Source organism: Arvicanthis niloticus, chromosome 8 (assembly GCF_011762505.2).
Source record: "Arvicanthis niloticus isolate mArvNil1 chromosome 8, mArvNil1.pat.X, whole genome shotgun sequence".
Lineage (NCBI taxonomy): Eukaryota > Metazoa > Chordata > Mammalia > Rodentia > Muridae > Arvicanthis > Arvicanthis niloticus.
This window is the reverse complement of record NC_047665.1, coordinates 85641797-85785975: the sequence shown is the minus strand read 5'-3', so window position 1 is coordinate 85785975 and position 144179 is coordinate 85641797. Positions and strand designations below refer to the sequence as shown.

The 144179-nt window shown below is 42.7% G+C and overlaps 4 protein-coding genes and 1 pseudogene across 9 annotated transcripts in view; 2 read left to right on the top strand and 3 right to left on the bottom strand.

The window, feature by feature from the left end:
- Positions 1-48580, bottom strand: part of Anln (anillin, actin binding protein) — a 56487-nt gene extending 7907 nt beyond the window's left edge. The window contains exons 1-22 of one of the 2 annotated variants that reach the window (XM_076939726.1): positions 48352-48580; positions 42075-42231; positions 40708-41013; positions 37464-37849; positions 35710-35923; positions 32583-32773; positions 31794-31901; positions 25820-25946; positions 21748-21858; positions 20560-20795; positions 18700-18845; positions 18217-18361; positions 16371-16506; positions 15893-16075; positions 13993-14119; positions 11538-11586; positions 11391-11447; positions 9558-9596; positions 9192-9213; positions 8282-8394; positions 6603-6656; positions 963-1049 (exon numbers count right to left, since the gene is read on the bottom strand). In XM_076939726.1, coding sequence (XP_076795841.1) covers positions 963-1049; positions 6603-6656; positions 8282-8394; positions 9192-9213; positions 9558-9596; positions 11391-11447; positions 11538-11586; positions 13993-14119; positions 15893-16075; positions 16371-16506; positions 18217-18361; positions 18700-18845; positions 20560-20795; positions 21748-21858; positions 25820-25946; positions 31794-31901; positions 32583-32773; positions 35710-35923; positions 37464-37849; positions 40708-41013; positions 42075-42231; positions 48352-48369 — 3012 coding nt within the window. In that variant the 5' untranslated portion in view covers positions 48370-48580. The remainder of the gene's footprint in view (positions 1-962; positions 1050-6602; positions 6657-8281; positions 8395-9191; positions 9214-9557; positions 9597-11390; positions 11448-11537; positions 11587-13992; positions 14120-15892; positions 16076-16370; positions 16507-18216; positions 18362-18699; positions 18846-20559; positions 20796-21747; positions 21859-25819; positions 25947-31793; positions 31902-32582; positions 32774-35709; positions 35924-37463; positions 37850-40707; positions 41014-42074; positions 42232-48351) is intronic. The other variant, XM_034509845.2, reaches the window with a different exon arrangement.
- On the top strand, positions 42617-43422 carry LOC117713574 (large ribosomal subunit protein eL8 pseudogene; annotated as a pseudogene).
- Positions 48581-67900: 19320 nt separating the features above from the next.
- Positions 67901-90060, bottom strand: LOC143443396 (uncharacterized). 2 transcript variants are annotated; one of them, XM_076939724.1, is made up of 4 exons: positions 89986-90060; positions 88360-88488; positions 80885-80907; positions 67901-68663 (listed from the first exon to the last, which is right to left on the bottom strand). In XM_076939724.1, the coding sequence occupies exons 1-4, from the start codon at positions 90037-90039 to the stop codon at positions 68555-68557; spliced, it is 315 nt and encodes a 104-aa protein (XP_076795839.1). In that variant the 5' UTR covers positions 90040-90060; the 3' UTR covers positions 67901-68554. The 2 variants fall into 2 exon arrangements, 1 of the variants encoding a protein (XP_076795839.1); XR_013112351.1 differs by lacking the exons at positions 88360-88488; positions 89986-90060 and adding an exon at positions 81748-81900.
- On the top strand, positions 78785-116593 carry Matcap2 (microtubule associated tyrosine carboxypeptidase 2). Of its 4 annotated transcripts, XM_076939721.1 has the most exons (9): positions 78800-79332; positions 81841-82145; positions 93298-93603; positions 93697-93992; positions 99311-99454; positions 100725-100857; positions 106281-106586; positions 111628-111725; positions 115975-116593. In XM_076939721.1, exons 1-9 carry the CDS (start codon positions 79286-79288, stop codon positions 116131-116133), a joined length of 1794 nt encoding a protein of 597 aa, XP_076795836.1. In that variant the 5' UTR covers positions 78800-79285; the 3' UTR covers positions 116134-116593. The 4 variants fall into 4 exon arrangements, with proteins under 4 accessions (XP_034365734.2, XP_076795836.1, XP_076795837.1 ...); XM_034509843.2 differs by lacking the exon at positions 93298-93603 and having other exon boundaries at positions 78785-79332; XM_076939722.1 differs by lacking the exons at positions 78800-79332; positions 81841-82145 and adding an exon at positions 87279-90836 and having other exon boundaries at positions 93298-93992.
- An 8105-nt stretch (positions 116594-124698) lies between these two features.
- On the bottom strand, positions 124699-140333 carry Rp9 (RP9 pre-mRNA splicing factor). The gene is given in 6 exon segments (XM_034509623.2): positions 124699-125231; positions 126050-126111; positions 130721-130743; positions 130746-130811; positions 138274-138403; positions 139677-140333. Coding segments are annotated over 6 exon segments (543 nt in total). The 5' UTR covers positions 139740-140333; the 3' UTR covers positions 124699-125032.
- Positions 140334-144179: the final 3846 nt, after the last annotated feature.

Sequence of the window (144179 nt, the reverse complement as noted above, 5' to 3'; positions counted from 1 at the left end):
TCCGTCCATCCATCATCTATCTATCTATCTCTCTATCTATCTATCTATCTATCTATCTATCTATCTATCAGCTATTTGAGACAGGGTGATTCTGTGTAACATCCCTGGCTATTCCTGGAACTTACTAGGTAAATAAGGCTGGCCTGGCCTTGAACTCACAGAGATCCTCAAGCCTCTGCCTTCCTAACACTGGGATTAAAGGTGTGCACCACCCAGCCAACATTAGAAACTTTCTAAAAAAAAGATTTATTTATTTATTTATTTATTTATTTATTTAATGTATGTGAGCATACTGTAGCTGTCTTCAGACACACTATAAGAATGCATCGGATTCCATTACAGATGGCTGTGAGCCACCATGTGGTTGCTGGCAACATTAGAAACTTAAGAAAAAGTTTCCATATGCTATGATATTTTTATGTGAAAATATATTTGCATGACTTTATCATGTCTTTCAGTTTAGTAATAAAAGTTTGATTGTCCCTATCAAAAATGCATTGAAGAATATCTAGATCAAGTTGGGCACAGTGCCACATGCCTTTAAGTGGGAGGCAGAGGCAGGGGATCAAGGTCAGCCAGAGCTACATAGAGAGTTCTAGGATGGCTAAAGCTAAGTAAGAGAGTCTCAAAAACAAACAAACAAACAAACAAACAAGCAAACAAACTGGAGTAGTGACAAAGTTGAGAGAGCCAATGTCTATGCTCTGTAAAATGATGCCAGCATCATTAGGCAGCTGCTATTTTTCACAATAAAATGTTGAAAGAAACCCACCACTTCTATTTCAAGTGTAAGAGAAAGACGGAGGTTTAATCCTCTGCAGGACCAATCTGAGCATGTTCCTGCTCCTTTCTCACTACCCCTGTGAAAGGATTGTTTGACCTCCCAAGTGACAAGACCCACATGTTGAAGAACCCTTTAGGAAAACAAGAAAGGGTCGCAAAGAACAGGAGGTGGCACTCACAAGAAAACCTTTCTCCTCAACAGCTGAATTCACTTGACAGCTCATTTTTAAACAGATGTGACCTTCCAGTGGAGATAAAAAAGGTACCTGTGAAGAAAAGCAGAAAATTAGTTGTAAAATTATTTCGAAGAGTGTTCTTGATAAATAATGGAACAGAGAATACTATACCTTGAAAAAAAAAATCACGTTACAGCTGAAGTATAAAAGATCCACCAGTTCGTTAGCACCAGCTAATTCTAAAGTATACTTATAAAGATACTTCTCAGTCGATTCACAGTAGGCGTCTCCAGAGAATGACCACTCACATGCTACAATGCAGCAATACACAGCAGTACAGAACACAGAAAGATTGCAAAGGCAATCCTTCATCTAATGAAACTGCAAGTCATCAAAACAATCAAAAAGACCACCTGGATGAACTGTCCTTCCCGTTTCAGGAACTAACTCAGAGCTTACAAAACAGCAGGACAGAAGCATCGGGTCAGACTCAGGAAATGGAGCAGAGCTGAGAGCCAGGAAAGAACTCAACAGCAAAAGAGCCAAAAGACAAAACTGAATGCAAATCAAACTCACAAGGCAGGTAGTTGTGCTGGCTCAAACGCTAACATAAAGCCACTTCAAGCCACTGCACAGCAACTAGGACAGTTATGTCTTAAAAAGAGAAGAGGGAAGTGGAACCTCATGTCATCATCGGTAGGAATATCCAGTGTTCTGGGTTCTGTGAAAATTGTTTGTGGCTCTTTATAAGGATAAGCCAAACTGTCCATATGAGTCAGTCATGTTCCTGGAGATAAGTCCAAAAAAGCACACACAGGCACTCGGACAATCACACGTACACATATCCACAGAAGCAAGCCAAGAAGTCAGAAGCAACTCAAATGTCGCTGAAGAGGTTTACCCACTTTTGGAGACATGGTTGACTTGGAGACAGAGTCAATGGCTTTATAATACCATGAATGGCTAAGAATCACCAGACTATTCATGTCAAAACTTCTGTTTCTGTTGAATGAGTTTTATCTCAGTGAGTCATTGTTTATTTATGTGTGTACCAGTGTGAAGGGTTGTTTTGTTTTTCCTTTTTTTTTCTTTTTCATTTTTTGGAGACAAGGCCTCAGTACATAGCCCCCAGGCTGACTTTAAACTCAGAGATCTATCTGCAGCTTTCTCAAGTACTGGAATTAAAAATGTGAACTACACCCAGCCGATCATTTTACAGTTTTTGTTGTTGTTGTTGTTGTTGTTGTTTTGTCTTTTGAGACAGGGTTTCTCTGTGTAGCCCTGGCTGTCCTGGAACTTACTCTGTAGACCAGGCTGGCCTCAAACTCAGAAATCTGCCTGCCTCTGCCTCCCAAGTGCCATCATTAGAAGCAATGAACTCCTAATATATAACATGAATAAATTTCAAAATGCATCATGCTGAACAAAGCTGGTTAGACTTAGAAGCCCACGTATGTGGTTCCATTTACAGAAAGTTGAATAACAAGCAAAACTCATGTAGGAGGACAGGAGTGAGAAGAGCTGTGTGTCGTTGGGACTGAGTATAAGTGAGTGACAGAAATGCTGTTGGCCGTGCTTGGTGTTTACTAAACAAGAACAGATATCAAAACCCATTCAACTGTGCCTTAAGGGCTTTACACGTACTTATATTTAAAAACTGTTCTTTTCTTTACCACTTGACACGTGTGTGTGTGTGTGTGTGTGTGTGTGTGTGTGTGTGTGTGTGTGTGTGACTTGATGGAGTTTGTTCCAGTCAAACTCAGGCTTGTGTAGCCAGTGCTTAATGCTAAGCCCTCTTGTCTACTTGAATACAGTGTTTCTACATGGCATGACCACAGTCAGTTGCAAACATTCTTATGGCCTCCAGGTGTCCTCCCGTGTCAATCTCCAGGGAAATGGGGGGACTTTCTACTGCTGTACATTAGCTTTTGAGTACATTATTTTCATAAGGAAAACAAGTTTGTTTTAAAGAGAAGAAATTTAAACACATAAGAAATACTCTTTTTTTTTTTTGGTTTTTCCAGACAGGGTTTCTTTGTGTAGCCCTGGCTGTCCTAGAACTCACTATGTAGACCAGGCTGGCCTTGAAGTCAGAAATCCGCCTGCCTCTGCCTCCCAAGTGCTGGGATTAAAGGTGTGTACCACCACTGCCCGGCATAAATATTCTTAACAAGTTACAGTGACTCAGTTTATGGTACTTGATACTTACAACTGTGCTGTGCAGTAAGTAAAAGACTATACTTTGAATTTTTCTCTTTCCCAGGCTAACGGGATGAGTCTCTTGGTGCTGGGCAGCACTGCCCACCACAGTTCCATATAGGCCACAGATAGGCAGCTGTTACTTTTCAGCATCTCATGCCCTTAGCAAGTTTTTACTATTAAAAGATTAAACAAAGTCCAGGAGCTAACCATTACTTTCCTATACAATAGGATTTATGTTAGATGAATCTGTCCAAACACAGGCTAATGTAAGTGTTCTGACTGTGTTTATGGGAGGGATAGGCCATGTTCAATAGCTTTCAGTATCTTACGTGAATTTCCAATTTATAATGAGATGATCAGAATATGAACTCATTTCAAGTTAAAAAGTATCTATATACAACACACACAAACACACCACTAAAACAGGGACCCAGAAGCAATGGACTCAGAATTTCCCCAGGACTCTCTGGCTGGTGGAGGTAAAGGCTGACGGTTGGCTGACACTAAGCGGCGCTGCCTCCTCACAGGGGATTTCAGAAAATTTATCTACAAATGGACATACACATATTTCCTGGTTTTAGTTACATCTCTTTTCTATAAACTCTGCCACATGCACACAAAAAGACTATCTTCCTCAGATAGGCCAAGCTTTAAACAAACCCATTTTTCCCTTGGTAAATTCCTGTTCCTAATAGTTCTTGGAATAGACGGAAGGTAAAGCTTATGAACCTACATGCCACTAACAACACTTCCCTTAAACACGTCATTCATTTTTATCCCGAGAGACCACGGGACCTGACAATAACTACCCTGGAGGTCACATGCTCATTTACAAACAGCCTGAAACACACCTGACACAAAACTCAGTTCTTGTGCCACTTTACTAGAGGGAGGGGTGGTGTCCTAGTCCTGTAATTCCAGCACTCAGGAGGCCAAGGCACAGGATCATAACAAACCTGTGGTCACCTTGGACTACACAAAGAGACCTCAAAAAAGAGAATCAAGTCTGTAACAATAGAGATCAGAGATAAATTCAGCAGAAAGTTTAATATATACTGCAAAATTGACAAGATCAGTGAGGGTACCCACTGTGCATGAGCCCCTCAGTTTGAATCCTAAGACCCCATATGTAAGCCGCCGACCTGAGGCGGACTAAAGGGAGCCGCAGCCGCAGACCTGACGGCTAAAGGAGCTGCAGGTCTGTTGGCTTAGTAAAGCGGCCGACGACTCAAAAGCGGCTGACAGCGCTGCTGCTTTGACTGACATTCGCGCGTCAGCCACTCTGATGCGCAATCCAAGATGGCAGCTGCTTAGGCTCAGGTAGTGACTACCAGTGGAATTTGACTCCAGCTCCTCCCGAATGGGGAATGCAAATGAGGTGCCACTAGGGTACCACGAACCTGGCCAATCACCCCCTCCCGGGCAGGGTATGCTGAGGTGTATGCATATGAGGCACTGCAAATTGACCAATCGAGCACCTCCATGCGCTTTGCCCTGCCCAGGGCTGAGGGTATATAAACAGCCCGTTCTGGGGATTCGAGGTCTCTCCCAGAAATCTAAAAGAGCACTTCCAATAAAGGCTGTTGAGAAGGATCCGGTTTGTTGCATCTTCCTTGATGATCTAGCGGGGGCGCGACACCCATACACAACACATCTCTAGCTCAGAAAAAAAAAAAAAAAAAAAAAAAAAACTAAAATGAAACTGCATTGTTCCTACTAATTAAGTTTAGGGGTTAATATTTTCTTCGAAATTAAAGCATGGTGACTATCTAGCATGGAACTATTTATATATGATTTAAAAAATTAAAAAATAGCCAGGCAGTGGTGGCACCTGCCTTTAATTCCAACACTGGGGAGGCAGAGGCAGGTAGATCTCTATGAGTTGGAGGCCAGCCTGGTCTACAGAGTCAGTCCAGGGCAGTCAGGGCTACACACAGAGTCCCTGTTATGAAAAACAAAAACAAGAAACAGTGCATGTCACATCTTCCTTACTAACATGACACACAGGATAAAAGGTTATGCTTGTCTGTTGTGCATGAGTCTTTCTAAGGCATCTACACTTCACTGACTACTATTAAGAGATATGAACTGCAACCCATATGCAGGATGAATGAACAATGTAACTCATCACACCCTGGCACAGTTTAGCATAAAAAGGCAGAGATAATTACAACCAACAAGGCACAAACTAGATTTCTTTACAGATAGGAATGCGCAAGCCACGTCTACAGAGAATCCCCAGCCAGCCAGAGCTACACAATAAGAACCTGTCTAAGGAAAACAAGTGCCTGCTCCCTCTAGCTCTAGCTCCCAAATCCTGTAAGTCCACAGTTGTTTTACTTCATTACTGTTTGCCCTAAAAATATCTTAAGGGACATTTCCGTTTCCTAAAGCACACCTCTCTACCCACACCCCAGCAGTTCTTTCAAGCCAGCTGAGCTTCTCCCACCAGAGTAGAAAGCTGAGTATTCTGGATGTCATATTGACATAAAATGTTTAAAGTCTGCAACTGACTGAGGCTCATTATTTAGGTTCCAGGACTCAGCTTTTACTTTAGGTATCAGCTCACACAACAGAGAAACCTCCTGCCTGTGCTTCTAGGGCATCCAACTCCCTCCTTCTGGCCTCTGCAGGAACCAGGTACACACGGTGCATATGCATACATGCAGTCAAAACACTCATAAGAACCATCTTAAAACATCATGCCAATAGCTCTTTTAGTATATCAGAAGTCAAATATGGAACAATTTTAGCCTTAAACTAGTTATTAATTTCCTATTCTAATTAGTACTGATAAAAAATAACTACGAAAGTGAATATAGACGTTAAGACATTATGAAGTGTGGTCTGGGAATGCAGCTCAGCTGGTAGTCCTTGTCTGCCACGCATGAAACCCTGAACCTGATCTCCAGCAGCCAGGACTCAGCCACGAAGGTCAATGGCTGTCATCAGAGCACTTGGAAGGTAAAGAGGATCCCAAGTTGAAGGTCACCTTTGCTTACACAGTAAGTTTGAAGCCAGCCAAGAATAAATGAAACCATCTTAAAAAAAAAAGAAGAAAAATCATAAAATGGAAGAAAATATACAAAGAAAATTCCAAAGCAATGAAAAATTATCAAGAAATTAAAAAAAAACTTTTGAAGAATTGTGAAAGTAGAGAAAAAGATGCCCATACCTAAGAACCCAAAGAATAACCTTTTTGTCTCTACATATATATTGTTAATTATTCAAGCACAAGAGTGTTTAGTGAAACAAACACACATGGACTAGAAATCAAGGTTTGGTTAGTTGTTTTTTTAAATAGATTTTTAAAAATTAATTTATTCATTAGAACATATACTTAATCAGAAGCATTAATATAATGATGATTATTAAGAAATAACATAGGCACAAAATGTTTTCTTAAGCATGTTAATTTTAAGTAAAGAAAAATAAAGCAACCTTTTCCTGGAACAAATAGCCCAGAAGCTCCTGCTCTCTTACATCAAAATTTATCTAAAATAAAAAAAAAGAAAAAAAAAAAAGAAAAAGATCCAGAATCACTCAATGTGTTAAGACTACTTGAAATATTAAATAAGTTACAATTTTAGATTTTAGCATGCTAAAATACATATTTTGTGTTAATAGTAGTTAGAAATTATACACAGTCAGCACTTTTGTCTATCAATCAAAGCAAAAAAAATTTTTTTTCATAGTTTAAAGTCAGGCTGGCTTGTATTGATCTAATATTTCCTACGAGAAAAATAAGATCCTAGAGAGATGAAGTGACTGCTCAAAATTCAGAAGTAAATTGCTGGCTTACAGGCTGAGCATGTACAAGCACTGTGTTCACAGTGTGGCTGAGGAAGAGACAAGGTAAGAAACAACAGAAACCAAGCCTCAGCTTCACCTCTGTGTTCTGACTGCAGAATTCTCTAAGACTGACAGGAAATGCCAAAGACTGCAAGCTCTATCCACATGTGGAAGGCCTTTTACAAGTCAGTAGGAATGCCAGCAGTGACTTTTAGAGACAAAGAAGAAAAACAGGAAGAGGGATGGAATAGGGGGTAAAGGTCAAGGCAAGTACTAAGATACAGTCAAGCTGGGCTCGATAACTACTGTTATCACGTTAGTGCTCCCACAATCTACACGTGGACCAGCAGGTCAGCAGACCTAGGCCAGCTCCAGCTACACATTGATAACACCACCGAGGGTAGTCTGCGCTATATAAGACCTCAACTCAAAAAGAAAAGAAAAAACAGGAAAAAACAACCCATAATTAGTTAGAAGGAATAAATTCTAGTATTTACACCACAGTGAGAGGATTATAGTTCACAACAAACTATTACACATTTTAGGAAAAACTCAGACAGGTTCTTTTAGTTGTAAAATGTTAAGAACTAAAGAGACACAAAGTCTAATGATCCTGACTGAATCAGTTCACACTGTGTACATGTGTTATAATACATATGCAAATTACGATATGCTAATACAAATTTACAAATTTTTAAATTAAGATGTAAAAAACTGTATTAAAAAAACAACACAATGCTGTGTATGAGGAGTCAACCTAAGGTTGTTGGCCTCCAGTTCTCTCATACCCTACCGTGGGCTCATTGGCTATTTAAACACGTATTTATTTCACACAGGGTAAAAAGCACTCCGTAGCAATAAAATAGAGATCTGAAGTTTGAAGCGTTAAATTTGGGAAGGAATATGGGAAAGAGATTTCTGAAAAGATGTGGTTAGTACACACCTACAATCCCAGTACTGAGAGGCTGAGGCAGGAGGACCAAGACAGCTTCAGGCTAATGTTAGTGACACAGTTAAGACTCTGGCCTATAAAATAGAAAAGCGCAAATCTATAATGTATTAAATTGTTCTAAAATATAAAGAGCATCTAACTGGAAGACAACACGGAAGTGGCACAGAAAGCAGTATAAACCGGAAGATCTAACTAGCTGTGGTATTAAAATACAAAACACTCCAAACATCATCACTCATGTGTACCCATATCTCTTAAAATGTACAATTTGAAGAATGTATATCTTACACAAAGGTTTTAAACAATTGAAAGTACTCTGGAATGTCTATAGGCTAATGTTTTTCAGTGTAACACAACATAAGTACAGCTGAGTTACCTTGTCCAAAGCAAACTTAGTGTCTCCAACAGAAGATAGCGACAGTGTGTGAGATCCAACGAGGGTAAAGTTGCTGGTGCGCACAGCACTGAGACCTCCTGGACTAGCCATAACTGTAGAGAAACAGGGAGTGACATTTAGTTCAGATTGGCTTTCCTAAGTGTGGTAGTTCAAACGGGAATAGCCTCACAGGTTTGTATATTTGAATGATCAGTCCTCAGTTGATAAACCATTGAGGAAGAATTAGGAGGTGTGTGTGGCCTGCTGGTGGAGACATGGCCTCATTGGAGATGTGTCACTAGGAGTGGGGTTTGAGGTCTCAAAAGCCCATGCCAAGCCAGTCTCAATCTCTCCCTCTCCACCCTCTCCCTCACCCCTGGATGCTGCCTGTCTGGTTCCCACCATGAAAGTCATGGACTCACCCTCGAAAACTGTAAGCAAGCCTCTAAGTAAATGCTTCCTTTTCTAAGAGTTGCTTTGGTCTTGGTGTCTCTTCACAGCAATAGAACAGTGGCTAAGACACTAAGTAATACCTCTCATCCTCCACATGAATGAAATCAAACTGCCACAGAGAATCTGCCTCATTGTCTTTTATTTCTTCTCATTGTTTCTCATTTGCTTCTGTCTTCTGTCATCCCTTCAACCGGGCAGGCCTAGAACTCACCATAGCCTAGAATAGCCTTCAAAGGACAGCAATCCTCTTGCTTCAGCCTTTCAAGTATCTCAACCCCAACTATGAGGCACCATGCCCAATGTCTTCCAGTTTTACTGTGTGTGTGTGTGTGTAAACCAAGCAAAGCAAACCAAGAAGGTATGTGTATGTATGAGTGTACAGATAACTATATTTATAAAGATACGGAACTGCTAAATTTAATTATTCTAAAGCTTCAAATGGTTTAGGTCCACTCACCTGAAGAATGAAGGCTGCTTTTCTAACAAAGAAAGGATAAAGAAGATACATTAATTATTTCTTTTATTTAGATTTAAATGTTAAGTATGAAATTAACACTACAAGGACTACATTTGAGAAAATATTTCTCCCCATATAAGTATCAACAATTAAAATATTTTAACTTATTTTGAAAGTCTTACTATGTAGTCCAGAGTGGACTTCAACCTGTAATCCCCTTGCTTCTTCCTCTCAAGTACTGGGACCCATTAGTGGATGTTAAAGACTTCTATAATATTCAAGGTTTAAAGCTAGTCAGTCAATGTGTAGTTTCATTCAAAATGTAGATTTATCAAAGGATTCAATTTTTAGAAAAATTCTACTTACTGAAGTTATAGATGTGAGGAGTCTCTTTGGAGTAATAGCCTGGAAAACAAGAGAACTTGGCATATTTTCTACTAAATATTGCAATTTGAAGCTTAAAACTAAAGTTATCACATAGAAAATAACTGTTGAATATAAACAGACCATACTTAATTACTTTATCAAGGCTTTTCAAATACTGGTATCCTATTTTAAAGTAGAGCAAAGGAATTTTTAAAAAAGTTTTCTTCCTTTTCACCCAACAAAAAGACTAAAGAAAGATTTAAAAACTGAGGGCAGCTGGTCATGGTGGTATACTTCTTTAATCCCAGCCCTCGGAGGCAGAGGCAAGAGATTTCTGAATTCAAGGCTACATGGGTCTACAACGTGAGTTCCAGGTCAGGCAGAGATATACAGAGAAACTGTATTGAAAAACCAAGTTGAAAGAAATAAAGGAAGAAAGAAGGAAGGAAGAAAAGAAGGAAGGAAGGAAGGAAGGAAGGAAGGAAGGAAGGAAGGAAGGAAGGAAAAACAAAACAAGAAACTGATTGCTGGGAGCCATTTGTCACTTCTCTGAAGCAGAGAAAGGGGTGGGGGGAGGGGAGAGGGAGTCTGCTGCCTGTCAGGCCTAGGCAGAGTCAAGGTAGGTCAGGGTCTGTAGGCAGATCTCCCAGCTTGCAGAGGTATGGGACAATAAGAGGAGGTACACTTGAGGTTCAAGGCAAGAGGTTGAGGATGGTATTGACCTTGGTAGAAGGAACAGGAAGGCCCAGGATAAGAACAGAAGTCTTATGTGTCTGTTTCAGCAATTGTTAGCTTGTGGCTTTGTTTCCTACGGTACTGAAGCTAAAAGGGGCTAAGAAAAATAAACTGGAGTCTGGTGTGGTATTGACCTGTAGGCCTCTCATATCTGTCTCTTGCATCTTCTTTCTGCCTTTCCTATAATCATCCTCACTCCTCCCTCAGAGGCTATTCGACTTGGTGCCAGCAGGGCTGGTACAACTGAGGACAGAAAAATTTCTAATGACTTAGGAAGTGAAGAAAAGATCAGAGATTAGACAGGCAGACACCAATACCCTCCAGCAGATCACTGAGCAGAGGAAAACTGAAGCAACTCTTTTTAAGCAATTCTCAGAAGATAAAATCTACTTTGCATGTACTAGAAGGATGCTGCTTACACTGACCATGGTCACTCATACACACTTACACTCGGCAGTCACACCCACCTACAGTAGGAAATACAAATGCTGAGCCTATAACTGATTTAAAACTAACCATTGTACTAGGGAGGGAGAGGCAGGCAGATCTCCGAGTTCGAGGCCAACCTGGTCTACAGATTCCCAGTTCCAGGACAGCCAGGGCTACACAGAGAAACCCTCTCTCAAACAAACACACACAAAAACAACACCCCCCCCAACCCCCTAAGATGACTATGGTGGTTTAAACAGAAATGGCCCCCATAGGCTCAAAGATCTGAATGCGTAGTCACCGTGAGTGGCAGTAGTAGGGGGTGTGTCTTGTTGTAGGAAAATGTGTGTGGGTGTGTGGGTGGGGGTGGGGGCTTTGAGATTTCAAATACTCAGGCCAAGGCCCAGTGCTTCTTGCTCTTTCTGTTGCCTACTGATCCTGATGTAGAACTCTCAGCTCTGTCTCCAACACTGTGTCTTCCTGCATGTTGCCATACTTTCTGCCACGATAATAATGGATAATAATGGACTACATTTCTGAAACTGCAAGCTGGTCCCAATAAAATGCTTTCCTTTATAAAAGTTGCTGGTCACAGTTCATAGTAACAGCAACCCTAACTAAGATGATAAACAAACTGTAGTGTTTTTACTAGGTCTATGTGATTCTCACCTTGGACTTCGATGCTTTCTTCTTCTTATCGGGGCCTGAGGAATCTTTCTTTTGTACCTACACACAAATCCAAAACATAATACCTTAAAATATGATATCACTAAGGAAATACATTATTGTTCATTTCAGAAAGTTTTAACTGCTTACCAGGCTGTAAACTTCAACATTTATTTCAAAGTCATTGGAAACATCATGCCTGTGGGGGGAAAAAAGGATTAAATAAAATTGCAATAAAAACCTAAAGCTATGCCTTTAAAAATAATGTGCAAACAGTATTACAGGACTCAAAGTAAAAGACTCCATTGAATTTTAAAGAAATACAAGAAAAACTGTCAAGAATAATAAAATGATTTTTAAGAATGGTAAAAGCACATTTTTTTCTTAAAACACAACCCAGAAATATCTGTTGTAAAAATCAAGTCTTTGTAAAAATCTCTAGGGCTGGAGAGATGGCTCAGCAGTTAGAACTGATTGCTCTTTCAGATGTCCTGAGTTCTATTCCCAGCAACCACATGTCTGCAATGGTGTGCTTCTGGTGTGCTTGAAGACAGCGACAGTGTGCTCATGTACTAAGGCTGGTAAGGTAGGAGCACTTGGAACCAGGCCTGCATAACTGCTTCAGCTCTCTCCCACGAGCTACGGGGTGGAAGAGTGGTGATCCCCCCAGCTGTCCTCCTCTGATCCTCATGCCTGTGCTGCTGCCTGCAGCCAATTGGAGGTGTTTCTAAAATACATAATAGTAATATTTGTTTCCAACCCTGGGACAAGGGACTAAGGTACATATCTTACATGCCAAAGCAGACCTGGCCTCCAGGTTTGCCCAACATCCCTCAGTCCCTACCTGGCATACCCTGCCCCAAACACCAAGTTTTCCAGCCTAACACCTAGGAATCAGTCTCTCTCTCTCCCTCCTTTCCCTTCTCTTCTCCCTGCACTAACACCCTTTCTCCCTCTGCTACACCCACCTTTCTCCTTGGAGACTTCCCTGGCCTCAGTCCTTGGGACCAATGAACTTGCCCATCTGAGAGCAGCTTCCCAATAAACCTGCTTTTAATATAACCTAATCTGTCTTGAATTGGCTCATTTTACCAGTAAAGAAACTTTCTTCCCCTGTCCCCGGGTCTGCCTTGGTATGTAAAATATGCACCTCAGTCCCTTCAGCCAGGGTCTGAAATCAAATAAGTAATAATAAAGGCAGAAATATTTTTCAAATTAGATTTTGACTATAGTTTTAACAATATGTATTTGGTACCAATTATCTTTTTGTTGATACTAAAATATTGTTACAGCTGGGAGAGGTGGTGCACACCTTTGACCCCAGCACTTGGGAGGCAAAGGCAGGCAGATCTCTTGAGTTCTAGGCCAGCATGGTCTACAAAGGTACTTCTAGGACAGCCAGGGCTACACAGAGAAACACTCTCAAAAAACCAAAAAGAATTATTTAAGCACTATATATACTGGGTATCTATAGTCACAAAAAATATAAATAAAAAAATAATTCAGAAACAAACAACAAACAACTGAAAATTGGATTATCTGATCATATTTAAAAAATAAGCAGGAGCACAGGAGATGGCTCAGCAGCTAAGTGGGGCCTGCCACACAAGCTTACCAACCTAAGTTCAACACCGAGTATGCACATAAAGGCAGAAGGAGAGAACAGAGTCTACAGATATCCTCTAACTTCTACACATGAGCTTTTGACCACAAACCCACACACTATCTCATGCATGTCTACCATGCACACAATGATAATAACCATACGTAATTTTTTTAAGATTTACTAATTTTTACTTTTATGTGTGTGGGTGCCTTGCCTATATGTATGTCTGTGTACCACATGCATGCAGTGGTTGCAGAAGCCAGAAGAGAGCACTGGATCCTCTGGAATGAGGATACTGGGAACTGAACCTGGTCCTCTGCAAAAACAGCCTGTGCTATTAACCATTGTGCCACTTCTCCAGTGCCTCATAAATTAATTTAATAATAATAATAATAATAAGTTATTATTATTATTTGGGAGCGGTGCTCACAAGGGCTCGATTCTTCTGAGGAGACATTGGCAGATGTTTACAGGCGGGGAGACATTTGTTTTAGTGGGGTGATCACTGATAGGCAGTCCACGCTCCTATAAGCAATCCTAGAGGAAACTCGCTGGCTAGCACATGAGGCCCTGGGTGTGATTTCCAACACTACCAAAAAGAAAGAAAGGGCTGAAAGTAGGAGACAGCTGAGGAGAAAGAAGGGAATCAGCAGGAGTGAGATGGGACAAGAAGGGGCAGTGGGGACTACATAGATCCAAAAGAACGCTGCATACAGAGATGAGAATGTCATGAGATTATGTATGCTAACAAGATGCTGCATTAGCTATGATAAGTTAGCAAACAAATGTAAATATATTTTAAATACATATAAATATATATCTCTATATATTTAATATAGCTTGCTGGTAGAACGCATGTTTAGCATAAAAAAGCCCCCAGTTCCATCTCATGCACTACAACAGAGAAAACAAGATTATAAATGCCACTCAGATGCTGAGACTGTCATAGCTCTATTAAAAGAAAAATGTGTCTGCACCACGGCTGCTCAGTGTACTTACAGAGTAAACGTAGTGGGAAACGTCAGCGCATCACCACTGAGAGAGTTTGTGGTACTTGCTAACGGTGTGGCAACCATCTGTTGAGCCCCAGCTTTTAGCATAATTAAGTAGTAGTAATTTGATGCATCTGTAAGAACAAATCACAGAGGAACATCACACTTAGCAGCAGCACTCTGGAAGACCAGAGGCATACTGCGATCAACTCACATAAAATTTTAATTTCTCAAAACAAAAAGCTAAGAAAGATGCAATCACAACGGTTAATAGCACAGGCTGTTTCTGCAGAGGACCAGGTTCAGTTCCCAGTATCCTCATTCCAGAGGATCCAGTGCTCTCTTCTGGCTTCTGCAGCCACTGCATGTATGTGGTACACAGACATACATATAGGCAAGGCACCCACACACATAAAAGTAAAAATTAGTAAATCTTAAAAAAAAAAAAAAAAACACATACAGCCCTGGATAAGCATCAAGGTCTGCTAACAACCCAAAGCAAAGGGCACCTCCATTCTCACGCCCCTCGCTCTGCTACAACCCACTCAGCAGTAGTTAGCATATATCTCCAAAGGATAAATTATATGATTTATTGTTTCAAACTTGAGATTTAAGACTCACTGAAGATATATCTAGGGATAATATTTAATAAAAACATGAACTATTTCTTCACTATTTATTACTACATAAATATATCTAGAAGACTAAATCACCAAGTTTTTTGAATTATACTAAAATCAGGCAACAGCAAAAATTATAAGCTAAATTAAATTAGCTCATTCCTACAATAATACCCAAACTTTCTCTTCATTTGTTTGATAACAGAAACTTATTCTCTAACTGAGGCTGGTCTTAAATTTGATTTGAGAAATATACTTTTGCAATCTTCCCAAACTCTGGGATTATAGACATGAGTCACCACATCCACTGAATATTTAAAAAAATGTTTTCTTAAACTCCTAGAAACTGAATTGAGTGACTCATGCATGTATAGCAACACTGTATCACCAACTATAGCCCTACCCCTTTTTAATTTTGTTTTGAGACACAGGGTGTCACTAAGTTGTCGGTCTGGCCTTGAGCTGACAACCTTCTAATCAGCTGCCCAAGTAACTGGGATTACATGTTGTTGCACCAGTTCCCACTGAAGGCTCAAACATTTACAGGGCTCTTCTTATTTTCCCTAAAACTCAAAAGGTTCTCACTTTTTTGAGACTTCTTCACCTGTAGAGATAAAGTTCTGATCAAATAAAAATGCAAAAAAAAAAAAAAATCTTAATTTTCATCCAAGGTTTCACACACTTTTAATTTTGTTGAGTTTTCTAGAAATTATCCTGTTTTCAGAGCTTGCTGCCACACTCCACTGTTTTCAGAGCCTGTTGCCATACATACTCCTCTGTGCCCACTTGACTCCTATATGGTTTTTAGCAGACTAGACAATTGAAAGCATTGCTGTGGTCATCTAATTCAGCAAAGGAAAGACAACTTCAATAGAAGCATTCACTGAGCAACCATCACTCATACAACCAATAATTCAAAACTTCTAGAAGGAACGTCTATAATTTGTTGAATTTTTACTAAAGTAAAATAACTTCTTTCAAGTGATCTGGCACATTTTCATAACAAAACTAATTAATGAAAGTCAAACGGCATTTCCTGTTAAGATAACTCAGCTTCGGAGAATATTATCTGTCATAATTACGTTTAGGCTTATTTTGAGACAGTAATGTCATACTCGCATGCGTTGGTAACCATATCTGTAAAATTTCCCCAATGATCTTCTACTTTAATATGAGGAAGGAAGACATAAGATGGAAGCTTTGTATTGTAAAGCATGCTTTCCTTATGTCTTTCTCAAGCAAATCTGTCTCGGTAAACTCAATTTACCATGAGATCCAGACTCATACCTGGTTTCTGTGCAGTGCTGCAGACAAAATCTGCCTTCAGAGGCAAGCAGATTTCTGACAAAGTGACTGACCCTTTAGATGGGGCAAATTCACTCTGGGATATGACACCGGCCTTGTTTCTCCTCTGAGGTCCTTCACTCTTCAGCTTATTCAGTTCATCAATCAGAAGTGCTCTTTTCTCAGCTGTGAATATAAAATATGCAGCCAAGTATTGCAAATATTAAAGCTATAACTGTTTCTGAGAAAGAGCCAAATCAGGAAAATTCACTGACAAGGGAATTGAACAATAGAACAGACAAAACCAATTGCCGTCTCTGATGGAGCTATTGGATAGAGTCTCATTTCCTAGTCTGTTTCCAAACGGCTTATGATGCTCCAGGCTTTCATCAGCTTTCTTATATGGTATCACCTTCCCACCTTAGCATGTTCCACGTTCACGTTAAATGAAGGCACAGACAGGAACGGGCATCACACATACTTGCAATCAGAAGGAGTCTTTCTGCTTCAGCTTCTTCCAGAGATCCTTTCCCATGTTCTTCATCAACGCAGCAGTTGAGAGCCTGACTGGCCTGATAGATCACTGTCTGCTGCAAATTTATGTCATTATTGAGCTCCTAGTGAAATCACAAAAAGAAGAAAATTTATGTCTTTAATCGCCATTACTACATTATTTAATCTGACTGCATAATTTCCAACATTTTTAGAAAAGTCAGAATCTGTTTTCCTGTGTGAGTTTTTGGATCACAGATTCTTAAACTGTGGGTCACAGAACTTTGAGCATCACAAAAGCTATATAACACCAGTAAAAGGTTCTGAACACAATCAAACATTGATTCAAGCCGGGTGGTGGTAGTATGTGCCTTTAATCTCAGCACTAGGGAGGTAGAGACAGGTGGATCTCTGTGGGTTCAAGGCCAGCCTGGTCTACAGAGCAAGTTCCAGGACAACCAGGGTTATACAGAGAAATCCTGTCTAGAAAAAATTAAAATAAAAAATTTACTGAAAATCAAATTATGTGATGAATCCAAGATGTTTCTAGTGTGCACTGCAACCTTCACTGTGGCAATCTTTTGGAATCCCAGTGTTTATAGCAGCAAATATAACCCACAGTGTGATGACTGAATTATGATGGCATGGAGGTGTTTGTGCTCAAACATTTACTAGAGGAACCTGGACTGTTAAGCACATGGAGTTGTCCCTCAAGGGAAAGAGTGAAAAACCTTCTTATTGGACCAGAAGGCTGGGGCAAGCACTCTTTCTAACCTGGTGACCTTTGCACTATCTGTTCGACTACAGATTTTTCAGCATCAGGCCCTCCCTAGACCCTTATGGTAAAATTTGTTTTGCTCAGTCAATCCCTAGAACCTATCTTTATGGATGTTACAACATAGCTATGATGAAGTCATGTCATTTGTCCTTGGGCGGATTTATGTATACTTTGTTATGCATGTGGGACTGAGTTAAATTATCCCCAGAATAACTTTCAACAAACTGTGCTGTGCTTAAATACGCTTAAAATAAACTCCTGACACTTGAACAAACACCAGGCCACTGAGTTGGGTTAAGCCAAACTTATCTTTTTACCTCCCTCAGCTGGGATGAAGGTCACACCTTATGTTATGAAATGAAATTTTATTATATATGCAGAACTTTGTACTCCTATAAAGCATAAAGACCTTTAATCTCAGTGCTTGGGAGGCAGAAATAGGCAGGTCTTTATGAAGTTGAGGCCTGCCTGGTCTATGTAACAAGCTCTAGAACAGCTAAGATTACATCATGAGACCCCCGTCTCAAAATAACCAAACACATAAAAAACATAATGACCTAATATTTTCCTATTACTGTCCATTAGTAATTAATAATAACTTAAAATATAGTGCATATATGGATTTAAAAATTGCTATTGTACTGACTTAAGCATTCAGTGAGGGGCTGGAGATAGGTAAGTTAGCAAAGTGTCTGCAGCACAAGTCTTGGTATCTGAGTTCAGATCCCCAGTTCCCATACAGAAAGCACCACCAAACAGAAAAAGATGGTTTTTTAGCAAAACCCCTTGAAGACCACAGTTAAGTCTCACACATTCTATCATCCAACTAATAGTTATACTCATGTTGGAAGGGGAGGAGGTGCTGGGGATTGAAAGCAGGGCTTCACATGTGCTAGGGCATCACTACACTACATATTCTACTCCATGGTGAATCCAGGAGTAGCTTGGCTCCCATGTGTCAGTCCCCACTGCAGTCACTCAGGCTGATATTGGTAGAGCTGCAAGCTCACACTCGAGTTCCAAACAGTCCAAAATGCCTTCCCATGCCAGAGCATACCTGCATTTTTTGTTTGATATTAACTTGACCAGAAAAGACATTCTTTTCACCCAATTTTGAAGTGACATCTTCCTTTCGAACAATCACTTGCTTTATGGAAGGGCGTTCTGTTTCCTTGAATCTTTGAGACCTATATGCATCAATGCTTCAGGGAAAAAAATGTTACTGTTAGAAATCCAGGAACAATACTCTATGAAACATGTCAACAAAAACTGATTTCATACTTAAAACATATGCACAATGTTCCCCCACGTAGAAGTATCGTTTGGGAAAGTAAAACTGATAGAAATGACCCCAGGCTGCACATTGCACTCGGCGGCTGACTTCCTGCTTGGCATGCCTGAAGCCTTGGTTCAATCCCCAGGGCCACAGAAAGTTATCCCAACCTTACCCAGAGATGCTATAAACAACACCTAAGTTTAACACTCCTCCTGTCAACCTAAAACAACTCAGTGAGGGGAGGCCTTCCCCAAACAGCCATACCTATAAAGAAGGTCCCGGTCCTCAGAACTGAGGCTATCACCAGATTCGGCTCGAGGGACACGGGTTCTCTGGAATTTTCCTGGTTTAGGACTTGCAGCACTTAGGCTAGTGTCTCTCAATTCCGATTTAGGTGAAGAAATTACATTCTACAGAAAAGTAAGACAGTAAATGAGATATTAGGCCTGTTTTCAACTTTGCTTTGATATATTTTGTTTTCCTTTAGGAGACATGATCTTCACTATGTCATCTAGGCTAGCCTCCAGCTCTCAGTCTTCCTGTCACTACCTCCTGACACCTGGGGCTACAGACATGTCACCTCACTCAGGATTTACATACCACAAGTTATGGATGGACAACATGGATCCTAAATAATACTTCATTTAATTCTGAAACATAATTCATTATTTTCTGCTATTAGGAAATTCACATCTAACAAGTCAACTGATTTATAATAAAAACAAAAGAGATTAAGCTGCTACAAAGGAACTGGATAAAATGCACAAATTAGCAAAGCGATGAGAAGCAGCGAGTCTGCAGGCCTGCTCTGGCCCAAAGAAAAGGCCCAGTTCTTCACAAAGCCAGACTGAATCGAACTTCAAAAGCTAAACTAGGGGCTGGAGGGATGACTCAGTGGTTATGAGCAATGGCTGTTTTTCTAGAGGACCAGGGTTCAATTCCCAGCACCCATGTGGTGGCTCACGACCACCATGTCCAGTCACACTGCACACACATGAAAAATAAAATAAAACATGTAAAATAAAAATGAAGAAACAGATCTTTTTTCGGGTGAACTAACTGACCCACAGCCCCGCCTCATGCACCACATTCAGCTGACCTCTAGTCGAGCAGCCACTGCTGACACGAGCATCGCAGCTCGGTTTGCAGAAGCAATGCATCTACAACCCAGCAAGACACAGAAAATGCTTTCAAAATTTGTTAAATCCTAATGCACAGGTGCTTGTCAACAGGATTAAATAAATTTATTTCTCACTGTCAAAAATGTATTAATTATAATAGTTCCTATATTAACTAATAAAGATGTACTTGACCCTGTTATAAAGACTTAGAAAGTTCACGAATTGAAGCTGCAATTCTTGCTACACTGACCTAACAGCCAATACAAGGATACCCTGGGCCCTTCATGACATCCTGTCTCACACAAAACAAACAAACAAACCAAATCACACACGGAAAAGACAACCAAATGAAATATTTTAAAGAAAAGTATCTCTAATTGCCTATATGTGGGTTATGTTCTTCTAGCTGGGCTGCCTTGTCTGGCTTTAATGGGAAAGGAACTGCCAGGGTGGAGGGAATCCCAGGGGGGACACGCCTGCTCAGGAGAGAAGGGAGGGGAGGAGGGAAAAGGATTGCGGGAGGGGGTAACCAGGACAGGGGTAGTGAGTAGGATGTAAAATGAATAGCAGGAAAAAAAAAAAAGTTACCTCTAATTGAGGCCATCCCCAGAGCTAGTTCCTAAGTTTAGGATGATGCCATTAATATAAGTTAGGACTCAGTAAATGTCAGTTGAGTTTCTGGTCCTAAATATAATTGTGAATTAATAATTACATCAGCCCTAGAATGTAGGTATTGTTATTGACCTGGTTCATGAGCTGAGAGAGCCATGTCATAGAAAAATCAGTTATAAAATGCTATAACCAGGATTTGAGGGCACGCTTGTTATGTTAATGTTTACCTAGGTCATAGGAAATTACTAGTTTTATGTTGTAAACAAATTCTATCAGATTTAGAAAACCACTGGCTACACTGCCAAATTTGTAATGACCAAAAGTGGAGGAGATATGTAGTCTTATTGGGTTTCCTGTCCCGTGAGCCTGAGTAAGGACAGCCTTTTCTTACCTCTAGATTCACCACACCAACAGTCTGAGCTAGTGGAGCAAGTAAAGACATTGAGGAGATATTCAGTGCATCTTCCTGCTCCTCACTGTTCTCTGCTCCCACTTGGTCCATCTCCTCTTGGCTCTTTTCCACATCCAGTTCCCCTTCCTCCAGGACATCACTGAAGATGTCGTTAATGACTCTGGAGCTATTAATATCTTCATCGTCCACACTCATCTCAACTTCACGTACTACTTCTGAAAAAGAATTCAGTGGGGAGATACTAAGATCCAAGGTGGCAGAGGAGGCCGAGTTTTCATGCTTCCTAAAATACAGTTACCCTAAGAAAAGTCACTTAACAACAAAGTAGAGAGGACAACCTCTAATATATATAAAATCAAACTAAAGCTCAACTCTCCTCAGATTTAAAAAGTTCCAAGATATTTTCCAAGATACAAAGATTAGATCTTTAAAAGAAAAAAAAATGAACTTAATGCTTTGGGTTTTGGTGAAAGTTTTAAGCAGGAACACAAGATTCTAACTTTCAAAAAAATACTTTTTCAAGGACTAGATACATAGCTTGGTTTGTACTATACTAGGACTCAAATTTGATTCCTAGCACCCATAATGGGCAGCTCGCAATGACCTGTAAATCCAGATCAAGAGGATAGGACAGTCTCTTCAGGCTTCTGCAGGCACTTACAGTCATGTGAACACACCCACACACAGACAAACACACACTTTAAAAAGAAATCTCTCCCAGGGGTGGTGGAGCACATCTTTGATCCCAGGACTTAAAGGAGGCAGAGGAAGGCAGATCTCTGAGTTCAAGGCTAGCCTGGTCTATAGAGAGAGTTCCAGGACAGGCAAGGTTACAGAGAAACCCTGTGTTGAATAAATAAATAAGTAAATAAACAAATAAATAACCTCAAAAAGCACTTTCAAAATAAGTCTCTTCTATAGTAAGGAGAAATACACAACAGTCGGTACAGGAAAACATTTAACACCACTGGGTATTTTGGACAGAGTAAACTAACAGTAACTGTTAACAGTACCACAACTTAATGGAAGCTACAGTATTTCTTAGCTTGAAAACAAAGGTTATTTTGAAATCATAGAACATTTAAAACCACAACATTATTCTTATATTACTGCATTATTTCTTATAATGTATCTAGAGCCAAAAAGAAATAAAGACTATAAACTGACCAGTCTTCTGTTCAGCCTCTGGGTCTGACGCTACTTTTAAGGACTTTTCCTCTTCTAAAAACAATGTTATTTTCAAAGGGCTGGATTTTGTCATTTCGCTTTCAGTGGAGCCTTAAAAAAATGTTTGAGAAAAAACAAATTAATGTGTGCATGTGTATATGCCCGAGTGTGTACATATGCCAGAAATAACCTGAAATATAAAATTATGGAGTCACAAATCTTTATTACCAAGCTGTGTCTTCATTTTTGAATATTTAAATGAAGAAATAGAGAAGTACTACATCTGCTTTCTCCTAACTTCCTGTTTTCTCTCCACCAAAAAAGAAAAAGGACATCAATATTATGAGCGATTTTTTTTATTACGGCTGTTTCATAATTAGTTTTTTGTCTTTAGTAAAACTATCAACAAAATCAAAGTCTGAGACTAGAAGAGAACCTCCTCATGTGATAGACCAGGTGTGGAAAGCCCTCAGCTGACACACTGATGGGAGACTGAGAACGTTCCTCCAAGAATGTAAAGCATGCCTGCTCTCCCTACTGAAGCTAACACATGCTTTAAAGTCTCATCAAAGCAACTAAAAAACATTATAAAAGTCATCCTAATTAGAACAGAATCACAACTACTTCCACTCAGACAGCATCATCTGATGTTGATAATCCTAAAAATGCCACCAAAAAAAGAAAAGAATTAAAGAGAGAAAGAGAGAGAGCGAGCAAGCAAAACACGACCTGTAACAAGTAATAAATTAGTAAATTCATCCAAGTTAAAGCGGACAACATCAACAAAGTATGATGGCTCACCCCTGACATCCTACACTTCATGAGGCTGTAGCAGGATTACAGTGAATTCAAGGATACTCCGGGCTACACAGTAACTTCTAGGCAGCGCGGGCTATAGAGCATAACAGTCTGAAGATACCCAAACCACACACATACATCTACACAAACATCTGAAAGGAAATTCTCAAAGCCAATTCTATGATAATAACACCAACAAAGAGGAGCGAGGCTGCCGCTCAGTTGGCAGAGTGCCTGTCTGGCATTCATGAAGCCAGAGCGCTCTAAATCAGCACCATGAAACCTGTTTCATGGTGGAGGGAGAAGGATCAGAAGCTCAAGGGGATCACTGACTACAACTTTGGCTAGATGAGAAGGCATCAAAAAGAAGAAAATATTTGGGAATAAACTCCATCAAAGAGCCAAACAAATTTTATCCTAAAAGCAACAAAATTCTGCTAAAGAGATGTAGCTGCTTGTATTCTAATGCTAATTATCCCTCTAAAACCGTTTGCATGAGAGAGTCTGCACATAGCTTCTGGGAACCTGCCCCCAATTAACTCTAATTAGTAAATAAAGATGCCAGAAGCCAATACCTGGGGAGGAAGGGGAGGAAGTAGGGGGGGTGTTAGGGTTCCTGGGCTTGGGACTCCAAGGAAGCAGGAGGACAGAGATGCCATTCCTGAGGTGTGTGCAGCAGGAAGAGCTGCCATGTAAGGGGGCTGAGAGACACAGCTCAGAGGACTGCTCGATGGGGTCACGAGCAGCCAAGATGGAACATAGAAATTAGTAAGTAAGAACTCAGAATTATGGGTGGGAGGTAGATTCTAGCAGCATGGAGGTTAAGCAGTTGCCCAGCTATTGAGCTGCTTAGGGCATATTAAAATATTGAGGCTGTGTGTGAGTCTTTCATTCTGGAACATAAGACCCCATGCTGGAATTTATTGGTAAATATTAATACTACAAAAGGAAATAAAGACACAAACAGAAGGAAAGATTTAGTAAAAGGCCAGCATGCCACACAGATCTGGACACTCAATGCAACCTCTATCAAAATCTCTTTTCAGGAACAGAAAAGCACCTACAAATATATAAAGAATTTAAGGTCTCCTGATTATTGGAGACATTTCTGAAAGAGCACAAAGTTAAAGGATTCCAATTTCCTGTTAAAACTTATTTACACAGTTGGGCTCAGCTCAGGGGTACTTTCTCTGCCATACACAAAGCATTGAAGATAGACTCTCACATATTTAAAAAAAATAGCAAAAAGGGTTAAATACTTAAATGTAAGATTTAACTGTAAATCATATTTTAAACAAAAAGGACAGGGAAAAGGCTTCATGTTGAATTTTTCCATAATTTCCTATATTTAAAACAAACAAGAAGTAACAAAAGAAAATAGAAACATGAAACTAGAAGCTTAACTTTTTTTTTTTTTTTTTTTTTTTAGCAAAGCATACACTCAACAGTGAGGACAGAAAAGCAATCTATGAAACAAGGTAAGACATTTGTAAATCATGTGCATGTCTAGAACGCATCAGTAACTCAACCCATTAAGAATTAAGTAATTTTCCCAAAGATAAAATACAAATGACCACAAGAATATGAAAATGTTCACTATCACTATTGAGAAATACAAATAACACAATGAGATTTTTTTCTTACACATATTAAGATAGCTACTACCCAAAATTAAAAGATCTACAAAAAAACCCACTCAAAACCGAAGACAATGCTGGTAAGAAGCAGAAAATCTTAGAGTTTTGTGCATTGTTGGTGAAAACATAAAATCCTGAAAGCGCTACCACAATATGATGCAATGATTCCATTTCCAGGCACTTCTCCAGAGACTGCAACAGGGAAACCCACATGCAGCAGCTGCAGGAAGTGTACCCACAGAGAATGGGTAAGCGGTGTGCCGTGCGCACACCATGTCCAGATGTTACAGTGGTGCTCCTCCACACAGAGCCTTACTTTCCTAGTTTCAGTTATCTGTTGTCAACCAAAGCCAGGAAATCCACAAATCCACAGCATGCTGTACAATTCTGTTCCTGTGAAAGCACCGCAGGGTATGCAGGAAGAAACCTGAGGTCTTAGGGAATTCAGGTGAAGTCCTAAGTTAAGCTTCACCCACAGGATCTTGGACTGCATCCCTGAAGATAAAGAGGGATGACTGCATGTTTCTATTCATGGCGTATTTAAAGAAGACAAATTCACAGTAACAAAGTGAAACAGGATGATATAGGAAAGAAGTTTTGTTTAATAAGTACAATTTCAATTTTTGCAAGATAACAAATTTCTAAAGATCAATGACAAATGAATATACGTAACACTACTGAAATATGGGCCTAAAAGCAATTAAACTGGTTAAAATGGTTTGGTGTGAGAGGTCTTTATTGAGACAGTGTCTCACTATGAAGCTCAGGCTTAGTTTAAAAGTCAGCAATCCTTTCTTTCCCCAGAGTTCTGGGATTACAGACATGTGTAACCATGTTTAGCTAAAGCTGGTCAAATTTATATGATTCTTTTTTTTTTTTATCTTATATTAAAATAAAACTTGCCAGTTGCAGTGGTGTACACTTTAATTGCAACACTCAGGAAGCAAAGGGAGAAGAATTTCTATGAGTTTAAGGCCAGGTTGGTATAAGAGTTCCAGGACTTCAGGGCCACATAGTGAGACTGTGTCCTGGGGGGGATGCAGGGTGGGGGTGGGGGGGTGGAGAAAGGAAGGGAAAAAATTGAAAGTGTTGATAATCCCATCCCAGCCTCAAGAGGCAGAAGCAAGTAGATCTATGTAAATTTGAGCCTAGCATTGTCTACAGAGTTGAGTTCCAGGACAGCCAGGGTTACAAAGAGAAACTCTGTCTTGAAAAACAAACAAACTTCTAGGCTAGTCTGGGTTACACAATAAGATTGTATCTCCTAAATGAAAGAGGGGGCAGGGAAATGAGAGCAGGATAAAGAGGAAGGAAGAAATAGGGGGAGAAGAGAAGAGAGGGGCTGAGAGGAGCAGAAGGGGAGGGGAATGGAGAGAAGTGGAGGGAAGTAGAGGGGAGGAGTAGAAGGGAGGAAGGGGAGCTGAGCTCTGCTGCCTCTGCCATGATGGAGTGTATTTCTCCAGAGTTGTGAGGGAGAACAAAGCCCCTGTCTCTTTGGGAAGAGGACAATGCATGAGCCAAGAGGGAGTTCGTACTGGGGAAGACCTGAGTGGTAGAAGTGAAGAGCTGGGTGAGGAGGCACAACACAGTGGCATTCGCTCTCTGAGCCATGGCAGCCATGGCACGGGAGCACTGACCTGCAGGCTCTGCACTAGAAACTGTCACTGCTGTTCCATTGTCAGCCACCTTATCTGTCACAGAAATCGGCAGGGTGCTTGAGACAATTTGATGTTTCTTGAGGGGAGTGCTCTGACAGTGAACTTCCTGTAAAAAGCAAACGGAGAGGCAAATTCTATTCTCAGAATGACAAATCTTAACTATATTGTTATTAAGTGAAATAAGACTATTATTAAATTAATTTTCTATATGGTTTTTGAGAATAAAAAATGTATATTAAAAACACTCAGGCCATTTTTAATAATTTCCAGTGTACAAGACTCTAAGTATATAAAATCTTTAAAAGACTAGAAAGTGAAAAAGAATGAAAATTCATTTCAGAGTTCAGTTTTATACAAACCAAAGTAAAAAGCCACACAAAACCAATTTCTCCTGTTATCTTTAATCAGCCCTTGCCTATACAGTCTAGAGACAGCTCTGACATGAAGATTTTATTTAATTATCATTTACTCAAAGGATAAAATTCAAAGAAAACAAGAAGGATAAAACAAATTCAATAATAAGGAAGAAAGTAAGAGGAAAATCATGCATTGCTTTCCATGTTTAAAGCTTCCTGACTGACAGGCCTAGTTACTGTCCAGCCCACCACTAACGTGCAGTGGACTCACTACGCTGTTCTCACCCCGGATGGGGAGACAGTCTGTGATGGCCAGGCGTGGTGGCACACATCTCTATTCCCAACACTCTGGAGGCAGGTGTAAAAAAAAGCACTGCAAGTTTGAAGCCTGCCTGGCCTATACAAGGAGTTCTGGAGCAGGCTGTGCTGCCAGCAAAACCCTGTCTCAAAAGCCAAGCATGTCACTGTCTCACCCAACCCTCCCAGTCCTCCAGATTAGAACATATTATTTTTGTTTGTCAGTGAGAAATCAGGCACAGAGGAGCTTAGGCACTGTACACATGGTTAGTAATTGGCAGCCAGGATACAAACATACAAACCCCTCATCTAGTTCCAGATTAGAATGTCTCCCAAATGAGAGGCTTCTGATGCTATATGACTCTGTGTATATAAGTATATACGTAACTATAACTCTATAATTCTCTCTCTCTCTCTCTCTCTCTCTCTCTCTCTCTCTCTCTCTCTCTCTGTGTGTGTGTGTGTGTGTGTGTGTGTGTGACTCTGCATAAAATATAGAGTAAACCCTTAAATGTTGTAGACATGATATTTTTAAAGTGAGCAAGACATTTGGGGAAAGGAAATTAAGACAGGACAAGTATACTATAGAAAAGCGAAAAGTGTGCTTCTGTTGAGAGAAGAGACTCCATGCTTCTCAGCTTGTTTACTCAAATGTTTGTTAAGTGATAACTTTGAGAATGGAAAACAACTACCTTCTTTCTCAAAGCTTTGGGGAAAAAGAAAAAAAAACCACAACAGAATCCCTGCACTCTTCTTCCATTGGCTGTGATTACTACCTAGAGTAAGACCTGCATACAAAAGCAGGGCTGTAGGAGCAGATGGGGCCTGCTGAGAAGTCCTAGTTCCATGCTTACCAGACAGCAAAGAAAAAAAAATTGCTTACCATTATTAGAAAGATTTAGTGATATTTTAAAAGTCACCACCAGAGCAACATTGCAAACAACCAATATGTAGGTACTCTTCTACTGACGTACCTCCCCCATATTCTTCTGCCCACTAGTCCAACCTAAACAATGTTGCTTGGTAAACAAATACCCTCCACTTTCAGCCCTAATACAGCCCAGCTCATACAGAAACCACAAAGCTCTGAAACAGGTTCCCATGTGAGCCTCACAGCATGAGCACAGCACCCTCTTCAGTGTCTTACTAATCTGTCTTTAAAGCTCTTACTCCAAGACCCAGCTACTAGAATTTAGTGTACTCCATGACCAAAGGTTCCATGGAAACTTATTAGTATCAACAACTCACAAGTCTCTTCTCTCAACTCCCCAAGGATTTCTCTAGTTCAAAACCCACATCATCAAGGTGACACCAAGCAATGCCTTGGCCTGCCAGCTGATGAACAAGTCACCTCCAAAATCCTTCACCATCACTCCAACTTAGCCTCCCCAGAAACAGTTTGTGCTTCTTCATACACCCCATCCTAAGCATGCCTCTGACTTCTCCCTGCCCCCACACTTCTTGCCCAAGGATCCCACTAGTGGTCAGTCTTGCCTCTTGGTCATTTGATGCTTTTCTTCCTTGTTTCTATTTACTTACCCCTCTGTCCAAGGTGGACTTCATAATTCTTCATTGCAACCACTTCCCAATGACTTTAGTTTGTTCATTTCACTCAAACATTTAGACCTTATCTGAGAAAACCCTACCCAGAACCAACCAAAGTTCTTCAGATCTACACCTAGACTCCGGCTGGACCTGTGCAATTTGGTTTTAATATAAATGCATGGTCTCATGGCCTGTGGTGATTTGAATGAGAACACCCCCACAGGCTTGTGTATTTGACATGGCTCCTAGCTGCATGTACTATTTGGGGGTTTTGGAACCGTTAGGATATGGAGCCTTGGTGAGGAAGTATGTCACTGGGAACAGCCTCACCTACTTGCTGTTCTGTTTCCTGTTTGTGAATGGAGTGTGACTGGAGCTCCTGCCTCCATCTACTTTGACTACTGCCATGACTTCCACCACAACCAACCTTGTCCAGTGGAACTGTTTCGAAGCAACTCTTTCTTCTTAAGCTGCTTTCCGTCATGGTTTTATCACAGCAACAGAGAACTAACTAATGCAGAACCCGACTGAATCTCTCTAGTCTACCATCTGATCCCTTGTTTCCAGGTTAGCCCTGTCTTCTTCCAAGTATCTCAGCTGCCATGTTCCATGCAGAAGTGAGTACCTCCCGTTCCCAGCAGTGGTCACCAGATGTTGACAGACAACATTCTGCCTCCAGAGCTGCCAGGACCTGCAGTTTCCACCCTGCTTTCTCACAAAGGACTCTCCCTCCTTTCTCCTATCAATCAAAGACGGCTTTTCCTTTATCTTAGCATCTTACTTCCTAACTCCTTTCCACCAACACTAAAATTTACCTCAATCTACAAAGCAATTCAAACAGCTTTGCCTTTTCATGCTTTCCGGCACCATCATCTCCTTTCTTCCTTCCCTTTAGACAAGGTCCATCCAGTCTCTGCACTACCTGGCTCTGCTCTCTTCAACCTGCCATCCCTCCTCTCCCTGCATTCCTCATCTGACACATCACAGCACACTCCATACTGGAAACCTTAGCATGCACAAACACCAGATAAACAAACCTCAGGCAACTTATTTCAACCCTCAGTGCACAAAAGCATCCGATGTTTCTCAAAAACATTCCACCTCTGTAGATTCTGATGACTGCAGTACTTTAAACAAAAATGGCCCCATAGTACTATGGGAGTGTGACCTTCCTAGAGGAGACGGGACTATGTTGGAGGAGGTGTGTCACTACCGAGTAGGCTTTGAGGTTTCAGAAGCTCACACCTAGGCACAGTGGCTCTGTCTTCCTGCTACCTGCTGATCCAGATGTAGAACTCTCAGCTCCTTCTCCAGCACCATGTCTGCCTGGATGCTGCCATGTTTCCGGCCAGGATGATAAGGGACTAAACCTGTAAACTGTAAGCGAGCCCGAGTCTCTCTCCTCACAGTAATAGACATCCTAGCAAAGACAGTGGTGCTCGTGGATTTTCCAATCTGTCTTAGCACTCCTTCCCCTTTTGTAGTAAACAAAGAGTTTCTAGGGAAGGAGATGCCTGAACTCCCTGCTAGTATCACGTTCAGAAGTTTGTTCACATGCATAAGAATTGCAGGAACTACTTAGTACAAAATAATCTAAAGACTCCTGTCTCCAGGGACACAGGAGAAAAACAGTAAGAATCTAGTTCTGTGGTAGCCAAATGATGGTGGTCTTCAAACAAAAAACTCACTGGTAATGTCAAATACTACTAATATGTCATTCAATGCATTTTCATTAATCTGAAACTGGTCAATGAAAATCATGGATGAATTTGAGAAGAAAGGGAGAGGGAGGAGAAAGAAAAGGGAGTAAACCTATGGCAGTGACTAGCATACTGGGAGTGGGTTTAGAAAATACTGAGGTATGTACGTATATATCTGAGTGTGCCTGCATTTATGTGTAAGTAGGGATGTGTTGAAGACTAACTAGAGTAAAGAAACAACCAGGAGGCATATGGGTACTCAGAGGACTGCAGGCACTGAAGGCATGGTATATGGGTGCCCTGGTTAGTTTTTGTCAAATTGAGACAAGCCTGGGTTATCTGGGAAGAGGAAACCTCAACTGAGCAAACACTTTATGGTGGTTTGGATGAGCATGGTCCCCACCGGCTCATGTCTGCATGTAGGGTTCCTAGTTGGTGGATTACTGAGGAAGGCTGAGGAGTACGGAGTGTGCTGGAGGCATGTCACTGGTGGTGGGCTTTGAGGTTTCAAATCTCACTGAAGCTACATCAGTCTTGCACGTTCTCTACCTACATCTTGCAGATCAGATGTAAACTCTCAAGTCACTGCTCTCGCACCTGCCTGGCAGCAATCAACTCGCTTGATCATCACAGACACACCCTCCGAAGCTGTGAACAAACCCCAACTAAATGTTTTCTTCTCTAAGTTGCCTTCGACACAGCAGGAGAAGAGGAACAAAGACACCCTCCATCAGATAGGATACAGGCAAGTCTGAGGGATCTTCTTGATTAGTGACTGATGTGAAAGGCCTAGCCCACTGTGAATGGTAGCATTCCTGGGCAGGTGGTCCTGGATAATATAGGAAAGCAGGCTGAGCTAGCCACAGAGAGGAAGCTAGTAAGCAGCACCCCTCCATGTTGTCTGCTTTAGTTTCTGCTTCCAATGTTTGCCAGACTTTCTTTTATGATGGGCTTTAAGATATAAGCTCAAATAACCCACCCGTTTCCTCCCCAAGTTTTGTTGTGAAAGTTGTGAAAGTCAGGGCTTTCACAAGAGAGGAGCAAACTCCAACAGTAGAAAAGCTGAACAGTCACCAACAAGAAACGTAGCTTCTAAGAAGTATTTTAGGACCAGCATCTAGTTGAGTACTAAGAATCTGAAAGTGGGTAGATAATAAGAATTGACTGTAAGGTCATCAGAGAAGAGCTGCAGAGTGTGATGGGAATGGGAGAATAGCACAAAGAAAGTGTTGCGGACTTGGCCTAAAACTTGAATTGTGTTATTTGGGTTCCCAAATGCATGAAAATCCCTCATGTAAGGCACTGAGGGTCTCTGAACTCAGTTGGTTTTGATTGGTAAATAAAGTTGCCAGTGGCCAATGGCTGGGAAGAGAGACAGAGGCAGGACTTCCGGACTCACGAGCAAGGGGACAGAGAGGAAGGAGGATGCAGAATCTCCATGCCAGAGAAGGAATAAGGTCCGGGCCAGAGAGCTGCAGGAGAGAGGCATGCCAATCATCTAAGAGCCAGGGAAGAGCAGCCCCAGCCCCCAACACCACATGGGTCTAGGAGCAAAGATGGAATATAGATTTTAGTAAGTAATAACTCAGGAGTATCAGAGGGGAGGCGTTAGCAGTGTGGAAGTCTGGGAGTTTTTTAAGGCATATTCAATATAAGGCTCTGTGTGTGTTTCTGTGTGTGTTCCTGTGTGTGTGTGTGTGTGTGTGTGTGTGTGTGTGTGTTTACTTTGGGAAGGGCAGGTAGTGAGGAACTCGAGGAGGGGAGATTAGAGCAGATTAATCAACTATAGCAACAAAGAAGAAGTATTAAGCACATTCAAGGACTGAGGAGTGGAAAGAGTAGCTCGTTAGGAAAGGAAGGTTTTCACAATCTACCTTACAAAGCTGGGCATGGTGAGTCACACCTATAAGCCAAGAACTTGGGAGGCTGACACATGGGGATTATGTCAAATCTGTAGCCAGCCTCTGCTAGATTGAGACCCTGTCCTCTCAAAACAAAAATTAAAATCCACTGTTACTTTACCTCAGCGACTTTTATATTTATTGCTCACATTACCTGTTTGGTTTCTAGCTGTTTGCTTCTTGACTTTTCATCCTTTTCTGCACTCCATAAGTTGCCCTTGTCAAATCGACCACGAAGACATGCCAATTCTTTTTCACGTTCCTAAACATATTAAATATGACAGTATTTTACTCAAGAACCAACAGCATTTAAGAGTATCCAAATATTAGTAAACATTTTTTAAAAGCTAGATGTGATAGCACACAATTCTAATCCTAGCACTTGGCTATAAAATATGTTTTATTAACTATCACATGTTCCCCAAAGTCAAAAAGACTCATATTTTGGCTGGAAGGATGGCTCAGTAGGTAAGAGCCCTGTGTCTTGCAGAGCCCTGTGTCTTGCAGAGAACCCAGGCTCAGTTCCAAGAACCCAATGGCAGCTTGCCACCTACTGTATCACCAGTTCAAGGAAATCTAATGCCCTCTTCTAGTGTCTGCAGGCACTGCATGCTTGTGGTGCACATAGGCAAGCAAAGCACACATACACTTAAAATAAAAATACATCTTGTGCTGGGAAGATGGCTCAGCAGTTAAGAGCACTGACTACTCTTCCAGGGGTCCTGAGTTCGATTCTCAACAACCACATGGTGGCTCACAACTAATTGGATCTGATGCCCTCTTCTGGTGTGTCTGAAGACAGCTACAGTGTACTCACATATGTAAAATAAATAAATCTTTAAAAAAATAAGAATACAACTTTTTAAAAAAGGAGGGACTCTTATTTATTTCTTAGGTTCTACACTGAGGCCATGTAGTAAGTACTAAATGCAGACAGCCTTACCTGTTTGAGCTGCTGGGCTAAATGGGTAGTGGATGAGCATGCATTTTGCTTGAATAATCTTTCCTGGATGGCTTTTGTATTTGGAGTGATATTTGGGGTTCTATGAGATGCTCTGTAAGTTGGACTTTCTTTACTGTGTTCTTGACAACGCTCTCCAAAGCGTTCCAGAAAAGGCTTAATTCCTTTTCCTCCTGCAGAAAACACAATTTTGAAATCTATTCAAAATAACTAGCAATTATCATTTCCAAGAAAAAAAATTCTAAATCCATTAGTTACAAAGTACTTTGTTTCTAGGAATAGCCATTTACAAAAAGAATATTAAAATTGTTCACCCTAAATGCACATTTAAAATTTTTAATTTTATTTTTATTATTTTTAATCATATGCATGTATATATGTGGGGGTAATTCTGACTACAGGTACCCAAGTAGGCCAGGTGTCAATCCCCCTGGAGCTGGAGTTACAGGCAGTTGTCAGCTGTGTGACATGGATGCTGGGAATAGAACTTGTATCCAGACAGCTATCCTCCGACTCCACGCAGGCCATAGCATGCGCGTGAGCATCTAAGTTATTTTTTTCTTCTACAAATTATAAAATACACACTTCATCAAAAAGATGTCATGATTTTATATAGTCTTAAAAGAGTGCTATTTATAAGAGTAAGAAGTACTTTTGTATTAGGGCAAATGGAAGATAGATAGATAGATAGATAGATAGATAGATAGATAGATAGATGTATATAGACACGCACACACATACTCTCTCTCTATATCACCCCTTTTACCAAAAGGCTGTATTACTTAAAACAGGGCTGATATATCAGAGGTTGGGAACACTTTCCTTTGACAGACAAAACAGTAAGGACTTAGGGCTTTGTAGGCCCTGGAGTCTCTCACGACTCTTCAACTCTGCGTTAGAGACTGAAAGGAGCCACGGGAAATACATATATAGATGGATGTGGCTATTACAGCATACTTTATCTGAAGAGGGAAGGAAAAGCAAGCAGCAGAATTCAACATATGGCCACACTTGGAACACTTCACATATGATTTATTACAACTTCAGATCACATATGAAACTAGAATTCAATAAAGAAACATCTAAATTGAGTATCTCTGAGGTGCTCGTAATATAATTCTAATTATATTAACTAATGAAGAAAGATACAAAGAGTGCTTCATACCTAAGTCTTACATCTTTAGAAACCTAGGAAAAAAGAACTAGTCTGTGGGGCTGAAGAGATGGCTCAGCAGTTAGGAGCATTTGATGCTCTTGTAGAGGACCTGGGTTCAATACACAGCACTGACATGGTGGCTCTCAACCATCCATTACTCCACTTCCTGGGGATCTGAAGCCCTCTCTGACTTTGTTGGGCATCAGGCACACAAGTAATTGATTCAAACCAAACAACATACATATTCAGACAAAACAACACACACATAGCACAAAAACCATATATATATTTTAAAGAACCAGTCTGATTCCATCAAAAGGTCTTTTGTTTTGTTTTTTGTTTGTTTGTTTTTTTCAGAGACAGGGTTTCTCTGGGTAGCCCTGGCTGTCCTGGAACTCACACTGTAGACTAGGCTGGCCTTGAACTCAGAAATCCGCCTGCCTCTGCCTCCTAAGCGCTGGGATTAAAGGCGTGCGCCAGCCACCACTGCCTGGCTCCATCAAAGGATCTTATAATTATTTCTTTTATGGTTCTGTTGTCATTGTCATCCTCATCCACCTCCAGCCTGCAAGAGTGGTAGAGATTTGAACCCAGGGCCTGTGCATGCTAGAAAAATGCTCCACACTGAGCTCCACCTCTTGTTTCCAGTCCTCACTTGAGAGCATCTAGAAATTGACTGTGGCACTCTACGTGGCCTACTCCTATCTCCACTTATAATGTGTGGACTGTAATCTCTAGAAAGACTGTTTGCAGGAAGTTGACACAGGCTGCGGATGTAGCAGTTGGTAGATTATATGCAGGAAATGTGTGAATCCCTTAGGATTTATTTCCAGCACAGCCTAACTGTGTGTGGTGCATGCCTGTAATCCTAACACTGGGGAAATGAAGGCAGGAAGATCCAAACTCCAGTCATCCTTACCCACAGAGTGAGCTCAGGGGAAGCCTGGGGCACATGAGATCCTGTTCAAAAAGGGGACACACACACACACACACACACACACACACACACACACACACACACACAGAGAGAGAGAGAGAGAGAGAGAGAGAGAGAGAGAGAGAGAGAGAGAACAAGCATATGGAGATGGCTCTGCAAGCATGAAGACCTGAGTTTGAATCCCCAGGACCCGTGTAAAAACCCAGGTATGGCTACATGTGCTTGTAACCCTAGCCTCAGAAAGTAGACATATGGCTCCCAGGCAATCACTGGCTAGCTAGCCAGTTTGGCGAGAGATTCTGTCTCAAGAGAACAAGAAAGGAAGACTGCAGCCTCCTCCTGCTTTAATGTGTCCATAAAGGCGTACCCGCCCACATGCTCAGATGTATGCACACACATAAAGTTAAACACAGCTCACAGTAAAATCTGTCACCATATGTTTTTGCTAACTTTTTTTAGTCTTGTGTTTCTCAGTTAATGATATGTGCAGCACACCAGAAGATGAGTCACAAGATAAATACAGCATTTTATAGAACATAAGCTTACTACTCTAAGAAATACAAACCTTTATTTATCTACAAAAGCATACATATATGTAAATATAATGGAAGTGCAGTACTCTATATGCACATTAGCTTCTCTCTGCTGTTGGGGTGGGGCAGAGACAAGTGGATCCTAGGAGCTCGATGGCTATGTTAGTCACAGTAAAATTAGATTTACTCTAGTCAGTAAAGACTGGAAAGCAGTGTTCCACACAAAGTTGTAAGACTGGTTCTCTGACAGTCCCCTAAAATGTAGTTTCTAATTCTGTGTGCTTTTATACACCAAAAACAGAAAAAGAAAAAAAAAAGTAGGTTGATAATAAATGCCTACGAACCCCAGCCCCCTGGAGACTATTGAGATCACAAGATTGAGAGCAACAGACCAGCCTGATATACAAAAACCAACAAATTAACAGTAAATAAAATGTTGACAACAAGTATCGTGAATCTGCTCAACAGTTTCAAATACCTAACCTGGTGTTGCAAGTTTGTCCTGGGATTGTGACTGTAGACAAACTTCTCTGTTAGCTTCCTCTTTGGGCTGAACTGCCTGGGATAAACTTGGCTTCTCACATGGTTTCAATGACTCTGTTTTCAGAGGACTAACAGTTTTGTGAAGTAGCTCAGGATTTTGTACCTCACAGTTTTTAGTGATGAATGCACCAGATTTCACAGGGGAAGATGCTTTCTGAAACATGACAACACATAGCAGAGTAAACAGTAATTATTATAGCACAGATGCACAAAACTATTTAAGTTCCACTTCCTTTGTAGCCATTATGCAAAAATTACCAAAAATATTATTTCCTTTGCTCTCTAACATATCATACTAAGTTAAACAGCTTTTAAAAAATCAACTTATAAAATGTTATTATTTAGATTAATAGGCAATGTAGTCTCTTATTGATAGCTTAGTAGTTATCAAGGGTAGGGTCATTCCTAGTTTTATTAAAAAAAGTTCTCAAATTATTGGGCTAGTATTTTACTAAACTATACTATATTGAATTATTTTTATTTGTATTTTTAAGTAAGTTAATATCAATTCAATAAGATATCAGTTGAGTATTCCTTACTCAAAGTACTTTGGATTTCTTTTGAAATGAGGTATCATTGGGATGGGACCCAAGTTTAAACACAGATTCAATTCTGTTTTATATATACCTTAGACACAGCCTGAAAGCAATTTTGTATTATCTTAAAAAAATAATTTCATGCGATAAGGATGGGGATACAGTTTAGTGACACAGCATTTGCCTAGTATGCAGGAAGTCTGGGGTTAAATTCTCAGTACCACAAATAATATAATGCATGAAGCAAAGCTCCTTGTGGAACTTTCCTCTTGTAGTATTACGGGTGAGCACTCAGAGGCTTCATTCAGACTTTAAAGCATTTCAGACTTCAAATTTTCAGATTAGGAATGTTCAACCACCCTAAGTATCATGGACTTGAAAGTTGATTATAAAAAATAACTAAGTTTCAGCTAGGAATTATGTTAAGTACTTTATGCATATTAGCTTATATTTCTAATAACCTTGTTCCATGATTTTACATATGGAAAAACAAGCCTTTACAATGTTCAGGAACTTGTACAGAGTCACATTTCTCACTGCTTCAGAGCTGGGACTCGAGGCAAGTCTAACTCCAAAGCTCCTGTCTACACTGCCGGGCAATCCCCAGGAGGACAACGTACAGTCTTTTTCCTTTTTTAAAAACCTAGTGCATACATAAGGTAAAATTTTCAAACACTTCAAGGTTTACACAGTGAAAAGTGTTATCCCCGATACTCCTGTTTGTCAGTGTGCTTTCCTTAGAGGCAACTAGAGACACAGGTTTATACTATCTCTCCAGAAATAGTCAGTATCTTATATTTATAGATATCCATAAAAGTGTTGTAATAAAGGGATTAATTTTAGTTATTCCCACAATGACAAAAAAAGGCTCCACTGTATTCCATTATTATATACTCTGGATTTTTATTTACTTATTTATTTATTTTTATTTATTTATTTATACTTTAGATTTTCAAAATTTAATTAAAATTAACATTATTTCAGTCACAAAATGTTAATTTATCTTAGAAAAATTACCAGATTTATAGTTTTCACTTTTATGAGACATATAAATATGTTGCACACGCACTATATAATACATGGTTATATACAGAGACTATATATAGTCATTACCATTTATAAGAGAAGTTTCAAATGACCAAAATGGTACTGACTCACCACAGAGCTGGACACTGAGGCTTTAAGCAAAGATCCATCAGCAGCATTTGAAGATGGGTCTTTCCTGACAGAGGCATTGCCATCCCTTTGGGAACAGCATGTAGCTTCCTGCTGAACACTGCTACTATTGATACTAGCAGATGCTGCACTTGCAGAGGAAGATTTGGATAAACAAGTGGTACCAGGCTGTTCTTGTACACTATTTTGCTTTGCAGATGAGTGGCTTACATCATCTTCCCAAGAGCAAATCGTTGCAGCAAGGTTGGCCAGACGGCCCCTTCTCCCAACTGGGGTAGCTAAGGCATTTGAAATGGGTGGCTTGGAAGGTGAGGCAGCCTTTTCCTCAAATGGCATTGGTGAGAAGTGTGAGCTTCCTGATACATCATCTGAAAATGTTTTCAGAAAAATCAAAAGCTACATTCATCAGTTATTCTTATAATCATATAATCACTTAATATAAAATTTAAAAATTTTAAAGTTAAAATTTTAAATTTGCATTCATTGTAAATTTAGTACATTACTTAAATGTAACATCTTTTCAAATTAAATGGTACTTAATCCAAATTTAAACACCCTTAACACGTACTTCTACAGTTTCTTTGTTTTTTGAGATAGGGATTCAGGGCGTAGCCCTGGCTCTCCTGGAAGTCCCTCTGCACAGAGATCCTCCTGCCTCTGCCTCCTAAGTGCTGGGATTAAAGATGTGTGCTGGCTTGTAAGGTAGTTTTTTTTGGTTTTTGGTTTGGATAGGTTATGGATGCTGTAAGATGCCATTGTAGGGCTGGGGTGATAGTTCAGGAGTTGGCCAATGATGGATAACATAAAGCTCTAGGAGAACAGAGAAGAGGTACCCTACACTTACACATACAATATAGCAAGCACTGCCACATGTGATTAGGGCACTGAAATCCCTATTTTAATTAATTTAAATAAAAGCTAATCTCAACTAGTGATAGCCAATGAAGGATCTAGGCCAAGGTTTGGGCCAAATCATACTCTATATACACAATCAAGAGAAGAGACCCCCCTTACCCTCCTTCTGCCCAAGCTACAACCCTGGCCTGAAAATTTAATTTTACCCTTCTAATACCTCAGGAATGTTGCTCCAAAAGATTCTTCCTCCCTGCAAACACTTTTCAGCACACACACATATATGCTGAAATAAGTTCATTTTACTTAAAAATAAAAGTAAGGCACTAGTAAAATGGCTCAGTGGGCAGAAATCAGCACTTTTCAATTTATGGGTCACAACCCCTTTGGGGTCAAAGACCTTTTCATGGGGCTCACCTAAGACCATCGGTATATTACATATTTACATTACCAGTCATAACAGGAACAAAATTACAGTTATAAAGCAGCAACAAGAATAATTTTATGGTTGGGGCCAGAGCATTAGGAAGGTTGAGAAACACTGGTATAGATGTTTGCTGCCAAGCCTGATTATCTGGGTTCCCACACAGTGACAGGAGACAAGTGAATCCTGCAAGTTGGCCTCTGACATCCACATGAACACCAGGCACATGCACAATAATACCTTTAAAATAAATGAATGAATGAATGAATGAATGAATAAATAAATAAAATAAAGAGAGGGCTGAAGAGATGGCTCATTAATTAAGAGCACTGACTGCTCTTCCAGAGGTCCTGAGTTCAATTCCCTGCAACCACATAGCTCACAACCATCTGTAATGGGAACTGATGCCCTCTTCTAGTGTGTCTGAAGACAGCAAAGGTTCACTCATACATAAAATAAATAAAATCTTCAAAATAAATAAATAAATAAATAAATAGAAGAAGGAAGAAATCTCAAACTTTCTGCTGCCCAGTATTAACAAGGTTCACTCATACATAAAATAAATAAAATCTTCAAAATAAATAAATAAATAAATAAATAAATAGAAGAAGGAAGAAATCTCAAACTTTCTGCTGCCCAGTATTAACAAACTTCAGTTAAAATGCATAGTAATGAGGGGCTGGAGAAATGGCTCAGTGCTTAAAAGTACTTACTGTACACACAAACACACACATACACAAGTACTCCTACTAAATAAATAAATAAACAAATAAATAAGTGTTTTAAAAATTCAGTGTACAGGCTGCAGAGACGGCTCACAAGAGTACTTGTTGTTCTCCTAGAGGACCAGGGTTCAATACCCAGCACCTACATGACAGCTTGCAGCAGTCCTTAACTCCAGACCCAGGGGATCTGACAACCTCTTCTGGGCTCGACAGATGCCAGGAATGCATGTGATGTGTATACGTCCATGCAGGCAAAATTAATATACACAATGCAGTCTATCAATTCATTCAGACTGCTTCATCCTAGTTCTGGCTATGCATCCAAATTAAAGGCTTTCTAATACAGAGACAAAGGTACATCTTTGGCTACTCAGACTTCAGAGATGCTCATCTAAAACATTTCCTGTCTACATTTCCTCTGAACCTGGGTTCCTTTGTAATATAATATGGGTAGTTCAGGAAGCTGATTCAAGGGTTTTATTTTTTTTTTTTTTTATTGGATATTTTATTTATTTACAGTGTAGATGTCATCCCCTATCCCCATTTCCCCTCCCTAGAACCCCCTTATCCTATACCCTCTTTTCCTTTAGGCTTTTATACCATTTTGATTACATGCCTGTATTAAGGTCAGTTTGTTTCAAGATTTTTATATAACAAGTCAGAAGATCAGTAAAGTTAGCTACAACAAAAATAGCACTGGAGCATAACCATTAGTTTGCTTGCAGCTAAGGTCCAGTCATGTATCTGTGTCCAGAACTGTAGTGTAAGAATATGCTTTACAGCTCAATATACTGGGGTGGGGAGTATTTTGTTTTGACATCTTTTCCCTACCAAACAGCAGTGTACACCTTAGTGTCTGTCCTTAGTGATGAGTGAACATATGACAGGTCTTCCTGAATACAGAGCTGAGGTCAGGACTTTTTCTCTGCAAACAGGAAGTAATTCAGTTCTAGGTAAAGTTTGTCCTCATTATCTACCTAAGCAAAAATGTCTCTTCTCACTCACTGTTTTTGTGGATACACTCCTGGTACACTAATCATCTTCAAGCAAAGAACACAGACACAGATAAAACAAAAGCACTTGCTACTCCAGGCAGGCCACAAACCTATAATCCTCCTGCATCAGCCTCCCAGGTGCTGGGATTTCAAGCATGTATCCCCACATTCAGCTCCACGCTGAATCTTGCCAAAAGCGATTCAGGGAGCACCACCCACATCCTTCATACCTGTGATGTCACTATCCCAATGGCGCCGCTGCTCAGCAAGCTTCTGCATTCGAGTTTTAACTGAGGAGGCTGCGGATGCTTCTGGTCTTGAATTCAGCCCTCTGCCCAGGCTGAGGAGTGATGCTGGGGCAGCCACAGAGTCACTGGCAGGGGCTGGTGTGGGGGGCTTCGTCTGTCGGGGTGCAGGCCTTGGAGAACAAGGCTTTGCGGCATCAGCAGGCTCTTTATTTTCTAAGTCTGGAGCTTCCACTTCAATTTTGTCAGAACAACGTTTTTTTGATGGTGATGGTTTTGTACAAGACTTTTCTAGATCCAAAAGAACAACAAAAGCCCACAGTGAGACCTCTGCAGTTTTCATAGCCTAAAAAACTAGAGGTGGGTGCTTAACAATTAATAAGGTATCAAATCTCTCTAGTGCTTTAGCTACTTATAAGAAAAACGCAAAACTCTTTCTTCCATTAACTTCAAAATATGACAGAAAAACAAACTTTTTTAGGTGAACATGTCATTTTTCTGTTAAAAACTCAATGAAAATAAGTTTAAATATTTTCAAGATATATGTAGCAACTCTGTCTCCTACTTCCTGTGTCCTTGTGAAGCCCCAGCTTTAACATGGATGCTAGGAACACACACTTCAGTCCTTGCATTTGTGCAGCAAGTACTTTGTCCACTGAACCATCTCCCCAGCTCAGGAAATTAATATTTTAAATAAGAATGAAAGGCCAGTAAGATGGTTCAATGATAAGATGCTTACTAAACATTCCTGGGAACCTGAGTTTGACCCCAGAACCTACTTGGAGGTGAAATGAGACTCCTCTATAGAGCTCCATACATGGTGCATCTATGGCCTCCATACATGTACCGTGGCACACTGGCCCCCACACAACAATAGATTCTTTTAAACAAACAAAAAATTAGGAGGTGCCCATCAGAAAGACGGCTCAGTGGCTAAGAGCACTGTGCTCTTCCAGGACCCAGAACCAGGGCAGCTAACAACTATATACAACTCCAGCTCCAGGGGATTCAATGCCCTCTTCTGACCTCCCACAGATATGTACATGTGCTGCAGAGACATGCTGGCAGGTAAAACATCCATACACATAAGATAAAAATAAACGTATTTCAGAAAAGGTTTAAAAAGTATTTAAGATAGTAGTGTGAAATTCATAGAAAGTCACTTTCCCTGGCTATCTAAACAAGTTCTCTCTCTGGCCTGATGTAGCAACCTTGAAATACAACAGACGGCTGCCCTTGACCAAGTCTGTTGCATTTGTCTCCCAAAGACTGGTTCTTCTACATGCATAATGAAAGGTTTGGGATGACGTACTCTGAAACACATGCCACTTTTACTTTTCCGAGGTCTTTACCTTCGCCCCCTGCTAGGGGCTGTTGCTGATTACTTGCTTCTGAAAGTGGCTCTCTGCCTCGCTTCGCATGCGGTGCAGACCTTGCTGCTGCCGTAGGCCTCTCAGCCATTTTTCTCTGAAGATTCTCTCGTCTGGCACGTGTTCGTTCTAGCAACTTCTATATTATACCAGGGTTAAAGAAACAATGTTAGCTGAAGGTTCACAAAACCTCAGATGACTTCTAAAATCAACAATTGTTATGTAAGATAATAGTCAAACACATTTCAAAGATAAAATCTTAAATAACTGAACCAAGATTTACCAAGCACCCACATCAAAATTACTACAGTCCATATAAATAGGAAGCATATAAAGATACTTATTAAGATTTTAAATGCTGTGTGTTTTCTGTTCCAATCAAAAGGTATAACCAGGGACTAAGTGATAGCTTAGTTGGACCCCCAGTACTCACAAAAAGCCAAACATGGCAGCATCCATCAAGGACCAGTAGGAGTGGAAGGGACAAGAGCCTTCCTGAAACTCACTGGCTAGCCAGTCAAGCCAATCAGATGCCCAACAGAAAGAAGGCCAAGGGGAAGAAGGTGGCCCCGGCCCCCGCCGTCGTCAAGAAACAGGAGGCCAAAAAGGTGGTCAATCCTGTGTTCGAGAAAAGGCCCAAGAACTTCGGCACTGGGCAGAACATCCAGCCCAAAAGAGATCTAACACGCTTCATTAAGTGGCCCCGATACATCAGGCTGCAGCGGCAAAGAGCCATCCTCTATAAGCAGCTCAAAGTACCTCCTGCCATTAACCAGTTCACCCAGGCCCTGGACAGGCAAACAGCTACTCAGCTGCTTAAGCTTGCCCACAAGTACAGGCCAGAGACAAAGCAAGAGAAGCAGCAAAAGCTACCGGCCCGTGCTGAGAAGAAAGCCGCTGACAAAGGGGACGTCCCAACTAAGAGACCACCTGTCCTCTGAGCAGGAGTCAATACAGTCACCACCTTGGTGGAGAACAAGAAGGCTCAGCTGGTGGTGATTGTCCATGATGTAGACCCCATTGAGCTGGTAGTTTTCCTGTCTGCCCTGTGTTGAAAGATGGGGGTGCCTTACTGCATCATCAAGGGAAAGGCCAGGCTGGGGCACCTGGTCTACAGGAAGACTTGCACCACTGTTGCCTTCACACAAATTAACTCAGAAGACAAGGGTACTCTAGTTAAGCTGGTGGAAGCTATTAGGACCAATTATAATGACAGATGTGATGAGATCCGCCGCCACTGAAGAGGCAATGCCTGGGTCCTAAGTCTGTGACTCGCATTGCCAAGCTGGAAAAGGCAAAGGCTAAAGAACTTGCCACTAAACTGGGTTAAAAATGTACACTTGAGTTTTCTGTACATAAATATAATTACAAAATTATCTGCTATCTTAAAAAAAAGAATCTTGACATGTAAACATTATCCTGGGTTATCTGAGTAGACCCAAAAAAATCACAATGGTTCCTACAGGGTAATACAGTGGTATACAATGGGGAAAGGGAGGAAGAATGACCAGTCAGGGAAGATGATGACAGAGGCAAGTGTAGCATGATGAGAGCTGAAGCGCTGAGCAGGGATGAAGGTGCCAGAAGACAAGGCTTGCAGAAAGATCTACAAGTTGCAAGCAACTAGGAAATGGATTTTTAATTAGAGCTTCACACCAGGAGTCAAGTCCTACCCACACTTTTACTGACTTGATAAAATCCATTTCAGACTCATGACCTACAAAACTAAGAAATATTAAGTCTTTAAGTCACTAATTTGTTTGTTTTTGGAGACAGGGTCTCTGTAGCCCTGGTTTTCCTGGAATCCAACATGTAGACCAGGCTGGTCTCAAATTCACAAGAGATCCCCTTGCTTCTGCCTCCTGAGTACTCGGATTAAAGGTGTGCAATACAATGCCCAGTGTAAGTCCCTAAATTTATAATAATTTGTAATAGCTTCAAAACTAATACACTCGGATATAAATCTGTGACAAACAGCAAAAAATAACTGTAATTAGTCTTTTATAACAGACTTCCCAAGAAGAAAATGCTAATCTTACACTTTATTAAATAAATACTAACATATAGTAAGATAGTTGTAAGTCTAAATCCTAGCCACAGTATAAAATCACAAATACTCTTTTTTTCTCACTCTGAATCAAGACATTCCTATTTGAATCAAAATGTTATAAAACAATTTATTCTCACTTAAAATGTGCACAGTTAAAGAACACAGACAATCACTACCATGCACATATCGAGCATTAATTACTTAATTAACACAGACTTGGGGATCAAGCTATATTTGACCCATTGAATTCTTTAATTAAAATGTAATTCTTAAGAAACTCTTAGAAGGAACATGAGTTCTATCAAGATAGTAGCCACTCTTGTAGGTCTTAAAAGGCTGAGGAGGGAGGGAGAAAGCTCACGAGGGGGAGACAACATGGGATACAAAGCTAGTTCAAGCTAGCTTGGTCTCTGGAACAAGACTCTGCTTACAACAACACAAAACGTGAACTGCTGCAGGATATTTGATCACAGTGTAAACTCTGAGATTGTGTTATTTACTGGAAAAAAAAAAACTGTTTCTAGTTGTTTCTGTTTGAATATTGTAAACAGGATTAAATAAAGTCAACCATAGGTCAAGAGCCAGAGTAGCAACCAGTTGACAGGGAAAAAATGTAATAAAAAAAAAAAAAAAAAACAGAAAGAAAGAGGGAGTCAGGAGAACAGAGAAGCTAACAGGAAGTAGAAAGGAGGAACATTCAGTCTGAGGGGTTTTTGAGATGGTGTGAAGAACTTCCTTTTAGGATGCTGGCTATGGAGGAAGGTCATCTGGGTGCCTTCTCTGTCTCTCTGAGCTAGCAGGCTTTCACCCCAGCATCTGGCTCCTGAGTGGTAAAATCAAACAGTTGAAATTTTGTTAAAAACAACAATGAACTAAACTTGGGTTAAGCACAACTCTCTGCACTTAGAAATATCTTCTAACTTAAGGGTCACTAAAGAAGTGACAATCAAAAGGCTGTGAAATTAAAATATTGTGAGTGCACAAGAGCTTCACCCCTAAAACAGTCTCCTTCTGCCGTTCAAAAGCGATCAGACTGCTATACAGAGTCATACGGTTTGAGATCTCTTTCATGATAAAATATAATCACTCTGAAAAACCAAAGCTGCCCTCATGATCCCCATGGATGGCATGCCCAGCATTCCATTCTCCACAGTCAGGTACTTGAGTCAGTACAGCTTCCACTGCTAGGAGCAATGGTTCACAACGGAAAGTGTGGCTTTTCCATTCAAACACACACAGTGCTCTACTGTTTGCAATGAATTCAAAACTCACAGATGTAAAAATAAACATTTAAATAGTCTAAACAACAAAATCAGGTTAATAAGCACCAAAGAGTTTTTTTTACTGAAGAAATGTCTAAATTACATAAAGGTACGTGCTTAGTATTTTAAGTACACTTTTCTTATATTGTATCATGAATTTAAAAATTCTTTTAAATAAAAAGTATGTTTGATGTTGGAGAAAATATGACTGAAAAGGAAAAACAGAGTCGATTGGAACACACCCATTCTGGAAGGAACTGCATTTTACATGAAGTGCCCTCAAGTGAGTACTGTGGAAAGTGGCTCAGAATGAAGGTTGACGGCCTGCAAATGGTAGTGTGCTTCATAAGTGTGCACTTATAGATAAGTGAGGACACACTGCACACCAGGGCAGCAGGGAGGAGGGGCCTAAGGAAAAGAGTGTTTACCAGATCTGTAGCATTTGAAATAGGAGTTATTAAGAGAATAAGGTCCTAATGTCCTGGCATTGATGGAACACGATAATTTCTTTTCTGTTTTATGATGGCATTGGTAAATAATCACCCTGGGAGGATTTAAAAAAAATAATCTCTCAAATAATTTTTCTGTGCTGCATGGTTTTGAGTAAGACCCTTGCTGAGAAAGTTATTTTATACTGACATTCAGTCCCTTTTAGACAGACAAAAACAAAACTATTAGAAATTCATTTCACATTACAAAAATGTTATGAATGCTATCACTGAGCACCTAGTCAGTGGAACTCTGTGTTCTCATTACCAACTAAGGAAAAGACTTCAAAGCTGTTATTCTAACTGTAACTGACCCAGCTTTTATAATATAAACTACACATTAAGGCATGTACATTTTCAAACACGTTTTAAAAAGACTTAAACAAGAAGGTTTTTTGTCTGAGTTTTGTACTACTTTTAAAAGGTTATTTTTAAGTTAAAGTACAAATTCAACCAACTTTCCAAAGTGTTTTTGTTCCTGTATACAGCACTATTTAAAGTAATTTTATTCTTTTAGTAACAAAATATATCTTTAAAGTCACTATTATCTAGAATTATGGTAATTTTACTGCATGCAAGTTTTAAGAATAAATGCTTTTGCCGGGCGGTGGTGGCGCACACCTTTAATCCCAGCACTTGGGAGGCAGGGGCAGGCGGGTTTCTAAGTTTGAGGCCAGCCTTGTCTACAGAGTGAGTTCCAGGACAGCCAGGGCTATACAGGGAAACCCTGTCTCAAAAACAAAACAATCAAAAAGAATAAATGCTTTCAATAAAAATTCAAACTCATAAGCAAATGTGTAAACACACACATATACATACACACACATATACATACACACACATAAACTTTGTCTCAGAAAATGATTATATATATTAGTTGCATTTGGAATAACGAGCTGGCTTGAACTCAAGAGATCCTTGGGCCTCTCCCTTCTGAGGTATAGGATCAAAGCCTGGCTCACATAAATGAAATTTTTAAAGAGTCAATGTAAGTGACAGATAATTTGGTGAATAATTGTCCCTATTCTCTATAGCTGCTACAAAATATGTCGTGGATATTTCTATTAGAATTTTTTTTTCAAATTCGTTTATGTGTATGGGTGTTAGCCTTCAAGTATGTCTTGGTACCACATATGTATCTGGTATCCCTGGAGGCCAGAAGAAGACATTAGATACCCTGACACTGGAGTTACAGGCTTTTATGAGAGTCAAATGGATGCTGGGAATTGAACCTAGGTTCTCTGAAAGAGAAGGCAGTGCTCTTGGCTACTGAGCCATGTCTCCAGCCCTCTATTAGAAATTCTAAAGTTAACAAAGTGTTGTTTCCCATAAGATAACCAAAAACTTCAAACGGAGCGCAGGGTGGGGCAGGCAGTTTAATTGTCATGCTGAAATCTTTAACTGTTGAAACCCATAACTAATATCTTGGGTTTAGCTTATTTAATTGTTAACTACACTACCCAAAAGAATTATTATCTTCTACAACATTTTTCAACGTAGTACAGAAACACTGTATGCCCACTTTACAAAACTGACAACAGTCTTGAAATTTAAACAGCTTAAAGCAAAAGAAAAGAGGAACTGTCCTGCAGTAAAATGGGCAAACAGTAACGCGCAATCCTGAATGTCAGCGCACAGTTGCGGAATGAAGCTGAAACTAGAGATAAATAATAAGATTAACACGGAATCTAGACCCTAATTCCAAGGAAGAGATGAGGAAGGTATTGTTGAAATGATATACTACATAAACACCGGGGTTTACTAGCCTTACATCACACAGCCCTGTTTTCCTTCAGTTAGTACCAACCCTGTGCGTGAGACTTTCTAAAGTTATCAGAGCCGTGACTTAAGAAGAAACTCGAGGCTAAAGCAGCTGCCCATTCGGACTTCGGTGATTTCATCACAGGATTCTTAAGTGCTCGGCTCCTCTGGGCCTGTGAAAGTCCTTTATCACTTCCATCAGATTCCGGGCACACAGTACGAGTCACTCGGCCGACTCCACCCTGTCAACTATTCCAGCTTTGGGGCAGGGCCCGTTCCACTAGGCCCCAAGCCGCCCTCTCCCGGGAGACTGCAAGACGGATGGATAAAGGAGGAAGGCGTGCATTTAAGTCCCACGCACCGGAGAGCATGGTCAAGCCAGAGCGGCCCGGCACTCACACCCTGTGCCAGCACTTGGGGGAGGGGAGAAAGGCTAAACGACTCCAGAGCTCGGGGTTAGCGTGGGATTTTCTGGAGGCCCTGTCTTCCCTGCCTTCCCCGAGTCCTGAAACAGCCAGAGGCACAGGCGGAGCAGCGAAGCCGGGGCGACTGCGACCCCGCGGCTTCCGCCCGGCTGCACGCTCGCTGTGCGCACGCGCCACGCTGCCCGCCGGTGGGCCGCAGGCTGACAGCTAGCGCGGGCGGGGGTCCGGGAGTCCGCAGGGGTCATGGTTCACAGCGCCCGCAGAGTCTCTCACCTCGGTGAACGGGTCCATCGCCCCAGGCCTCACGAGTGGACTGCTAGACGGTGGGTCCGACGGTTCAAATTCAGAAACAGGAAAGAAGTGAGTGCAGGCTCGGCGCAGCTACTGGAGGAAGACTGGAGTCAAGGCGGCGGGCGCTCCCACACCCAGTCGGCTCTGCCCTCCGCACCGGAGTCGGTAGGCTACCACGGCCGTTCAAATTTTGAATTTCAGCGCCCCGGACGACGCGCATGCGCACGGGTGGGCGGGGCCGGACGGGCCGCGCCTGTCCCCGCCCCCGCCCCTGGTCACGTGACGCTGCCAAGTTCGGGCTGGTCCGGAGCTGTGAGCCTCCCCTCTCCTTGGCTTGGGTGGAGACGCTTCTGCCTTAGGAACTGCCTAAGGAGAGCGCCCTGCTGTCACGCACGCACCCACGCGTGCCCCAGCAGGTCCTTCCCTGGTTCTGTCAGCTCCCGCCGCCCTGCCTTCTTCTCGCTGGGCCTTACGAACACCGTCCGGCCCTCTGGCCTTTGGGTCTCATGTAGTTTGTCTCTTGCCACCGGAAAAGGGACTAGACTGCCAGCTTGACCTCCTGAGAGCACTCTGGTGGGTCCCCACGCTCTCAGCCAGTGGTTAATTCTTTGTTTTGGTGGAAAAGAGATGACAGTAACAGACCGTGCGACCAGTTCGTTCACAGGCCCTTCGGTTTTAAATCCCAGCCCAGCTACCCAAAGCCAGCAGTGAGAACACTTGAGAGAAGGGACAATCGAAAAGTCCATATTTAATAAAAGTTCCCGTTTACCAGGCAGTAAGCAGGGCATAAACTATTTCACCAATAACTTTTAATCTGACTTAACTTCTCCTCTTCCCGAGAGGGTCTTTTGGAGATGCTCACAGTGTCTTACCATTTGACATTCGGCTAGGCTTTCCAAGAATGCAGCATCTAAAAAAAAAAAATGGGCAGTCAAACCTCTGGTAGTAAAACTGTTGGCTTTTAGACTTCGAAAGGTCGAGAAAGCACCAAAATCTCTGCCCGGGTTGGTGCTGTAAGACCTAAAGTCCTTAGGAGATTGTGTAAAACAGATAGATGGTAGCAAGGCCACGGTTGAGTCTATGTGTGCTGAATGAGTCCATTACACGATCAACTGTGCTTATTGAACAGAAAAACTGAAAGTGTTGAAGGGTCAAGTCCAGAGTCATAAAGCTAAGTAAAAATAGGAAGCTTGGAGCCAGCGACAGGGCATATGCTGTAAGGGTGCTTGCTGCCAAGCCTTGGGACCTGAATTCTAGACCCAGAACCAGTTCCAGCAAATTGTCCTTTGACCTGCACACACAGTAAATAAATAAATGTAAAAACAAGAAAGTTAATGATGTTTTTCTAAGTAATAAAGGATTTTTAAAATCTATAGATTGTAATAAACTGAAGTTTGAGCATGGAATAAGAGCAACTTCTTTAAGAGTAACTTCTAAGAATTCAGATCCTTAGGACCACAGTATAACAAGAATAATAAACTTCCTTGGTGCCTTGGAGCTGTGGCATGAGGGAAAATGGGACGAGCTTTGTTTACGTGTGTGGTGTGGGGGGTTGTTAGAAGTTGCTACCTATAAACCAAAGAGAAAGAAAGGATGCCTGAATATTTTTTCAAGCACTGAACAGGAAAGGGGGTGTGTGTATGTGGGGTGTGGCTGTGTATGTCGGTCTTGGGAATGAGTCATTGGAAATATATGTAACCGTTGTGCCTTCAGGCTGTTGCCTCTGTAATCCTTGGTTTCGTTGTAAACAATTTGATTCTAGCTAGCATAGATACAGCAATATAGCTACTCTAAACTTGTAGGGTTTTTGTCTACTCCCACACCCTGTAGTGTTGGCCTTTCACAAATGTCTTGATCATAACGGTACTAGGGATAGCAGCACCCACCAGCACAATAGTTCCCATGTGTGAAGCTGGTATATCCCAGAAGCCATGCTACAGATTCAGGACCACACCCCTAGACGACTGCAGTTGTCTCCTAACATTTCTGTGTGAGTTTCTGACCCAAAGCAGTTCATTCTTAAGTTTATAACCTGGAATAACTTTTCTCATTTAAAAAAAAACCATTGCTGGGTATGGTGGTAATGCATACAATCCCAGATTATCATCATCCAGCCAAGGGGCTGGAGAGATGGCTCAGCAATCAAGAGTACTGGCTGCTCTTCCAGAGGAGCCAAGTTCAATTCCCAGCATCCACATGGTGGCTCGCAACCATCTGTAACTCCAGCCCCAGCTATCCAGTTCCCCCTTCAGCCTCTGTGTATACTAAGTACACACATGATACACAGACATACATGTAGACAGAACATCCATATACATAAAAATATTCTTATAAAGACAAGGATCTCAAGCAGAGATCGAACCCTAGAAAAATGAGAGTATTTACTCTTTGGAAGATCTGTTCTTTTAAACAAATAATTATGTCTCTTATAGATAAAATAAACTTCAAAAATGTGGTAGCATTAACTTTATCAAGAACACTCCAAAATATATATTTCCAGTTAATGTTTTCAAAAATCACATACATTCTCACGATTGACAAAGTAATACAATAACATAAATATTTGTATTTTTACAGAAAGAAAAAAGGCCAAGACCTGACCAGAAGGCAGTGGCAAAAAGGATCAGACAAAGGTTCTCCGCGTCAGGTTATCTGGCTAATGGGCGTCTCCTTTTATGCATGTGTTGTAATGAAGAATTAGAACCAACAAAAATTAAGTGGGGCATGGTGGCACCAGGCTGAGGCAGGATGATTTCAGCTCAAGGCTAGCCTTGGCTACATAGTCAGTTCCATGCCAGCTTGGGCTACCTAGTAAGATCATTCTAAAACAGGGTTATGTGTAGATAGATAGATAGATGGGCCATGGTGGTGCATACTTGTAATCCCGGGTACTTTAGGTTGACTAAGTGAGAGGATCACAAATTTGTAGGCAACCTGGGCCAGTCAGTGAGAGTCTGTCTTGAAATAATTTACTGATAAGCTTGTGTGTGGCTCCATGATAGAGTGCTGGTAGAGCATGTAGGAGAGACCCTGTGCACAACCACTATAACGGGAGGGGAGGAGGATTACCAATGTGTTACCCAGTGTGCACCATGTCCTCAATTGGTTTTAGCATTGTGCAAATGCTTCCATTTCCTAATTTAATCAATGAAAGTGTTTGAGTTTCTTCTTTGAAATTGGGGATTTTTTTTTTTTTTAAAGAAAGGGTAGCATGTATCCCAGAATAGCCTCAAATGTCCTATGCAGTGGAAGATAATCTTGAAGTCCTGATCGTCCGTCCTACTTCTACCTCCTAAGGACTGAGATTACAGGTGTGCACCACTGTCAGCCTGCGTTCGGGTCCCAACGGTACAGCTGCATCAACAGGACACAGGGTACACTGTTGGGGTTCACACTAGCCCCATGTTGGGGCGGCCAAAAAACGTCACAGCCCAGGCAAAATGTTGAGGCCTGGGCCGACCCACGTTTGGGCGGCCACTGTATCCCAGCCCAAGCTGCCGCTCCGGTCTGCAGGTCGGGGTTCAGCAAGAGCAAGGGTGAGGACAGACTCTACCTAATGTCTGATGTGTCTGATTCGTCTGATTTCAGTCTTTGCCTTTTATATGTCTTACTTCTAAGCCATGTCTCTAAGTTACACCTTTAATCATGCCCTTAGGTCTTGTCTCTAACTCTGATCTCTATACTTCTAAGTCACTCTTAAGTCACACACCTTTAATCTCACACACCTTTAATCTCACACACCTTTAATCTCAAGGTATCTAAACTAAGATTATCAGAGTGTGCTCAGCTGTTGTAGGCTATTGTAATCCAAGTCTCATGTCAGGGTATATGGCTCAAGATGGCTGCAAAGCTGATAGCCGCTTTCTGCTAAAAGTCGGCCCCCAACAGTACACTGCCACCTCAGCCAATGCAGTTTATTCAAAGTTTCAGCTTCTTTTAAAAGCAAAGAAGAATAAAGATTTCCCAGTTTCTAGTTCTCACCAGCTGCTGTTTCCTTGGCAATAGCTTATCTTGGTTCAAATTGACCCAAACCTCCTTACAGACTGAAAAAAAAAATCTGTCTGCAATACAACTCTTTGATATGTTACTTAATTAAGCTATAAACAAAGTTACTTTTCATGAGAAAAGGATGGTGAAGAACACTTCCTCAGACATCACTTACTAGAGAGAACACCACCATGCCCATCATGTAAGGTATACACTGAATTACTTTTCTGTACCCATATTTATTTCATAAGATTATTTTCACAAAACTTAATTTATTGTCTTATTTATTTTTGGTGTTTTGAGAGAGGGTCTCATTATGACCTCAAAACCCAGAGCCTGTCTCCTGGCTCAGTACTCACACCCTTTAGTTAAGCATCAAAGATAAAGTTTCTTTACATTTATTTACAATTTAAATGTTTACTTTACTTAAATATTTAAATTATTGTACTTCATGGTCTTCTATCATGTCAAAATTCATCTCCTCTATCATAACCAGTCCAAATGTCAGCAACCATAGAACCCACTTCACTTTCCTTTCTCTGCTTTCCAGTCTGACATGGTCCCAGTTGTGTTAGCTCATCTGCCATGACAAAATAGCAAAAGTTAGTCATTTTGTTTGTTTTTGAGACATGGTCTGCATATTTTCCTAGCTGCCCTGGGGCTGGTTGTATAGATCTCAGAGATCCGCCTGCCTCTGCCTCCCAAATGCTAGGACTAAAGGCATGTGCCACCATGTTGGGCCAAAATTTAGTAATTTTTAAAGAGGTTTGTGTTAGGCTGGAAGGCTGGACCTCCTGTTCAACCTTGTTCAAGCTGGTACACTCCGTCTGCCCTCCTTCCTGCCATAAACTGGCTGGCACATATAAACCCCCCCCCCCCCCCCGCCCCTGCTAGGGTACATTATCACTCCCTGGCTACAGGGTTCTGGCAGCCTATCAAGAGTGCCTGCCCCGGGGGTGCATTTTTTTACCATATAGGGACACAATCTCAACTCCTGGCTGACACTTCATCACTCCTCCCCTGAGCTCTATAAAACTCCCTTGCTTTAGCCCAGATGTGTGACTTCACTGACCTCTGCTTGTGAGATTAGTGGACTTGAGAGCTGCCTCCTAATAAGACTGCCTTTATCTACTTTTAATCTGGTCTAATCTGGCCTCTGTCTGTATCACTGAGGGAGAGAGAATGCCTATCAGTTTGTTTCTTATAATTGTACAGATGTAGCAGTCTAACGTCCGACTCCACAGTCAGTGACCATCTTCCTGCATTGCAGACTCAGAACAAGGGATGGGAACATCTAGACATGGTATTGAACTGGGACTGGAGAGATAGTGCAATAAGAGCATGTTCCAGAGGACCCTAGCTCAGCTCCCAGTGGCTCACAATCTTCTGCCACTCCAGTTCCAGGGGATATGACACCATCTTCTGACCTCCCAGCCTACCAGGCACATACATGGTACATATACATGCAGGCACCACACTCATACCATATAATAAAATAAGCCCCAAAAGGATTTTTTAATGAAAAAAATTCACATTCACTTAAATGTGAATTAACTCTCCATCAGGGTACAGCCCCATGACCCGTGACCATGATTGCTGTTGCAGGGAATTAGGTTTCCAGCATATGCTTTTGAAGGCGCACACTCAAACCACAACACCAACCCCTCAGTCCTAGCCCCAGTTGGCACTTAGCTCTCAAGTATCATTTTTTGATGAATGTCAGAAAGCACAGTTTCCTACACATACTGACCCCTACTGTTCCTCACAGTGTCCATCTTTGTTGGACTGCCTCTTCCCTACCTGCTCACATGCACGATAGCACTTGGACTCTAGTCAACATTTCAAAATACCCCATCCCTAACCCAGAATTGTTATCTTAGAGTGGATTTGTTGTTGAGACAAGGTCTCAAAGGTAAATAGTAAGTTCTAAATCAGCCTGGGCTACAGAGTTCTCTCTGTCCCTGCCTGTCTCTTCTGTGCCCGCCCCCATACACATCAAAAAAAGGGGGTGGCAAGATGGCTTGACAGGTTAAATGGTTGCAAGCCCCTTGATGTGGGTGTGATCACCAGAAGTGAAAACCATTCCCCAGACATGTCCTCTGACTTATACAGACATGCTCTAGGATGCATTCGTTATACAGACATACAGAAATAATAAGTAAACATATTTTTAAATCTTTTGAGATTATATAATTACATCACATCCCTGTTCCCTTTCTTCCTTCCAACCCCTCCCCCCCATTTCTTGCTCTCTTTCAAATTTATAGCCTCTTTTTTCTTAATTGTTACCACATGCATATATGTGTGCATACAACCTGCTCAGTCTGTATAATGTTACCTATATGTATATGTTTTCAGGGCTGACCATTTGGTATTGAATGGTCAGTTGGTTTGCTATTGCCTGGAGAAGACTAATTCTTCTGCTCTCAGCATTCCTTAGTTGCCTATAGTTCTTTGTATAAGAGTTCCCTCCTTGCCAGGAGACATCAGCATGTCTATCAGTGTCATCTCTGCTCACCTCATGTTTAGGCAGTCATACTGATGGAGGTAGCTTCCCACATTTGTTAGAGATACACTCTCACAGCAAACTCCCCTCTTACAACCTTTCTGTTCCCTCGTCTGCAAGGATCCCTGTGCCTTAGGTGCAGGAGTTGAGTGTAGATATCAGTTGCAACTAGACTCCATAACTTTGTGTTTTGGTTGGTTGTGGTTTTCTGTAACAGTCACTGTTGCAAAGAGAAGTTTCCTTAATGAGGGGTTAGGACTATACTTATCTGTGGGCATAAGGACAAATATTTAGAATGTAATTGGCAATTATTTTGATTTAATAAAGTAGTGGTTGTAGGTTTTCTCCAATGTCCATCCATGACTTCATTAGCCTTGGGTAATATTCTTCCTGTTGAGCAGAACTCAAATCTAATTAGAGAGTTGTTGGTTACTGACAAGATATATGTGCCACTACTGCACGCTTAAGGTCTTTATGCCATGCTGGTTTTTATTATGGTTCACCGGTGTCATAGTTGGGTAGGATAGTAGTTTGCTTCCTTCCTTTGAACACTTGCATGGTACCTTCTGGGACCATAAAAGCTTGTCCTCAGGGAGGAGACATTCAGTTTCAGTTCAGGAACCTCTGGGCCCTGAGTCTTAAGTGTATAGTGTCTTTAGCAATCGGACTTGTCTTCCACCTCTGGGGGACAAACCAAGTGAAACAACAATCACCTATGATGTTTTGGGAGTCTCTTGGACAACCCTGACCAAAACAGGGCTTTCTTATTTGTTACTATTGGGTGTCGGCTCCTTGCCAGCAGGTCCAGGTGAGAGGGGAGAGAGGTCCTTGTCCTCGTCCAGCCAGGTCTCTCTCCAGGGCTGAACAGGATGGTGGGCTGAGCAGGATGGTGAGTGTCAAAGGCCCAAAGAAACACACCTAGCCAGGAGTCTTGTAGAGGCAGGAACTTAACTTTAATGTAACAACCTCTTGTTTATATAAATTCTGGAGCATAGGGAGGATGGGTTTTGGAGCGGTGAGATGACATAGGGGGCAAGGAAGGGTGATGGAAGGTATGGGGTAACTTACAGGGCCAGTGGCAAAGCTTTACATCAGCAACAGCTGATCAGAGGCAGGGATAAACAGGTCCTGTTGAATCACTCTGGTATGGAAGTGACTAAGACAGGTCTCAAACTCGAGCCAGGCTTAGACTCTCCCAAAAAGCTGCAAAAACTCAAGCCAGGCTTGGGTTTGTCCACAAGACCCAAACCAGGGCTGAAATGGGGCCCAACATCGCCCCCCTTTCTTTTTGTAATAAGCAGGTTACATGGCTCCTGTCTTAGGTTGTCCCCCCACATGGGGATCTTACCCATCTCTGGATACTATGTGTCTCTCTGGCTCAAGGGGGGAAGGGTGCTGCTCCATGACCTGTCTTAGGTTATCTCACCACATCTGAGATCTTACCTGTCATTGATCAGGTGGAGGAGGTTCGTCAGAGCTGAGGAGGGGTGTTCATAGGCAAAGGCATATGTAGAGCCTGGCTTGGAAGAGACAAGTCTTTGGTAACGGACCTCGACTTGGTGAAGCCGGACTGCCTCTAGCCTCTGATAGGTAAATTGAGTGGGCTTATTGAGCACACATGGCTGGACAGTCAAGATAAGGGGATGGAGAAGGAAGGGTCCAAGGAGGGGGAGGAAATAGGGTAATAGGCCATGAAATCTAGTCCACAACAGGTTGTCTTGGAACCCGACTGTTTTTTGAAGATCTCGCTTGCTCCTTAGGGGTCCAAGAATCCTCCCTCAGTCAAGATGGGGAGCAGCATCCATGTCAGCAACAGCATCATTTTCTTGATCATCTTGGTCTCCTGTGGGAGAAGCATAGAGAGGTTTCTCAGGGTGTTGAGGCCCAAGCTCGAGTCCCTGTTCAGGCGCCAAAATAATGTTGGGGTCCACACTAGCCCCACGTTGGGGTGGCCAAAAAAATATTGCAGCCCAGGCAAAATGTTGAGGCCCAGGCCAACCCACGTTTGGGTGGCCACTGTATCCCGGCCCAAGCTGCCGCTCCGGTCTGCAGGTCGGGGTTCAGCAAGAGCAAGGGTGAGGGCAGACTCTACCTAATGTCTGATGTGTCTGATTCGTCTGATTTCAGTCTTTGCCTTTTATATGTCTTACTTCTAAGCCACGCCTCTAAGTTACACCTTTAATCATGCCCTTAGGTCTTGTCTCTAACTCTGATCTCTATACTTCTAAGTCATACTCTTAAGTCACACACCTTTAATCTCACACACCTTTAATCTCAAGGTATCTAAACCAAGATTATCGGAGTGTGCTCAGCTGTTGTAGGCTATTGTAATCCAAGTCTCATGTCAGGGTATATGGCTCAAGATGGCTGCAAAGCTGATAGCCGCTTTCTGCTAAAAGTCGGCCCCCAACATCAGGGAAGATGTGTTCCCTGGAAATGTCATTATTAGCCTCCTCTGGTTGAGTCATATACTTTATATCCTTGGTCAGTATCCAGATTGGTCTTTTTTTCACTTTGGGGAAATATGCAGCCAAATCCCCTCCCGGCTGCCAGGAGCGGGTCAGTGGGTTCCTCCATCTGACTCGTATGGAGCTATAGGAGATGGAGGAGGTCCAATGGGGACAACTGAGGATTTTCTTTTGAAAAATTTAAAATATTTAAAGTGAACAATGCCTTTTTTAGTTGATCATGGGTAAAGACTCCCATTTGGTTTTTGTAACTGAGACTTTAAGGCTTGATTTTGTCTTTCCACAATTGCCTGTCTGGGTTGTAAGGGATGCCTGTAGTGTGTTAGAGATTGTCCACGTATAGAGAAACTCTGAAAAAGGTTTGCTTGTAAAACATGGGCCATTATCTGTTTTAATTTGATCTGGAAGTCCAAGAATAGCAAAGTATATGGCTAAGAGCATGTCTAGATTTTTCCCCCCGGCATGGGCTGATGCCCAGCACTATGGGAGAAGGTATCAACAGTCACAAATATATATTTTAGCTTCCCAAATGGGGAATAGTGAGTAACATCAAGTTGCCAAAGATTATTAGGGCAGAGCCCCTGGGGATTGCTCCCCATGGGCTGGAGGAGAGGTCCTTGTAAGAATGGCTGACATCCATCCTACAGGTATGGATGATCTTTTAAAGGTCTTGTATGGTGATCTGGGGGTATTTGTCTTAAGCCCCTCCAGTTGACATGAGTCTGCCCCAGTCCCACGGGGCATTGAACTGGGATCAGAAGACCTGGAAGAGAAAACTGGAGGACAAGGGTATGCAAAGAACCACGGCTTGTTTATAGTCTGATCAAACCATAATTTTAATTTTTTCACACAGGGGTTATATACACATAGAGGCAGGATGTGGAGAAGGGGATGACACAGGAGTGTAGGTGTCCTTAGGGAGAGTACAGATATCTTTTAGAACAGAGTGTTGGCTGGGTGAAGAAGCAGGGAACAGGTCACTATGACTCTGTCTATGATTCCTTTGTTCTTATCTAAGCTGGTACCTTCCACCAGGGCTACCTATCTACAAGATTTATGACTACTTGTTCTTATGTAGGTTGGTTAATTTTCCACCAAGGCTACTTGTCTACAAGGTTTATAGCTATCTGTTCTAGGACTAGTGTTTTCCCACAGAGACCAAGAGTTTGTATCAGTAGGCATGTATGACTAACTGGGCCTTCAGTGTATAGGGGAGGTTGCTCCCAACATCTCCTCCCTTCTCTCAGTATAGAGGGACTGCAGTGATTCTAAGCTTGCAAAGGCGGGGATAAAGTCTTGATCTCCAGTAATTAAAGGGGACCTTGTAATGGCTCCAGTCTTCCTGTCGTTGTCTAGTGAGGCATGAGGGCCATACCCATCCCGATGTCTTTTTCCTGGAGAGGGGATACTTTTGACATTAACCCCTATGCAGTCAGGCTTGTCCCTCAGGGAACCCAGAAACATATTTTTAATTTTTATTTATATTCCCTTGCAGTGCTTAGCCTCGCAGCCTAAGCAAGAATTTAGATCGCCAGTCAGAGGGGGTTCTGGGTGACCCCTCTCTGCTTGGTCTGGGGTGGAAGTCCCCTCTTTTAGGTTGGGTGGAGATGGGTTTTTGGGGATACCCTGAATGGAGTAACAACCTCGTCTTGAGTCTTGTGGTGCCCCATAGCTAACTTATGATAATGTATCTGAATAGGTTTTGCTGCCAAATTATGGATCTGTTGTTTCACAAAGTTAGTCAGCCTATTTAAGGCCCAGGGACCAAAAGAAATAAGCAAAAATAACCCAACTAACGGTCCCAAAATGGAAGGAAATAGGGTTGACAATCAAGGAGAAGTTGAAAACCAATTCTTGTACTAGCTCTCATCTTTCTTCCTTGTTCTCTTTAACCATCCCTGTAATATCTATATAAAAGCAACATTTTTCTTTAAGGGCTGTACACTGTCTAGAGCTGTATACAGTCTTTTCTATTGTAAAAGAGTAAATCAAGTTCAATTAAGTCTTTTGCATTTTTGGAGGACCATTTCAGACAGGGAAACGAGGGATTTTTCCAGATTAGTGATATCAATCTCTAGCTGTTGATGTCCTTGTCAATGGCCCATCGAAGGTCTGAGAAGTGTAAGTCTGGAGGCCAACATCAGGATTAGAACCTCCACCACGGGTGATTTGTTTTTACCTAGAAAGGAAAAAGAAGGGAATTCTCAGGGAGATTTCTCTTCCCTGGATGTCAATTGTTATTCATCTTATTTATAATTGGGCCTGGCTTTGTGGGGGTATCTATTTATTTCATTAATCTTTTTGACAGCCACTTAGCTGTGCCTTCTTTGGTATCAAACAGGCATATCAATCCTTGCCCCATATGAGAACTAGGTCCAGGCCATTCTGTTTAAAGGTAAGAGGGTCCCTCCACATAACTGTGGCATAGTTTTTATTGGTCTCAGCATGCCAAAGGCAATCAGCAGCAGATTTGTCATGAGCTTTCAGATTTAGAAAATTAAAAATGAACAAGGCAAGATGGAGAGTATTTCTGGGAGACTCCTTCTGGGGGTGTGGCTCCCCCTCTTTTGATTTAAAAGCCCATTTTTCAGAGTTCTTGTAAAACCAGGGCATAAGCGCCAGTAGCTGTTCTTCCTGTACTCAGAGAGTTATGAAGATATTATTTATGAAGAATATATGTTTTATAATATTTTGTCCTTAGGGATTATAAGAAATTCCAGTAATATGGGTAATACTAAATTGTTAACAAAACATCTCAAATGTCTGACTGTCACAGTCAGTTTTGTTTACCTTAATCTGATATGGAACACCAAGCATAAAAAGATAATATAGGTAATAACTAATTACATTTTTAATTGTTTCTTCTGTTAAAGTAATTGTAACTAGAAAGCCTAAAAAAGTGTCAAATCACATATACATATTTTAATTTTCTAAAATCAAAAATGAGTAACATCTACTTGTCATAATTGATTAGGTATAAGTCCTCAAGTATTAACACCATTATGAAAAAATTGAGGACACTAAAACCAAATTTTTGTAATTTGACTTATACACTCTCTAGAAATATCAAATTGTTGTCTCAAACTATTATTATTAAACATAGATCTACAAAAATGTCCTATTTTGTGATGATGTTATATAATAGATGACTTTTTAAATCTTAATGATGATCTTATAAAAAAATTTTAAAATTATATCCATGATTATTAAGCTCTTTTATAATGACTTTTACTAGGTCTTTTTTTTTTTTTTTATACTGGCTGTGAGTATACCAATTAAAAGCTTAATTTTTTTGTATTTTAAATAGTGGCTACAGCATGTAATTCAATTTTTTGTGCTGAAGCAGGGGGGAATTCAGGAGAATAAATATGTAATCTAATTATATATATTGTCTTCCCATTAGATGAGTGTCTATTAATACTGTAAACAGACTTTTTATGGGCTATATGTATAAATTCATAAGAAATATAAGAGCATGTATAGAGAAAAATGTAACAAATTGATCATGTAATAGATCCAATATCAGTATTTTTTAATAGCCAATTTTATTATTATTTGGAGTAAGAAATATTTCATTAAGTTCTTCCTTAAAATACCATTGTGATCTTGACCTATAATTTTGTATTAACACAACAGCAGCTTCAAAACAGGATGTTAAAACTTCTTTTGGAAATAAATATAAATCTATATTAATAATCTCTTTTATCAAAGGACTGTTATAAAACAGCCAACAACTAATCAATCTATATAATATATCTATTAATAATGGCTTCCTTCTACTTTCTGCAAAATTATTCCTCTTTTAACAATTAATTGTTGAGGGAAATTAGGGTTTGTATCTCTCTTGAGAACATTAAACAGAGGCTTAAGTCTTTTTGTGATGAGCTTAGGATAAAATAAGTAAACTATCTTTTCTTATTTAAATTTTTTGTGTCAATTATTTAGAAATATAACTGATGTTTCAAATATTGAAAAGATATTGTTTTGGAAGTTTTCTGGAGCAACAAGCACTCTCTAAAATTTTAAAGTTCGTTGCATGAGACAAATATGGCATTGTAAGCCTGAAGCAAGTTTTGATCTGCCAGGCAGTTTCCAGTGGATAGAAACCCTGGGAGGTCTTGATGACCTCAAAGGTGTTGGAGAAAAAAATAAGATGTTGTCTTTGTTTTAGTAGGGTACATGCCTGAATCATCAGGGGAGTGATGGGGTTAGAATCAAGCCTAATATGAGCCTCTACCAAATTAGGCAGTAAGTTTACTTACTCAGCCCGGGAGAGAGACCTGTCTGGACCAGGACCTCTCTCTTCTCTTGCCTGGACCTGACTGGCTGCAGGAGCCAACAGACTGGTGCCCTATGTGAGGACCTTTTCCCCGCTCCTGATGGAAGATCGCTGATGGGCCAATCATTCTGGGGGTGAGTGTACTCCCATCTTTCCATTTCACTCAATTGATCCTTCATTCTGAGAATTTCAGCATTTTTGACTTCTCCGGTTTTGTTACAAGGTGTTGCAAAGAAGTCTTAGAGGCTCTTCCATCTTCTATCTCTTGTTCTTGTGTTTCCAAGAGTTTTGCCAAATGAGCTTGAAAATAGGGTGGTGTTTTGAGACCCTGGATAGTCAGTAGCAGAGCCCGTCACGTGCTCCAGCTGCCTCATTTTCAAGTTGTACTCACTCTTCTTCTGCTCCACTTCCTCTTTCCCCTGGTTTACCTTGTGCTGAAGTTCCTGGATCAGTGCCTCCTTGTTCAGCTCTTCTTGGGCAGACTGCAGTAGTCCAGAGTGCTTTTCTGAGGCAAAACCACTCACCCCAGGGCCATGAGGCAGAAAAGAGTGAGAAAACTCCTGTGGCTCCACCTTACACGAGGGGAAATCCCTCCGTAACCTGAAGGCAGAGCCCTGCCTCTTAACGGTTTTACTGCATTTAGTAGTAGCACATGGGCTGAGTATTGGGGGGGTAAGGGGGGTTATCCATATCAGTTGATTTCTTCCCCACAGTTCTATTAACATATATTAATTATATATAATGGTCTTCATAGTGACACATTTATGTAATGTATATAATATATTTTGATTGCTCACCCCATAGCCCTCCTGAGTCCTCCTCCCGCTCGGTTCTTCCCCCTCCTCCTGCTCTCTTCTCCCCGTCCTCCTCACATCTTGTCCCATTTCCAGTTTCATGAGGTTTAGTTGTTTTCTTTTTTGGTTTTGTGATCCAATGACTTTAATGTAGCTTATTACTTGAGAAGAATGAGTTTTATTTAGTTATTTTGTTTTCCTCTGTTTTGTTTTGAGACAGAGTCTCATGGAGTCCAGACTGGCGCCCAACTCCCTATGTAGCTGAGGCTAGCCTAGAAGTTCTGATCCTCCTTCCCCCTGCCCTGCGGAAGCCAGGATTATAGGGTGTGCCACCACACCTGGTACTGCCAACCTCTGTTGTTTCACTTGCTTCTTACTTAGTTCCATTAGAACTCAAGGGAAACATTTTAGTGACACTCCCCATAGCTCTTCATCCTCCTGACTGAATTAACCTGCCTGCTGCTAACCTCCTTCTCTACTGCGCCTGGCTTGCTAAGTTAAGCATTTCCCAAATAGATAGGACGTGAGCCAATTCCATTTCATATTTGTTCAACCAACTGCACCATCAGAGTTCCTCAGAATCCTTTCGTTCTTGTCTCTTTGAATTCCCATCTCCATCGTATTTTACATTCCAATCTTCCTCAATGGGAATGACCTTACCATCTACTCAGTGTGTGTTCAATGCCAAGAAGAGCTCTCACTCATCAACCCTTTCCCTCCAAACAATAGGGCAACTGCTTTTTTACCTGAGCCTACCATCAGAATGCCCTGCCCATCAGCCTGAATATCTCAGTCCAGCTGTGTCTTATGTCTTAGAAAATCTTTTATGTAGTCAATTGTGAGGTTATATTCCACTTTCAACCCACCTTTACCATTTTATTCTGACATGAGTTCAGACATAAAGAAAAATATAAAAGTTTATACAAATACAAAGAGAAAAAAAAATAAGAGTCCACCATAGTCTTGTATGCCTTAAACCTAACGTTCTGGGGACAGAGGCAGGCTGGTAGTAAAGACATGTGCAACCACACCTAGCTCAGGTAGATAATCTTATGAGACACTCCTCATATATGTAACTTGTTGATAGCTGTGAAATTGTTATGGACCATGTGATTTATATAGCTATAATTGTATAATTGTTTATATTACTGTGTTGTTGGGTAAATGGCTCTTTCTCCCCTGCTCTATGAGAAAACAAATGAGAATTCCACGTTGTAGTACAGTGTTTTATGTATACCTGCATACACTCTAATCTAATCTCTGATTGAGTATCATAATACCTCCTTTCAATTCTGCTGTGGAGGAAGAGTGGGTAGCCATTGCCTGGCTAACTCTTTCTGCCAAATATTGACAAATTCAGTGGTTTGTACTTGGTGAAACATGGCAATAGCTCCAACGGTAGCACCGTCTGCTCTGAACATAATAGCTGTGACAATGGCTGCCGTTATATCAAAATCTCTCTTCTGTCGAAATAAAGTCAAGGTCCCAGACGTCTGAACGGGGATAGGGATCCATTGTGGTATTCTGGCTATTAGGGCCTGCTTATAGACAAGAGCAGACCAGCACTGGGACATAAAGCAAGTTACATTGGTACAAGTATTAAAGGAGTGGTTGGATAAGATGAAAAGAAATGGAGGATACACACAAACTGGAGTGAGGCATTAATTCGCTTGGTATAGTTAAAGGTATAGGAGAAATTCTGTTTAGCAGAAGTGGCGCCTTTTAAGAAGGCAAGGGCATAGGTTTTGGAAAAGCAGATAGGATAGCCCATCTAAATTCACTATATATACTAGGAACCCAAGCTTGGAGAATCCATGTAGCGATCAAAAGCATTCGTAGGGGAACCCGCTGAGGAATCATTGTCCACAACTGTGAGGCGTCGTGTCAGGCGTTCCGGCAACCAAAATGGGTTGTCTTCTTCCTGTGGAAAAACACAAACCGCTCCCCTGGATCTTATTAAAATAGGATCCAGGCCTTTCCATTGACCAGTTAAAACATCTTTCCATTTTATCATTTCTTTTGGCCTAGTTGGTTCCAGGCAATGGCGATCAGCCGCTGTATTGCCCTGACTGTCCAAATTCAAAAAATTAAGAGTAAAAAGTGCCAGAGAGACAATAACCCGTGGCACCGTGGGCAGAGCTTCCTCAACTTCTCCTTTTTGTTTTATCAAATAAGTTTTAAGGGTACAATGAGCATGCTCAATGATGCCCTGTCCCTGAGGGTTGTAAGGAAGACCTGTCAGGTGTGTCACCTCCATTTGGTGACAAAATTGTCCAAACTTTTGAGAAGTGTAGGCTGGTCCATTGTCAGTTTTAAGGATTTTAGGCTTTCCCCAGGCACTCCAAGCCTCGAGACAATGTTGAATAACATGGGCCGCCTTTTCTCCGGTCACTGGAGAGGCGAACATAACTCCAGAACAGGTATCAATGGAGACATGCAAATATTGTAATTTGCCAAAGGATGGGATGTGGGTAACATCCATTTGACAGATCTGTAATGGCCTAATTCCCCGAGGGTTAATTCTGGTATGGGGAACAGGTAGGAATTGACAGCAGTTTTGGCATTGAGTCATGATATCTCTAGCCTCCTTTCTAGTGATGTTAAATTGACATCGTAGCGTCTCAGCTGTCACATGAAACCTTTTATGAAAGGCTTTAGCCAAATCCAATTTTGGCGAAAGGGCAATTGCAATCAACTTTGTGGCTCGATCTGCCAGGTCATTTCCACGGGACATAGGTCCCGGTAAGCCTGAGTGAGCCCTAATATGAGTTATAAAGACAGGGAATCTTTGCTTAGCCAGGGTAAGCTGAATCTTTTGAAAAACTTCTACAAGTCTGCTAGATGTCTTAATTAACCCAGCAACTTCTAATGCTTTTACTGTATTAACCACATAGAAGGAATCTGAAACAATATTTAAGGGACCTGGAAAGATTTCCAGAACCTCTGACACCACTAGGCATTCTACAATTTGAGGTGAGGTTTCATGGTATTGTTTGGATGTAACCTTATCATTAACCACATAGGCACCCACTCCTGTTTTTGACCCGTCCATATAAACTACCATTCCATCTGGGATTGGCTCCTGAGACACAATATGTGGAAATATGATTGCTTGAGTTAAGGCAAATTGTAAGATGGGATGCTTAGGATAATGATTATCTATTTGATCATTGAAGGGAGTAACCAGCACTGCTCAAACATCAGAGGTCGCTGTTAATATTTGGACTTGATGGGCAGTATAAGGCACTGTCAAAACCTTAGGCTCCCTTCCAAAATGGGTAATGGCTGATTTTAGTCCACGAAGGGCAAGCTGAGTGACTGAATCTGGATACCATTCAATAATCTTTGTGGGAGAAGCATTGGGAAGGATCCATAACAAGGCCCCCCACCCCCCGCCATAACACGGCAGTTGGTAAGTGTCTAGTTTTAAGCACACATAAGTCAAAGGCTTTGGTTTCATCTATGCATTTCAACTGGGCATCTTGTAAAGCATTTTCTACTACTTGTAGAGCACGGCTTGCAGCCGGTGTTAAGGCCCTCGGTGAGGAAATATGAGCATCCCCTTCCAAAATATCAAATAAAGGTTTCAGCTTGGCTGAGGGAATTTTTTAAAAATGGTCTTAACCAATTTATATCACCTAATAATTTCTGAAAATCATTCAAAGTATGTAAATGGTCTCTACAAATCTCCAATTTCTGAGGAATTATCTTTTCTAGATAGATAACTGTCCCTAAAAAGGAGCCAATTTCTGAAATTTGAACTTTCTCAGTAGCAACATGCAGACCCCACTGTTCCAAGGTGTTTAATAATAAGGGGTATGAGGTCTGTAAAGTAATTAACTGGTGCACAGTTTTGATGGTATTTGATTATTTGGGCACTCTTTCTTCATATGTCCCACCTTCCCACAGGCAAAGCATCGGGCCATTTGCTTTGAAGGGAATTTTCCACGATTCTGACCTTTAAGCAGGACTGCAGCCATTTCTAAGTTTGCTGCTGCAAGTCCGGCATTAGTAAGGGGACCTCCCAAGCCGCAACAGGCTCTCAACCAGTCTTGTAACCCTCTGTTCCTACGAGGGGCAATGACTGTGCGGCATTCCGCTGTAGCATTTTCAAAGACCATTTGTTCTATCAATGGCATCACCTGTTCCGGGTCACCAAAAATCCTACCCGCTGCCTCGGTCATTCGGGCCACAAAACCAGAAAAAGACTCATTAGATGTCTGAATTATCTTGGACAAATAAAGGTTACTGCCTTCCTTCCTAGGGAGAGACTTCCATGCCTTTATTGCAGCTGATGCTATCTGTGCGTAGACCTGCCAGGGATGAGTGGTCTGGTCGTTCGCGTGTACACCAACTCCAGCCAGCATGTCAAAAGTCCATAATTGTTGACCCTCAATGCTTGCATTAGCTCTTGCTTGTGCTTGTAACTGCTCATGCCAGAGCGCTTTCCATTCCAAATATTGGCCCATATTGTTAAGTACCGCCTTCACTGTGTCCTGCCAGTCTCCTGGCGTCATAGCAGCTGCACTTAATCTCTCCACTTGGGATACGGTAAAATTAGCCCCAATTCCATATGCACGTACTGCCTCAGCTAATTCTTTGACCTGCCTATACTCTACTGGGGCATGAACACGGGCTCCCTCTGCCCCTTCAAAGACCGGAAATGCCAGCTGTAGCTGTCTGCGATCTCCTGGGCTGAGAAATGAATTAGAGACACTGACCGGGGCGTAGGCCGGAGGCAAGGGCGGGGCCGAGGGACTCAAGGCCTTTCTTAGTCTTATCTCAGGACGGTTATTTTTTGGTCCATATCTGTTTTGTTCATAGGCGGCTGCCTCTTCCTCTAGGCTTTCTTCCTCTCCTTGTGTTAGATCTTCTTCGGAGCTGCTAAGGTCTATGGTGGCAAGCTCCTTAATGGGGTAAAGGGGGGTCCTTTTGACCTCCACTCTCTCTTCACCAGCCGGTGAAGGGTCTTTATTCTTAATAGGCCCTGCAGTGGCTTCTGTTTCTTTTGAGTACTCTCCCTTTTTACCAGACTCCTGGGTCTGCTTCTTTCGTCCAGGCCTTCTTGCCTGCTTCCCTTTCCCAGGCTCCTTGGCCTTATCTTTTTCCCCAGGCTCCTTGGCCTGATGCCGGCTAACACGCTCTGTTTCTGATACACTGGAGTGGACCTCTTCTAAAACCTCTTGACTTGCATTAATAGCTCTGCTGCAAGATGGATCTTCACAACACAAATAAGCTAAAAGTGAAAACAACACAAACAAGAGGCCAACTAGTGCAGCGGCGGCAATGGGTGAAAATCCGCTCACAACCAAGGCTTCCACCCCAAACATACCTCTCAGAGACGTACCTCGATCCTGTAGTCTTTTAACCCGACCCGAGTCTGGGGGGGGGTCTCCGCGGCGCCTTGAAGTTCCCGGGTTTCGGCACCAGATGTTCCGAACCCCTTCCGAATCCCCTTGCCCGCAAGAGAGACACAGGAGGCAGTGTTCGGGTAGTTACTACAACGAGGCTTTATTCTTGTATCAGCTGAAGCGGAAGACCCCAAGCCCGGAAAAGGCACTGCTTATATGCACCCTAGAGTGGCATGTTCACTTCTGATTGGCTGTTCACTCATCACCCCATATTACGCCCCGGGATGGGCAGTGACTTGGCGAGATTTCGCCTCTTGCACCTGCGCAGTTTAGTTGTTTACTTGTGGGAGCACCGGATGCCAGAGCCATCTTGTAATGGCGAATGTTGTCACCGCTCGCTGTGGCTCCCTACACCAGATCAGGCAGGTTCAGCTTTTCAGCCTTTTGTCTGAGACACAGTGGATGAAGAAGAATGGTCTTGGGACATACATTAAACAGGAGTACTGCCTAAAGCTGACCAGGAAAGGAAATATCTGTGTATATTTTTGTGATTCACAACAATAAGTAAAACAGTCCTAACATTAATCCTAATTATGTGGCACCCCATTTGGAAAATTTTAAAGTTGTTAAGCAGCTCCCAAGTTGATAATTATTAATAGAGAAAATAAGTGCATCTAAATAAAAACCTTCATTGATTTTTTAAAAGAAATATTTCTGTTATAAAGGTAAGAGAGAAGAGAGCACAGAACAAGTGAGCTGTTTGACTTTGTACTTGAACAGCTACTGGATCGACACCTGGTTCAATGCATTGTTGCCACAGCCAGTGAGCTCCCGTGCTGTCCATCTGGGTTCTCATTGTTTCTCTGAGTATGCTTCATTCTTGAAAATAGTTTCTCAAAAACGCAGGACCTGCCAAAAAGTGATACATAAATTAAGTGTGACTGTGAGGTGAGGAATTTTGTCTCCAGGAGACAGGACCTACGAGAAGCGTGGTATAGGGACATGACCAAATTTTTCTTCATGTTGAATGGCATGTACAGGTCTATGCATGCCATTTGAAAATTGGCAGGTAACTTAAACATAAAAACACATTTTAAAAGTTAAAAAAAAAAATGTCATAAGGAGCTGGAGAAATGGCTGAGCAGGGTTAAAAGCCACTCACTATTCTTCCAGTAGCCAAGGATTTATTTGCTGGCACCCCCATAGCAGCTCACAAATATTTGTAATTCTTTTTCCCCCTTTGTTTTTCAATATAGTGTTTCTCTGTGTAGCCTTAGTTGTCCTAGAACTAGCTCTATAGACCAGGCTGGCCTCGAACTCACAGAGATCCACCTGCCTCAGCCTTCCAAGTGCTGAGATTAAAGGCAGCTGTTAAAAGCTAGGCTGTGAGCCCAAAATACTTTTTTTTTTAAACCTTTCAAAAGGTAAAGGAAAAGTGTTAACATCCAGAAGCCAAAATACCAGAAGGTTTGTTGGCATCAAACGTAAAAGCTAGGACACATGGAATGCTATATTCCAAACCTTGAAAGTAAATACTTGTCAACCGATATTTCTATGCACCACAAAATCATCTATAAAAATACATGGGAAAATAAGAATATTTAAGGGGCACAAGAAAGACCATACTAGAAAATATCTGTGCTGGATCATGTGAGGAGCCATATTACACAGGGTGAATATTTCTCTGACCCTCGAGTCTCAAGATTCTGAACTCAGGACTGGGCAAGAATTTGTATGTTGTCATCTCAGCTGCAGCCCTGCTGCTGACCAGTCACTTTCTGTAGTGAGATGTGATGTCTTCCTACACTTTGCCTCCATGAGCTGCAGTGGAAAGATGGCTTTTCTTTTATCCCACCTTAGATTCATCACTGAGAAGCACTGAGGATGCAGGCTTCTCCAGGAAGAAGGTGGCCAGCTGGCTTGGATCCCTGCTTCTGTTTGCTGAGTTAGACATAGTTTTGCAAATAGGAGGATGTTTAATTTGAAGCAAGTGTTTAGGTTGTGGATTCTGAGTTCTTTCCTGTCTGCTCCAAATGAGTAAACAAATGCCAAGCAAGTGTAACTTCATGTTGTGTTTTAAGTCTTCCAGGTTTGACACTATTATGATAAACACAGCTGAGAGGACAGCACTAAATTGCAAATATTCATTATAATTTGAAATGAAGGAAGTATTCACAAATTATAAATATCTAAATCCAGGTGTAGTCTATGCCAGATTTATCAAACACAAACAACCCTGCAATGTGTTAAAGACTCATAACAGCAAGATACCAAGATTGGTTTCATATATGAATGAAACCATTGCAGCTTTGTGCAGATAGACATTTCCACATGTGTAAATCCACAAGTTTTAAAAAGAAGAGGTTTTCTCTTGAAGAAAAGTAAATAACCTGTTGTTGACTTTTTCAGAAGACTTTGGACAATTTGCTCTTTTAAAATGTCTTGTTTTGCCGGGCAGTGGTGGCTCACGCCTTTAATCCCAGCACTTGGGAGGCAGAGGCAGGCAGATTTCTGAGTTCGAGGCCAGCCTGGTCTACAGAGTGAGTTCCAGGACAGCCAGAGCTATACAGAGAAACCCTGTCTCAAAAAAAAAAAAAAAGTTTTGCTTTTAATTTTTCTAAGAAAGGACCAACTAGCCCTGAAAATTTAGTTTTGGACATTTTTATACTATGTAGTTGCTTTTTTAAAAAATAAAATTATAAAACCTTGTCCTTTTAAAAAAGAATAATTCAAGAGAAACACAGGGTAAGACTGTTCATGACAACTAAGCCAGCACTGCAGAAGCTTCTTAAAGCAGCAGCATACACAGGGCTGGAGAGATGGCTCAGTGGTTAAGAGCACTGACTGCTTTTCCAGACGGTCCTGAGTTCAATTCCCAGCAACAACATGGTGGCTCACAACCATTTGTAGTGGGATCTGATGCCCTCTTCTGGTGTGTCTGAAGACAGTGACAGTGCACTCACATAAAATGAGGAAGATGAAGAGGAGGAGGAGGAAGAGGAAGAGGAAGAAGCGTACATAGAGGAAGAGGACAGGAAGAAAAGACAAACTAGTTGACCAACCAGAACAAAAATTATAAATTTGAATGCAAATAGCTTTAACCCACCAATTAAAAGACACAGGTTAATGGGGTAAATTAAAAACAAAATAAAATGACAATTAGACTTAGTGGCTAAGAGTATTTGCATGGATTGCTTAATAAATGCCTCTGGATTGGGCAAAGACAACAGCAGGAGTTGCTTTTAAGGAGAAAATGCAGGGAAGTCTGTGTTAGGATGAGCTAGTAAGTCCTGCTAGCCAGGGTAGTCAATTAATGAATTTTGATTGCTGGACTGCAGGGAGCCTCCTGGCCCTGAGAGGGTAGTGGCAGGGGCACAGAGTAGGACCCTGGTGATGGCTTTAAACTCTGAGGGTCTCAGGGCTTTCTGGCTCTCTGACCTGTACTGAAATGCTGATGATAACTTTTAAAAAGTTCTAAAATTTTTTTCTAAGGTAAAAGACTGCAGGCTTAGGTGATTAACACCTGAAGCCTAACAGCAGAGGATTAGGCAATGTGGCCTTTGTTCTATCTCAGCAGGAACTGCTGGGCTCTAACTTATACCTGCTAGTCTGAGGTCATAGGAAGAAAAGACACTTAGAGAAGTTATTATAGAGTTTATTACTAAGTGTAAAACGTTTCCCGTGGAAGCTATCTAAGGGGGAAAGTGAAGAGGTTCTAAGTGGGGAAAAGGAAAAAAATTCTAATAAGGGAAAAATTCTAAGGGAAAAAATTCTAGGCAGGGGGAAAGGAAGGGAAGGGACGAACGACCCTCTCTTTGTCTTTGTCTTCAGTACTTATACATTCTTCGGAGTACATGATCACATGTTACAAAGTTCATTGCAAGTTCACACCAAAAATCAAATCATAAATTGAAATAGAAGTTTACAACAGAGAATGTTTATGTGCATATCCATTAGGAGTAATTATCTGGCTAAACATCCATCACCTGTCTAGCTCCACAAATTCACTGTAACTAAGAAATTAGTGAAGTTTTGTATAGATAAACCCAGGCAATATTTTATCTTCTGTCCTAGCACCTATAATAAATCTTTAGTTCCTTAATAGTGACCTTTGGTTAATTGTTTTACAACCTCTTGGAATGTGCTCTGAGTAGGAGAAAGTCTGGTTACTATCTAAGGGCAATTAACTGATGACACTTGGGAGACTGGCAGAGTTCTCATTGCAGTTTTGACTATCAGAAAGGGACCTAATAGCAGTCCCACTATAAAAGAGTTTAATAATAATCATTGATATAATTTTAGGAATTCTTATAGGATCCTGTGATTAAGACTTAAGAAGTCATCTATTTGTCTATATAGCATCACCACAAGACAGTACATCTTCATGGATCTGCAGAGATCTGCTTCAAAGGGGTGTGCTATTGCTTAGTGGTTGTTACATATGTTTAATAATAATAATAATAGGAAAAGCATATTAATAGCAGGAATCTTTTTAAAAATAAGTCCCTTACATCCTTGCTGAATAAGGAAGGGCTCACTTGTTGCAGATTATATAATAATCCAAGGCAAGTCATTCCAGGATGATCACCTACTAATTATTAGCTTGTCCCATTATGGCTCCTGACACTGAACCTTGGTATTATTTTATCAGGCATAAGGAAGTGGCCAAATGAGGGAAGAGAACTTGGTGGCTAGCTTTAGGAGTGTCATCTAACAGTTTAGCAAAGGAGAGGGAAGAGGAGAGAGCAAGACCTGCTGGTGCCATGCTTGCAATGTTTGGGGCTGTTAGAGAGCCTGTGGGAGACTGAACACTCACCTCATCTCAGAGACTGAGGCAGCATGAGATGAGAACAGACATCTCACATATGGATGGGTTCTGAATCAAAAGTCAGCAAAGAAATTCACAGTTAAGTTGCACTAGATTAATAGGAATTAACAGATATCTACAGACTATTCTACAGACTGGATATATGTTTTTTTTCAGTATATCTTTTCAGTGGCACATGGAACCTCCCTTAAGTTTGTTCACAGTATAAACCATAAAACAAGCCTCAGTACAAAAAACAAGATCCACCTGGCCCTGCCTCCCAAGCGTTGGGATTAAAGGAACCTGCTGCCACATTCAGCAAGAGAGGAGACATTGAAATTCCTGGAGTCAAAGAAAATAAGAACACAATCTACCAGAATCTCTTGGTAACATCTAAGATAGTCCTTTTCTTAGCTGAGGGAAGTATTCAGTTAAAATCAGAGAGGGGGCTGGTGTGGAGGCTCCGGGAGCAAAGGTGATACGAGTAAGATCAATGACCCCCAAGTCACTCCCCCAGATCCATGTAAAGTCAAAAGGAGAAAACAGTTCTATGGCTTGTCCTTTAACGCCCACTGGCCAGGCATCCTCAGATACACACCATAGGCACACATAATGATTTTAAAAAACTTAATTTTTAAAAATTACAGCAATACCAAATAAATAACCTAATAATACACCTCAAAGCACCAAAAAAAGAAATAAGTCATACTCAAGTGCAACCTATGGCAAGCAATAAAATTCAGGTCAGAAAAAAATAAATAAATAAAATAAAATTCAGGTCAGAAATTAATGGAGATTTACAAAAACAATACAGAGAATTAAGCAGACAAAAGTCTGTTTCTTTAAAAATGTTATCAAGATGGCTAACCCTTAGCTATCATAACCAAAGTCAGAGAAAGAAGGCCTATATTAATGAAATTAGAGAAAAGGAAGTTGTTACAACAGATGATCATAAGAGAATATTTTAATATTTATATTCCAACAAACTAGAGATTCTAGAAGAAATGGATACATTTCTAAAGTTGTATAATTTACTGAAATCAAGCCAGAGGAATTAAACAACTTTAGAGATCCATAACCAGGAAGATGGTCAGATGAAAACAGTGATTAAAGTGCTCCCACAGGGGCTGGCAGATGCCTGAGAGTTAAATATGCAGATTCCTTTTCTCAGGTCCCAACATCAACTCATAAGCACTCCATGAGAGCTGAGATCTGACACCCTCTTCTGGCTTCCTGGGCTCCCACTCTCATCCATACTCATGTGTCATACACATAAATAATAATAAAAATGAAGAAAGGGAAAGAACACTACCAAACACAATCTGTGAAGCTAGAATAATTCTGATATCCAAAGTGGATGATGTCACCCAAAAAAGAAGACCACAAACCAGTCTCTCTGATGGATACAAAATCTCCCAAATTACTTATGAATTTAAGATTATGATTATGATCACACACCAGATTTGGTGACACATGCCTCTAATCCCAAAACTTGGGAGGCAGAGAAAGGCAGATCTCATGAGTACCAGACACCAGGACTAAGTAGTCCTGTCTAAAACAAAACCAAACAAACATTACAAGCAAGTTGATTTCACCCTAAGGAATTCAAGCTTAGTTCAATACATGCATTTAAAAGAAAAAACCCACAGTTCAACATAAAACACCAAATTAAAAACTTAAAAACAGGCAATGAGGAGAAGCAGCTGCCGAAGCAGCTGGATGATCTGAAGTTGCAGCTGTCCCAGTCAAGTTGGAGGTCACTACAGCAACGGGCAGCTCCACAATCAAACTTGCAGATATCTGTGTTGTTCCCAAACCTATCACTGGTGTCCTGACCATCATGAACCAGACTCAAACCAAATCTTAGGAAACGCTACAAGGAAATGAGTACAAGCCGCTGGACTTGTAGCCAAGGCAGACAAGAACCACCCTCTGCTGCCTAACTAAGCACAGGGAAGCTGAAGACTGTGTCTGCATACAAGTCTCCAGCCAAGGCTGGAGGTCTCCACAACGATAAGTACCAAACTGACTGAAAAGAGACAGACATCCCATGCTCATCCCAGCGGATGCAGAAGAAGAACTTGACCAATCTCAACATGCATTATGCTGGCTAGTTTTATGTCAACTTGACACCAGATAGATTCATTTTGAAAGAGAGAACCTCACTTTCTCTTCTCCCCTTCTTTCTAGGCCTTAACTAAGGCCCCTTTTCTTAAGCACAAAATTCAAAGATAATGCACATGTGGAAGTCAGAGGATAGTTTGTGGGACCACGTTCTATCCTACTGCGAGTTCCAGGGATTGAACACAGAGCTGTGTAATCCAGAGTCTTCTGGTTCCCTTTGGAACAAGATGAAGAACTCTCAGCTCCTTCTCTGTCAGCATGGCTTCCTGGACGATGCCAGGCCTCCTGCCTTGATGATAATAGATGGCAACTACCAATAAACTAGAACCTGTAAACTAGGACCAATTAAATGTCTTCCTTTATAAGAGTTGCCTTGGTCATGGTGCCTCTTCATAGCAATGGAAACCCAAACTGAGACACCCAACAAAGATATTGTTATTGAAACAGGGTCCCATTTGTGTAGACTGGCTTTGAATTCAGGATTCCCTTGCCTCTGGCTCCCAAGTACTGGGATTATGGGGTTGTAATCTCATGCAGTCTGGCTGGATTTTTGTTGTTTTGTTTCTTTGTTTGGAGAGTCTTGTAGCTCAGGCTGGCCTCAAACTGTGTAGAGGATAACTTTGGGTTCCTAATCCTCTTTTTACCTCCCAAATAATGGGCATTAGTGATCCCACACCTGGTTTTAATTTTACTACAATCTTGATTTTTTTTTTTTTCTTTACAATGCTTCGACAATGGAGGATGTCAGGCAGTGGTGGCATGCACCTTTAATACCAGCACTGGGGAAGCAGAGGCAGGTGGATCTTAGTTTGAGATCAGCCTGGTCTACTACAGAGCGAGTTCCATGACAGCCAGGATTACATAGAGAAACTTTGTCTTGAAAAACGACAAAAACCCCAAGCAAACAAACAAGAAATAGGAAATAGGAAGGTAGGGAGTGAGGACAAAAGGAAGAGAGGGAGGGAGGGGAAGAGAGGGAGGAAAAATTGAATAAGTGAAAATTAAATCAGTTCCTTATCACAATATTAACTGTTTCTGTAGAAACAGGTATAAAGGAAGGCTTTTCAGAAAGATGAAATTGTTCCTTGTTCTGGTGTGTGTAGAAACAATGCTGACAGAGAAGCAGCACAGGACACTGTACCCAGCACAGACCCTGAGCAGGCACAGAGTGAATCAATGATTAACAATGCAGGTGCGCAGACTTCATGAGGATGACTAGTCACATAGTTGGAGCAGTAAAAACAGCCCTATAGTCCAAGAACAGATAAACTCTGTGTTCAGGAAATCTGTTAGCAAGTGCCTGAAGAATATGTGTAAAACATAACTTTAAATGTTTTAATTATATTGACATATGTCTTCATAGAGCACTTATTAAAGATATTTCAAATAAAAATGATACAAGGGAATATTGGTAGGGTGAACATAAAAACCAAGAATGAGGTAGATTCTAAATGGGCTAAGTATGACGGTATCATTGATGGTATCAAATGCACTTTTAGATTTTTCTTTTCTTTTCTTTTCTTTTTTCTTTCTTTGTTTCTTTCTTTCTTTCTTTTTTTTTTTTTCTTTGAAAAATACAGTCTCACTGTGTAGTTCTGGTTCACTATGTAGAGCGGGCTGGCTTCAAACTCACAATCGAGTCACTGTCCCCGCCTCCCTGGTGCTGAGATCACAGGCATTCCTCACCACATCAGCCATTTTCACAATTTTTTAACAAGTTCGATTTTGTTACATGTAGTTATGTATACCACATGCCCATTAAAGTCAAAATGTTGGTGTCTCTGGAGGTGGAGTTACAGATGGTTATGAATGCTGGGAATTGAACTCAGGACCTCTGTAACAGCACTAGTGCTCTTAATCACAGAATCATCTCTCCAGCCCCAGTTTTGCAATTCTCAAGTTTTTCATTTTTGTTTTTGTTTTGAGACAGGGTCTCACTCTATAGCTCAGGCTGACATAGAACACGTTACATAAACCAGGCCTTCTCGAGATCTGCCTGCTTCTGCCTCTGAAGTGCTAGCATTAAAGGCATATCCCACCACCCCAAGCCCCCAAATCCTTAAGATTGATGAACACTGAAGAGGAGGTACACTTTTAATATCTACTCTAACTTGTGTGTGTACAATGTATACGTATGCACACATATATTCATATATGTAATGATGTCAAAATCTCCATTACTAGTCAGTAAGTTACTTCCATACTCTAAAAACGTTGAGCCAGGCCCTTGTATATAAAAATCCATGAAATATATACATTTTAGTTATTTTGAAATATACTAAAAATGGGGCTGGGACATAGCACAGTAGTAGAGTGTTTGCATAAGTATTCACAAAGCTCTGAATTGGATAGCTAGCACTGAAAATCAAAACAGCTAATTAGATATAAAGAAAGCAGAAACAACGGTTCAGCATGCCAGCAAAAGCATTCAGAGCAAACTGTACAAGCTGTGGTCACATGACTTTATAAACCTCTGCTTAACAGTGTAATTGGTGGCATAAACCTTGGAAAGCAGAGTCTAAAAAGAGAAGCAGACTTGCCGGGTGGTGGTGGCACACGCCTTTAATCCCAGCACTTGGGAGGCAGAGGCAGGCAGATTTCTGAGTCTACAGAGTGAGTTCCAGGACAGCCAGGACTACACAGAGAAACCCTGTCTCGAAAAACCAAAAAAAAAAAAAAAAAAAAAAAAAAAAGAGGCAGACTAAAGTCTCCTGCCATAGTCAACTTTATTCAGAGCATCAGACAACTTATACTCTGAGGGTTAAGATGCATCACATAAATAAGGTATCCAATCACAATGCCAAGCTACTACACATGGCAAAAAAAAATGTTTTTCCATAGCAGCACATGAATAACAGCTGAAGTAAATGCACCCCTATTCACTACATCTGGAAGGAGCACAAAAATACATTCTAAGAACAATTCTGAGTTCTGAAGAAACTGAGGTCACAAGACTGTCTTCTTGTTTTCTTGGAGTTTTCTCACAAGCACTCAGAATTCCCACACAATTCCATTCTTGATCTCTGTTCAGAGAAATCTCCATTAGGACAGTCCTTGTTTTCCTTTTCAAAGAATAATTGTTGAATATAGTGTAAAAGGGCAACAGGCTGGACCATAGGCATAACTAGGTCTGCCCGACTAGCTGCAAGCTTTCCTCTTTGAGAAAAAGTCCTGAAGCCACAGTAACTTTACACACTAGACATGAGTAGTAAGGTGCTCACAGAAAACTTGAAAAGCAAGTTTCAGAATGCAGCTGTATGTGTTGCTAGAGTAATTTCAACTAAACTGCTTTAGCAAATGCATGAACCGAGACATGATGTATCTGAAGACCCATTTGATACCATTCTGTTTCTCTGAGTTAACATTGAAAGTCTATACATTTTCTACTGCTCCCCACCCTAGAGTCAGGGATGGTTGTGAGCTGCATGTGGGTGCTAGGAACTATGTTCAGGTCCTTTACAAGAGCAACAAGTGCTCTTAACTGCTGAGCCATCTCTTCAGCTCCTCACTCTCCACATACTGTTCTTCATATATATAATTTTTATGTATACAATTACACTGTAGCTGTCTTCAGACACACACCAAAAGAGGGCATTAGATCGCATTGCAGATGGTTGTGAGCCACCACGTGTTTTTTGGGACTTGACCTCAGAACCTCTGGAAGAGCAGTCAGTACTCTTAACTGCTGAGCCATCTCTCCATCCCCAGATATTGTTCTTATCTGTGAGACCTTAGGTTTAATCTCTATAGCCTTAAAGAAAAAAAAAAACAAAACAAAACACGACTGCTTGTTCTCCAAATGGGTATGCTAAATAGGAGAGAAATCCGGTAAATCATGGGTCAAAAAATGCTGAATAAATGCTATGGGAAAGTAAAGCCGAGAAAGGCAATATGAAATGCGAAGAGAAACTTTAAGTAGTGTGGCTTTCAGAAGAGTGATGCTGGATCAAGACCTGAAGGAAGTGAGGAAGGTATTCTGTAGACAATCTGGAGGAGAAGCATTCCGAGCGGGAAGAATCACAAATGACAAAGGCCTTGTGGTAGAACAGTGTACAGTGCATCTCTAAGACAGTGAGAGCATAGTAGGCGATGACATCAAAGAGGTGAGCAGACTAAGTCATAAAGAACTTCAGGAGTAGTGCACGAGCAGAGTGGCATGATCTCATGTCAGCAGGATCCCTCTGGCCACTGGGTTATGAAAATAGATTTGAGTCATGGTGAGAGTACAAGGATTATCCAGGACTCAGCTTCAGAAACTGAGGGTTGAGGCACCAGATGGGATCATGTAACTGAATGTAGGGGTTGGGAAAATCTTGTCAACAGTAAAACATTCCGGGACAAAAGATTGATTCCAAATCAAATGTATTCAATCCGGAGGATTTGCTGGCAGTGCTCCCCAGCCCTGCAGCAAGTGATGCCACTGCAGCTTTGGCTCTGAGCACAAAATATGTACTTTCTATTGTATATGGTGTCACCCATCAACACTAGCGAATGCCACCGGAAACACCTCAGCTTGGGTTCTGCAAGATTTGATGTTAAGAGTGGCAGTGTTTATATAAGGTTTTCTGCTCGTATGGAAACATAACGTGATGGATTAATTATGGAAACAAAGGCTTTTAATATTTTTCCACCACCATCCCTCAGCATGTAAGTACCTAATATGTCTTTAGATTGTATTGGTTTAGAATGGTTTGTTTTAAACATTGGTGTTTGAAGGGCTAACGACTGGGCTGGAGGGATAAGAGCACTGACTGTACTTCCAGAGGTCCTGAGTTCAATTCCCAGCAACCACATGGTGGCTCACAACCATCTGTAATGAGATCTGATGCTCTCTTCTGGTGTGTCTGAAGACAGTGCACCCATATATAGTAAATAAATCTTAAAAAAAAAAAAAGAAGGGCTAAAGACATGGCTCAGTAGTTAAAAGCACTTGCTGCTCTTGCGGAAGACCTTGGTTCAGTCTCCAGCACCCACACAGTGGCTCACAACCATCCATGCTCCCAGTTTCGAGGAATCTGATGACCTCTTCTGGCCTCTATGGGCTCCAGGCACACATGGCACACATAGAGGCAAACACTCATACACATAAATAATTTTTATGAGTAAACTACAGCTGCCTTTAGACACACACTAGAAGAGGGCATCAGAGCCCACTGCAGATGGTTGTGAGCCACCATGTGGTTGCTGGGAATTGAACTCAGGACCTCTGGCGGAGCAGTCAGTGCTCTTAACCACTGAGCCATCACTCCAGCCCACAAATAAATTTTTTAAACACCACATTAAACTTTTAAAATAATCTTTAAGAACAATGGTTGTTTTAGCTGTGCGAGGTTATATATTCCAGCACTTGAGTGGCTGAAGAGAGAGGAGGGTCAGAAGTTTAAAGTTATCCTCAACTGTGTAGTGAGTACTAGGCCAACCTGGGCTACCTGACGCTTTGTGTCACTAGCACTACAATTCCTGACCCCCCCCCCCCCAATGTGCTGATTTGAGTTTTCTTTTTTACTGAAATGAACTCTGTCTTGGGATTAGGACAGAATTTCCAACATTCTAAAAATCACTAAGCATACTTCTGTGATTTTATACTGTGTGCTTATGTAAAATGGCACTCTCAGCATTGACAATTACAAATATTTAAGAGAAAAATCACCTCTAAAAAATGTGGAAGATGCAGGCTGGTGAGATGGCTTAGCAGTAAAGGCACCTACCACCAAACTGACAACCTGAGTTCGATTCCCAGAAACCATTTGGTGGAAGGAGAGAACTGACTCCTGCAAGTTGTCCTCTGACCACACACACATCACGGCACACAAGTGCTTACACGCACACACACACACACATACACACACAACTGTGTTGAAGATACTCTGTGTCCTGCATTATTAAGTATTCAGCTGAGATTATTTACGTAAAAAATAAGCAAGCACATCCATCTCAGTGTGAACACTTGCTTTCATATTTTAAAATGGTAAAACTCTTTGTATACAAATAATAGATTTCAAATAAATTTATGATTTAATTATTCATTATTAACTTTTCTTCTCAAAACCCCTTTATGTCCCCCTCCCCCTCTGTCCCTTTCCCTCCCCCTCCCCCCTCCTCCTTTTCTTCTCTCTCTGATTGGACTCTTTCTCTCCCCCCATCCCAACCTCCCCATAGTAACTTGCCTGGCCTTAGTCCTTGGGGCCAGTGAACTCACCTGAGAGCAGTTTTCCAATGAACCTGCATTAAAAAAAAAAACAAAAACCCTTTATGCAATATATATATATATATATATATATATATATATATATATATGAATGATAGGTACACAAGTCAAATATTTGTAACCTAGGTGGCTTCAAGCTCATAGAGGAATTTAAACATCTTGATCCTCCTGCTTCTCCCTCCTGAATGCTGGAATTACAGATGTGTACTTAGCAGGCCAGGGTGCACAGTACTGGGGAGGAAACCCAGGGCGCTGTGCATGTTAAGCAAGCACTTCACCAACTGAGCTACACCCACAGTCTGTTTTCTTTTTCAATTTAGTTTCTTAAAAACTTGTGTGTATGTCATGAGTGTTTGCGTGCAGGGGCCTGGGGAGAGCCAGAGGGCACGGGATGCTCTGGAAGTGGGGTTACAGGTAGTTGCGAGCTGCCATGAGGAAACAAACCCAAGTCCTCTGCAAAGCAGCCACTGCAAGCTCAGCAGTGTTAACTGCTGAGCCATCTCTCCAGACCTCCTTTTAAATTAAATATTTTATTTACTTATTTTTTAAGACATTCTTGTATAGTCAAAATGGTCTCAGAATTCACTATGTAGCAATGATGGTCTTGAACCCCTGATTCTCTTTGCTACACCTCTCAAGTGTTGCGATTATAGGAGCGTGCTACCATACCTGGCCATCTACTTTTCCTTCTACAATTGTCCTACTTATTTCATACCATGTAAATTAGTTGAAAGGTAAGGGGTCTGAATTTGCACTGGTCAACTAAAACTAAGAATTATTACACCATTCCTATTTCCCCTGCTGCCATCACGAAATGAGGCCCTTTGAGCCTCATAGGATCCCGCCCTTCTCACCCAAACACCCCAGCTGCTGCGGACCAGCTCGCATGGGTCCGCGCTGTGCACGCTGGGAGTTGTAGTTCGCTTCCCTTCTCTCCCTTTGAGCAGGGTGTCAGTCGCAGGAGCGCCTCCAGCGGCGAGCACGCTTGGTGGCGCGGAGTGCGGGAAGAAGGCAGGATCGTCTCCTAGCAACGGGGTTGCAGCGACGTCACCGTGGCGGGTTCTTAGCGCTGAGGCCAGGTGGAACCGCCGGAGCGCCTTCCAGCCTCTGTGTCAGACGTGGTCCTCCACCTTGCGCTGCCGATCCTGCCCGATCTGGGCCCGAGGTACCTTACGAGAGTTTTCGTTGGTGCGGCCCACCGGCCTGGGCCTTGACCTCAGTGGGACGATGCTGGAGTCTATTCGCGTAACGGGTGAGTGCAGGCACAGCTGGCCCAGGTGGCGCGGCTGCAGCCGGGTGGAGACCATTGGGTTTGGGACCGGGAGCAGTCCTGCAGCCCCAGCCCAGCAGAGGGAAGGGACAAGAGCTGTGCAGTCTACAGAGTGTAGAGTCCAGTCCGACTCCAGAGCATTTTAGGTGTGTAGTAAGGTGTTATATTTTCTAGAGTGTTCAGAAAAAATCAGCTTTGGAAACACACCTCTACATTTCAGTGTATGTTGTGTATGTTTTGTTTGCATTTATTATCAAACATTTTGAATTGATGGTATTAATAAGAGCAGGTGTTTAGGTCCAAGGTGGAAAGTTTGTCTCTCATTTTTAAATAGATATGCATATTAACCATATTTAAATCTTTAATAATATTAAACAGTTCCAGAGCCATTTTCCCAGTATTTGGTTCTGCATGAAGACATTTCTGCAGGACAGATACCAAAGCAACAGAATAAAGGGAAATAGCAAATTCCTAAAGTAGAGTCAAAAATAAGCCTAGAAGTTTTAGCTTTAGGGTGTTGCAGTACCCAGTAGACCAATTTTTCTAGGGTCTAGCTAGTTTACCCAGACTGGCCTTGAACTCATGACCCTACTGCCTCAGTCTCCCAAGGGCTGAGATATGGACATCAATAGCTAAGATCATTTTTTTAAGTTAGCATACAAAGTCAGAGGTTTCATTATGATACTTTGAAACTCATTTTATTGTATGTTATTGCAGAATTTTTTTAAATGAAAAACTAAATTACTTTTAAGTGAAAATACTTTCTAATCTCAATTTTTTATATGTATTATTTGCTGATCGGTGTTATAAAATACAGAACTGATGGTTGTGCAGTTCTGGTAACCTACAGATTATTCCACTGTTATGTTGACAGGAAACATACAGTTATAAAAGCCAAGATCTTAAAGGCCACTTAAATTGGCATTAGGCTTTTTAAAATTGAGATTTGATGTAGATATTACTCTTTTGAGACAGAGTTTCTCTGTGTAGCCCTGGCCGTCCTGGAACTCACTCTGTAGACCAGGCTGGCCTCAAACTCAGAAATCTGCCTGTCTCTGCCTCCCAAGTGCTGGGATTAAAGGCGTGCGCCACCAACGCTCGGCTACTCTTTCATCTTAAAACACACTAGCAGAGGCAGACGCAAGTGGATTTATATGAGCTTAAAGTCAGCCTGGTGTACACAACAAGTTTCAGACAAGCCACTGATACCCTGTTTTTAGAAACAAACAAACAAACAAACAAAAAACCCTCAAAACAATACAATGTCAACAGTTGCTCTAAAGCATCAAGCCTGACAGAAGAGCAGCAGACATGAGCAAGACTCAATGATACATACTCGGGAGCTGTTGTCATAGGCTGATAGAGGACTTGCTTACTATAACTAGGTTAACACAGGAAACGTCAAAAAGAAATGCATTCTTTTGTACATTAAAAAAGGTAATTTAACACTTCCAGTCCTTCATATGATTTAAAACAAGGCTTCTCAACTTCAGCAGTTTAATACTGGAGAAGTTAATTCTTTATTGTGAGCATCTGTTTTTTAACACACAGAGAATTGTGACAACCAAAACTGCCCTGTGGGTGGCAAAATACTATCCGTGTCATCCAGTTAAAACCATTGCCTGCAAGAAAATAGATTCTGTCACCCACGTGAGTCACTCTGTTTAGAAACTACACCGATTAAAGTCATTGTGGCAAGAATATGGTTACATTGGTAGTATAGTGCATGATTAAAATATATTGTTAGAGGAGAATAGATATGTTGACAGTCTGAAACACAGACTGGATTCCTGTAGAGTCAGGGGTTACAGATGGATTCTTTTTAAACGGAACACCTACTCTTGTTAAATCAGTTCTTTCTCCAGAATTTAGTGGAGTACAAGAGCCAGACCAACTTGGTCTTGCATTTTCTGATGTAGGTAATTTGGCAGTGAAACACTAGCCTTAAGGAGTCTTGTCTCTGGTATTTTTAAACATTCACCATTATTATAAAAGTGATTTTCATTATTATTATTATGATTATTAATTTATTATACAGACTCTTCTGTTGTCTAGCCTTCTTGCTGAAATATCAGTCAATCAATAAACCAAAGCCTTTATGAAGAGTATAGCTGAAAACCACACCCTGCACTGCCCAGACTTTCCCTCACTTTGCAGTGTCTCAGATGCTCCCTTTCCTCCTTGCAGAACTTGATTATAATAACAATACCGCTGAAAATATGTTCCTTTTTTCTTTTGGATTTGAAATAACAATAAATATGCCAGCCTGGTGGCACAAGCCTGTAACCCTAGCTACTGAGAAGCTGGAGCAGAAAGACGGCAAGTTTGAGATTTCCTGGATAATTTATTGAGCGTCTATTCCAAAATGAACGTAAAGGCTGGGGAACTGGGGATATGGCCCAGTTGAAAGAGTGCTTGCCTAGCATGCACGAAACCCTGCTTCTGGTACCCAGTCCCATCTTAACCAGGTGTGGTAGTGTACACTTATAACCCTACCACCCAAGATGTGGAGGTCAGAGAATCAGAAGTGCAAGTGGGGTAAAAAACTGTAAATGCAGAATAAGTGGTGTTTTATATTCCCAAACTGAAGCAGTTGTTTGTGAAATCACTTTGTATGGTATACGAGTTTTACTTAGTCATGATGTACTATGATCTAGACATGACGTCCTCGTGAAAATGCTGACTGGAGGGTGAGGTGACACAGAAGTGGAAGCTATAGGGGAAAAAAAAGTATGTTCCTTAGAAATGGCATCAAATCAGAAAAGGTTTATTTTCTTTCCTCTCTCACTTCTCCCTCTGTCCCTTGTTCCTTTGTCTCTTTCTTTCCTGTTTTTTTTTTTTCTGCATAGTACAGAGTGGCCTCTTGGCTTAGTCTCCTGGCTGCTGGGATTACAGGTTGCAACACCATACCTAGCTCACCTCTTATAACTCTCTCTCCCCCTCCACTTCTCCCTTTTCCTCCTCTTCCCCCTTTTTCTCTCCCCTTTCCCCTTCCCTCCCCCTCTCCCGCCCCTCTCCCTTCTCCTCTCTCCACTCCCACTTCCCCCTTCTCCTCCCCCCCTTTCTCCTCCCCCCATCCCTTCTTAGACACACTGGCTCACTCTCTAGTTGTGACTGCTTTGTAGCTCATAGCAATCCTGTCTCCAGGATCCTATAAGGAACCACACTAGCCGTTTGAGTGTCTCCTGTCTTTCCAGGATAACCTTTCCCATCAAGCTTCAGGCAAGCAGCTCTTAGGGCTGGGTGCATCTGTAATCTCAGCATTTGGAAGATTAGGAGTTCATGGTTATCCTTAGCTACACAGTGAGTTTGAGGCCAGTCTGAGATCTGTGAGACCCTGTCTCAAAAAGCAAAACTCTCAGAATCCTAACATTGTGATTCACACGTGTAATCCCAGTATCCCAACACTTGTTGTCATATTTTTTGTTCTGTGAGATCTGCCTGCCTCAGCTTCCAGAGTGCTGGACATAATGGCCTGAGCCAGCCATGCTTAGTTTCATTTCAGGTTTTAGAAAGAGCCTCACTATGTAGCCCCTGTTGGCCTCAGTTGGAGTTCCTCCTACCTTTGCTTCCCAAGTGCTAGGGTTGCAGCTATGAGCCACCGCCATGCTGAGTGCCTACTCCATAATCCTTGTGGAGAGTACCTCAGTGTTACCCTAGTGAGAACAACAGTGCACAAGCATTTGTTTTTTCCTAGAGGGAAAGAGAATGAGCGGTGTGGGGCAGGGGGAGTATGTGTAAGGGAGTTGGGGTAATGAGTATACCACAGCGCATGTGTGAAGGGCAGAGCATGATTTTCTGGATCCATTTCTCGACTTCTACTTTGTGAATTGATTTAGCAACAAGCACTGTATCACACGGAGCATCTCGCCAACCCTAATAAGATTCTTCTAATGCGACACTTATTTTTTGTTGCTTCTGTGGTTAGGGATCTGTAAGCACTTTTAGCCCTGGTGGTAGCAATGAGAGAGAGCGTTGACGATCTAACTAACGACAGACACAAATCTTTCCCTAGCTTTAGGAGAAAACTCTGTCCACAGCTATGCCTCTACTTCTCCAGCCTTGTCTTCCACACCTGTCTTAATCTTCCCACTCCTGTAGTGTCAGTCAGTCCTCAGAGCGTCCTTCCCTCCCTAGGCTCACCTCTTCTCCTGGGATGCTTGGCTAATAGTTACTTATCTGTCATCAGAAAGCACTTAGTAGGTCAGTTCTTACTTTGCGCCAGACTCCTGACCTCCTGACACCTTGATGTAATCGTCATGGTTACAGGTTTGTTTTTTTTTTTTTTTCCCCCCCGGCCTTCCCAATAGCAAAACTCTGAACTCTCTGCAGTGTGGAACTGCTTACAACTGGTTTGCTCGTCTCCCTGCTTATGAAAGGGGAAACAGAAAGGCAGCCTATGGAGGGAAATACCTGAGAAGGAAGGGTAGAGAATTTGGTCCCTTGAGTGCTGCTGTTCTCTATCTTCTTTTTGCCTGGGGTGGGGCAGTGTTGTTTTTTTAGATAGGTTCTCATTCTCGCCCAGATTGGCTTGGAACTCACTGCAGAGCCGGGCTGGCCCAAGCTAGCTTTGCTGTCCGTGAACTACATATAAATGTAGTCATGTGCTCCTCTGATCTGGCTTCCCTTAGTCAACATTATCTGATGTTCCTCAGCGCTGGCACGGGTAACTTCAGTTTTATTTTTATTGCACAATGCTCTAGTATTCTGATAAGTTAATACGTTCTTTATACTGTTTGATATATATCATCTGGGCTTAAGAGATGAAGTACTCTATAACATTAAAGTGTTTCTCTTTGGACATGATGGGGTTTTTGTTTTGTTCTGTTTTATATTCCTGCTTGCAATCAGGCATCCTTTTGCAACATTAGCCCAAGTTGTCAGGTTTTATAATAAGTATTAGTGCATCATGACATTTTCATTTGCATAGAGTATAGCTAAGTAACAAGCAGAATAGCTAGTTAGCATTTGCAGGATCCTAGGTTCAAAACCCAGAACTGTATTCAGAGACAGCTCTCCGAGTTTTAGGCCAGCCTGTCTACCTAGAGTTCCAGGCCAGCTAGGGTGGTACAGAGAGACCTTGTATCAAAAAAAAAAAAAAAAAAAGCTAGGCCGTGTGTGTGGTGTGTGAGGGGGAATAGGGAGTGGAGAGATGGCTCAGCAGTTTAGAGCACTTGGTGCTTTTTAGGGGACAGGAGTTCAGTAACCCTGTGCTCAGGTACCAGGAACTGGCCCCAGGGGACGGAACCATCTCTTCTGGCACCTGAGGGTACCTGTATACAAGTGGCATATATTCTCTCAGACACACACAGAAAGACAGTTAAAAACAAAGTAACAAGATGCTGAGCCCAAAACAAGGAAGGAACAAAGATAAACTCAGGACAGCAAAACAAAAAGAAAAGAGAGAAGCACCATTTTGTAGGCCAAAGTTTGTAGGTTGGTATTTTTCCACCAGGTGTTGTTTTTGCTGGTCTCGTTTCTAGTTAGGACGTTATAACTTTTCAGAAACCTAAGCCATTCCCAGCAGTGACAAGCTTGTTTACTGAGCAGTGTCCCTTCTCCTCCATGCTTTTAGATAGGAACAAGAGCCCCGATGGGTTTACTGATTAGGCTGATGTTACAGAGAGTCCTTGACGGAGCTGGGGAAGAAGCCAGGAATCTGAGTATCCTTCTCTCCTGTTCTAGATACATCTGAAGCGTTTGCTGTGTTGGCAAATTCGGTGTATTTATCAGAGTGCTAATGCTGAGAAGTAGTTTTAATGTAGTGACACTATTTGTCTTTTAAAATGTTTGCTTAGCTAGTCAGTCAGTATATAATGGGTTTTAAACGTGTACACAGTATAATTGGGTTACATTCTCGTGTATACAGTGTATGTGGGTTATACTCTCCCCTGCCCATCCCTCATCCTTCTCCCTCTCCTGAGGCCTTCCTTCTGCCCAGCTACCCCTTCCCTTCATGTTTTGTTGGCCTATGGAGGGATACTGACAGGAATATACAGTACAGAAACAGCACTTTACCAGTGACCACTAATGAAAATGGTCTCTCTTCTCCGGCAACCATTACTGGCTTGACCTTGTGCAAGCAGCCATAGCTACTGTGAGTTGATGGCGCCCAGCACTCCTGTGTCTGGAAAACACCACTTCACAGCAGCCCTCCCAGCTACCGACAGGTTCACCTTCTCTTCTGTGGTGTTACCTGGGCCCTGGAAGTAGGGGGATGATGCAGCCGACGAGTCCACAGCCACATGTGTCCTGCACTTTGAAGAGGCGTGAATCTCTGTGTTACCTGATGTGTATGACAGTGAGAGCAGAGAGCTGTACTGAGCTGTGGGTGTAAGGATAAATTATTTATTCACAGTTTGATGCTACATTCACTTAGCAAAGAAACAGTAGTAGGGTCTTCCTGAGGGTGTATGACCTCCTCAGCCGCAGGCTCTTGGCACTCCAAGTTTTTAATTAAAAAGTTGTGAGTGACTGAAGTGCTCTGGAAGTGGGGGCAACTTGTGAGTCACTCTGTCTCTCCACCATGGGAGTTCCAGTAATCGCACTCCGGTTGGCAAGACTGATGGTAAGTACCCACTGAGCCATCTTGGTGGCTCTTGTTATAATTTCTGTTTGATTTTTGAAGCACAAATTTTTAGTTACAAGCTGTCTCACTTTTAACTCATGACAGTACTTCTGCCTTAGCCTCCCAAGTACTCGGATTAGACGTATGAGCCACCGCAAACAACTCTGGTTCTGTACCGTTTAATATAACTGAAATAGGATTACTGGGATTGGGAAATATATTGTGGCAGGACTGGCCTCACCATCACACTGGGAGACTCTGGCACTGAAGCCTAGGCCCCCAGTAGACATTAACAAGTGAACTGAAATGGGGAGGGTCTGCAGGGCACTCTCTGCTACTTCCTACTCATCCGTGAAGATTTGTTAGGACTTTTATTGTTGCAGTCAGGATTGTTGATTTTGATAGACTATCTTTCCTTTATTCTTTGCAAGTCTGCATATGTTAATCATATGCACTTGATTATTTGCATTTCCAACTTCTCCCTCCTCCTCTTCCCAAGAACCCCCTCCCTGGAATGGGCTAAATAAAGATGTTTTGACTTAGGCTTAAAAACAAGGCAAGAGAGGCACTCAGAAGGAAGCAAGGCACACCCAAGAAAGCACTATATGGCTTCTCAAAATAGAGCCATGGGAAGTCAGACACACCTGAGTGTGCGTGTGGACTCCTCAAGGAGGAGGGGCAGGGTAAGAGTTTTAGTTTTTTTTAGTGTTTGTTGGTTTGGTTTGGGTTTTGAGGCCCAAGCTTTGCTCCAACACTGTAATACTTAAGATAGCCTTGAACTAATGATCTTACTGCCTCCACCTCCTTCCCAAGTGTGCGGCTACACTGTTACAAAGGGCTGGGGAACTGAATCTAGGGCTTCATCCATTCTAGGTAGGGGAGGGTACGTCTGCAGCCTCATGGCTACTTAAAAAGTACTCCGACCTATAATAAGGTTGTATTGTTGTTTTTGTTTTAGACAGAGTTTCAGTATGTGGTCCTGGCTGACCTGGAACTCAATGTGAAGACTAGGCTTGTCTTGAATTTACAGAGATCCACCTGCCTCTGCTTCTGGAGTACAGGGGTTAAAGTTGTGTGCCACCACATCCGCCCTTAACAGGTTTAATCTGAATGTCCTTGGTACTTTTGACTAAATAAAATAAATCAATTAAGACCCCTTGGTCTTAAGAATACTATAAGTTTTCAGAACCAACCCATTTTTTATATTGAATGTTTACCTTTTAAAAATCAGCGCAGCCAAGCGTGGCAACCTACCTCTGTAATCCCAGCCATTGGGCTGAGGCGGGAGGATGTCAGCCTGGGTTGCATAAAGAGTCCCAGGCAAGTCTGGCTTCCACAGAATGAGACCCTGACTCAAACAATAAAATAATAAAAATCAGAACAGTGTGTAGGCAGTGAACTATAAAACAGAATTCTTCAGAGTAATCTTTATTAATTGGTTTAAAAATGGTTTAGCTTACTTGATTCTGTGACGATGGAATGGGAGAATAATTTGGCTGCCTCCGTTTTCTGTTTCAGGGTGCTCCCTGAGTCCTACAGTCCCCATGCTCTTACCTCTGTCTCCTGCTTTCCTGTGGTGTCTGTTTCATTGTCTTCCATTGTGACTTTTTATCTGCTGAACTTGTGTCCTTTTAAGGACACTGACATTGTTCCTGGCATCTGGAGCACTGCCCATGTCATGGTGTCCCTGGCATCTGAAGCACTGCCCATGTCACGGTGTTCCTGGCATCTGAAGCACTGCCCATGTCACGGTGTTCCTGGCATCTGGAGCACTGCCCATGTCATGGTGTCCCTGGCATCTGGAGCACTGCCCATGTCATGGTGTCCCTGGCATCTGGAGCACTGCCCATGTCATGGTGTCCCTGGCATCTGGAGCACTGCCCATGTCATGGTGCTTGCTAGCCCAGTTGCTTTGCCAGCCCAGTTTTGATTGTCTCTTGGTGACACCAAAGTCTGAGCCTCCTGAGGAACGTTACCAACCAGCCTGTGATGGAAATAGTGTTTGTCCTTCTACATTGACCTGGTTGAATCTTTAACATCTTAAATGACTTCTTTCTACAGTTCATCTTCAACATGGCCCTGTCAGATCTAAACCGCTACATCGGGTTTGTTTTGTTTTGTTTTGTTTAACGTGTATGGACATTTTGCCTGCCTGTATGTTTGTACCATGTGGAGCTTGTTGCCCGTGCAGGGCAGACGAGGGCATCACACCCCCTGAGATTGGAGTTACAGATAGTTGTGAGCTACCATCCGGGTGCTCGATGTGAAGTCTGCCTCTCCTGCAGGAGCAGCCATCCCTCCAGGCCCTCGCCTCTCATTTGCATCTAGTTACATTTGACCCTTACAAGTTCATACCTTCATATTATCCTTTAGACACTAGAATTAAACTTTCACCTGTTGTTCAAGAAATATTTTTTTTTTTTTTTACTTTTCTTGAGGTAGGGTCTCACATAACGCAGGCTGGCCTTACACTTGCTATGCTGACAAAGTGACCTGACCCTCCTGTCCTCATTTCACCAGTGAGTACTGGACTGTAGGCAAGAAATTTTACTTGAAGGGCTTTAGGAATCTTACATACTTAGAGTGTCTGTTATCTACCTTTGACCTGGTATTGTTTCTTCACCTTAAACACTAAACTCCTGGACTTTAAAACTGACATTTTGCCAGCCATGGTGGCATACAACCTATAATCCCAGCACTTGGGGAAGAGGATTCTTGTGAGTTCTAGGCCAGCCTTGGATACCAAGTGACACCTGCTCTAACTTTGACATGATGCTAGTTTGGAATATCTCATCATATCAGTAATTGTCCTATAAAAAGGATGTCCTAGACTCTGCTCGTAACATGCCAGGAGCCTGCCCTGTGTGATGACCGTGACACCTCCTCTACCCATGTGCTGCGACCTATCATTAAAAGGCTTCCGATCAGAAGTCAGTTGTAGGACTGGGTTGTAATTAAGCGGAAGAGTGCTTACCTAGAGTGTGGGAGCCATGGGTTCCTCCCCAGGACCAGTGGGGAAAGCAGACCGCACGGACACAACTCAAATGTGTTTATAAAAGTGCTTATTAGAGACATGTGGAATAAACGATTCTAAAGGACAGAGACTAAGTTTTTGAGACAGGGTCTCATGTACTCAGTCTCCCCTAGACCTCTGTTGTGTAGATAGGGATATCTGGGGCTCCTGATCCTCCCACTGCCGCCTGACAGTGAACAGCTTGGAAGCTGGTGAATGAGCAAGCAGTTTATTCGACTTACCTGTTTAAGGCATTTCTGGCTTAAAGACAACGCCCTCAACTTGCCATGTAATGTACTGACACCTTTGTAATAGTAATTACATGTATTTTTCTTTTTTTTAGCAACAGTATCTCATGTAGCTCAGGCTGATCTAAAAGTACACTAAGTCTAGCCTTGAAATTCCAATTCTCCTGCTTCTACCTTTCAAGTTTGGGGATTACAGGCATCTGGTACCACCACCCCCTCCACCCAAAACACATTGTTGCTGTTTTCCTTGCTGGGGAAATAGCAAACATTCCATCACCAAACTGCAAACCCAGCTCTTAACCAGTTATTAATAGTGACTGACCTTACTGAGACATGCTTACACACATTATTAATAGTGACTGACCTTACTGAGACATGCTTACACACATTATTAATAGTGACTGACCTTACTGGGACATGCTTACACACACATGTATCATCAGGTGTTTTTTTGTTTTTTTTTGTTTTTTAAACTTGGTCTCACTGTGTAGCCCTGACTGACCTGGAACTCACTGTGGAGTAGGCTGTCTCAATCTCATACATACCCGCTGCCCTTGCTTCCCAAGTGCTTGGATTAAAGGCATGCACCACTGTCCCCAGCTGTCATCTCTCAAATCTTAAAGATGTTTTTAAAGTAGAAAAGTACTGTTGTGTTTGTACTTTTGAGGGTTTGGGCGGGTGTTGTTGTTTTGTTTTAATTTTTTATCTCTGTAGCCCTGGCTTTCCTGGAACTGGTCTTGAACTCAGAGATCCTCCTGCCTTCGCCTCTCTAGTGCTAGGACTAAAGGCATTAGGCACCATGGCCAGCTAGCTTGTGTTAAGATAACTAAGATTTTGCCGTGCAGCCATGGGTTAGCGCTCACTGGTTACTCCAGGTTGGCCTCAGACTCCAGACAGTCCTCTTGCTTCTGTTTCTTGAGTTCTGATATAGGTGTGAGCACACCACGCTTCCTTTCCTACGGTTATCTTTGTATTTAATCCCAAATGTCAAGCTTGTGTTAAAGTCTTGGATGGCGATCTGGTGTCATACAATCTGTCCTTGTGAAGCTCACGGTAACGAGGCATTCAGAGCATTTTTGTGTATTATTTCATTTTACTAGACTTTGAGCACACGTGTAGCTTGAAGCTGAGCGTTTTGATAGATAACTTGTGAGCACAGTGACAGGACTGCTTACTGCTTGAACTCAAGGCGTTTGCTGGCTTGTAAAGCCGACAGAAGCTTCAGGGTAGTTTCCATTCAATCCGCAGTGCGCTTCATCTGGCTTCTCTGTTGTCTCTTTGTTTTGGTTTTGTTTATCATCACAGAAAAGCTTCACTGGCCTGAGCATGAACTTGCTAAGAAGTTTGTTCTAAATGCAGAAGAGGCATTGATCATTGACAGCAAAAGAAGCTTTTCGAGTTTGTCCTCTGGAGTTCTCAAGGACACTTTCACAACTGGAACCAGTAGTTACAATGTCCTACTACAGAGCAAGGAGGAGAAAAAGCACCATTCACAAAAGCGGTTTTCCTCTGCCTGCTCCAAACAACATAGAAAGCCCAGCAAATCTCCCAGTTCCTCTCATAGCAAAGACCCTAACAAGATGACAGCCCTGGTGCCTGTGACAAGCACTGGTACTTGGTACTGCCTAGACAAGCAGTCTGCTGTTTTTGTCACTAGTTCAGTACCAAGTCCCGTAAAGTTTACCCGTGATATCTCTGTTACAGGAAGCAGCCTAGCACTGCCACCTAAACCGAAGAGCAAGGCCAAACGACGCACTCTGACCCCTCTCCCAAAGCCAAAGCAGCAGCCCCAGCTGTGCAGAAGCTTTGAGAAGGGAGATGACCTTTCTGGGAAAAAGCTTTGCATATTGACTGCTATAAAGCCCATCAACCTGGAGAAAGAGAAGCTGCGGTTCTTCAAGTCGGATTATACTTACAACCCTCGGTTTGAGTATGCCAACCCCGCTCTGCCGGGAGTGTTAGCCAAACACAGCAACGCCTCTGACCGGTTTCTTAAGCAGGTAAAATGCCACTTTTGTAGTAGTAGTTCATCGTTAAGTACCTAAAGCGATTGTCTACCTTTGTAAGCAAAAGAGATAACTTCATATCCTCTATTATCAACTCCCACCAGAGAGGGGTAGCTATGTGATAAGAAATTTGTATGTGAGTGGTTTTGCTCACCTATATGAGAACTCTGTTGTTGTAATAAAAATCTACAGACTCTGCACTGTGTTCTCTGACTAGAAGACACCATTCTATGCTTTGACTTAGAGTTATGAATTTGTGGCTGAGTAGCCAACAAATAAGGGTTACAGATAAGGGCTAGGCAGACTGCACCATCTGTGCTTTCCCCCTTTGGGTCTAGGAGATCAAATCCAGGGTCTTGGGCATGCTGGGCAATTGTTCTACCATCGTATGGCATACTTTCATAAACATACTAAAAACAAGATCTAGTAACCTAGGCTAACCTCGGATTTACAGTATAACTGGAGATAACCTTGAACTCCAGATCTCTCAGCTTCCACCACCTCCCAAGTACTGGGACCAGGCTACTGAGATGGCTAAGCAGGGGAAGGCTGCTGCCACTAAGTCTGACAACCCGAGATCAGTCAATCCCAAAGACAAGGTGGTGATGGAGAACTGACTGTAAATTGTCCTGACTTCCTAGGCATGTGTGTGCCACACCACACATACAGTTTGAAAATGAACTCTAAGTCCTGGGATTACAGGAGAGTGCTTTCATACCTACTTTATAAAGCTTTTCCAAGTTCTTTAGATGATTTTAAATATGCTGTGATTTCCCTTGGTAGAAGAACTCTCCTTCTCTTGCTTTGTGTTTTCCAGTGAGCACTCACCCTTTTGCTTGTTGTTCAGACAGGATTTCAGATGGCCCAGCCTGGTCTAGAGTTCCCGTGCAGGGAAAATGACCTTGGCCTTCGGACTGTCCAACTGCTTACTTTATGCAGCTCTGGGGACCAACCCTGGGCTTCGAGCACCCTAGGCAAGCCCTCCACCCATTGAGCTACACCCCAGGCCTAGTTTGCTGTTCTTTTTAGTTCCAATCACCCTTCTGCCTTTTGTCTTCTCTTCTTTATTATTACATAGGAAAATATATAGCATGTTTAAAATCATTTTAAGTCCTTTAAAAAGCGTTATAAGGTAGGTATGGAAGCACACTCTTATAAACCCAGGACTTAGAGTTACTGAGTAGACTTTTGTAAATTTAAATTTTGTAATTGTAAAAATATTATTTAATTACCTTTCCTCAGTGCTGAAGACAACCTTTTGAGGCTGTGCATACGAGTCACCTGGCACTTGAGAGGCTGAGGCATTAAGATCTCCAGTATGAGTGAGCTAACCAGGGAGGGCTACTTCTAGTTTCATTCCGTTGCTATGACAAAACAGACCAGACCAGTGTAAGGGAGGAAAGGTTTATTTTGGCTTATGGCTTCTCATCACTGAGGGAAGTCACTGCTTGAATTAGAAGGCAGGTCTGCTTGCAATTCTATGAAGCATTACCCTAACCAGGGAACTCGCCCATCGCTAAGGGAGTACAGCTTAAAGTGTGAAAACATGCTGTTTGGTGGGTCACTTAGGGCAGGGCCATGCTCACCCAGCTGCTTATACAGTCCAGGCCTGCCTGCCCAGGGCATGATGCCCGGGGCATCATGATGCTGCCCACAGTGGACAGCAGGGCTGTAGTTCAGTGCTAAAGCTCTTGCCTAGAGTGTATGAGGCCCCAGGTTCATTGCAAAACAGTTACTCAGTGTGTGGGTGTTTTGCCTGCATATATGTCTGTAAAGTGTGTATGCACATGGTGGCTCACAATCATCTGTAATGGGATCTGATGCCCTCTTCTGGTGTGTCTGAAGACAGCAACAGTATGCTCATACTTAAAGTGAATAAGTAATTCTTAAAAAAAAAAAAGAAAGAAAAAAAAAAAAAGAAAGGCTAAGGTAAGATGGTCTATTGAGTCTAGGAGTCTACTAAGTTATTCAGAATTAAGGAGAAAAATCTTAGATTTTACAACTTCTTGAAAAGAAAGGAAATGGGGTATTGCAGTTAGATATTAGCAACATAGGAAAGACACTGCCCCTAATAAAATACTTACAGGGCAAAATATTGACACTAAATTCTAAAATAAAAGGCTAGCAGTTCTGACAAATTCAATGCTGTATAGTGACTTGGGAAGTAGATTACAGAGCACGGCTTCCCCGTTTCCATTTGTCCTCCATTTTGTCCTTACAACAGTTCCATAAGGTCAGTGGGATAAAGGACTTGCATCTCCATGTTACTGGTGAAGAGAGCAAGCCTAGGAAAAGTAGAATTACATTGCTAAGTGGCGGAGCCTTACTGGGAAGCCAGGCCTCCTAACCAACCATTCCTCTTCCAACAGGGTCTCCTCCTCCTGTATCAGTGTCTCCATTGTAAATAGGTTTCACTGAATGAAACTGTATTTGAGAGGAGAGATTATTTGTTAGCACATAACTGTGGAAGTAGCTTGTGATGGTCAGATTCCAAACAAAAACCAGTATCAGTCAGTAAACTAAAGCAGGTTGGTTAGCAGAGCACTGAGATTATTTAGAACGTTTGTCGTCTCATCAAAGACAACAATGGACATTTTATAGAGAAAAAGATTTTCATTTTATAGATGAAGTGTTTACATGTCTTAGCTAGTTTTAAACTTAGGATGAACTTCAGGATGTTTACCACGGTACACTCCTTTAGTCTCAGCACTTAGGAGGCAGAGGCAGGCAGATCTCTTGTGAGTTCAAAGCCAGCCTGGTCTACAGAGTGAGTTCCAGGACAGCCAGGGCTACACAGAGAAACCTTGCCTTTAAAACCAACCAACCAAAGCAGATTCTGGAGCCAGATGTGGGGCTGCACACCTTTAATCCCAGTGCTCAGGAGGCAGAGGCAGGCAGATCTCTGTGAATTGACACTGGCCTGCTCTACAGAGTTCCAGTGAGATCCTGTCTCAAAAAACACCGTCTCTGTTTATTGCTGTGACAAAACACCATGAAAAAAGTCAAGTTGGGGAGGAAAGGATTTATTGAATAGCTTACACTTCCATGGTACTGTTCATCATTAAAGAAGGTCAGGACAGGAACTCAAGTACAGCTGGAACCTGGAGGCAGGAGCAGATGCAGAGGCCATTGAGGGGTGCTGCCTACTGGCTTGCCTCCCTGGTTTACACAGCCTGCTTTCTTATAGAACCCGGCCCAGGATGGCACCATACACAAATAGGCTGAACCCTCCCGCACTGATCACAATTAAGAAACTGCTTTACAGTTAAATCTCATGGAGGAGGCATTTCCTCGACTTAGGCTTCTTCCTGTCTGATGACTGCAGCTTGTGTCAAATTGACACACAAAGTCAGCCAATACAGTTCCCCACCCCCACCCCCCAAACAAAACAAAAACCAGGTTCTGAGTTAATAGCATAGAGATCAGCTGTGGGCCAAGGCCTGCGTTTAGAAACAGCCTGGCTATCCCAGTGCCATTGCCCGTGGCCCTCCTGAATAGCAAGGCTGTCAGGAGTGTTTTGGCAGCAAAAGTCCATTGGAGTAATTTTGAGTTGTGATAACTTTATGATGCATCTCAAGTTCCTTAATTCATGTGTTGGCTCATACTTTGTGATGTGGTTCTTTTTCCCTCTCATTTTGACATATCAAATGTGTTGTTTATAGTGCAGATTGGACCTATATCAGTGAGGATGTGGTGGTTAACATTTACTTATGACAGAGGTTGGCCACACCTCAGCTCTGAAGCAGATTGCCACTGTCTTTACCAGTGTCACAACAGCCTAGAAACAAGATTTCTTTTCATAAGTTTTCTTGAAGATTTTGTTTTTTATGTTCTGTATATGAGTGGTTTTAAAAAGATTTATTTATTTCTGTATGTATGGGTGTTTTCCCTGTGTGTAAATGTGGTGAATGTATTGATGCCTATGGAGGCCAGACTGGATGTTAGGTCCCTGGAACTAGTTACAGACCACTGTGCACTGCTGTGAGTGCTGGGAACCAGACCAGGTGGCTATGCCAGAGCAGCCGGCCTGCCCCAGAGTGCAGTGAAGAGTGAAGTAAACACACATGGGATTTTCTGTTTTCCTCTGACCTAGATTCTTATTTCCTGTGGGTTTTTTTTTTGTTTTGTTTTGTTTTCGTTTGGTTTTGTTTTGTTTTTCGAGACAGGGTTTCTCTGTATAGCCCTGGCTATCCTGGAACTCACTCTGTAGACCAGGCTGGCCTCGGACTCAGAAATCCACCTGCCTCTGCCTCCCAAGTGCTGGGATTAAAGGCGTGCGCCACCACTGTCCAGCTTCTTGGAGGTTTCTGATAATTTGTGTTCCTTACAAGATTTTTAATTAGTCTTCACTTATGTATATTTGGGAAAACGTCTCACCTTTTTAAGAGGATGAGAAGTGGATCGTAGATTGCCCTAAATGAAAGATGGAAATATCTTAAAACTGGTACCGTCATCCTCTCATCCTCTCATCCTCCTCCTCTTCCTCCTCCTCATCATTGTCACCAAGGAGTATTATTTTTGTCACCAGAACAGAAGCTGGCTTTGGCTCGTCAGTACTCTTTCAGTCTTGTGGTCTGCAGTGTTTATTTTTGATCAGGCCTTTGCTTGCCTTTTGAATAATTTTTTTTTTTTTTGCAACTTTGTCCAAAAAAGCAGATGTATCCAAGTGGTGCACAGGCAAAACACCTATAACACACAAGAAAATAAATAAATAGATTTATCTTAAGCAGAGTTTATAGATAGTTACAGAGGTGATTTTATAGATTGCTTGTATGTTTTTAGATTTTTAAGATTTTCCCCTCTTTATTAAATGGTACTTGTAACCTACTAACTGATCTGGAGACATATTTGGTGTATACTGGAGTTCTTCCAAACTACCATGTGTCTTGTCAACAAGCCAGTATCCTCGCTGCCAGCTTCTCCTGGCGGCAGTTACAAGTGCAGTGTGCGGTGTGTCAGCCGCTGCATCTCTGGCTGAAGAGACTAGAAGACAGGGAAGAAGAGCATTTCTTTCATCCCTGACTCTCTCCTTTCCTTTTCAGTCAGTCTCACGGGGTAGCCTGGGAATATCCCATGGTTTAGATCAGGAGTGTGCCACTGGGCCAGCAAGAACACTTGTAAATTCACAGGCATTTATTGTAATTTTCAAAATTCAGTGGAAACTATTTAAGCTTAGAAAAATGTTCAGCTGGAATTTCAGCTTAACCCCATAACTAGTAAATCTGAACACATTTTGGCAAGTAAGGTCTTAATTCGCTAACTTCATCTCAGAGTGATATGAGCTGTTGACTTAATCGCCCTTTCTTTTACAGTCCATCAATATTATGGAGCTGACTTTACAGAAATATGGAAGTTATGAAAAATTTGAACAAGCTACTGGTGGTAGCTTGTTGTCTAAAACCCGAATCTGGAGTCACGTTAGGAAGTACATGGTGAAGGAAGGCTGCCTGGGAGAGGTATGGGGCATGGGTGGGAGGGGCCTGGGAGAGGTACGGGGCATGGGTGGGAGGGGCCTGGGAGAGGTATGGGGCATGGGTGGGAGGGGCCTGGGAGAGGTATGGGGCATGGGTGGGAGGGGCCTGGGAGAGGTATGGGGCATGGGTGGGAGGGGCCTGGGAGAGGTATGGGGCATGGGTGGGAGGGGCCTGGGAGAGGTATGGGCCATGGGTAGGCTAGGCCTGGCTGCAGCTCTGGCACTCAAGACTAGTACCAAATGCATGCTCTTTTCTGCAGGATTTGTCTGGTCAGTCCTGTTTTACTGGTTGTCATTCCTGTATGTGTAGCTTATAGCATCGTGTGAGTTTCTCAGTGAAGAGAGATTTTGCTGCAGTCTTCTTAGTCATCAATCTCAAAACCAGAACTGACAAGGTGCAGGTTTCTGATACACACACACACACACACACACACACACACACACACACACACAGGCATGCTAGTTCTTTCCAGTTTTGTGTGAGTTTTGAGGCTTGGGCAAGCACCCTGCCGTGAAGCTCTATACTCCCTTTTAACTTTTTGCTTGATACAGGATCTCCCTAAGTTGATCAAGTGGGCCTGCAATTCTCTCTGCAGCCTACACCTTGTTCTTCTTGCTTTAGTTTCTCTAGTCTCTGGTGTGCTCTTTCTTCTGTCTTCTTTCTTTTCTTCTCTCCCTCCATTCCGTCCTCTTTTTTAAGACAGGGTCTCTTTCAGTCCTAACTGTCCTGGAACTGGCTATATAGACCAGAGTGGACTTGAACTCACAGAGGTCCTCCTGTTGCTGCCTTTCAAGTGCTGGCATTAAAGGTGTGTGCTACCACAACCAGCCTCCTTTCTTTCCTTTCAATCCAGTAAACAGTCATAAATTCTCAGAGGGTTAAAATTATAAGGTTCAAAAGCAAACAAATCAAAACAAATTAGAAAGTTCAAATGTGACTGGATATACATTTCATCAACTTAGTTTAATTAGATAATAGGCTCATATTTTGCAAAAACTTTCCTCTCACTTTACATTTTGTGCATGTGCATAAGTGTGCATTGTGTGTATTGTATAACTATATAGTTATCAGTATGTGGGAACATGCATGCCACAGTGTGTATGGTACTCACAGGACAAGGGAACAACATTAGGGAGTTCCTGGGAGCATGTTGGTTTTGGGGAGCTTGGGTCATCAGCCTTGATGTTGAGTACCCTAACCCACTGCATCGTCTCACCAGCCCTGAATGTGTGTTTTTCTTCTTGCTGCCTAGATTGTAGTTCATCTCACCGAAGACCTGCTTTCCAGGGCTTCCATGACAGTAGTAAACGGATGCCCAACTCTAACCATCAATATTTCTACTGCACGAGAGCATTGGCTGGAGGGCATGCTGAGGCACGAGATAGGTAGGGACACCCTCTCCACTTACTCATGTGATTGTCAAGAATTCCCCGCTATTCTTTCAGAGTGGTTCTTTTCTTAGTAATATTTAGTAAACATTCATGACGTTGTTCAGCTTCGCAGGAACTGTATGTCATTTCCAATCTTGGGAAGTCATTTCCGTCCTTTTGGTTTTAGTTCCACATCTGAAATTGAGGGCATGCATGCTTAGGAAAGAGACAAGAAGAAGGGAAAGTAACCCCTCTGTTTCGGGAGGTATTAGAAAAGGTGTCCGGCTGGCTCCAGGCTTAGCTGCCATGTTCCCGCACTAATGCTGGCCCGCCTGCTGGGGCTCCCAAGAAGTTGGAGTGGCTGCTACCTCAGCCTGCCTCCACGGCTCTTGGCCTGGCTGCTATGCCAACCCTGCCTCCTCCACGGCGCTAGGCTACCCCCAAGCAATAACCATCATCCCTGCAGTTAGATATCACAATACCCATTAACCCGATAAATCAAAACTCTAAAACTTATAGTTAACCAATGGATTTAATATATCAGTAAAATCTCAGTACCGAAGATGCTCACACAATTAGACAAGTTATCCCAGTTATCCTAACCTTTTGATATGCATAACTACCTGAGACTACAAAAGCCAGCTTTGACATCCGCTGCCTTTTTCTGCCACCTTTCTCTCCTCCTGTGTCACTGCGTCCCCTCTCTGCCACCCTTAGCTCCGCACCCTTTCCCCTGTCCAATCACAGGCCTCCTGCTACAAATAGATTGGACAGGGATATTTCTGCCATCCCCTTTCTAATTCCAGACTCAGAGAAGTCAGCAGGGCTAACCCAGGCCATAGCTGCTGCTCCACAGCTCGCTGTACTAGAGGTTTGCTTTCTGGGAAGGGAAAGTATACCATCTGATTTAAGGGATGTTTATTTCCTCCATCTCTTAAGTATGGCTTAAAGTAAACCCACTTTGCCACAAGGTGGTCCCTTAGCCAGGTACTGGCCCAAGTAGATTAACTCAAATGTTCTGGGTAGCTTAAAGTGTTAGGTCTCTACCAATGACCAAAGATATATTCCATTCTCTTGGGAAAAAAAAAGGAAATAGCTTTATATTGCAAGTGTAACATCTGATCCTCTGATAGAGGCCAAAATCCTTTATGAGTCAGGCTATAATTGGGAAATGGATATCACCCGTTTGTTGTGGTTTGAATAGGAATGGCGGCCATTGACTCATGTGTTTGAGTGCTTGGCCATAGGAAGTGGCCTTGTTGGAATAGGTGTAGCTTTTTAAGAGGAGGTGTGTAGCTAAGGGGGTGGGCTTTGAGATCTCAGAAGCCAAGCCATGCCCAAGGTGCCCAGGGTTGCCTGTGGATACAGATGTAGAACTCTCAGCTCCTTTTCCACCACCATGTCTGCCTATAGGCTGCCATGCTTCCGGCCATGATGATTGTTGGGAGCGACCTTGCTTAAATGTTAACTGCCTTGTCAGCAATACATACTTACTGGCTCAAAGTCGTGGCCTCTGCAGGAAAGTACTAACCCAATTAAGAACAAATAGCTATAGATCTTATGGACAGGTAGCCTTGGTGGGAAAATACTAGCTTAGTTAAGAACAAATAACTATAGATCTTATGGACAGGTACCTAGCAACCTATTCTGCTCTGTTCCTTCTGCTGAACTGTTCACCCAGCCAACATCCTGTTCTTGAGAACACCTGCATTCCCTCCTGAGAACACCTGTGCTCCCCAGAAACAAAGAGACCCTACGTCACCCCCAACCCCATATCCTGCTTCTATGTGTATATAACTTGGTATGGGAACAATAAAAATTTGACAGCTTGATCAGACTTCTTGACTTGCTGTCTATTCTCCATGCCCCTTGTCCCCCATTCTCTCTTTCAGGTGGTCCCCCAGTCCCAGTTTACTGCCCCACAGGTTGGGCCAGATGATAATGGACTGAACCTCTGAAACTGTATGCCAGCCCCAATTAAATGTTTTCCCTTATGAGAGATGCCATGTTTATGGTGTCTCTTCATAGCAATAGAAACCATAACTAAGGCAGAAATTAGTACCAGGAGTGGGGTATTACTGTGATGGGCCTGACCATGTGGACTTTGGGACTTTGGATTAGAAAAGTAGTTTAATGATTTAAGTGGAGCTTAATGGGCCATACTAGTAGATGCATGAAAGACAGTGGTTCTAGGGGTAATTTGAACTGTGGGGACCCTGCTGGAGAGGTTTCAGAAGAGAATGTTTGTAAGTGGCCTAGAGACCATTCTGGTAATTTGGGCTGAGAATGTGGCTGCTTTCTGCGTTTGTCCGAAAAGTCTGCCTGAGGCTAAAGTGAAGAGATTTGGCTTAGTTGAGTTGGCAGAGGAAATTTCAAAATAAACTAGTATTGACCCTGTTGTGTGGTTATTAATTAGTGTTCACTCTTACAAAAATCTATAATGAAAGGATTGAGCTGAGCAAGGAATAACACAAAATATGCAGTTCAAGGAGAAAGGGGACACCAAGAAGTGTCATGGAGCTAAGTCCTGTGTTCAAGGAGATAAAAGATTAAAGAAAAGCCTGACGGTGAATGAATTAAAAGGGAGTGGTGACCTCTGGGCAAGATGTCACCCAGCTAAGCTTCCAATTTGTAAAAAGGAACTGATGAAAGTTTAGGACTGGGTGTGGTGCACGCCTTTAATCCCAGAATTCCAGAGGCAGAGATGACTAGATCTCTGAGTTTGAGGCCAGCCTGGTCTACAGATGGAATTTCAGGACAGCCAAGCTTAGGCACTGAAGGAAACCATCGAAAACAGAAAGCTGATGAAGATGTATTTGAATGAAGGGGCCACGTTCCAGCCCCAGCAACTAATAGAACTTGGGAGCTTCAGCCATGTGGTTATGGCTTTAGAGCCAAGGATAGAAGAAAGGGTTTATAGAATCTCCCTCCACGACTAAGGAAAGTGCTGAGGCCAGGCATGTGCCAGGGGTGTCCCTGCACGGAGGCCCAGAGAGGCCACTGTGTGAAGCTGTGAAAGGTGAAGCCTGGATTGCCTTGAATACCCCAAGATGTTGGAGATGCCAAAGCCATGGGATACCTGGCAAAAAAAAAAAAAAAAATGCTAACAGGGTATGGAACGAGCCCAAGAGAGAGAAGTGTGTTGCAGTCAACAAAGCAGAAGGGAATTGGAGAGCTGAAGAAAACTTTGACATCAGACATGGAGATGCAGAGTTTGGAGTTTGCCCAGCTGGTTTTCAGTCTTGCTTTAGTCCAGTCTTTCCTCATTATGTTTCCTTTCCTCCCTTTTGGAATGGTAACATATATCCTATTGGAAGTTTGTGATCTGGTTTTTCATTTTTAGTTTACAAGGATTACAGCAAAGAGATTGCATGAGTCTCAGAAGAGACCTTGAACTTTGGACCTTTAAACTAGCTTGAGACTGTTACAGACTATAGGGACTTTAATAGTCGGACTGAATACATTTCTGCATTATGTTATGGCTCCAAGCCTATGGGGGCATGAAGTGGAATGTGTTTGAATAGGAATGGCCCCTATAGGCTCATGTGTTTGAATGCTTGGCCATAGAGACTGGCACTATTAGGAGGTGTGGCTTTGTTGGAGTAGGTGTGTCATTAGGAGGTGGAATTTGGGGTCTCAGAAGCTCAAGCCACACCCAGTGTAACATTCTTTTCCTATTGCCTGTGGATCCAGATGTAGAACTCTCAGCTCCTTCTCCAGCACCATGTCTGCCTGCATGCTGCCACGTTTCCCATCATGACAATAATGGGCTAAACCACTGAACTGTACACCAGTCTCAATTAAATGTTTTGCTTTATAAGATATGTTCTTGGTGTTTCATCAGAACACTAGAAACCCTAAGATACCCTTTTACTATGAGAATCTAGAAACCCAGTTCCAAAGCTGCTGTCAGAAAGGACTGTTGTCTGACTGTTGTTCAGTTCTGCCATTCTGTGCATCCTCCAATCAATGTTGTTCATTTTAGGCTGAGACAAAGAACCAGAGCTAACTTCTGCCATTTTTGGCCTCCATTCAGGACAGGACCAAGATTATCTTCAGCTTATTGGCAAAGACATAAACTGAGGCCCCATCCTTAAACTTCTGCCTCGTTTCTACCTCTTGTTCTCATTATCTTCCCCCCACTCCCACCCCAAGAGGTAACCCTAACTGTCTGTCTTCAGGAAGTTTGGGCTGCTAACAGAATCTGGCTTCTTCATCCTAGGTGGGGCCATTGGTTATGGTGTTCAGGGTGCCTCTCCAATGGAACTATCTGGGAGATAGAAAAGTGCATCCATGGTTGCCTTTGAAGTTATTGAGTTGCCCTTGGATAGAGTGTATCTGTGGGATTAAGGCAACAAAGGAGCCTGGAGCTCACGATATTGGAGCCTTCTAAGCAGATGAAAGATTTCATCTCCCTAGGAGCAGGCTGGACTTAGTGTGGAGCTTAAACTGTCAGGCCTGAACCAGTGGGGGCATGGCAGAGGACACTGTTGTGCTCTAAGGAGTTTGTTTCTTTTCTTTGGCCTTCAAGGCCTGACTCCAGAGTCAGGCTCCAGATGTAGAACTCTCAGCTCCTTCTCTAGAACCCTCTCTGCCATCTTGCTGCCATGCTTCTCACCACGACAGTAATGGACTAAACCTGTGAACTGCAAGCATTCAGGGACTCTGATGCTGGTGGAGTGGCTAGAATCCTAGTCTGAGATGCCTCCCAGGTGAGCTGACCAGTTGTAACCACCAACACTAGAAGATGTCATCAGGATCTTTGCTTGATCATCCTTAGCTCCAAGTACAAACTTACTGGGAAAGGAACCATGAAAGGCTTTGGGATCTTGGAAATTGGTTTGTTGTCTGTCGGTTTGTTTCTGAGACAGGGTCTCATGTAGCCCAAGACAGTAAACTTAAAAAATAAATGTTTAGTTTTGCTCATAATTTTGTAGGTTTCAGCTCCCTGTGGGCTGATGCTATTGCCCTTGGCCCTGGTAAGGCAGCACATCATGGTGGGCTCATGTGGCCACAGAGCATGGTCAAGAAAGCAGAAAGGGCAATAGGAAAGGGTCTCATGGTCCCCTTCTCCACACCTTCACCAGGCCTTATACCTTAAAGGTCCTACCACCTACCAGGAGCACCAAGTTGGGGACAAGCCTTTAGCACTGGGACTTTGAGGAAGAGTATTCTAGATAAATGCAAATTTCCTTTGGGAAGGGATCAAAGCAAGAATGTCATTTTTTTTTTTTTTTTTTTTTTTTTTTTTTGGTTTTTCGAGACAGGGTTTCTCTGTATAGCCCTGGCTGTCCTGGAACTCACTCTGTAGACCAGGCTGGCCTCGGACTCAGAAATCCACCTGCCTCTGCCTCCCAAGTGCTGGGATTAAAGGCGTGCGCCACCACCACCCGGCAAGAATGTCATTTCTTATCATTTGTACATTTTCTTCTCTGTAGGCACACATTACTTTCGGGGCATTAACAACCTTCAGCAACCGTGGAACAGTTGGATTGGCCGCAAAAAACACGAGCTGAAGCCAAACAATCCTACAGAGGAAGGACTGGCAAGCATTCATAGTGTCCTGTTCAGAAAAGACCCCTTTTTGTGGAGGGCTGCTCTCCTGTACTACACAGTGTATCAAGCCAGCCAAATGTCTTTTTGTGAACTCTTCAAAGATATTGGCAAGTTTGTCAAGGACCCTAATACAAGATGGGACTATTGTGTAAGAGCCAAGAGGGGGTGGACTGACACTTCTCAGCCAGGTAAGAGTCCCTCAGTGGTAGGTCTGCTGACTTCTTAGTTGTTAGCTAGTGATTTGGGTCATGTTTTAATCCCTGAATCTGATGACGACATGTTTGTGACTTGAGGTCATCACTTCTCCCTGTGAACAGGCTCTTGCTATGCAGCCCCAGAGCACACACAGTGTTCTTTCTGCCCAACCCCCTTGAAACATTTCAGACCAATAGACTCTGGAAAGAATAATAGAATGAGTTAGTCAAAATGATGTGTATGTGTAATCCCACCACCCAGTAGGCTGGGGCAGGAGGATACAAGTTTGAGGCCCGTCAGCAGGGAGGGCTAGCAAGATTTAGCAGGAAAGAGATGCCTACTGCCTGCCATGCCTGATGACCTGAGTTTGATCCCCGAGACTCAGACGGTGGAAGGGGACAGGTGACTCCTGCAAGTTGCCCTCTGACCCCTCCACTTGTAAGTAAATGTAAAAGTTCTTGTAACTACATAGAATGAGCACCCACAGCATTCTGGATCAGCCAGTCTCTGACTAAGCAGTAGCTAATCTTTTTTGGCCATTTATTTATTTTCTAAGACTTAATTTGTCTTTACTTATGTGTATGTATGTGTCTTTGTGAGTTTGTGTATGCCTTGTGCCCTTAGGTCAGAGGGCACCAGGACCCCTGGAAATTGAGTTATAGGCAGGTGTGAATGGCTTCACGTGGCATTGAAACCCAACCTGGGTCCTTTGGAAGAGCAGTAAGCACTCTTAACCACTGAGCGTCTTCCCAGTCCCTCTCTCTGACTTTAAAAACAGCTTTATTGAGATATTTAAGATGGCATATGCTTTACAGTTAGTTCACCCCTTTAAAATGTAAACCTCATCATTTTTTCAGTACTGTCAAGCCATGCAGTTATTACCACTAATTTCTGGTATTCTGTTTCCCATCCCACCACCCCTGAGAAACACACACCCACTAGAATTCTTCCCTGTATCTTCTCTCCCTCAGCTTTCAGGGAATACCTTTAGTGGTTTTTACCTTTTGTCTCTGTAGATTTACCTGTTTTGAACACTTCATAGAATAGAATTACATAATTTGTGATCTTTTGTGGTTGGCTTCCTCCAACTAGGATTTTTTTTCTTTTTCTTTTTCTTTTTCTTTTTTTTTCTTTCTTTCTTTTTTTTTTTTTTTTGGTTTTTTGAGACAGGGTTTCTCTGTGTAGCCCTGGCTGTCCTGGAACTCACTCTGTAGACCAGGCTGGCCTCAAACACAGAAATCCGCCTGCCTCTGCCTCCCAAGTGCTGGGATTAAAGGCATGTGCCACCACCGCCTGGCAGGATTTATTTTCTATTTGTTTTTAAACTGCCCCACTGTATAGCCCTGGATGACATGGAACTCAGGGTTTAGCCTTTGGTGGTTTCAAACTCACAGAGATCCACCTGCCTCTGCCTCTGAGTGCTGAGATTCATGTCGTTAGAACGTCACTGGCCCAGCAGGATGTTTTAGACGCATGCTGTAGCGGCCGTGCTTGCTCACCCTTTGCAGACTCGGCTCATCATTTCGTGCACTTTAGGCTCTTGGGGGTAATGCTGCTGTGAATGTTATCGGAGCCAATGTGCAGTGTGTTTTCTTACACTTGACTCTATACCCACGAGTGGATGTTTTGATAGGAGTTTGAAACTGAGTCTCACTTTGTAGCTTATCCTGTCCTGGAGCTTCCTGAGTGCTGGCATTAGAAGCCTAAGCCACCGTACTCTGCTTAGAAGTAGACCAGGCAAGGGACTTGGTGACTATGCTTAGCTTTGGGGGCATCGCCAGTGTTTTTTTTTTTTTTTTTTTTGGGCAACATTTGTGATTTTCATGTTTAAACCAGCAACTACTACTACTACTCTAGAGTACAGAACAGTGTAGATGTGGAAAGGTAGGTTTTTGTAGTTTTGGCTTGCATTTACTTGATGACTGTGGTTTTAGGCATCTTTTAATTTGCTTGGTTGATCACTGTATTTCTTATAACAACCATCTGCTTGATTTTCCCTATTTTAATTGGATTATTTGCCTTTTTTAAAAAATTGAATCACAAGAGGTCTTTATGTAGATATAAATCTCTTGCCATATGTATGATATACAAATATTTTTACCATTTTGTGAACTCTTTCCAGTTTCTTTTTTCTGTCTTTGATGCCATCCACCCGCCCATGCCTGGGATTCAGAATGTGGCCAATATTCTTCATGCCTAGTCTCCTATCTGAGGTTTTTGGTCGAGAGGGAGCATGTGCACATGTTTGGGAAATTTGAGAGATCAGCTTTCAGTACTCTTGTCAAGTGTCGTATACCTTGGTAGGATTGTTTTTGATTGGAGGAAGGCAATTTTTATTTATTTATTTTTGTGTGTGTATATGTGCACATATGCATGCATGGGTGTGTGTGTGTGTGTCTGTGTGTGTGTGTGTGTCTATGTGTGTTTATGAGCCTGCACGTGCACCGTGGCATGCATATAGAGGTTACAGGACAACTTTTTAGAGTCAGCTCTGTCCTTCCACCATAATGAGGCAGGTCTCTCTGCGATACCTGCTCTAGGCTGGCTGGCTCCCCAAGCTTCTCAGTAGGCCAATGTTAACACATGCATTTTATTGCATCCAGCGTTTTCTCATGGGTTTCAGGGGTGGAGCTCAGGTGTCAGAATTGTTCTTAATTGCCATGCTTACTTACTAGCATACCTAATAAAATTAGCAGTAATTATTTAATATGTGACCACATAGAGAATATAATCCACTTACATACTGGGTTTTTTTTTTTTTTTTAGCTCAAGCAAGGCGGGAGGTTTTCTTCATGTTGACTGTGGCTTTTATGTTTGAGCCTTGTTTGAGCCCGGGTCTCATGTTGTACACTTGGCTGGCTTGGCCCCTGTGTTGAGACTTCCAAGTGCTGGGATTTCAGTGTGAACACCAAATCGTCCGGGACAGTTTCTGTGTGTGAATGAGTTGAAACGGGACAGTTTCTGTGTGTGTGAATGAGTTGAAAGGAGACTCTGTTCAGAAGTTTCTGCTTCTAATCCTCTGCAGTCTGTTGTCAGGGAGCAGGTTGGGTTTGTTTGTTTGTTTGTTTGTTTGAGAGACAAGGGCTTTTGATTAAGTAGCTCACCATTATGTAGACCCGGCCAGCCTCAAACTCACAGAGATTTGCTGGTGTCTGCCTCCTAAATGCTAGGATTAAAGGTGCACACCACCATGGCTTGTCTAATACTATGCATTCTTTAAATTCTGGGTCTCATCTCCATTTTCATGGGAAGAAAGAAAATCTAAATCACCTCAAGTGCATTTATTCTGTGTTTTTGAGTCATGAGCTGGCTCTGAGAGTCAGGCTAGCCCTGAACTTACTATGTAGCTAGGGTTGTTGTTGACTTTGCCAGACTCTTGCCTCTGCCTCCAGGGTGTTAGGATTATGAGCATGTATTACTTATATTCCTTCCTCCCCCGCCCCCACCCCGTGTGTGTGTGTGTGTGTGTGTGTGTGTGTAGTTTCGTTGGTTCTTTGGTTGGTTGTTTTTTTCCCCTTCCCGCCCCTCCCTCCAAGACCTGCCACTGTCTCCTGAGTGTTGGGATTAAAGGAATTCACCACCACAGCCAGCAGTTGGTTTGTTTTCTAAAACAAGGTTTGGTAGTCCAGGGTATCTTCAGACTTGCTGTGTACTTCTGACCCTTTTATGTCTGCCTCTAGAATACAGATGTGCACCACTGTCCCAGGGTTGTACAGTGCTGGGCTTCCAAGCCATGGCTGCCGCATGCTTGGCAAGCACTGTACCGACCTAACTACACACATAGTGTTAGGCTTTTTGTTTTGTTTTGGGGACAAGGTCTCACATGGTAGCCCTGGCTGACTAGGAACTCCCTGTGTAGATGAATCTGGGCTTTACTGTTTTTAAACCATTAAGCTATAGCTTTAGCTGGGCATAGTACACATGCCTGTAATCCCACTCCTCAGGAGATTGAGATGGGAAATAGATGTGAGTTCAAAGCCAGCCTGGTTCTTAGAGTCGAACTCAGGTCCTCATGCCTGGGAGGCAAACACTTTACAGCCTTGAGATCATTCCTGAGCCCGAAACTTCCGATCTGAGGCTGGAGAGATGGCTCAGAGGTTAAGAGCACTGACTGCTCTTCTTGAATTCAATTCCCAGCAACCACATGGTCATAACCATCTATAATGACATGTGCAGCCCCCTTCTGGCCTGCAGGCATACATACAGGCAGAACACTTTGTACATAATAAATAAATCTTTAAAAACAAAACAAACAACGAACAAAACCAACCAAAACAATATCATATTATTTCTCTCCATCTCAAGGTCCTTTTGCCTCAGCCTCCCAAATCCCTGGGATCACAGGTATGTGCCATAGTGTCCAGGGTCATAACCCTTCCTTATAAAGGTGTTAGGCTATTGTTCAAAGCACATCAAGGAAAAGAGGACATTCAAAAACCCCACATCGCCATATTGCCCTTGTTAAGTCCTCCCTCTCACCCCAGTCCCTCTCACACCAAGGATTTACCCTTATGGTTACTTGGGTGTGTGGGGGGTGATATTTGTATATCGTGGACTTTAAGTACAGGTCTTTAATTTGGGGGAAGATGTCATTTTAGTTAAGAAAAAGCAGTTAAAGGGAGTTCTTCAGGCAAAGTACTGGACTCTGTACTATCCAGTACTATTCTGTTACTTTCTGAGATCCTACATTTTAAGTTGTGAAACTAACTGAATGAAAGTGAACATGGGCCAGGCCAGGCTTGGTGGCTCATGCTTTGATCCCAGCATGACACAAGGGATGTGGATCCCTGTGAGTTCAAAGCTAGACTAGTCTACATAGTGAGTGCCAGGACAGCTAAAGCTACACAGTGAGTGAGACCCTGTATCAAATAAATACTAGAATGTTTTAAGTACAGAGATGTTCCCAGGTTAAAGAGAATGGTTAGCATCTAATTTTGTATTTCTATAAACATTAGAAGGTAAACACCAGGGCTGGAAAGGATATTTTAAAATATCTGCCTAGAGAGAAAGTAAACATTGTTCTGGTTCTTCCAGGGTGTTTCAGTAAAGACCAGGTGTACTTGGATGGAATCCTTCAAATCCTTCGATTCAGAGAGTCCATAGACTTTCATCTGCTGACTGCCCTGGGCAAGGTGCGTGAACGGCGGGCCAGGTGGCAGGAAAGCAACTCAGGGTCAAACCCTGTTACTTTGTTGCTGCTGAAACAGGTTTCTTTTTGTGATATCAGAAGGAAATGTTCTCTGTGATCAGTGAGAGACACAGGAATAAATGATTTGGGAAAATGTTCCTTATTTGCATGTGCGTCTAAAAAACCATCAATTTGGGTTTGCTTGTTTTCGAACCAGGATCACATGGGGCCCAGGATGGCCTCCAACTAGCTGCTGAAGATGGCCTTAAACTTTTTTTTTTTTTTGAGACAGCGTTTCCAGGTGCTAGGATTGTGGGCATGCACCACAATACCTTTCTTTTAAATGTTTTTCTAAGAGTGTTTGAAAGGAAGCTGTAACTATGACGCATGGTGTTTTGAGCTCTCCTATGAACAAGTCTATGCTCTAACATAACCATACCATTTCCAAAAAAGAGTTATCATTAATTCAGTATAAAATAAAATACAGTACAAATCTCATTGTCTGTGACCAGCAAGGACTCCAGTGACCAGGTACTTTGTCAGTAAACTCGGACGTTTTAAAAGAATCCTTTCTAAGCAACAGGTCTTAACAATGGTCTTCAAAGATTCCAGAACTCAGGGACCTGGGGAGATGACTCAGTGGTGTAAGAGCATTTGCTCTTCTTGCAAAGGACCTGAGCGTGGTTCTGAGCACCCCACGTGGTGTAGCTCATAGCCAGACGGAGCTCCTGCTTCAGGGGACCCATGCGTTTGCCTGGCCTCAGCAGGCATCTGCATACACATGCACATCTGCACAGGCACACACACAGTAACTCTTTTAAAAAATGCATTTGGGGGACTGGAGGGACGAGTCAGTGGTTAAGTGTATTTGCAGCTCTGGCAGAGGACCAAGGTCTGATTCCCAGGACCCACATGGCAGCTCATAACCAATTGTAACTTCAGTTTCAGGGGATCCAAAACCCTCTTCTGCTCTCTAAAAGCAGCAGGGACATACATACATACAGGCTAACACGTAAGTACATTCTTGAAAATGTTAAAAATCTGTATATATTTTGCAAGCACTGTTGCAAACAGACATATTATCATCTGGCCCCTGCCACTACATTTACTGAGCAAAGGCAGAGTAGATTTTAGCATCATTCTCAGGGGCACTAGGAATTTGGGAACAGTTAATAAGCATTTGCTCCACTCAAAGTCACCAGCTCCGTTCACCCCTAACAAGAGAGGTTGTCTGTCCCGAATGCTCTGATTTTATTTGTTTTTGAGGCATGATCTCACTATGTGGCCCTGTTGGCCCAGGACTCACTGTATAGACCTGGCTGTCCTTGAACTCCGAAGAGCTGTGTTGTGGCCCTCGCCTCAGCCCTCTGCCTCACCTGTACTGTGTGTTCTGGCCAGGGCTCCTTCCCTTAGCCCCTGGCTTCTGCAGCTCTCAGTGCTCATCTCTCAGTGCAGGGCTTTGCTCAGGATTAGACTTTGCTTGAGGGACTGTGATCTCTCCAAAGCACTACAGCATTTCCCTGGCAGCGGTGAGGTTGCGTGGCCCTGCGTGGCCCTCTCTTCCTTCCATCCACTGGACTAGCATGTTTCATTTCCTCACTGTCACGTCTTGGCCTTTAACACAGAGCTGTACGTTTTGGCATGCACTGTTTACTGCATCTACTCATCTCTTGTCTTTTATTTAAAGGGAAGAGGGCTTTGAGTCTTTCCTCAGAGGGCATTGTGAGGTAATTTATTGGCTCTATGCTGTGGTATCAGGGGAGCTGGGGGCCTGAAGAGAGGGAACAAAATGAGAACAGTGACACTGCACCTCAGGAGTTCACAAGGTCACCATCTGATATGAGCAGCTTGTGATACAAATTAAATACAGTAGGAACATCAAACATCACTGACCACACATTGCCTTAATCAAGTTTAATAATGATAAAAAGGTTTAAAATATTGTGAGAAAAATTACCAAAATATGACAGAGATGTTAAATGACTCAATGTTGTTTTTAAAATGTTGCCCTTGGGCTAGAGTGCTGACTCAGCAGGGAGCAGTGATTCCCGACTGCTAGACCATGCTCTGACCTTCCATTGACCTTCCGGTGACCTTCCAGAAACCCAGCCCCACTATATAGTCACTGTGTTTTTTTTTTTTTTTTTTTTAAGTTGCCATTAGACTTGGTTAGAGCAGGGCTGCCATCAATCTGAAGTGTGTGAACGACACAGCGTCTTACAGCTGTGACAGGACAAGACACACCTGTATATTTCAATCATGTCTGTCATAAGCTGGAAACCTACTTCTATTACATTTAGGGGAACAAATAAGTAACTTTGATAATATAAACATTAAAAATCATTAAGATGGAAGTACAATATGACTATGGTTTCTTCTCAAAAAGACTTCCTGCCAACCCTGAAAGATGTGATCAGAACATGGACTATTTAAAATGAGCGCGCCAAGCCAGGCTTAGTGGTGCACACCGTTATCCCGGCACTCAGGTGGCAGAGGCAGGGAGATCTCTGAAGTCAAGGCCAACATGAACTACATACTGAGTTCTAGGACAGCCAGGGCTCCACAGTGAGACCCTGTCTCAAAAATAGATAATAAAATCAGCCTCGATTTAGAATTTAAAGGTAAAAATAACATAGAATTGTAAAAGTTTTTCTCTTCTCAACTAGTTCCCTTTTCATGGGCTTGTTTGTTTTGAGACAGGGTCTCTCGCATGCCCCTGCACAGGTCTGTGCAGCCCTGTGTAGCCCAGGCTGGCCCTGAACTCACAGAGATCTGCCCGTGTCTGCCTCCCAAGTGCTGGGGTTAAAGTGTTTGCTAGCATTCCTGACTTCATGCCTGTTTTTAACGAGTTTCTTTACAGTTAGGGGAGAGGGGGCCGGGGGAGTTGACTGTAGACACACAGGCAGCCCACCATGGCAACACTGCCAAACAAATGTCTCCTTTGCCATCAACCACTAACTGCTTCCAAGTTAGGGGGTGGCAGTGGGGGCTCGTGAGCCTCCCGTTCAGTCTCAGGTCGTGTGTAGGTCATCATAGCTGCTGTGAATTCAGCCCAGAACTCAGCATCCCCCACCACTAGCTGTCGCACTCTTTCTGACCCCTCTTCCATCTTCTGAATCTGGGAGAGTGACGTAGATGGCCTATTCAAGTGTCACTTACTTCTTGACACTTTGACAGGTTATGAGTCAAAATTATGAGTTTACTCCTGCCCACTGCAGAAGGAATCTGCTCTGGCCTCAGCTGACAGCAGTGTTCACCTGTGGGCGTGAACATGGTTATTTAGAAGGTGATCTGGTAGGAACCCCACTTCCTTTACCAAACAGCAGCAGTAGCTTCCCAGCTAGGGCTATGACTTCCTCAACCACAGGCTTGGGGCCATGTTTACAGTTCCTTTACAAAACTCTCTCCTATGGACAGAGCCTGGATCCTGACCAAGAGGGAGTTGGCCATCCCTGTAAGGCTTGCCCGTGCTGCCACAGTGGACGAATCGCTGAGCCTACAACTGAGTGAGGCGTGGGGACAGTTCCTCCCCAGCAGAGCACCTCTGGCCAGCACGGAGAGTTCACAATGGTTTTTAAGTGCTTAGAAAATTTCAAAGTTAAAGCAAGAGAATCTAACAAATTACATCTGCCAGCTTAATAAACAGAATCAGGAAGCCAGCATGTAAGAGTGTTCCTTCTTCAGATTTGATCTTGATATCTTTTATTTAGATTTAATCAAGAGATTTATTTGAGTTTAAAGTCTCTTCTACCTGAGTGTGTAGCTTAGTGGTAGAATAATTGCCTAGCACGCTCAGGCCAAAGTTGGGTTCTCAGTAGCTCCAAAAAGGTCAAAGTCCACTGTGAACACACAGGAAGCTCACTGCCTAATATTCACACAGACTGATTTAGTTCCAAGACAGGGTGTGAAGTCAGATACTGACTTTTTTGTGCTTAGTTATGAGAGGCCATAAAAATAATATTTCATTTAATGTAGTAAAGGAAAGGAAGTGACCACTTTTGTTTTTGTATTTCAGCAGACCACATTTTGGTTTGGGTTTTGATACAGGGTTTTACTATGTAGTCCAGGTTGGCCCCAGACTCACAGATAGCCATCTATCTCTGCCTCCAAGTTCCCAAGTGCTAGGGTTAAAGATGTGAGCCACCACGCCTGGCCTTATATCCACACATTCTCATTTAATGGTCCTTGATCCCCTCCAAATATCACTTGTAGTTGCAAAAACAATTTCTTTTATCTCCCCCCCTCCCCCCCAGGTATCTTACGAAGATGTGGACCGCTTAAAAGAATTGGCAGTTACTGAAAACATGCGAGTCCCGCATTTCCTTCAAGATCACAGCCGGTACATGGAGCACTTAGAGAAGATCATGGAGGTGAACGAGCTGACTGATGCTGAGCTGAAAAACCTCATCTAAGCAGCAGAGCCGGCTCTTCGTGGCTGTTAGCAGCTAGGGCACCCAGCACCTGCAGAACTGGAGGAGAGCAGCCGATCTCCACTTGCTGAAGACCAGCTCTCAGGATCCAGCTGAAAGTCTAGGTTATATGTAGACCTGAAACTATTTTCCTAAAACATTTCCATAGACTGCGGGTGGAAGTCACTTCTCTTTTCATTCAGATCTCTCCAGAGACAAATGAAGATTCCGCTGCTGCTGATTCCAGGATGCATTGTGAACTTGAGCGCCAGGGCCAGCTCTGAATTGGAGGTGGCCAGTCTTACGTTCTGCTGTGTAAACTCCAAGGTTCTATTTCCTCTGCTAAACAGTGAGAGTTGTTCTTCTTTGAAATACCCATTTTGTAACACCCCAGAAGGCTAGCAATATCTAAGAGTTCTTATTTTTCTTATGTTAAGTAATATTAAAAGGAGATTGAAAACTTTTTGTTTAGTTCTTATATTTTATACATTTTCATCTTACATTGGAAAAGTGTGTGTGTGTTTGTGTCTGTGTGTGGTGTATCTATGTGTGTGTATGTCTGTGTGTCTGTGTGTATGTCTGTGTGTCTGTGTGCGGTACTGAGGGTCAGACCTGCGTATACTCTGTCACTGATCTATACCCCAAGCCCCAATGTTTGTCTCTCTTGTTTATTGAGTCCACTGAAGAGGCCAGCAGGCTGGCAATACACAGAGCGCCACCCCCAGCACAGGGCTTGTCTAGTTACCTCTGAATGAGACTGTTCACATTGCAGAAACATGGTTGCTCCTTTTAATTTTTAGTCAAGTTTTATGATCCTTCCCTTGGCCTGGAAGTAGAGTGACAGTCCTGGCAGTGGGGGGATGGGAGGTGGGGGTGGGGGTGGGAGGAGTGGGGTTCCGGAGCATAAGCTGCTGCTCTCTGTCTTTTACCACAGTCCCTGGAGGATTTACCCATTTGAATCAAACATCTGGGGAGAGGGAGGCTTCTCCCCTTGTTTGGTGTATGTCATAAGGAGAGGACAGACAGGCTGACCTGCAGTAACCCTGCCCATGGTCTGAAAAAGAACATTTGTGGCCATTTTCTTCTGACAGACAGCCGTTGACCAACTCTGACACAGCTTGACTTATGAGAATTCTGTGAGTCAGTTGTCTGCATGCAGCATGCACACCGAGGCTAGCTGGCTCTTCCTACAGCTGAACACCTGAGAGGAAAGCTGCTGGTAATACTCAGGATAGCTGAAGTGATTCCTACCCAATGCCTACTAAAAGTTTATCTTTACCTCAGTACAGGATGAAATATGCTGCTGTCATATAGTGTACATGGGTTATGTGATCTTTCTCCTCCACATATGAGGAAGGACTTGCTTCAGATAATAATGTTACAAGTGAGCCAGGGTCTTTTCTAAACAAGACTGTGACCCTCTCTGCCCTTGGGGAGCATCAGCTGATACTGGTCCATGAGGGCAAAGGGAGCAGAGACGATGGGGGTGGGGGGGCATCAGAAGCCTTGTGAGTGCGTAAGGTGAAGAAGACACACCAGAGCCAGATGCAGGGAGGCAGATCAACTTTACCTGGGGCGATTCAAGGCTTATATAGTTCTTGGAGACTGCCTGTAGGAACATTCCAGATGTTCTTATCAGGAAAGAAAGTTGAACCTGTACTCTCGCTAAGGCTGTGTGACTTTCTGCAGGTAGAGGTGTGTGGTAGGGGATTTGAATTCCCTAGATGAGGTCAGAGAAGGGAAAGCCCTGCCAATGAAGGGAGGCTTGCATTATACAGGGAGCTCCAGAGGGCTATCCGGACAATGGTAGATTTCAACCTTAATTAGTAGAGTTTTCGCACACAAGACTACACCTCTTGCCTTTGGCAGTAGGATTTGGATTGTGGAAAACCTACCTCCTCACACCACACTGTAACAGTTGCCATGTGTCTGCATATCTGTTTGCCAGGCAGGGGCAGGACTTCAGAGATAGGACATTTACCCTGACCCCTTAAGCTGCCTTTCCTTGCAGTAGAGTCTGTGCTTTTAGCCTTGTATCGAGTTCTCTCACTTCATCTTAAAACTCATCCAAGTGACTGAGAAAGACCCGCATTGTTTATGTTCTGTGGGCTACGCCCAGATGCTTATAAATTCAAGGCTTGCAGGGAGTAGCACTGCCAATCTTACCCCAGAGTTAAACTAGGAAGGAGAACTCGGCAGCCTTCGTTTCTCACTGTAGAATAATTTGCAGTAGTTCTGAAGTGAGTGAGTCTTCTGTCTCCGATTGATTTGGAAAGGGGATTGCTTTCTTGCCATTCTTAATGCAAATATAAAAAGAATAAAATACACAAGCATTCTGAAGAGCAAAGCGACCTTGAACTACACTGACTGCCTTTAAGAATCTTCAGAAGTTAACGGTAATAAAAGTAAGTGATCTCAGCAGGGCAGGAGCGCCTGAAGATTGTCACTGTCAAAGCTGAGGCTGATGGGCCTGGTAGCTTACACACCTTTAATCTGGGGACTCTGAGTTCCATGCCAGCCAAGAACACATAGTGAGACCCTGTCTCAAAACAAGAGGAAGTTAAGCTTGAGGATACTTGTTTTCTTTCCTATATTGAAGTTAAGATCAGTTTTATTTCCTAAAATAGAAAATTTAATAAATAGAAAAAATTTGAAAGGCACCTAAAATTGAAGCTATATTAATTGTAAAAGGTATTTACCATAACTGTTGATGTTTGAGTCTATAAATTTTGCCTGCTGTAATTCATTTTTTTTTACTTAGTATTTTGTGTACATGCATTTGTGTGTGTGCACTGTTATGGAGTCAGAGGACATCTTTGCAGAGTTTGTTTTTCCTTCACTGTTGGTTCTGGGATCAAACTCGGGTCACCAGGTTTGCAGAGGCATACGATCTTACCCACTGAGCTCATCCACTGATGCCTTCTGTTAATGCTAACATAGACTTAGGTCAAATATAAATTTGGATAAACTATTATGCTTTAATACCAGATGTATTCAAAATAACGTTAAAGTTAGGGGGTGGAAGGGAAGGTGGCTCATCATAAAGTGTTCATTGTATAGTCCTGAGGTTCTGGGTGGAATCCCCTAGGCGGTGGGGGTGGGGGGGGCACCACTCAGCTGAAATCCCAGTGCTGGGGAGGCCTAGGCAGAAGAATCTCCAGGGCTGGCCGGCCAGCCAGTCTAACTGAACTGGTAAAAGACCCTGTCAGAAAAGGTAAGCCAGAAGATATTGAAGAAGACACCCAGCATTGACCTTCACCTCCACCAGAATGCACAAAGGTACATAGCACATACACAAACAATGAGAACATGATAGTCTTTCCCTATACTTATGGGTTTTGTTTTGTTGTTTTTTGTTTGGGACACACACACACACACACACACACACACACACACACACACACACACACACACACGAGATATGGTCACGTTAGGTAGCTCTGGCTGGTCTTGAACTTACTGTATATACCAAGCTGGTCTTGAATTCACAGAGGCCTATCTATGCCACCCAAGTGCTGTTGGGGATTAAGTGTCTGGGCCTGCCCTGGTCTTTAGAGGAAAAGGCTGAAGTGGGGCACAGCATCAGCCAAAGACACATATTCTCTGGCCTTGGAACTCTGTTTTTGTGGCTATCTCTTACTATTTTGTGTTAATAAGCACTGGTTTCTTTTTCCTTACTATTTTATGCTGGCAGTAGGAGGATTAAGAAGAAAAAGACTTAATTGATAGTGCTTTTTTCTCTCTGGCTCAAGGACCAGGTGAGATGCTTGGAACTTGTTAACTCTTTGTGAACCAAAGAGAAAAGAAGCACAAGAAAATTCACACACATAGAAAACACTGACTCATTCTGGATGAAGCAGAAAAAAAGCTCCAACAACCTTTAGTTTTTGTTTTCTTGTATATATACTGTCTCTTAAAAAATTACAACTATCAGGTGAAACTCACAACAGGACAATTGATTATATGATTTTCTAAATACTTTTATATTCCAATAAGTTCATAGTAAGTTTAAGGCTATAATTTAGTTCAAAGATTGATAAGACTTAAAGAATAACGGCAGGATTGTTTCCATGTTTCCATTAAGCCTAGTGTCTGACTAAACATTCATTATCTGTTCCTAGCCCCATAAGTTCTTTGTAAGTTTAAAGCAATAATTTTTATGTCACAAGTTAGCATGGTTTTGTCGAGACAAATCGTCTGCCTAGTGTCTTATTAGTTTTGAGGTTTTGTATAGATAAACTAATCAATATTGTATTTTCTGTCCTTGTACCTACAAGAAATTGTCCATTCCCAGTTTATGACCTTCAGTTACCACATTGTGGACTCACAGCTAATCTAGAAATAATGTTTTCCCTAATTGTAAATTTGTTCCAAGCCTGCTTTCTTTCCCTAGTGTAATTAGCCCATGACACATGAAGGTTTACAAAGCTCTGTTTGAAACTTTAATTCTATAGAGGGCTCTAAATTACTTGTATAAATTTAGGAGTTCTATAAAATCATTATTAGGAATTATGAAATCAACAATTTAACTACACAACATTACTACGTAAGAGTATATCTTCAGGTTGCTCTGCAAAACATCTGCCCAATAGGGTGGGCCAAATGCCCAGGACTCGTTAGGATATGTAACAAAGACAGGAAAGGCATCTCAGCAGTGAGAAGCAATCCTGGGAGGAAACCTCTGAAGGCCCTGCAATTCAGAGTTTGCCCACTGCAGCCATGCAGAACAGTGGGCCATCTTCAGAGAATTCACCATGCCTTTAGCCTTTCCTAGATGGCTTCTGACAATTAATGACGTGCTATCATGCCCACCTACACTTTTTTAAACATGCTAAAAAATGGACACTGCTTGCTTTATCTTCAGGGATTTGTGTGTAGCCATATATATATATATATATATATATATATAATATATGAGTAATAGGGGCTGGAGAGATGGCTCATGGTTAAGAGCACTGTCTGCACTTCCAGAAGACCCAGATTTAGTTCCCAGAACTCATATGCTGTCTCTTTAACTCCAGTTCTAGTGGGTCTGATGACCTCTCCTGGCCTTCTCAGGCACTGCACACACACAGGCAACACACCCATATACATAAGATAGAAATAAATTTCCAAAGTAGTAGCACTGAGTTCTCAAATGGAATATGTGAATTTGTATGTACAAGTTTCCCAGCTTTGAGAACATATTGATAGTTTATTCTAGCACTTCTTTTTAAAAGTATCTTTTAATATTTATAATTTTGATAGACAACCATACAAATTTTAAGTTACATTTACTGAATTTTAAATACTTTTTATTTTTGAAAATGTACAATGAAATATGATCATATCTAACTTCCCATTTCTCCCTTCAACTTGCTCCGTGTGTTATCCTCCAACTCACCCAACTTCATATTTATTTATTCATTTATTCATTCATTTATTTTAATAGGGTCTAACTATATAGTCTTTATTGTCCTAGAACTTACTGTGTAGACCAGGCTGGCCTATAGCCATGATTACAAACACATTTTTACCATGACTAGCTTTAGAATTTTTTTATTTAAAGTTTTTTTTTTCTTACTTTATAGGCCATCATTCCTGGAATTGGACCTATAGGCCCTGATGTGAGCTGCCTGATGTGGGTGCTGGGAACCACACTCAGGTCCTCCATAAGAGCATGCTTAGCTCTCCAGTCCCTACGTTTTACATTGTATGTCTGGGTGTTTACACTACTTGGGTGTCTGTGGACCATTTGTGAGGCTGTTGCCCATGGAAACATTAGAGGGGTGTAGGATGCCCCAAAATTAGAATTACAGACAGTTGTAAGCCACTGTCAGTGCTGGGAAATTGAACCTGGGCCTTTTGAAAGAGCCAGCTATCTCTCCAGCCCCAACCTCACTTTTATGTGTATGTGGCTGTGTGCACATGAGTGCAGGTGTCCTCAGAGATCAGAGCTACTGGATCTCTCCAGAGCTGGAATTATAGACAGTTGTGAACTGCCCCACGTGGATGTTCAGAACTGAACTGAGTACTCTGGAAAAGTCCAAACTACTCCTTAACTGCCGTGCCAGTTCTCCTGTCCCCAAATCAAATTACATTTAGTTAATTTGTTTTGAGACAGGATCTCTCTATGTAACCCTGGCTGGCCTGAAACTTGCTATCTAGATTATGTTGGCCTGGAACTCAGAGATGAACTGTTTCTGCCTCCTGAGTGCTGGAATTAAGGCATATGCCACAACACCTGACTAAAATTTTACTTATTCTATGTGTATGAATATGCCTGCATGTATGTATGTATACCATACACGTGTGGTGTGCCCAATGCCCATGGGGCTCAGAAGACAGCATGGGATCCATGTGCTTATGGGACACTGCACATGCTGGGAACCAAACCCCGGTTTTCTGCAAAAGCAACAAGTATTCTTAACCATGCTGAGGCAACACTCCAGCCCACCCCTGACTGTATGAGAGATGTCATCTCTGAAACCTTTACGGGCTGCAGGAAGGGAAGACAATCTGAGAGAGGCAAGAAGGTGGCTTGGTTCAACCCGACCCAGTAGCCAGTGTTTGTTCTAATGTCAGGAGTCTGACCCAAGTGGTTTATCTTAGGTGTATTTAAGTACAGTATAGTTTAGTGATAATTAACTCAGTCTCATGTACAACAAACTGTGCCTAAGTCTCCCTGAGGACAGATCAGACGTGACTGTATCAAAACTATTTGTGAAGACCATAAAGATGGGCTCTATAGACTGACTGAGAAAACCAAATATACTGGAGGGTCTAGGGCAGGGCCCAATCCTGGAAAAGTCTCTAGTTGCACTAATGACGAGGTCACCTGGATAGAAAGCACATCTGCTCCAGGCTTCTGGGTGTGTAACAGGTGCCACATTCCTTCCCTTGAAGGAACAATCTCATGTGCTATAATTCCAGGCTCCTTAGTGCTTCTCGGTGGGCAAAGACCTCTCTGGACCTCCTACCTGGGGCCTTTATTTTTTTTTTTAAGACTTGTTATGCAGGGACTGGGTAAACGGCTCATTTGTTCAAGAGTTTACAAATACAAGCCATGCATGGTAGTGCACACCTTCAATCCCAGCAGTTGGGAAGCAGAGGCAAGTGGATCTCTGTAAGTTTGAGGCTAGCCTGGTCTACAGAGGGAGCTCCAGGACACCCAGAACTACATGGAGAAACCATCTGAAAAAACAAAATCCAAACCAACAAAGAGTGTGGACGGCTTTAGCCCATCGACCACCAGCTTCTCTATCTGTGGTACCAACCCTGACTTCAGCTACATCCAGTCTTCACTATAGGCGACTGGGTGGGTTGTGATTATGCAACATGGGGTAGGGATTTATGGATGTGTTCTGGGATACAGGTTATTATCTAATTACATTACAGTCCTCTGTGAAGATCTCAGGACTCCTGGCCATAAGCTACAGTAAGTGCAATGCAAACACACAAATGTCTTCACTGTTGCAGGAAACTCCACCCTCAAGTCAGTGAATAAGGATGGGATGTAAATCTGTACATTTTCTTTTCTTTCTTTTTTGGCTGTTCAAGACAGGGGTTCTCTGGGTAACTCTAGCTGTCCTGGAACACACTCTGTAGACCAGGTGGTTTTACTTTTTGAGTCAAGATCTCACTTGGAAACCAGGCTGGTTTTCAACTCAGATTCCTGCTTATACCTCTTCCTTCTAGATGCTGGGACTAACTTGTGCACCACTATGGTCAGCATTTTTGTTTCTGTTTTTTTTTTTTTTTTTTTTTTTTTTTTTTTTTTTTAGAATGGAATCTACTTAAAACAAGGGGTGGCGGCTAGGTAGGAGCAGCAGTGCCAAGCCCACACGTATAAGGCGGCACATACTTGATACCGAGGGTCCTTTTCAGACTGTTAATTTTAAAAAGCCGAGAACATGACAGCTAGCATGTCAGGTCTGGAGATACAGTTCAGTCTGGAAGAGCTTGTCTTGTAAGCATCAGGATTCATGTGAAAGAGCTAAGCATGGTGGTGGGTGCTTGTGATTCAGTGCGGGGGTGGGGGGGGTGGGGAAGTGAAGTAAGACAGGAGAATCCCTGAGCCTCAGCCCAGCCAGTTTGACCTGCAGGCCAGTGAAGGCACCTAAGAGTGACATCTGAGGTTTTCCTAGCGTGCACGCATGCGCACACATACCCTATCTATATACACTGGCATAGTGGCAAATGCTTTTAATCTTAGCACTTAGCAAGCAGAGGCAGGCAGATGTCTATGAATTTAAAGCCAGCCTGTCTACATAGCCAGCTCTGGGCCAGACACATTACATAGTCAGACCCTGTCTCCAAATGAAACAAAACATCCTATATACCATGTTGGTGGCATATGAGATCTTTTCTTTAAAAATAAAGGTCTTGCTACTTACCTGGGCCAGCCGTGAACTCGGCAATCTCTCTGTATCAGTCTCTTCCAGAGCTGGGATGGGAGGCATGTGCATACATACACCTAGGTCTACATGAGATATTTCTGAAAAACTTCATGCAAACGGGTAAGCCGACTGAAATTGGGGTGAGAAAAAGGAGTAGCTTTTAGATTTGTCTGTATTTATAATGACTACATTTAAAAATAAAACATGAACTTTTATTATCACGGGAACTGAGTTACCACACCACGGAGGGACAACGCCGTGGCGGTGCCCTAGAGCGCTTCCTCAGAGTCTTTTGTCACCGCCCACTGCAGCGGCCTATTAAAGCAATCACGGACACAAGTGACCATCAGGGGAGAGGACACAGTCGCCGAAGGCAGCCGCACCTGGGAGCCCACCTGCTCTGGGGTGGTCACTTGGCGCCAGGAGGCTGTGAGAGCCCACGGCTATGCCAGGTGTCCCATCTCTTGCCTCGGCGGCTCTGTCCTTAGGCCTGTGGGTGGTGCTGAGGATGCCACCATCAACTGTCACTCTGAGTCTGAGCTCTCACTAGACTTGGAAGACTTGTGCTTCCGTTTCTTCTTCTTTTTCTTCTCCTTCTTCCGTTTCTTGTGCTTTTCTTTCTTCTTCTTTTTCTTGCGCTTCTCTTTGCCTCCTGAGGAGCTGGAGCTGCTCTCGTCGTCGTCCGAGGTGGAGTCCTCCAGTAACTGTTTTAACTGCTGGATCCTAAACAGACCCACAACAGTCACTTAAGCAGCAGCAACTAGGGTGTCATGGGTAACTGCCTTGCTAAGACACCCCTTTCCCTTTTCATTGTCTTAAGTATGTGCTTGCTCCCCAGGCCCTCAGGACTCCTACCTAGCAAATGCACAGCTACTGCGCCATCCCCACTGTTCATAGGAATGCAGCTTCCCAAGAACTACAATACAGCCAATTAGGAAACAAACTTTCTACTTTCCATGACAGGGTCTCCATGTATTCCAGGCCAGCCTTAATTCATACCCAGTCAATAATGACCTTGAACTTCTAATCCTCCAGCCCTCACCTCCTAAGTCATGGTGATATAGGGGTGCATCATAGTATCTGATATATGCAATGCAGGCAATCAAACCCAACCCAGGGCTTCTTCATAAATGCTACCAACTGAACCACACCCCTCCCTTAATCTTGTCTAAAAATGAAAAGAACAAAAACTCAGATTTTTAATGACATTGAAGGTAGTCTGAGTCCAGAGCGTCAGTTATGCAAGGTATGGTGGCATATGGGTCATCTCAGCACTCCAGAGACTGAGGCCAGCTTGGCCTACATGCTGAGACACCATAAATGTCTACGTGCACGTGTTCACACACACACACACACACACACACACACACACACACACACACGACACCATAGATGTCTACGTGCACGTGTACACACACACACACACACACACACACACACACGCATCTCTGTTCAGTGATGATTCTTGCTCTCCCACTGTTGTTTACAACACTGTATAGTTTCAACCTCAAGAGGACATTGGTAGCGATGGCCAGCCTTACCTTACATCCTTTTCGTGTCTTTTATTCTCTCGAATGATGTCATACATGGGATCTTCATGTGCCTTAAGGGTTACAGAGGATTACAGTTTGGTTAGTTACCACAGACTGCTTATTATATAAAAATTAAACTTCTATGGATGGAAAACCAATATTTGATGTGGATTTTTTGTTGTTGTTGTTAAATCTGAGAGTCTTTATCTAGCCTGGACTGCCTTCAAACTGGCTATGGAGCTCAGACTGGCCTTGAAGTTTCAATCTTCCCTTCTTAGCCTCCTGAGTGCCGAGATTACAGTTAGCTTCCTGTAGCTTGACAATAGATATATCAGTGTCTATGTCTTTTCTCAACCATGTCAGATCTTACTATGTAGCTCAGGCTAGCTTTGAACTCGCTAAGGCGCTGTAGATGACCTTGAAGTCTTGACCCTCCTGCTTCTACCCTGCAGTGCTGGATCACCACTGCATCCAGCTTATCTTGAGACAAGGCCTCACTTTGCTATCCAGGATGGCCTCATACTATGTTGCTCCTACTTCAGTCTCCAAAGTGCTGGAATCTCAAGCATAAAACCACACGTATCTTACAGTGTATTTTAATCCCTTTAAAGGCCTCTAATAATTATTATTATTTGGGCTTTTGGAGATAGAGTCTCACTACGTTTTGAAACAGTTATTGGATGACCCTCGAACTCACTATGTAGATCAAGCTGCCCCCTAACTCATGGCAAACCTCCTGCTTCAGGCTTCTGAATACTGAGATCATAGCTGTGTGCCACCATACTCAGACTTATTACTGTAAATATGTTAAGGTACAAAACACCTCTCCAATTAGAATATACAGGAAATAATTGAATATTTCATACTCAATTTTATAGGAAGGGCTGGAAAGAGTACCAGAAACTGCTCTTCCAGGACAGTTTCTATCTCAGCATCTACATGACAGCTCTCAACCTTCTGCGACTCCAGTCCTAGGGGATCTGATGATCTCATCTGGCCCTCCCTGGAACTGCAAGCATTTGGTGCACAGACATGCATACAAGACACACATACATGAAATTAATTTAAAAAGCCCTTTAAAGAATGGCCTCTAACTTATGGCAACTCTCCTTCTCCTGGGTGCTAGGATCATAGGCATGAGGCGCCACGCTTGAGGCAGTTAAGCACATAGGTTAGTTTAGAAACATGGACTCCCTTGTTTTGGGCTGTGCATTTGCCAGCCTATACACATGCCCTGCTCTAAAAAAATGAAGCAAATCCCTCTTCCCCTCATGACCTCCTAGCACACAGATTCTGTCTAACGTCCAAATTCCTCTTCCCCCGTATGACCTCCTAGCACACAGATTCTGTCTGACGTCCTGGCTCAGATGCAGAGAGCCAGTTGGGCCTAGACAGGTTTTGGGTTCACATGTGATAAGGAAAAACTTTTTGCTGTTTGTTTTGTTGAGACAGGGATTTTCTATGAAGCCCTGGCTGTCCTGAAACTCATTCTGTAGACCAAGCTGGTCTTGAACTCAGAGAGATCCACCTGCCTCTGTCTCTTGATTGCTGGGACTGCTTTGGTTTGAATGACATATTCTTGTTCTTTGCAAATCAGTGTGCGCTTTTATGTTTTTGTTTTTTTTGTTTTTTTTCAAGACAGGGTTTCTCTGTATAGCCTTGGCTTCCCTGGAACTCACTCTGTAGACCAGGCTGGCCTCAAACTCAGAAATCCACCTGCCTCTGCCTTCCAAGTGCTGGGATTAAAGGTGTGCGCCACAACTGCCCAGCTGCTTTTATGTTTTTTAAACATCATTTTCATTTTTATTTAAGCACATGTGCACATGTATGCCATATATGTGGGGGTGTCCACGGGGTAAAGAAGAAGGTATCAGATCTCCTGGAACTGGAGTTACAGAAAATGTGAGCTGCCTGATGTGGGTTCTGGGAACGGAACTCAAGTTCTCTGGAAGAAGGGCAAGTGCCTTTAACCACTGAGCAACCTCTGCAGTCACTACTATTACTTTTGTGTGCGTGCATGTGTGTGCAACTGTGTGCTTATGGAGTCAGAGAACAACTTTCAGAATCTCTTTTTCTTTACACCATTTTGGTTCTGGGGCTCAAACCCAGGCCAGCAGGCTTGGCAGCGAGTGCCTCTACTCACTGAGCCAGACAGTCATTCTTAAACAAGATGCTAAGAATACAGAAACAGAGGCCAGCAAGATGGCTCAGTGGTTAAAGACACTTGCCAACAAGACTAACCACCTGAATTTGATCAGTAAGACCCATGTGGTAGTTGAGAGCTGACTCTCTCAAGTTGTCCCAGCGCCACACATAAGTGCTGTGGCAAATTCACACTCACATACACACCAGTGTTAAGAAAAATTGGGAAAAAAAAAAAAAAGAGAAAGATCCCAGGAAACACCCAGCCAGAACCGGTCACCAGCGGCGGCACTGGTATCCAAAGATCTAAGTGCTTAGAAACACAGGCTGCAGTGTGGACAGTGCTTGTCTGGGCCGCTCGAAGCCTGCACTTACTCCCCAGTGCTGTAGAAACTAGGCATACATCTGTGATCCCAGTTCATTGGAAGTGAGGCAGGAGGATCTAAATTTCAAACTTCAGGGTTCATCCTTAGCTACACAACCTGACCCTGTACTCAGAACAAAGCAAGCTACAGAGCAAGAGTGGACCTGAAGGCTGTGAGCAAAGGCAGGAGAGTAAGCAGCCTGAGGTGTCCCTGCCGCACAGCCAGCTCAAGCCCAGCCCGAGCTTCTAAGGGTTACAGGCAGGCCATCACTTCAGACGGGCTTAGGTGAAGAGGAACCACAGACAAGGCTTGTCAGCCCGAGGGGAGCTCTGCTCCCCAACATTCTGTCCACTATGATGGTCCGCCTCAGCCCAGGTCAAAAGCTTCAGTCATATCAGGCGGCTGTGATGGAATTTGTAACCTCAGCACTTGGGAGGCTATGAAAGAAGGATCCTGAGTCTAGGTCAACCTGAGATATACAGGGAAATCCTGTCTAAAAAAGGATTTGAGGCAGCTCTGTACTGAGACTGAGGCAAGGTAAGTCTTTTCTTAGAAGCTGTTTCCGCAGGGATTATCACAGCAACAAGTAAACCCTTGGCTCAACCACAGTGACTATGTAAACATACATAAAAATGAACATAAAGAATCTGTTCATTAACCAGGGCATAATTACTGTTAACTTTTGGTGTACTTAGAGTCTGAGCCGTTGAGACACATGTGGAGTCTCACTGGGTAGCCTTGGCTGGCCCTGGGGCGTGCTCTAGACATCAAGCTGGCCTCAAGCTCAGAGATGAGTGTCTTGCCTTGGGCGATAGGACAAAGGTGTGTAGTGCCATACAGAGCCACGGGCTGTTTGCACACAGGTTTCACAGCCCAAGGCTGACTGACATGAGGATTCTTTTTCCAGAGCTCTTCATCCTATTCACTGAGGCAAGTTGCCTCAACTGAACCCAGAGCCCCCAAGGCAGCTATTTCAGCCAGCTGCTTTCCACAGGGGTCTGTTCCTACTCTCCTGAGCACGAGAAGGCTGCTATGCCCACCTAATATTTACATGGATGACGCAGATTCACTCACACTCTTGGGCTGTGCTTGCTTGGCAACAGCTATTATCCACCAAGTCCTCTGCCTCGTCCCTGGGGAAAGGGTTTTGATGCTGTTTTTGTAAGATAGGCTGTTGCTGTGGGCTCCATGCTCGCCTCACGCAGGGTCTTCCTAACACTTCTGTATACTGGACTGCAGGCCTGAGTCAGCACACTAGCCTGGTTGGCCCCATTTTACATACACTAATAACCTTAGTACACGCACACAGACCCTGCCTTACTTAGCAGAATTAGTCACTGGATGTGAATGCATACCTCTGAGAGGTGACTCGTGAGCATACGGTGAGGAGACAGTAGAGCTGTCCTGTGTCATCTTAGCAAATACACACTTCCAGCTCAAAGACACATCTAAGTTTACATGGGCCTGGGGAAAATTCCTCACCTGAGTAATAAAATGTCATGTTATATATAGTCAGTCACAAAGAACAGGCTGAGCACATGGTGCTGGCTCTGAGAAAAAGAAAACGAGGCCTGTTCCTAAGGCTGAGGTATCTGTCTTTGTCGTTTCCCCGCAGTGCCTGTGGTGTACGTGCTAGGCCAGCGCCTGAGCTGCACATACCCACCTTCCCTTTGAAACCTCTTTTCTCATTCTGAGACAAGAACTCGCTAAGTTGCTCGGGCTAGTCTTTCAGTTCTCACCTCTCACACTGCTGACCTGCTAAATAGAGAACACCTTTCATTTTCTTTTTCCTTTTTCTCTTCTGAGACAGGGCCTCATATAGGCCAGGCTGGCCTCAAACTCACCAAAGCTGGCTTTGAACTCACGATCTTTCTCCTGTACCTTCCAAGTGATGGCATTACAGGCATGCACCACCATGCTTACTTAATGCAGTGCTGGGGCTGGACCCAACGGCCCTGTGCACGAGAGACAAGCACTCTATCAAAGCAGCCACACGATCAGTCCCCAGTTGTTTGTTATCTGTCACACAATGTGCAACAGGTGTGTTACCATCTGAGGGTGTGGCTAGGAGGCTTCTAGGGGAAGCATTTACAGAGAGTTCTCTACAGACTACCCAGCTAACATTTACCATCTGTGCCAACTGTAAATAGTGACCGAGCAGGGTTTTACTTACAACTCGAAACTGTTCTAACTTCTGTTGCCTTTGATAAAGAAAGGGCATTCTTTGTCACCTGTTCGATGGCCATACCGTTTGCAACGCCAACCTAAAACCACAGAAAAAACAATTCTGTAAGATAATATGGTCTCATCTCATTGAGATACTGTTTCAGTAGATTCAAGTTTTTCATTAGACTCCAATTCTAAAATACACAGGATTAGTGGATGAAAACCATGAAGGTCCCAGAAAACAATGAGGGTCAACTAATTGCTTCCTTACACACCTTTGAATCTTGTCAGGTTAGGAGTAAATGTTCCATCTGCAGATGTTATGAAGCAATGCACTGCAAAAGTATCATAAAATGCGAATGTACTCGGTGTACTTGACTATATTTCACGAAGTGGGGGTCAGTGGTGGTTCCCCGCACCGACATGGTGGCACACAGCCAGCATGTTCTCCTTTGGCCTCCATGGGCTGCTGTATGCACGTGGCAAACATGGGCTCATGCAAGCACACACGCACGCACATGAAAATAGTTAGAAAGGAGAGTAGAACACTCTTTTATTTGTGAAATGGCTGTTTCTGAGGGCTAGGAGTTGAGGTTAGCCAGAGAGAACGGCTCAGGATGCTCAAGGGTACGGCTAAAATCCCCAGCTGCTCAACAGTAGTATCTTCTTAGGTTGAGAAAACTGTGTACGAAGTGCCACACACACACCTGCCCCAGGTACAGCTCGAATTTCTAGACTTAAGTGACACTCGCCTCTGAAGCGCTAGGACTTAAAGGGCATAATTCTGTTCCATTAAGGGCTAGCCTTAAATTCATGGAGATAGCTTGCCTACCATTTGGAGTGCTTGTATTAAAGGCTTGCACCATAACTAACCTGACCTTGTTTTTAAAAAAGTATGCATTTATAAAAATATGCATTGCATGTATGTGAGAATGTGTTTGTGCATGTGAGTGCACTGCCTAGAGGCCAGATGATGGTGTGGGACCCCTGGGACTGGACTTACAGGGGTGTGAGCCCCTGCACTGTGTCCTCTTCGAGAATGCTATGGATGCCTAACTGCTGAGCCGATTCTCCAGCTTGAGCCTCGTGTTTAAGCAAAACATCCTCTTAACGATGTTAGTGCCATTAGAACATTAGAACCTGAAAAACAGAAACTGTGTTTAAAGACGTTGTTAATTGATGTTGTGTTTTGTTTTATGTAGCTCTGCCTGTCCTGGAACTATTTAGACCAATCTGGTCTAGAGCTCACAGAGAGCTGCCTACCAAGTGCTGGGATTAAAGGTGTGCACCACTATACCTGCCTAAGAGATTTATAATGAGAAGTAGCAGGCCCTGAGGACCTGATATGATAAACACACACGAACATATTTCAAGTCGCAGAATCATAGAATCACGAACACAACTCAGAGCAGTGAATATGGACTTGCCATGCAGTGTGACACCTGAGCTGTGTGACGCAGCAAGGATGGGGTCCCGGGTGCCCCCACATCTTTTCACTCCAGCCAGATTGGGGCAAGTCAGGGCTGCCTGGGGACAGTGAGCCAAGTGACCACGGAGGTCAGGAAACAAGAGACTGCTGGAAAGATAACTTGATGTGGTCCAGCAACTCCAGAAAGCATGTTGTAAGGGATTCAGAGGCCTCTGTGGCACCTGCATGCGAGTGTGGGAGCGCATGACTCAGGCAAGGCCAGACCGGTCTCTGCCTTATTCCCATCAGAAACAGTTTACCACAAACTTGCTGTCTGGGCTAGTCAATATGCTCTCAGGAGCACCGCCTCTACCTCTAAAGCTCCCGTTCCTGGCATGCTGGAGTTACAGACACAGGCAACCTTTTCCATCTTTTACATGGGTGTTGGGGATTCTTTAAGGATGACTTCTGAACTGCTTTTATCCTCATGTGTACCCATCATGCTAACTGACAGAAAGTAACACACCTAAGCCTAGGACTAGGAAGGATGTGGCAGGCCTACCCTGAGTTCCATGCCAGCAAGTTCTGTGGTAAGAGATCCCGTCTGAACCTCCCCTTCCTTCAGGCTGTCATCTAGAACAGCCTGAGGAAGAAGTACCACATTCTAAACCAATGCTACATCAGCAATAGTCAGGGAATATGAAATGCCAAGGGGTATGGCTGGATACACACATCCAAGTACATTATTAGTTTTGCTCTAAATTATTTTAAAGTGACAGTGATGCACCAGCATGGTGGTGCTGGAGACCTGCAACCTCAGCACTCAGGAAGCTGAGGAAACAGGATTGCTAATTCAAGGCCGCTCTGGGTTGTATAAGGAGATGGTATTGCAAAACAACAACCACCACCTCCCAAAAACCAAAAGACGATCTTTGTAATTCCAAGTGCGGTCCACAGCAGAGGTTAGAACATGAAAGTGCTATTAGTAATGTAGACTCTTGGAGCCCTCCACAATACAAACGAATAACCGAATATGGACATGTTAGCAGGGGAAGGGACTATGACCTCTCGGTGGTGGAGGCATACAGGGAGGTACTGTGCAGAGAACACAAAGAATCAGAGACATGGGCTGGGGATGAGGGAATGTGATCTGTACACTTAGCAGTTTGAGAAGCATTTTGCTTTTCTATATATATTTTAATATTTTATGTTATTATTTTGTTTATATAGGTGTTTGCCTGCACGTCTGTCTGTCTATACTCCACATTCATGCCTGGTACCTAGGGAATCCAGAGGAGATCACTGGATTCCTGGCACTGGAACTGCAGATGGTTGTTAAGCTGCCAGGTAGATGCAGAGACTGGGATCCCTTGGTCCCCAGTTGATGGAACTGTTTGGGAAGGATTGGGTGTGGCCTCATTAAAGGTATGTCTCTGGGGTGGGGCTAAGAGATTTCAAAAACCCATACCACTCCCAGCTGGTTCTCAGCCTCCTGCTTGTGCTTGAGATGTGAGCTCTCAGCTACTGCCTCTTGCTATGCCTGCTGCCTCCCCATCGTGGTGTCATAAGCTCACTGCCTGAAGGCAGCTTCAAACTAAACACCTTCTGTTCTACGTCATCCCATCCATGGTATTCTGTCATGACAACAGAAACGTGAGCAAGACAAACAGCCAGTGCTCTTAACACTGGAGCTATCTCTCCAGGCCCAGAACCACTGTTCTTAACACCAGAGCCAAGAAGAGTATGCAGGTTTGTGTAATGTGTTGGGAGCCGACTTTTAGCAGAAAGCGGCTAGATTATCTTTGCAGCCATCTGGAACCATATACCCTGATAAGAGATTTGGTTTTCAATAGCCTACAACAGCTGAAGCACACTCTGATATCTCACATATTTTGTGTTGTTGTTTATTGTCCCCAGCTGCAAGGCGCACGTGATAGCCACGCCTGCAAGGCATGCAGTTCACGTGCTGTCCACGTGCTATCTACGCCATACATGCTTATAAGGCTTACATCATATCAACACCTGTAAGGCACGTGGCAAAAGCGTATAAATACCTCAGATTTCCCTTCAATAAAAGAGACTTGAGACTAGAGACTTGAGACCTGACCACACACCCTGTCTTGTCTCCATTCTTCATGTTGATTGCCCCTCTAGCTCCACTCTCTCTCTTGACCAGAGCACTTAGCCCCAAAGTGTTGAGGCAGAGTAAAGGCCACAACAGTAATGGAAGATAGCTGGCCCATCAGGGTTAATATGCCATAAGCCAGCCCTATCTTTTGAAAGTTTATAAAATTTGTATTTAATGCTATGGTTGTACTGCCTGAATATGTGTCCGTGGGTCACGTGTACATAATGTAGGCCAGAAGAGGGCACTGGATCCTCTGGAACTGAGTTATAACCGTGTGAGCCACCACGTGAGTGCTAGGAACCCAACTGCGGCCCTTTGTAAGACAGCATCACTCTTGCTGCCGGCCTCTCCAGCCCCACCTTTCAGTTCCCCTGCCTGGTAAACTCATCCAGATCTTTTACTCTCCTGCAGCAGACAGAACTTTTGTCATACAAAGGCCTCACAAACATCCCAGGAACTGGATAAGCCTGGCTGCTGTTCCCTCTCAGGTTCTTTCCTTTCTGCATCCATTCTTAAACACTGAGCAGCCATGCAAGCCCGTGACATTGGACTTCATGCAGCGGGGGAAGGCACAGGCATCCCTGCGTTACAACAAAAGTCAAGAGCACCTGCTGCCACCCTGTGCTTGGTAGCTTGGTTTAGGTCATGGGACTTCTTTTTATACACAGAAACAGTCTTACTGAGTCACTTGCCCTTTCTTCCTGTTTCTTTGTGGAACACTGAGTACCTGCTTCCAATACCTCAGTCTAAGGAAATCCACTTAACCTTGATGAGAAATGCTGGGCTCCCAGTGTTCTTGTCCTTAACAGTCTTGAAAAATCTGCAGAATGAGGTCTGAGCTTCCTTAAAAAGACATACCCACACAGGACTACCGCTATTTGATTCTATAAAAGACTCCTGGCAAAGCCACACCTCTAAGCTGTTGTCATTACTAGCCTGGGTACATCACTCATTCTATAGGAAAGACAACCTTTCAGAATATTAGCTGAAAACAATGGACTGTTTAACATCCAGCCCATGATGGCTGGTTTTAAGTCACTTTGACATAAACTAGGCATTTTGGAGTAGGGAACCCCAGTTGAGAAACACCTACTTCAGATTTTTCAGTAAGCGTCTTCTTGACTAGTGATTGATATAGGAGAGCAGGCCAGTTCACTGTGGGTGGAGCCCCCTTCTGGGCTGGGCAAGCCAAGGAGAGCAGGCCAGTTCACTGTGGGTGGAGCCCCCTTCTGGGCTGGACAAGCCAAGGAGAGCAGGCTGGTAAGCAGCAGCATTTCTCCATAGCCTCTTTATCAGCCCCAACCTCTAGGTTCCTACCCTGTTTGAGTTCCTGCCTTGATTTCTCTCAGTGGACTGTGACTTATGACATATAAGACACATAATAAACACTCTCCTCCCTAAGCAAACGAAGACATATCCTCAGACTGGTTATCAACTGGGCATATAAGAACCCAGTCAAACACTTAAAAACCTGGGAACTGATACACTCAAAAGAGGCTCTCAGAAGTCTTGACATGACCCTGGCTATGTAGAGCCCTGCCAGTGCCTGGGACTGTGCGCATGCACTTCGAAGACGCTAGAAATCCAATTCTCTTACTCCTTTGTGACCTGAGGCCTGGGAAGACAGAGCCGTGTGTGGTGATACACATCTAGGCTTTTAGCTACTCAGGAGGCTACGGCAGGAAGATTAGACAACACAGCAAGACCTGACCAGAAGAGGAGAGCAGGCTGAAGTAGAGCTCTAAACTGTGTCACCTCTGAGGAGACATAACACACACACACACACACACACACACACACACACACACCCCTTCCCTAGTTCCCTCACCAATAAAGGTAGGTTTCTTGGATTAATGTGGTTGAAGAAATACATGACAAGTTATTAGCTGACCATACTAACTGAGAATACAGACTGTCAGAATTGTTCTAGGAAAGTTACTAACGGTGCAAGAAGTGTCTAAGAAAAAAATTGTGTAATGCACACACAGTACAGGTAATAAAGATGTCACACTAACAGGTCAGACCTTCCAAAGCAGAGTCAGAATTCTTGGTCATGAAATCATTTGAAAATAAGAAAATGGGTTTGTTTCTCAGTTGCTACACAGTGGTTCCCAACCATCCCTATCCCTGAGCCCAGGCCCTGGGGATCTGCTAACTTCTGAGGCTGCCAAGCATGCATGTAGTATACATGCATCCGTGCAGGAAAAACAAAAAACAAACAAAACCACATATACACACACGACTAAATCTTTGCAAACTATATAGTGGTACAGGTTTAACATACCTATATGCTATGGGGAAAGCAAGGCAGGAGGATTGAGAATTCAAAGTCAGCCTGGAGCCAGATGTGGAGACACACTTTTTTGCTTGTTTTGTTTTTTAAGACAGGGTTACCCTGTGTAGCCCTGGTTGTCTGGGCACTCTCTCTGTAGACTAGGCTGGTCTTGAACTCAGAGACCTGCCTGCTTCTGCTTCCCAAGTGCCAGGACTAAAGGTGTGCGCCACCACTGCCCGACAAGGAGGCACACACATTTGATCTCAGCTCTGAGAGGCATGAATTCAAAGGCAGTCATGGCTACATAGTAAAACCTGGTCTTAAAAACTAAAAAGCCACGCTGGCCAGTGGTGGCTCACGCCTTTAATCCCAGCACTTGGGAGGCAGAGGCAGGTGTTTCACTGTGAGTTCAAGGCCAGCCTGGTCTACAGAGTGAGTTCCAGGACAGCCAGAGCTACACAGAGAAACTGTATCTCAAAAAAACAAACAAACAAATAAACAAACCCAAAAAAACAAAAAACAAAACAAAACAAAAAAACCAAACCAATCAAACATCAACACACATACACACACAAAACAAGACAAAGAAAAACTGAAAAAACAAAAACAAAACCAAGGGGGGAAAAAAAAAAAAAACCAAAAAACCAAATATAAGAAGCCCAGCCTGGGCTATGCGGAGATGCCTGGTTTCAAAACAGAACAAAATGGACAGGAACCTGACAGACACATCCTGTGCAATGCTGTGATGTGTGTGTGACGGCCCAGGAGGCCGGTGGAAGCAGGTGGGACACAATATGTATGGAGAGCTCTGCCTGTCCAGAGCCAGTGGTCTGTGGTCACTCTTGTCAGGTTAATGGATAAACACCACTCAACACTGGCAGCCTACGAGCAGAGCTCTGATGTATCCCTTACTCCTATGGTGTCTCTCATGGGATGCTCCTTTTGTTGCTGTAGTACCACTCCTCTGCTCTGCGGCGAAGGAAAGACCACTGGATTTGAAGTCAAACGCCATATAGACCAGCCTATAACAGCATTTGCCCTGGAACTCGCATGGTAGGGGTAAGAGAACCAATTCCCACAGGTTCTCCTCTGACCTCCACATGTATATTATGGAAACTACATATACAACAGATACATACACACAGTAATTAGTAATAATAAATAAAAAATTTAGGGACTGGTAAAGCACTCATCTGGCATAGGCAATGTCCTACAGTTGATCAGTTGATCTCTATAGCAACACAGACAGACAGACAGACAGACAGACAGACACCCCTCCTGTGAAGAGAACAAGCTAGAAGAGGTAATGGTATTGTAAAGTATAGCATACAACCTGTGTGTACAGAGGAATGCTGTAGTTTGGATCTAATTTGTCCCATAAGGGTTCCTGTGTTGAAAGCCTTGTCCAGTGTAGTAGTGTAGGGTAGAGGACCCTTTAAGATGTGGCACTTAGCACTTAGAGGCAGGTTTCAGTCATGGGGACTAAATACTCATGAATGGGAAAGGATAACTGCCAGGTCTGGAGTGACTGTACACCCATCTCAGTCACTCCCTGTGAGTGCTCCCTTCGGCTTCTCCATCATGTATGCTAGCAGAGAACACAGGCCAGAATGCTCACGCTGGGCTGTGCAGACCTTGCAGCCATCAGACTGTGGGCCACATAAACCTGTTCCTGAGTTACACACCCCCTGCTTCTTGTTTAGAAGAAGCAGACTGATGAAGACATCACTCCAGCCCTTGCACACTTACATTGCATAACTTTGACCTCTCTCCCCAGCGGCATCCAAAGTCCTTTAGTCGGAGCGTGAGCCAGGAACTCCCTGGCGTGTTCATTGCCGGGCACATCTGGTATACAGTCTTCCGGCTTCGTCTCATCCTCCTACAGGAGGATAGCAGTGTGTAAGCAACAGGACAAAACCAGAACCCAAAACGGGACTCCGTCCTTGCTTCCTGCTTGCAAAGCTACTGTTGTCTGGCTTCCTCTCACTCTGTGACAAGGCCCACCCTAACAGCATCCCCAGAGACTGCAGAGGCAAAGAATCAGTGAGACAACTACGCAGAGAAACAGCTCAGCCTCTACTGCAGGAAAATCACTATGAAGCACAAACTCCATGCAGGACTGACTTATGACCTCCACGTACTAACATAAAATATGTCAAAAAGGTTTCATTTTTTTTTCAGTCTGTGGATGGAGGAAAGGCAGTCTAGAACATTAGAGACAGACCAGCACATGAACATAGCTCTAAAAAAAAATGATACCTGGGGAGAAGGCAAACTCCTCTCAGGATGCAGGTGGAGTGGAAAGACAGACAGCCTTAGGAGTCTGTCCTACCTTTTCTCTAAAGGTCACATGCGTCTGTGATGGGGATTTTCATCAGTGTGTGACTGTATTTAAGACTGGAATATTTCTTTATTTCTTGTTATTTAAAACTTTTTTTTTAACCAAAAGTCTTTAGCCTTTGCCTGCTTCTGAGTCCCCTCCTACTGAAACACCCAAATTCTGTAGCTAGGCTGCAGGGGGTCCTGGCTGCGACCACTGCAGTGCATGTTCCCTCAGGCCTCTTCACAGCCTCCCTGAGCTGAGGGTACTCAAGACTCTAAGGCTGAGTGAGAAAGCCAAAAAAAAAATAAAATAAAATAAAATAAAATACAAACAAAACAGACAGCAGAGTTTCTAGAAGATACTGCTACAGAAATGGAAAAAAAAAAGGCTGTTTCAGGGACTCCTACATGTTTATACTAGTACCTTGGACAGGGAATAATAGATTAAATTTCTAGGAAGGCATAGTTCAAAATTAGGGTTCACCTGGTAAATGTTTTCATCGAAGGCAGTGGTTCTCAATCTGTGGGGTAGTGATTCCCTTGGGTTTGAATGACCCTTGCATAGGGGTCAACTAAGACCATCGGAAAACACAGGTACTTTACGATTCACAACACTAACAAAGTTACAGTTAGGAAGCAGCAATGGAAATAATTCTATGGTTGGAACTCATAACATGAGGAACTGTATTAAAGGGTTGCAGCATTAGGAAGGTTGAGAACCACTGATACAAGGAGATTGAAAAAAAAAAAAAATCACACAATTTTTCTCCCAGCACACCACTAAGCTCACAAGTATATTTAATAGAGTATCCAGACGTATAGCCACTTACCTTTATAAACCCAGGAGGAGGTTTCTCGTAACTAGAAAATGAAACACAGAACGCCATCTTCATCAAACAGGTCAACAGAAAACAATGCACATCTACACTGCTGCAGACTAGAACCAACCTCCTCAGAGGCTTCCCCGCCACCCCCAGCTGTGTCAGACAGTACCACAGCCCCACAGCATCCGCAGTGTGCACTCCAGACTCACGATGCTTGTCTTTGGAGCAAGTGGCAGCACAGGAGGAGTGCTGCTCAAAGACCAACACTCAGATGCCTCAAGAGTCCTATGAACTCCCCAGAGTGACACAGGACACTTCAGTCTGGGCCCCTCCTCTCTAAACCCTAGGAAGTGCTCATCACTGGAGGCCAGAAGGGACAGAAAAACACAAGGATGTATGTCTTCTTTGTTCTGACTCTTATGCAGGGCCTAAGGGATCTTCAGATTTTCCCTTTCCTGCTCTGAAATGTAGGGAAATAACTTGGTAGGGGACCGGCATAGGTTGCTTTCTGTTGCTGTCACCAACACCATGACCAAATGCAACTTGTAGAGGAAAGGGTTTATTTACATCAGTTTACAGGTTAGGTTAGGTTAGGTTATCATTGACTGAAGCAGAGACCATGACTTGTTCTCTATGGCTTGCTCGGACTGCACTCTTCTACAACCAGTGTCCAAGGGTGGTCCTGCCCACAGTGTGGGTCAGGCCTTCCCACACTCATCATTAATCAAAAAAAAAAAAAAAAAAAAAAAAAAAATGTCCCCAGACTTTCCCACTGGTCTATTGGACGGTGGGAATTCCTCAGTGGAGGTTCTGTTTTCCCAGGTGACTCTAGTTTGTGTCAAGTTGACAAAAACTAACCAGTGGAAGAATGGATTAGAAATGCCATGAATCCAGAGCCTTGAAAGGTCAGGGCAAAGTGCAGCCCCTGAAGGCTGCAGGGCAAACGGCTGGATGGGACCCAAATCACCTTCTTAGACTTGGTATAGTACCTTTCCAACACAGATATTTAAGACATTTTCAAAAAAAAAAGGTGTGTAGTGACACAGACTAACTCAGTGGGGTGGATAGCCTGGTCTTGTATTTTGATGCTAATTCCACTTTCTGGGAGGGGCTGCTGAGAAGGAGTGAATCAGGATACCGGTGACTTCTTGTGAACCTTCTGCCCACCTTAATTTGTAGAATAAAGGCTAGAGCCGGTGACTGGGCAGTAGAAGGGGAGGTGGAGCAAAGAGTTTGGGGGGTGGGTGGGAGAGGAGGAGGAAGGTGTGGCCTGGAAAAACCACAAGTTAAAAAGGATCTCATGGATGGGGAATAGAGTAGTGTAGTGGTCAATCTGCCTAATCTAGGCGTGCAGCTGGTACTTATATCATTTGAGTTGTGTTTTTATCGATCCAGCCTTCTTGGGCTGGAGATTTACTGCACCAACTCAGCAAAGCCGATAGAAACCTGGGTCATTTGGCTAGATGCCATAGTCCATCAGCAGTCAATCATTACCAGGATCAACAGAGTCTCAAGCGTCAGGACTGAAGGGAACCTGCTAGTAAAGTCCATAAATCCCTAAATCCATCACTGAGCTACAAGTGTTGAACAAACAAGACATGGCCAGTTAGAACAGAGTTCAAATGCATGAAGATGTATCTTAACACTATAAAGGAATGTGATACAATTACACATTTTGCAATTTGTTAGCAAAAAGCACTCCACATAAGTGTATTGTATAGATGTTTAAGTTTAAAGTAAGGTAATCAGTATTTATTACCAAGACAAATAAATTCATACATTCAAAAAGAAACTACCCTCAAAGTATCATTCAAGTGCTAAGTAAAAGAGATTTAAAAAGTAAAATAAATTTGTCTCCACTGTGACAGTTAACAAAATCTAGGCTGGCTGAGTGTATCGGTGCCCACCTTTAATCTCAGCACTTGGGAGGCAGAGGCAGTTGGACCTCTGAGTTCTAGACCAACAAGAACTACATGTTGAGAGCCAGTCTCAAAAAACCAAAAAGGAAAGAAATATGGGACTGGAGGCCCAAGAGGTGGGCACATCAATGGAAGAGCATCATGTACAAGGTTTTGATTCCCAGTACTAGGAAGAAAACAAGAACTCTCCATCCCAAACATCAAACCTGCTTTTGGATGGAGGTATAGTTTGGTGGTATAATCTGGGCCTGGGTTCTTTAGCTGTAGACCAAATCTCCAGGACTATTATTAAAAAAGGTAAAATACACAAACAGGTTTTAAAAAAGACATTTGTATCTCTATTGAGTTTGTTACTGTTTGAGACAGGGCCTTATTCTATAGCCCAGGTTGGGCCTGAACTCATGACAATCTTCTGCCTCAGTCTCCTGAGAGCTGGACTCCATATAGGTTTAGTAAACTTCTGTTAGTTAGTTCTTAAGATTTAAAAACAGCAGTTAAGGTCTATTTTGTACCCTGAGGTTTTGCTGTGATATCTCTGAGCATGTACCAAGTTGTTCTGAGGAGTAAAACAGCCAGACTAGGTAGGAAGGAAAAACATCTGAAATGGACTCAGAAACTCATTCATGAATACATGGATAAATGTTTTCTGAGGTGGAGTCTTTCTCCATACACCAAGCTGGCTTCACAGCCACCATTTTCCTGTCTCAGCCTTTTGAGTGCTGGATTACAGTCAGGAGTCTTTAGGGACAACTCATTAATCTTTACTCTGTGAAGTACTTTACATTACTTTTCAAAATTAGCATGTCTGAGTATGTATGTCTGTGCACTACATGTATGCCTGGTGCCTGCAGAGGTCAGAGTGGGGCATCAGCTCTGGTACGGATGGTTGTGAGCTGCTGTGTGGGTGCTGAAAACTGGACCTGAGTACTTTGTAAGAGCCCCACCATCTCTGTAAGCCTCACTTGAAATTACTTTTGTGTTGACTGTTTAGTAGGATTTATTTGAAGCATTCATTAAATATACTCCATCTCACAAAACTTTCTGCAGCTGCCTCCAAGAAACTGCAGAGACAAGATGCCTGTTAGGTAGCTCATGAGAAGCCTGAAGGATGGGCAGCAGACTCAGGAGCCTTCAGTAGCCTAAGGTCAAAGAGAGAGAAGAGGTGTAGAGACAGCTGAGACCTGAGGGAGCAATCAGGATGAGCAAAGGAGTTCATCAGTAAGAATCCGCTGTGGTGCTTCCCATTCAACATGGCTGACGGACTTCCCACATATACATCTGTCTTCCTCCCAGAGCATTTAAAATGATAGTTAGAAATAATGAAGCCAAGGTATCCTGAGTCCAAACAACAATCCTGATTTCAACAATGTGGGGAATGGAAGGAAGTTAACAGACTTCTTTAGGTAGAAGAAGCCAAGGTCTTCAGATGGTAGCATGGACACCAGAGGCTGAAGCTTTCTTTCCTCACAGCCAGAAAACTGCCTGTCCTACCCTTCAGCTTGGGTCTATGTGTGGTTCATTCAACTCCAGATTACTGGCAGCCAAACATACTGTCAACTTCAGGCAGAGGACAGAAAATGCTTGCAGAGAACTTTGAAATCCTAGAAAGGTCTCTCCATGCCGACACTGGGCAGTTTCTTGAGAAAAATAGCACCCAGCACCCTGACCCCCCTATGTTGAAGCTGCCAGTCAACAAATGAAAGCTGGGCATAGGAACACATGACTTTAATCCCAGTACTCAGGAGCCAGGTGGATCTCTGTGAGTTTGAGGCCAGTCAGGGCTACACAGAAACCAAATTCCAAAACAAACAACCCTCCACATGAGCACCTCCCTCCTCTCTCACTTTAAAAGTTTTATTTTATTTCATTTTAAAGACAAGATCTTACTGTATTTTCAAAGTTAGCCTAGAGCTCACTAGGTAGCATAGGCTGGCCTTGAACTCAACACTAGACCTCATACTCAGCCTTCCTAGTGTACCATACATGTCTAACATTATAGTGTTTCACTAGCTAATGTAAGGTTGAGAGTCAAGAATATTTGGACACCAAAGACAATGAAAAAAGCAAAACCACAGGTCGGGGGTATATAACTCAGTCAGTAAAGTGCATGCTTTGTGGGCAAGAGGATCTAAGTTAAATCCCTAAAACTGATATAAAAGAAAATAAAAGCTGGACATCCTGGTATGAACTAAAAAACCCCAGAGCTGGGAATGAACTCACAAGCAGAACCCTTAGGCTTGCTTACTAGTTAGTCTAGCCTGCTTAGTGAGTTCTAGCCAACGAGGGACCCTGTTCATTGCATCACCCCTGAGGAATGATATCAAAGCCCTCCTCATGCAAGTGCGCGCGCGCGCACACACACACACACACACACACACACACACACACACACACACTGTGGATTTATATATATGGATTTATTAAAGAGGCTTAAATGTTGTGGTCTGACTTCTACAATAATGGCTATCTAAAGGCCATTAAGTAGTTGTTGGGTCTATGTTGTAATCCCTACTTTTCAAAATGCTACGTAGGTTCTAAGAACAGCAAAGGAATGCCTCAACGGGGGACATAGGAACTTGACAGGGGGGAG

Bases quoted from the DNA above. Each gene is read 5' to 3' on its own strand.
- Matcap2 (XM_076939721.1), top strand. From the start codon at position 79,286: ATGGAAACAAAGGCTTTTAATATTTTTCCACCACCATCCCTCAGCAT. The intron at 93,604-93,696 runs GTACTTGGTACT...TCTCTGTTACAG, and splicing joins GGTGCCTGTGACAAGCACTG to GAAGCAGCCTAGCACTGCCA. The intron at 106,587-111,627 runs GTAAGAGTCCCT...TGGTTCTTCCAG, and splicing joins GACTGACACTTCTCAGCCAG to GGTGTTTCAGTAAAGACCAG.
- LOC143443396 (XM_076939724.1), bottom strand. From the start codon at position 90,039: ATGCAACCCAGGCTGACATCCTCCCGCCTCAGCCCAATGGCTGGGATT. The intron at 88,489-89,985 runs GTAGGTTGCCAC...TTACACCCACAG, and splicing joins CAATGGCTGGGATTACAGAG to CTCAGTACAGCTCTCTGCTC. The intron at 80,908-88,359 runs GTAACACCACAG...TTTTTAATGCAG, and splicing joins CCCCTACTTCCAGGGCCCAG to GTTCATTGGAAAACTGCTCT.